General features: G+C 36.7%; 1 protein-coding gene across 3 annotated transcripts; it reads left to right on the top strand.

Annotated features, from left to right (window-relative positions):
• The first annotated feature begins 11659 nt into the window (after positions 1 to 11659).
• On the top strand, positions 11660 to 131381 carry TAF4B (TATA-box binding protein associated factor 4b). 3 transcript variants are annotated; one of them, XM_029922603.1, is made up of 16 exons: positions 11660 to 11714; positions 12043 to 12495; positions 26205 to 26350; positions 28839 to 28946; positions 32200 to 32346; positions 32450 to 32572; positions 35909 to 35998; positions 39163 to 39777; positions 54269 to 54404; positions 55089 to 55194; positions 70275 to 70444; positions 75517 to 75647; positions 80693 to 80818; positions 87378 to 87434; positions 100875 to 100985; positions 131065 to 131381. In XM_029922603.1, the coding sequence occupies exons 2-16, from the start codon at positions 12153 to 12155 to the stop codon at positions 131230 to 131232; spliced, it is 2577 nt and encodes an 858-aa protein (XP_029778463.1). In that variant the 5' UTR covers positions 11660 to 11714; positions 12043 to 12152; the 3' UTR covers positions 131233 to 131381. The 3 variants fall into 3 exon arrangements, with proteins under 3 accessions (XP_029778463.1, XP_029778462.1, XP_029778464.1); XM_029922602.1 differs by having other exon boundaries at positions 11674 to 11744; XM_029922604.1 differs by lacking the exon at positions 80693 to 80818 and having other exon boundaries at positions 11674 to 11744.
• Positions 131382 to 133139: the final 1758 nt, after the last annotated feature.

Genomic DNA, 133139 nt, shown 5'->3' with positions numbered 1-133139 from the left:
CAAAGAACTCACATCTTTTCAAGCTTCAATAGTAAATATTCTGCTACTATATATTAAATACTGCATGGTTTGCCCAAGCTAAGATGAAACCACATCATGAATCAATTAGCATTTTGCATTTTCTTTCATTATCTACTCATGGAAAGTTTTTAAGTATCGAAGTGCCTCAAATTTTTGCTTTAGAGAGGCAAACATTAAGACAACTAAACCACCTGAAGAAATATTATACCAAGAAGACTAGGAAGCATATCATTTTAATTATTCAGTGTTTTTCTGGAGATTATATCTAATCAATGCAATAGTACCACAAAAATATATGATCTACAAATTCATTCAGTCAGGCAATATTTATGAAATACTTACTTTGGGTCAGCCACTGTTCTAGGCTATAGGGATATAGCAGTCAACAACAATAAAAGATCCCTCTTTTCCTAAAGCATTGTTCCAAAAGAGACAGACTGAAGTCTTACAGACTTCCCAGGATTTCATCTAGTGAAAACTTTTATGTTGGCTTCATGACTGAACCATTTTGGGTTGTTTTCCCTACCTCTCTGGTCCTTCCTCTTCTCCCCTTCCCTTTATTGGCTCCTTTTTCTAGGCTCCCACTAAATGCTGAGGTTTGAAGTGGATTCTTCTCTCCCTTCTGTACCTTCTCTCCCTCAGTGATAACACCCAATCCCATTACTTCAAGTATAATCTATACTGTGTCAGGAAGTGCAGGCAGAAAGGTAATATAACACCTAGCCTGTTTTCCCTTTCAAGTTCCATTTGATCCTTTTTGAACTTGAACTCTCAATTTTTTCCATCAGAGCTGCTCCATCTCCAATCTTCCCCATCACTGTGAATGAAATCACCATCAACCCAGTTTCTCAAGGTAGAAATGTAAAAGTCTTTAACAGTTCTCAGTCCATTGGATACTTTATTCAATTTACCACAAAAATCCATAGATTTTTACCTTCACTGCTAACACCCTACTTCTATATCTACTACCATCACCCCATTTCAACCCACCCTCGTCTCTCATGTGGCCTGCTACAAGAGTCATCTAACTAGTTTGTTCTTGTGCCCTTCCCATTCTCCATATAATAACTAGAATGATCTTTGAAGAATGTAAGTTACTCAGAAATTGATGAGGGGGGCACCTGGGTGGCTCAGTCGGTTGACCGTCCAACTTCGGCTCAGGTCATGGTCTCATGGCTCATGGGTTCAAGCTCCACATTGGGCTCTGTGCTGACAGCTCAGAGCCTGGAGCCTACTTCAGGTTCTGTGTCTCCCTCTCTCTCTCTGTCCGTCCCCCGCTGGTCCTCTGTTGGTCTCTCTCTCTCTCAAAAATAAACATTTTAAAAAATTAAAAAAAAATTGATGGGGATCCATCAGAAGGATATAGGAGATAACATAAAAAAGATCCTACTGTCCAAATCTCAGATAATTTGAGAATCAAGATAATCATGATAGTAACTGGCCATAGCCCACTGACTAAAAAAAATTGCATAAATCCACAATGATATATATATGTATATATCATATATATATATGAGAAATGGGAAAACTACTTCTGCCAGTAGAATGTCAAATGATAATGTAGAAGAAATGAGTTTTAAAACATCACTATTTTGCAGCCATCAGAGTAAGAATTGATTTAGTCAAGAGCCAATAAATGATGCTAAAATTAACAGGTCAAAGTTTGATGAGTAACTTATTAATTATGAAGAGGAAAAATAGTAACTTTATAGTGGAAAACCTTAAAAATACCAACATAAACAAGTGACCAAATTTAAGGTGAATAATAATAAGACCAACTTATATTATCACATGTCTCTTAATGTGATATAGAGAATACAGATACTCATGCACTATTTCTGTCAAAATGTTAACCTGAATACAATCACGAGAAAACAATAGACAAGTCCAAGTTGAGGACACTCTACAAAATGAATGGCCTGTTCTCTTCAAAAATGGCAATATTGTGAAAAACAAAGAAAGGCAGAGGGACTGCTCTAGATTAAAGGAGACTAAAGAGATACAAACTATGTGCAGTGAATGATTCTGGATTGGACCCTGAACTAGCAAAAAAAATGTGATCACGGACATTATTGAGACACTTGGCAAAACTGAAAAAGATCTGTTGATTTAAGATCTGTTGACTAAATGATTGTATCAATGTTAAATTTCCTAATGTTGTTCATTGTGTTTTGGTAACACAAGTGCATGTCCTTGCTTTAAAGAAGTAGACAATGAAGTATTCAGAAGAAGGGGGCAAGTCTGCAACCTACTTTTAGGTAGTTCAGGGAAAAAAGTCTGTATCGAGTGGATTCTCATGATCTATAGTAGTTATGTTCTACTAAGTTACAGAACCCTAAATTAGCTCATACTCAACGATCACTCCAAGGGGAAGCACAGAGTTGGGTTCCTCTAAACCTTTATTTGTAATATTTTCTTCTACCCATCAGAACATAACCTTGTTTGATGCATGTTTCCTTTTTCAACATTTTTTTTTTTAATTTTAGAGAGAAGGAGAGAAAGAGCACTCACAAGCATGGGAGGGGGGAGAGGGAGAAGCAGGCTTCACACTCAGCATGGAGCCCAACATGGGGCTCAATTCCACAATCCACGGATCATGACCTGAGCCAAAATAGAATCAGACAGTCAACCAAATGAGCCACCCAAGTGCCCCTTTGTGTGTTTCTGTTAAAGACACCTTATTTGGGGCACCTGAGTGGCTCACTCAGTTAGGTGTCTGACTTCAGTTCCGGACCAGAACAAACTAGAGATCAGGTCATGATCTCACGGTTTGTGAGTTTGAGCCCTGCATCAGGCTCTGTGCTGACAGCTCGGAGCCTGGAGCCTGCTTCAGATTCTGTATCTCCCTCTCCGCCCCTCCCTGAATTGTGCTCTATCTCTTTCTGTCTCTCAAAAATAAACAAATGTAAAAAAAAATTTTTTTGGAAAAAAAATAAAGACACCTATTTAATAAATGATGTTGATTCAGTAACACTGAACTCACAATCAATAGCACTGTAACTCATGCCTGAATGACATTTAACTAATGTATATATTTTCTCTGTAAAGCACATCACAGCCTTCCTGCACTTAGAAACACAAGGCAACACTCCAGCACTATGCCTGGGGGCTATTTTAAGGCAGCGAAAAGGACAACTGGTTACAGTGTGAGAACTGAAACAAGAAGGTAGAGCTTCATCTTGTTTGACCTCACCTGGGAACATGTGCATTTGGCAACTCAAATTTTTGGATGCTCTACACAGGCCTGCAAAAGACCTTGAGAGTACCATAAGTATTGATTTGGAGAGCACCATTTATTTAAGTTTTAGGAAGTAGATGAATTTGCAAATGAGGAATCTGTGAGTAATGAGGATTGAGTATACGTGTGTATATATGTATACATATATGCACATCTTTGCGTCACACACAAACACACACACAGAAAGAGAGAGTGAATGCTTTCATTTGCACATCACATGACCCCTCTCTGCCTCTTCCATCTCATTTAGGTAACTCTTCCTCTAGTTTGTTTTATACCAGTCTCTACGGCATTCTTTTAATTCCTGGAACACTTCCCTAACTCCCTAGCTAAATTAGATCCTGTCCGTTATCCTCTTTCAAAGTACCTTTTTCTTTTCCTTTGTAGCATTTATCATAATTTGTAATTATATATGCAAACAGTTATGTGTTCTTGTTTAATAAATATTATACATAAATGATAATTATAAAGATATACTGCAAGTATGAAATTATGCACATGACCTGATTTAAATGTTTAGTTTAGGCATGGAAAATTACTTAGGTACAGTTGATTCTGAATGATATAGAAAACCACATGTATACTTCACATAGTAGTAAGCATATAATGGACAAGGATTAGAAAGTAATATGCAAAAATAAGAATTCATGCAGAATGTTGGGATTATAAATAGTTAAAAATAGCAATTGTTTTCTTTTTAGGTTCCTTTCAGTAATAAAGAACAATAATCCTAAATTGAAGAATAATGAAAATGATTGCAATGTTAATGCTTAAAGGAACATAATAAAAATCTGCTTGCAGACTAGAGAATAGAACAAAGGAGGAGCAATTAGCATAATTTAAGTGAGTGTACTTGGGCTTGAACTAACAGTAACAGTGGGAATGAGACAAGTTGATGGATTCCAGAGATATTACAGATAGGATGCCAGGATTGACAGGATTTAATGACTCATTGAAATGAGTGAAAAAGAGGGAAGAGTCAAGGTCAATTCCTAATTTTACATTCTAGACAACTGGAAAGACACTGATCATTTCCCTGAGATAGGGATCACAGGAGAAGAAACAGGTTAAAAGGTGGGATAATAAGTTTAGTCTGAACCTGTGAAACATCCAGGCAGAAGTAGGCAGCTATGTAAGACTGGAGACCAGCAGAGAAATCTGTCCCAAAGATAGATGATAGGTCTGAAAGTCATAAACAGATAGATAGATGGAAATTAAGTCATCAAATTAAATGTTTTCACCCAAGAAAAGCACAGACTCACAACAGAAAGCTGAAATATGGACTTCCTATTCCTGTATGAATTGTATTAACATACAAGAAAATGTGTGCCAGAGATACACACACAAGACAAAACTTCTGTCCCTGTGTGCCAGTGTAGAGGTTGGGAGTGGGATAAGAATCAGGGAAGTAATGTATTTGTCAGGTATCTACATATGTATTAGGTTCTCTCTTCTCATTCTGAGGTGAACATGACCTCAACAACAAGGAAAATTCACAATTTAGTGTCAGAGGATAGGCAAGAGAAACAACTGAAATACCATAATACAATTAGTATCACGAAAGAAGAAGGAGAGGCACTGAATTCATCCGGAGTAGGTTATTGCCTTTTGAAAGCCAAATAGGACTTTGCAAGGTAGAACATGAGTTTCAAACAGGGAAAGTGTTTCAAATAAGAAAGATGAAGCAATGTATGAAGAGGCATGAAGCTGACAGAGAGTTTGGACATTTGGGGAATTTCTGTAGTTATCTATGGTGCCAGTGGTAGATGGCCATGGGAATATGACAAAATTAGATTGCTTGGGCAGTTTAGCAGGTGTCAGGTCCTAAGGAACTTTGTATGCTATGTTAGCTATTTGAGATTTTATCCTGTGAGCAATGGCAAGATGAGAAAAAGTTATAAGTGGGAGTTACATAAGTATATTGGCATTTTAGGAAGACTGTTCTAGAAGTGATAAGAGACATGGATTGGGTTGGAGGAAGAGAGAAAGATTAGAAAAGAATTTCTACAAGTTCCCACCATCACATGTATCTACCTACCAGCATTTGTGGCCAAGAACTCCACCTTAGCTTCTGTGGCCATAGATGAATGGTCTATTGCTCTTATAAAAGCTAAACCTCTCTAACTTGTACACTAGATTCTATCCCTTTTTGCCTTCAAGGACATGGCTCCATCGAGGCTCCCCTCTTTACTCGTCTGTTAACAATTTCCCTCCCTACTGGATCACTGCTATCAGCATACAGTATAATGTAATCTGAAGAAAACCTCTTCCTCGACTTCCTTCCCCTCCAACTACTGCCCCATTTTTATTCTCCTCATTGCATCAGAACTTTACATAGTTTTCAAAACCTGTCTTTCCATTCTTTCTCTCTCTTTTTTAGCGTTTATTCATTTTTGAGAGAGGAAAGGAGGAGCAAAGAGAGTGGGATCTGAAGCAGGCTCTACACTGACAACAGAGAGCCTGACATATAAGGTTCAAACTCACAAACTGTGAGCTTTGACCTGAGCCAAAGTTAGATGCTTAACCAACTGAGCCACCCAGGCACCCCTCCATTCTTCCTTGAATATTGTCCAAACAAGCTTTTACTTCCACATGCCACAGCTTGTCTCTTAGCGAGGCTACCAGTGACCTCATGTTGTGTTGCTGTATCTACTGGCCAATCACCAGTCTTCATTTTATATGACCTATCAGCTGTGTTTGACACAGTTGATCCTTCTCTTCATTTGAAACTTGGCCAGTTCTTGGCTTTCAGGACTCCATACTCTCCTGATTTTCCTGTTATCAATGGAGAGTCATTCTCCATCTCTTAATTCTGAGTCCTCTTCATCAACCTGACCCTTAATATTAGAGAACCCAGAACTCTGGCTTCTATTCTTCTCTTTTATACTCTCTTCCACCTTGGTCATACTGAGTCCAATGATGTTAAAAATACCATCTACATGCTGGTGAATATATTTTTATCCAGCTTGGACCTCTTCTTTGAATTCTGGGTTTATGTTTCCACCTGCGTACTCCAACTCTATCTGAATAGATAATGAGCATTTCAAATTAAAATATCCCAGATTGGGCACCTGATTTCCCAACTACCACTGCAATCACCCCTATTCCAATTAATAGCAACTCATACTTCCAGTTTGCCTTGGCCAGACCATCAGGAAAACCTATTGGATCTATCATCAAAATATTCCCAGAATTTGACCACTATTTACCACTTACACCAATATCACCCATCATCACTCACCTGGATTTTCTAGTAGCTTCCTTAAGTAGTCTCTCTATAATTATTTTTGTATTATTATCCTGGTATATTATCCTATAATTATACTATCCAGTTATCCCTCTTGGACAATTCATAGAGCAGCCAGAGTAAGGTTTTTAAAAATATAAGTTAGATAATGTTACTTTACTACTCAAAATCTCCCCATCCTTTACCTCTCTCAGGTAAAAGGCAAAATCCTTCTTAGGTTTACACAGTCCAATATGAATTTTCTCCCTTCCTTTTCTTTCTTCTTCCATGCACCAGCAGTGCTTCCTATGCTCTTGTTTGATTTCCTTTTGCAGGACATGCATCACTATCTAATATACTATGTAATTTACCTCCTTGTTTTTTATTTACATTTTTATAGTTTACTTTTTTCATATAGTCTCTTTCCACAGAAATGTATGCTTCATGGGGACTGAGATTCCTGTCTTCTCTCTTTTTCATTGATATACTCTTTACTGCCAAGCACAGGGTAAACATACAGTGAACACTGGTTATGTGAATGAATGACTGAAGGGAATGGGGAGGAGGATCTTTTAAGAAGGTACAGTTCAAGAAAATGAGTACTAAAATAGACAATACAAGTAAAAAGGTCTGTGATTGCAGAATCTTCTAGAAAATAAAAGATCATTTATGAGATTATGGCTTCTTAGACAGTCATTACGTTTTTTATACTTAATATGAAATGAAAGGAAGGGAGTACTCACACTTTTGAAAATGCCCATCTTCCCAGGTTAAGGCAGTGTTTGTAATAAGCTTCTGCCTGCAGAGCTTTAGCAGGCTAATATAGTTGCCCAGTTTCAAGACATTCAGTGGTTTCCTGAGTGCTATGATGGCGGGGAGACCAGGGAAGACTTAGCTGTACTTTGAAGATTTCAGTTGTCACTAAGAATACATATTTTAAGAAAAAGCTTGTCTTAATTTTTGATTATGCAAATAAATTAGAGAATATACAAATATAAAGAGAAAATGATCACTTAGAATGTCTCTAAACAGATGTCCTCTGTTAACAATTTGGTGTATAATCTAGATTTTCCTGTGAGCATATATCTACCCATTTATTGGTTTAAATTTTTTTAAGTTTATGTATTTATTTAGAGAGAGTCAGAAACAGAGAGAGAGAGAGAGAGAGAGAGAGAGAATGAGTGGAAGAAGGGCAGAGAGAGAGAATGACTGGAAGAAGGGCAGAGAGAGAGAATGACTGGAAGAAGGGCAGAGAGAGAGAGAGAGGGAGAGCCTCCTGTGGGGCTCCATTCCACAAACCATGAGATCATGACCTGAGCCGAAATCAAGAGTTGTATGTTTAACCAACTGGGCCATCTAGGTGCCTACTCCCCCAATTTTTTTTTAACTTACAAAGGATAGAATCATACTTCGTATACTATTGTATAACCTCCTTTTTTCATTTAACAATATACCATGATCATTTTTCCATAAATATACCTCTACAAGTATAAACTGAATGGCTGATTAGTATTCCATTGTGTGATGCATCTCTTATCATTGAATCTTTCAGTCACATCCACCTTTTGTGGGAACACTAAAAGTATCTGAAACTTCATTAAATCTTTAGTGAAGTATAAAAAGTGGAAGTCATTAGTGAAGTCAAACTTAGGACCTTAAGGTGCATTCCTTTAGGGGGAAAGAAATGACAGAATGCTGTTATAGGAATGTGTACTACTGCAGAAAAGTATTTAAATGTTTTTGATGTAAAAGCACAGTCACTGGACCTGGTTCAAGGTACAGAACTTGAGGCCATTTGTTTCAGACTCAATTTGAAGTTGAGGCCATCACCATCTTAGCCAAATAGTTAGGTTTTCTCAGGCAGATTTTTCAGTTGATTTCATTTTACACATAAAGGCTTCCTGTTTAAAATCTAGAGTAGTACACATTTTTTAAAAGATTTTATTTTTAAGTAATCTCTACATCCAACATGGGGCTCAAACTCACAACCCTAAGATCAAAAATTGCATTTTCTTTGTTTTTTAATTTTTTTATAAGTCTATTTATGTTTTGAGAGAGAGAGCAGGAAACAAGTAGAAAAAGAGGGAGAGAGAATGGATCCCAAGCAGGCTCCACAAGGCCAGCAAAGAGCGAATGTGGGGCTTGAACTCACAAACCATAAGATCATGACCTGAGCCAAAATCAGGAGTCTGGCGCCTAACCAACTGAGCCACCCAAGTGCTTTTCCATTTCTGGAAGAGACAGTAGGCATATGGAAAATCAGAAGGATAATAAGAGTAATTTTTATTGTCTAGCCAATAATCGTAGCCTTAGCCTTTGGTTTTGCCCAAATTTAAGTGCATGTGTGTTTGTGAGTATGTAAAATAGTGAAATAGTGGAAATATAAGTTCTGTATTTGTTCACAGTTTTGTTTCATTACCTGAATTGACGAGCAGAGTATCTGGACAATTGGCTTAGTCTCTCATTTACAAGGTGGTCTGAGTGTTTGTGTCTCCCCCAAATTCATATGTTGAAAGCCTAACTCCCAAATGTGATGCTATTAGTAGGTGGGGTCCTTGGGAGGTGCTTAAATCATGAGTGTGGGACCCTCATGAATGGGATTTGTACCTTATGAAAAAGGCTCCAGAGAGATTCCTTTTTGCTTCCATGATGTGAGGATGAAGGGAGAAGTCTGTGATCTGTAAGAGAGCCCTCACCCGAGTATTCTGGCATCATGATCTGAGATTTCCAGCTTCCAAAACTATGAACAATAAGTTTCTGTTGTCTGTAAGCCACCCATCATCTAATCCCCGTATGTGAAAGGGATTAAGATGTACAAACATCCAGGGTGCGGGTTAATTGCAGGACTCTCAGCTCAGGTCGTGATCTCATAGTTTGTGAGTTTGAGCCTCTTGTCCAGCTCTGTACTGACAGCATGGAGCCTGCTTGGGGCTCGCTCTCTCTCTCTCTCTCTCTCAAAATAAATAAATAAAAAGATATAACATCCAGTTATAAAATAAATCATAAATCATGGGGATGTAATATACAGCATAGGGAATAATCAATACTATTACAATAACCTTGTATAGTGACAGTAACTAGACCTATATAGGTGATAATTTCATAATGTATAAAAAGACTGAATTGCTATGTCATTTACCCAAAACTAATATAATATTGTGTATCACCTATAATTCAATTTTTTAAAAAAAGCCACCCAGTCTGTGGTATTATGTTACAGCAGCCCGAATGCACTGACAGAAGGTAAATAAGTATTTTCAATATCCTTAATTTTACAAATATTTTAACAGATAAACATAGTAAAATCGAGGTATAATCCTGCCCTGCATTTTTTTTCTTTTCTCACATAGAGAGATAAAATGCATTTTGCTTCCCTATGTATACTGTGTGAATAGAAGTTTCTATAGAAAGGAAATGTAGTAAACATAATTCTTACTAAACTCCAGATTCAGGACAGTAGTTACCTGTGATGGGTAATAAGCATATTCTTTGCAACTAGAATATTAAAGTTCCCATCAATGAGATAAATAATAAAACAAATATAAACAAGTGTAACAAAATGTTCAAGGTCATTTAAAGAGAAAGTATGCTTCCTCAGCCAAGCCTCTTTGTAACTTGATTGAAGTTATTTACATATCTAAACAAAGTAAGTGAGTTGGTGGTGGGGTCTCAGGGAAGTTTGGAAAGGAAGAGACCTTAGAGCAAACTTTGAGCCTTCTATAAGTATTTGCTGACTATAGGGAGAAAAACCAAGGCTAAACAATTTGCCCAGCTAGTAAAAAAAACAGATCTAAGATTCAAATGCACTAGACCATTTTGCTTCACTGGAAATGTTACATGGATCTATTTGATATTTATCAAACACCTTTTATGTGCAAGGCATTTTGCAAGGTCGGAGTGCAATATATGATGAATCAAATATTTGTGGAGATATAGAAAGAGATGTACTTTGGTTTCATACAGACTGTTTTGAATCCCAGGTTCTTGGAAAATTAGTCTTTTAACTGCAGTTTTTAAGTCGGTACAATAAAGTGGTTGTGAAAAAAAAAAAAGGAACAAGAAACAAAATGTATCTCTTGGTGACCAGCACACAAGAGGCCCTCGAAAAATTGTTTTCCTCTTCCCAACTCCACTATGAATTTTCTGGAAGCTATATTATCAGGCAAGTCTTCATGGAGTGGGGAAGGTTGTAATGATTTGAATCATAAGATGGGTTCTTGATTTGGACTGGTTGAGATGGGAGAAACAGCAAATGTAGCCAAGTGTGAGGGCTGTGAGTAAATCCCGTCCATTGGAGTTTACAGGGGAAGAGAAAGCTAGAAGCTGTAAAGGTCAGGCTGCCTGCCTTCTTGCAAAATCTCCTTCAGTATAGTGTTGGGTCCTACAAACACAGTATTACGACAAAAGCCTGAAATCAAGGGATCTTCTCTGATTAGATCTCTAAAAAGAAAGTTTTTCTCTATATCGGGCTTATTGATTCATTTCACAAACTTCACTTTTTCAAATAATATCTAAGATTGCAGTTAAGATCTAATTACTCGAATCTGAGAATGTGGTAATCAAAAGGCATTGTCCCTGTTTTCAAGGAGATACACATGTAAACAATTAAATGTTTAGAGGTGACATATCCATAGCTGCACAAAGGAAGAGAAAGATTTTCCCTTGGGAAATTCAGCTCTAAAGTCATATGACAATAGGCATATGTTACAGACTATAAAATTAGACGCCATTCTTCAACATTTAAAAGAAAGAAATGGACAATTTTTTCATCATGTCAACTGTAACTCTCATTTTGCGACGCTGTAGGGCAAAGCTCACAAAAAAATAGAAGCAGCGTGATTAAGTCTTATTGAGTTACGTTCTCCGAAACCAGTCCGCCACATTTTTCCTTAAAAAAGTAGAAGCCTCCTGGTTTTTAAACGAACATACACCTGGGAACACCAAGAAGAGGAACGCGAATGTCGCAGTTCTCCAAGTGCGGCCCGCCCCTCCTACATGATAGATTTTTGCCTACTTGACCCCTCCTTCCTCCTGATTCTGAAGGAAGATTCTAACGCCCTCTGGAGGCGTCCCTAGTGACGTCACAAGCGCGATTCCAGTCCGTGGCCAATCACAGGGTCGGATTCCGGGGGAAGCCCGGGGCGGTGGCGGCGGCCCGTGCGCGTGCGCGAGGTTTCCGCGTGGCTATATAAACATGGCTGGCGTGGCCGCGCGGCGGGGCCATGCCGAGTGTGTGTAGAGGGTTTGGGGGCGCTTCGGGTTTGTAGTTTTGAAATTTCTGGCGGGGGAACTGGGGCGCAGAGTTTTGCTGGGTGGTGGGAGCCAGTGACGCCTTTTCGGGGACCGCGCAGCCGGACTCCCCAGTAGCGGGATCCGAGCCTGAGGCGCCGGGCTGAGCCGGCGCACGTGTGAGCGCCCCGGAGGAAGAGGCGAGCGGCCGGGCAGGTGTCGCTGCAGCCCGGGCCGCACTAACGGGAGGGAGGTCTGGGACGCGTGGGTTGGCGTCCCGCCGGCGCCCGTCACTGACTTGTGTCGCGGCCCCTGCGCTTCTCCCTAGCGATGCTGTGGAGCCGGAACTGGTCTGGAGTCGGCTGCCGCTTGTCAAGCCTCCCTTCGCCTCTGCTCCCTGAACGGCAGCGTCGCAGCTGCCGCTGATCCACCTGGGGGATGCCCGCGGGCCTCACGGAACCGGCCGGCGCCGCTCCGCCAGCCGGTGTGAGCGCCTCCGGGTCCGTGACCATGGCCCCCGCTGGGACTCGCCCTGTCCGGGTGGAGAGCGCTCCGATGGCCTTGGGCGCCGTGACTAAGGCTCCTGTCAGTGTCTGCGTGGAGTCCACGGTGTCCCAGCCCGGGCGGCCCCCCGTGGGGACCCTGGTGACCAAAGTGGCTCCTGTCAGTGCTCTTCCTAAACTCAGCAGCGGCCCTCCGCTGCCTGCTCCTCAGATAGTCGCTGTGAAAGCCCCCACCACCACAACAATCCAGTTGCCTGCTAATTTGCAGCTTCCTCCAGGTAGGTCGATCACCTTTTCCAGCTTTTCCATCGGCCCAGCCAGCGGTGACCCGGGAAACGTCGCAGCTCCGGATTGTGCCTTCCTGCTGTTAGCTCTAAAAAAAAAAAAAAAAAAAAAAAAAAGCTAAGAAAACCGTTCATAATCGACTTTGCAGGGCAGTGATTTGGCTTTATAGTTAATATACCCTCTTTGAGTCGTTCCTGCACAGTTTTTCTTTCCATATTTAAGGAAAGAATCTTTTCACTTAAGTGACACAGTGGAAGCTGGAACAGTATATTCAGGAGGGGCTTTGGGGCACTAGCTCCTAGGTGGGGGAAGATAGAATATATCTAAAGTTTATTTTCGTGTGCAGAAGAGACCAACGTATATATCTACACGGTTAGATAACCACATATTTTTTTGAAGTTTATTTAAGTTCTTGTGTGTTAAGACTAAAAGAGGATTTTAAATTTAAGCAAGCTAAAATAAGTTCACTGCTTTTCTGATACCAGAAATGAATAATGCTGCTTCCTGCACGATCTTTAGATAGATATGTGATGATTGTAACTTTTCGGTTTGAAGATTACCATTCATTCCCAGCAAGTGCCAGAATTGAGGGATCGGAAGCAGTGTGGGAATGCTACAGTTAATAAGTCTGTGACCACTTTTATCGGAGCATCTACATGTTCGGGCTGGTTTTCATGATTTATACAAAGATTTTGCTTTGTGGTCATTCAGCATATTGTAAATTTGAGTGTTCTACTTTCTTTCCTCAACTGAAGGTGTCTTGGAGTTTCATTGGGGAAAAAAAGGCACACCTCACATTCTTTGGCGTGAACTCTACTCCTAATTATATTACTGTCCACTATTTATTTTGTTAGTAGTAATTGGAACTCTGACTTGTAAAGATGGTAAAGGAGTGAAGCATTTGATTCAAGATCAGTAGCCCCTAAGAAAATGATAGGGGCTCTTTTGTAGCTGATGTTCTGTTTGATCAAGAACATTGTGGAAAGATCATGTTCTTTTGATGAAGGTCTCTTTCAGTTTTGTATTCTACAGGAAATGTATGTATCTATACATATGTAAGGCTATGCTGTGTATGCCGCTGGATACATTTTCTGCCAGTTCCAAATTGTCATCCTGCATATACTTATAAAGTAGTTATGAGTGTGTTTGAATGAAATCACCTCCTAAGTTGTTAAAAACTAAATTTGTCAGTGAGGATTGTTTAGAAACAATAAAAAAAGTATTAAAATAGAGGAACTGTCAAGAGTGAAAACTTGTGGGGCGCCTGGGTGGCTCAGTCGGTTAAGCCTCCGACTTCGGCTCAGGTCAGATCTCACGTTTGTGGGTTCGAGCCCCGTGTCAGGCTCTGGGCTGACAGCCAGCTCAGAGCCTGGAGCCTGCTTCCGGTTCTGTGTCTCCTTCTCTCTCTGCCCCTCCCCCTCTCATGCTCTGTCTCTCTCTGCATCAAAAATAAATAAAACATTAAAAAAAATTTTTAAAAAAGAGTGAAAACTTGCTGGTAAGTGGGAACTAATCACTAATCAAAGACATATGTGCTATACACTTTTCATATGTTATTTATATTCTTTTGTTGGTCATAGGTAGCAAATAAGAGGTCTCTAAGGGTAAATAATTTGTCCAATGCCAGACACCTCATCGGTGTCAGAGGAAATTTGAATCCGGGTGTGTTTATTCTTTACACACTATGCTTACCCCTTTGTGTGTGTATAGACTATGCCTAATTGAGTATCAGAGCTAAGAGTGACTTACAACTTTAGAGCCTAATCTTTTGTACATAAAGAAACCAAAACTGAAACTTACCAGGAGCCATAAACCAAGACCACAACCTAGGTGTGCGCTACAGTACAACAGTTTAGGCTATTGACCGTGGAGAAACTTCCACTAAATAGGACATAAATCGCCGTTAGGAGTTATTTACAGAGGAGGTAGGAAGACGCTTTGAAGAGCAGCTTTTGCGGGTTTCAGCTGGTAGTTGGCAGAAGAGCGCACTAACATTTGTGCTCTCGCTAGTGCACAGTAAGATAGCCAGTAGTTGAGGAATGAAATGAAGACACTGAGTAAAAGTTGTAAGTCTTGTACCATTTCGTTTACATCCTGAGGATTAGTAATTGATGATTCAGGGGTGCTTAAAACATACGAAGTCCACTCTTCTTTTTCCAAGATAAGGAATACTTTTGAGTATCTGATTTCTGTTTTATTTCAAAATTTTCTCAGTGAACAGAACTGGTTTTTAGAAATATGCACCACAAGTGTTTCTAGGGAGCAGGGGCTGGAAATAAAAAAGGGAGGCATTGTGAGGAAATGAAAGAAGCTGTAGCAAAGGCTTGAGAGTTATTCTGTTGAATGTTTTTGGTAATTTCTTTGGTCTTCTCTGTCTTCTCTTTTATGAACTTGTGGGATTTTAGGCCAGACTGTGGCTCTTTCTGTTTTTGGTATTCTGTGTCTCTTCTGTCACTTGTTTGAGAATGATGATCAAGGATTTGGTTGCTTCTGTTCGGTCATAAACGGTGGTAGATTTCTGTTTGACGGTCATACTGTACAGAAGTTAGTGAAAGTAACTTGTAAAATGCTTCAGGTCTTTTTTCGTCAACTCCTTCATGCTGAGACAAGGCATAGGATTTAAATCTTAGATTCTTGAACCAGGTACTGGATAAGCGAGTGCTTCTTGTTTCTACGCTGGCTTTTTCGAAAGGGTATTGTTTGAGGGCAGGGACTCCTGACTTTATTTACCAGGGTCTTGCATTACGGTAGGGATGCCTTCTTTATAACCCAGCACTAAGTTCCTTGCTCAGAGAAGGCACTGGAGAATTTGAAGGCACATATTAGTATATGTGGAGAGAGGAGAGGGCAATAGGGCTACAACCCCTAAGGGATTCCAAGGGCCCTTACACGTATCAGTGCATTTTATTCTTAATTTCTTTGGTTATTCTGCTTATAAAAGTAGCATATGTTCTTGTAAAAAAAAAAAATAAAGGGGGGGGACAATACTGAAATATAATACACTCTTCACCAGAGTATTACTATTAACAATTTGTTTTTATCCTTTTTATGTTCGTACCTATAAATCTTCCTCCTTTTTTAAATTGCTTAGTAGTTCATTGTATCAACGTACCATCAGTTTTTGACCACTCTCCTAATCACAGACGTTGATATTGTTTGCACTACTTTGTTATTATAAATGATGCTATAATAAACATCTTGGTGTATCTTTGTGCAGTTTTATAAATGTGTTTTTTAAAGGATAAATCACTATAAGTGGAATTGTTGATTCAAAAGGTAATCTTTTAATAGGATTACGAAATTTTATCCCAAGATTATTCAAATGTGTAATCAACAATGTTAATACTTAATTTTAAAAATGTACCTATGGAAACTAATAGTAATTTTCCAGACTTAACTTTAATTAACATTAATAGTAGATGAGCCCTATAATTGAGTGGAGAGAGATAGACTTTAAAAATGTGGCTGGATAATAATATAGATTTGTTACCTACTGAATAACTGCCTAAGAGGGCTCTTGTTTTTGTGAAGTAAAGTAAGTGTATAGTATACAATAGCTGGGAAGGTTTAGTTCAGGGCCACAGAGGAAGGAGTAAGTGTGCTAATCAAATTTGTAGATAACAAAGGGGTTGGAGAGATAGCCTTTGTGGAAAGTAGTGAAGTGTAGCAATGAAGGGCAGAATATTGGCCTTGGAATCAGATGTGGATTTGAATCCCAGCTCTACCTTAATAGCTTTGTGATCTTGGGCAAGTTATTAACCTTATTCTGTGTCATTTTCTTACGTCTAAAATTGGATCATACCTTCATAGATATATAATATGGATTAACTAATAGAAGCATATAGGTCTATATGTAATAGAACTCTAGGGAACACCATTTGTGTGGAATACAGAGTTGCATTGCAGGCATGTCTGGAGTATTTAAGGTACCTGTATAGCAATTGTCTATAGGTGCTCTGGGTGCTATTTATCTAATATGTATGACATCCACCGAATTCACTCTAATTTAAAAGGATGGATTTTGAGGGGCACCTGGGTGGCTCAGTTGGTTAAGCATCCAACTCTTGGTCTCAACTCAGATCTTGATCTCAGAGTCATGAGTTTAAGCCCTGCATTTGGTTCCACACAAAAAGATGGATTTTGAATTAACTTCAAGGTCTTTGTGTCCCCATTTTATTGTTTGTTATAGAAAATTTGTAAAATATTGAAAAATTACCCTCATATATTTTAAGTGTGTCTCTTAGTCTCTTTTTTATGTAAACTTTATGGAGCTACATTTTTTATATGTACATTTATTTTAAAAAGGAAACCATTTACAGTACGTTTTGAAAAATTTGACATAGGTATAGCCACCACTCCAAGATATAGAACATTTCATTCCCCTAAAACTTGTAGTTTCTTTGAGAAAAAAATGTATGTGTGCTTCCTTTATTTTTACATAATTGGGATTCTATTATATAATTTTTATATCCTGCTTTTCACTTACCATTATAAAGTGATGATTTTATTTTATAACCTCAAAAGTTTAATTTTAATGGGTGTATAATCCATTCTTTAACCTTTATTCATTTAGGTTGCTTATGCTTTTTTGTTTAAAACATTACTTATAGGGATGCCTGAGTGGCTCAGCTGGTTAAGCATCCAACTTCAGCTCAGGTCATGATCTCATGGTTCATGGGTTTGAGCCCTGCATCAGACTTTATGCTGACAGCTCAGAGCCTGGAGCCTGCTTCAGATTCTGTGTCTTCCTTTCTCTCTGCCCCTCCCCAACTTGTGCTCTGTCTCTCTCTTTCTCTGAAAAATAAACAAACATTAAAAAAGAAAAAAATTACTTAAAAGTAAACCAGATGTTTTGTATTTAGATTGTGGTTTATGTGTTGATTATTTTCTTGGGACAGATAATAAGAATTTTGGAATTTCTGGATGAAAGAAATAGGAGTGATTTAAAATTATTCATATATTTTTTGGGGTGCCTGGGTGGCTCAGTCGGTTAAGCCTCTGGCTTCAGCTAAGGTCAGATCTCACTTTCGTGGGTTCGAGCCCTGCATCAGGCTCTGTGCTGACAGCTAGCTCAGAGCCTGGAGCCTGCTTCCGGTTCTGTGTCTCCCTCTCTCTCTGCCCCTCCCCCTCTCATGCTCTGTCTCTCTCTCTGTATCAAAAATAAATAAAACATTTAAAAAAAATAAAATTATTCATATATTTTTTTTAACTTACTCATATATTTCAATGTTAACTGTATGCTAGGTTCTATGCTCATTACCATGGATGCAGTAGTAAATAAGGTAGACACAGATCCTCTCCTGGAAATTAAATAGATTCTGAGAATTTCCTTAAATTATTCTGGGCTTAATGTTTCTCCAGCAATATCATTTTTGTAAACTAATACATGCATATATAAAAACAAATATGACAAGTTCAAAAGAAAGTAAAATGACCTGAAAACATATCTTACTTTTAAAAGGTGATATTTGATAAAGGTAAATAGAAGTTCTGTTTTCACAAATCAACTGTATAAATGGAGGATAGAGGAGATGTGCCATAACTGGTAGTAGAATCTGGGATAAAAACTTATTGATTGATTTTAAGTTTTTCTTTTATTCACTCCAAGAATAAGTGTTCAAAGTACTGTCCTGTGGTAATGGAAGTCAGCTTATTTTGTGATTGCACAAGAGACCATCCTCTCTCTGAATATGGAGACTATTTTGATTCCATATTAAGGAATAACTGTGTTTCTAGTCTACTTGTGAAGCAGTGACATTTATACATCTCTACCCTCCTAATCCTGGACTTATTTCAGTAGAGACTATAATGTCACCAGTCAGGCAATTATGAATAGATATTAAGTTATAATAGATGAATTCTAAAGTTTTAGAAGGGATGGGTCTGCTATGTCAGTATTTACCATTCCTGTGAATATGGACACATTAGAGCTGCCATCCAGATCAACTTTCAACCAAGACAAAATAGGAAAGTCATCTTGGCATATAATAGTTCACTGGGCAGACAGGTAGAGTATGTTAAATTATGTACCAGATAGAGGACGAACACCAGACCACTTTACACTTTAGCAACTTAATATTTTTAGAGGAAAGGTGCTTCGTAACCTAGTGTATAATTACTTTCTTTTTACATTTCTGTAGGATAAGTAGGCAAAACTGTCTATCATTTTATGATTGGAAAATGAATCATATTTATCAGGATTTGATTCAAAGAGACTTGGTAGGTGGTTTTCAGAAAAGAGACTACTGTTTAGTTTCTTTTATTTATTTATAAGTGCTTTTCACTAGGTTGTTGCTCATTGGAATTGGTCTTTTGGGATAAACACTTCATTCAGAAGACCATTGAGTTTAGATGAACTCTTGTTTTCTCAGTATTGTCTGTTTGCAGCTGTTTAAATATTACCTCCTACTGCTGTTTTGAGTACTTAGTAGTAGAAAAGTTTGGATTGTAGACCTTTTGACATTAATAACAACTACTACAATTGATAACTTTAAAATTCAAGTCTGCTCAAAAGTATTGTCTTATTTAAATCCCCTTTAATGATCCTGCAAGGTAAGTATTAAGTCTCTCAATACACAAATATGGGGTGTGTGTCTATTTATTTAGGTCTTTTTTTTTTTTTAATGTTTATTAGAGAGTGAGAGTGAGAGAGAGAGAGAGAGAGAGAGAGAGAGAGAGAGAGAGAGAGAGAGAGAGAGAGAGAGAGAAATGAGTGAGAGAGGGGCAGAGAGAGAGGGAGACAGAATCTGAAGGAGGCTCCAGGCTCTGAGCTGTTAGCACAGAGACCAATGCAGGGCTCAGACTCACAAATCGTGAGATCATGACCTGAGTGAGCCAAAGTCGGGCACTTAACTGACTGAGACACCTGATTTATTTAGGTCTTTAATTTCTTTCAACAGCATTTTGTAGTTTCCAGAGGCACCTGGGTGGCTTAGTTGGTTAAGTGTCCCACTCTTGATTTCATCTTAGGGTCATGAGATCCAATTCCCCCACCCCTGCCCTCCGGGCTCCACTGCTAAGAGTAGAGACTGCTTAAGATTCTCTCTCCCTCTCTCTCCACCCATTCCCTGCTCACTTGACAACATTATCTTTCTCAAAAAAATTTTAAACAGCATTTTGTAGTTTCCAGAGTATTGGTATTATACTTATTTTGTTAAATTTGTCAGTATATTTTTTCCGGTGCTATTGTAAATGTAATTGTTTTCTTTGTTCCATTTAGTCATTCTTTGCAAATGTATATAAAAACACAGCTGATTTTTATATATTGATTCTGTATCCTGCCTAGCTGAACTTGTTTATTGGTTTTAATAGTTTTTCATGGAGTTGTAGGATATCTATATATAAGATTATATTATCTGTAAATGGATAATTTTACTTCTTTCTTTGGATGCCTTTTATTTCATTTTCTTGCTTAATTGCCCTTAACCAGTTAGAACTCTTAGTACAATGTTGAATAGAAGTAGTGATTGCAGGTTATCCTCATCTCATTCCTCATCACAGATATCTTTGTCTTGTTCCTGAAATCATTTAAGCCTTCACCGTTACATATGATGTTAGGTATGAGTCTTTTATAGATCTCTTATCAAGTTGAGGAAGTTTGCTTTTATTCCTGTTTTGTTGAGTGTTTTCATCATGATAAAAGGGGTGTTAGAGTTTGTCAAATGCTTTTTCTGCATCTGTTGAGATGATCATGTGGTTTTCTCCTATATTGATAGGTTGTTTTGCAGTAATGCTTTTATGTTAGATTTTTTGTGCTACTGGATTCACTTTGATAGTACTTTGTTGGAAATTTTTGTTTCTATATTCATAAGGCATATTGGTCTTTGTTTTCTTGTGATGTCTTTGTCTAGTTTTGAGATCATGGCAATACTGACTGTACAGATTTAGTTGAGACGTGTTTTGTTCTTGTCTACATTTTGTAAGAGTTTGTGAGTGATTTGTATTAAGTTTTGGATGTTTGGTAGACTTCACCAGTGAAGCCATCTGGACCTGGGCTTATCTTGTGGGCACTTTTTGATTAATATTTCAATTCATTTGTCAGAGGCCTATTCAGGTTGCCTATTTCTTGAGTCAGTTATAGTAGTTTTGTCTTTAGGAATTTGTCTATTTCATGTAAGCCATCTAATTTATTGGCTTACAATTGCTTATAGTATTCCTTTATCCATCTTTCTATAAAGTTAGTAGTAATGTCCTCTTTTTTTTTCTCCCCCCATTCTTAGTTTTAGTAGTTTGAGCAGTCTGGTAAAGGTTTCTCAGTTTGGTTGGTCTTTTCCCAGAACCAACTTTTGTTTTTCTTTTTCTCAATTGTTTTTATCCTGTATTTACTTCTGCTCTAATCTTCATTGATTTCTTTTCATCTGCTTGCTTTAGTTTTTATTTTGCTTTTCCCCCCCAGTATCTTTTTTTTTTAATTTTTTTAAATGTTTTATTTATTTTTGATACAGAGAGAGACAGAGCATGAGAGGGGGAGGGGCAGAGAGAGAAGGAGACACAGAACCGGAAGCAGGCTCCAGGCTCTGAGCTAGCTGTCAGCACAGAGCCTGATGTGGGGCTCGAACCCACGAATGTGAGATCTGACCTGAGCCGAAGTCGGAGGCTTAACCGACTGAGCCACCCAGGCGCGCCCCCCCCACCAGTATCTTAAAATGGAAGTTTAAGTTACTGATTTGAATGTTTTTTCTTTTTAAATACCATCAAAAATAACTATCGATGTCCTATTAAGCCTTGCTTTAGCTGCATTCCATAAATTTTGGCATATTATGTTTTCATTTTTACTCCTTTCAAAGTATTTTCCAATTTCCCTCGTGATTTCTTCATTGACCAACTGACTACTTAGAAGTAATTAATCTCTAAATATTTGCGAATTCCCCCAATTTCCTTTTTGTTACTGATTTCAAATTTTATTCCATTGTAATTGGAGACTATACATTGTAATATTTTAGTCTTTTTAAATTTAATTAGAGCTTATTTTATTTCCTAAACTGTGGAGCATGTACGATGTGTACTTATGGAGAATGCTGTTGTTTGGATGGAGTAGTCTACAGATTGTTTGGTTTATAGTATTGCTCAAGTATTTGATTTCCTTGTTGGTCTCTATATAGTTGTCTAATCCATTATTGAAAGTGGGGTATTGAAGTCTCTCAATTATTATCATTGAATTTCTATTTTTTCCTTCACTTATGTCAGCTTTTGCATTGTATATTTTGGGATTTATTTTAGGGGCACATATTAATATTCCTAATCCATTGGGTGTGATATCAGTTATAAAATGCCCCTTTTTCTCTCTAGTAACATATTTAGTCTATTTTGTCTACTATTGGTATGACCACTCTAGCTTTCTTATGGTTGCTGTTGTATATCTTTTTTTTTAAGTTTATTTATTTATTTATTTATTTATTCATTTATTTAGAGAGAGAACATGAACAGAGGAGGAGCAGAGAGGGAGAGAGAGAAAATTCCAAGCAGGCTCTGCACTGTCAGTGCAGAGCCCAATGTGGGACTCAAACTCATGAACTGTGAGATCACAACCTGAGCCAAAATCAAGAGTCTGGGCGCCTAACTGGCTGAGCCACCCAGGCGCTCAGACACTTTTGCTTTTGATTGGATTACTTAACCCATTCACATTACATGATATGTAGTTGGCTTTAGGTGTGCCATTATTTTTGTTTCTGTGTATTTCCTCTCCTTTTTGTTTCTCTAGTTTTTTTCCTGATTTCATTTGCATTAAGTGAATATTTTCTAGTGTAACACTTCAATTTCTTTATAATTTTTCAGTATGTATATTTAGTGGTTCTATAGGTTACAATATAGTTTGTAGTGCATATCATATTAGAATTTATTTCATGTTTATATTAACTTAATTGGGTGAGATCTTGAAACATTTCTCCTATTTAGCTCATTTTTCTCTCTTTTATTTTTGTGCTATTATTGCTCTATATATTATACCTTGATATGTTAGAAACCCAACAATACTTTGTTATTATTACATAATGTATCTTTATGGTATTTAAGGAAACTGATGGAGGAAAGGAGCACAAGATGTATTTGTAGCATTTGTTTCATTACTTTTATTTGCCATTTCTGGTTTTCTTCATTTGTTCCTGTGGATTTGAGATTTTATCTAAAGTAGTTTCCTTAGCTTTACTCCTACCCACTTTTTTTCTGCTGTTATTCACAAATATATTATTTTTATGGTATAGAGCCAACAATATAATTATATATATACTGTTTTATACAATTGTTTTTATAAACAATTTTTTAATAAAATTAAGAGAAAAAAGCAGAATTAATATGCATTTATATTGTCAAACTACATAATTACCCTAACCAGTGCCTTTTCTTATTTGAATTTGATTTATTGCCTGGGGTCACTAGTTTTGACCCTGGAGAATTTTATTTAGTATTTTTTGTATGGTGTGTCAATTAGCCCACCAATCCTTTCAGTTTTTATTTGGGAATGCCTTTATTTTTCCTTTAACTTTGATTGATATTTTTAATATCTAATTGTTCATTGATTTTTTTTCTTTGCCTCTCAGCAAGTGGAATATGTCAATATACTACCTTCTCATCTCTATTGTTTTTGATGAGAAATAAGCTGTTACTTCTATTGAGGTTCTCTTATAGTCAGTTTTCTCTTACTGTTCTAAGGATTTTCCTTTAAGAGGTGAATCTTTTTATTATGATGTGACTTGATGTGTATCTCTTTGAATTTATTAGAGTTTGTTGAGCTATTTAGACATCCAGAGTATTGTTCATCGAATTTGGGGAGTTGTCGGCCACTATTTCTTTGAATGCTTTTCTGTTTCTCTCTCTCTCTCCCTGTCTCTCTCTCTCTCTTGTCCTCCCTCTCTGGTACTCACATTATGCCCATGTTGTGATGCCTATCAGCCACATTTCTCTGAGGTTCTATTCACTTTTCTTTATTCTTTTTTCCTCTCCTTTCTTTGGATTTAATAATCTGTTGATCTATCTTCAAGTTCACTGATCTTTCTTCTACTTCCTCAGTTTTACTGTCAAACCCTTCTAGTGAATTTTTTGTTATTGTCCTTTCTAACTACAGAAGTTATTTTTTTATGATACCTATCCCTCTAAGAATAGTCTCTGTTTGGTGATATCATCATACTTTCCTTTGCTTTTTAAGACTGTTTCCTTTTGTCTTTTGAACAACTGTTGAACAATGTTGCATAATGTTTACTTTGAAGGTTTTGTTGTTAGATCTAACATCTAGATGGTCACATAGGTGGTTTCTCTTGCCTGCCTTTTTTCCCCTATGTGTCACAGTTTTTCTTTCTTTTTTTTTTTTTTTAATGCTTTTTAAATTTATTTTTGAGAGACAGAGAGAGACAGGGCTAGCAAGGGAGGGCAGAGAGAGAGGGACACAGAATCTGAAGCAGGCTCCAGGCTCTGAGCTAGTAGTCAGCACAGAGCCTGACACGGGGCTCGAACCCACGAACTGTGAGATCATGACCTAGGCTGAAACCAGACGCTTAACTGACTGAGCCACCCAGGCGCCCCATCTTTTTCTTTGCATGTACTGTAATTTGCTATTCAAGAGTAATATATTGTAGCAACTCTGGATGCCATCCCCTGTTCCCTTGAGGGTATTATTGTTGTTTGGCCAGATTATTTTAGTGAAGTCTATTTTCCCTACAATGGGAAGCCTCTGATGTTACACCGCAGAGTGCACAGCCTTGGTTTTAGCAGGACTCTCTTTGACTTTCTCTGATTCCTGTTAAGCCGTGTGTCTCTGCTGATACCACCCCTAGCTATTAAGCTCTATTGGTTGCCATAGTCTGATCCAATTAAATTTAGACTCCTTTACAGGGTAATTTTTTAGGTTATTGTTTGAGGTTTGTTCTGACATCAGGAGGACCCTTTTTAGTGATCTCTTTATCTGGTTCTCTCTGGTAAACTAGAGCTAGGATTATTGCCTATCTTGTATCTGTCATGAAGCTATCATCTTTCGTTTGTTGTATTTGAGAGTGCTCTTACCTTTGAGTTACCCCATGTTGTGTTGAAATAAAGTCAGCCTCTCTAGGCTAGGGAGATATTTGGAGTGGGGACCAGAATTGTGGCATGTTTCTCTCTGAGCAACATCCCTGCTTTAGGAGTGGGGTACTGGGCATGGGTGGTAGTAGCTTTTGGTCTTATCTGCTTACCCTTCCAGCATGGGATAACTCCTACAAAATAACTGGGGTGAAGGAGTTTGGGGTCCAGATATTTTTAGTGTGCCATCCCTGAGGTAGAGCCTTCCTTTAATGAGTGGAGCTGAGTAAAAGAAGCCTAGAAACTTTTGGATGCACTTATCTCAGATTTGCCCTCTGCTGTATGCACCTTTTGTGGGGGAGATCAAAAATGCTGGTGGCCTGCTCTTCCCAGGAAGATACCAGAGTCCTCAACTGGAGCTTGGGAGAGGAGGAAGCCCTCTGTTGACCACATTGCCTGATCTGAGAAGGAAAAGGGAGCAGGTCATGGTTCAGATGCCACAGATTTTTGCTGTTTTTACTGAGTTTTAATAAATCCTCTATAATAATAGTGTATTCATTTTATGTATGCCTTCAGGCAATTTCCAAAGATTTTAAATAGTGTTTTTAAAAATCATTTTCACCAGTTATGGTTGCTTTGCTAGGGAGCAGGTTTGTTAGCTCTTTATGCTCCCATTCCAGAAATGGGACTTCAGCTATGAATATTCCTGTTTATGCCTCCTACTTATGTGGACAGGAATTTCTTTAGATTAGAAATACTGCCAGGTTAGAGAGTGCAAATGGGAATCAATTTGGCACAATCATGTAAAGTTGAACAAAGCAGTTCCACCATATTACATTACCATCGTTAAGATTTTTAGAGTTCCTGTTGCTATACATTTTTCTAACATTTAATGTAGTCTTTGGACTTCTTAATTTTTGCCTGTCTAGGTAGATATAAATTGGTATCTCGCTGTGGTCTTAATTTACCTTTTCTTGTCATTGGCATGTATGTTTCTTTGTGCATTTTTGATATTCATTCTTCGAACATAAGTAAACTAAATTTTTTTCCATTTAATTGTTTTTTTACTTGATTGTGTCTTTTGCTAAACAAAAGTGGTTTTTTGGTATATAGAATGTATCAGATTTATTAAGGAAATTCTCCCTGTCCCAAATTCAGAAAGATAATTTTGTATATTATCTAAGAGCTTAAAAGCTTTTACTTTTTACCTTTGTATTCTTAATGCTTTTAGGGGTTTTGTATGTGGTACGATACTTTTAATCTTTTCCATATAAATAACTAATTGATCCAGCCTTGCTTATTGAATAGTCTGCTGTTTTCCTCACTAATCTTCAGTGCCTCTTAGGAAAATTTGATATGACATATCTGCCTTAGTCTATTCTGGAATTCTCTAATTTATTCCATCGGCCACTTTGTGTAGTCCAGTGCCATTACCATATCATCTTACGCACTGTAGTTTTACAGTTTGATGTCATGGAGAAAAAGTGTTTTGGCTTCAAGAGTACGGGCCATAGGCTTGGACTTTTAATATTTTAAGTAGCTTTGAATGAAAACATTTTTTCATATTATATATGGTAATTAGTATAGATGAAATTTAGTGTGTATCAGTCACTTGTTGAGAACTTTTTACATCATTGAAAGAAATGGTCAGAACACAAAATATATGGTGATTATGTTTATTAGCTTAGAGGTCATATTTTTTTTCTTTTAATTCTAGGAACAGTTTTAATCAAAAGTAACAGTGGCCAGTTGATGTTGGTATCTCCTCAGCAAGCTGTGACAAGAGCAGAGACCACTACTAACATCACTTCAAGGCCAGCTGTCCCAACAAATACTCCTACTGTTAAAATTTGTACAGTGCCGGTAACATACTTCAGTTATTATTATTATTGTTGTTGTTGTTGTTGTTTTTCTAGCTATTATCTTCATATAAATATATGTGTAATTGTGAATAAAAATAATAGATGATTCTGCTCAACTTTTGAAATTGAGCCATTCTTGTTTGAGTGTGTTAATCAAGATGTTTGGTTTTGTCATTTGGTAATTGCAAAATAATATTGTCTTCATACTCGAAGATTTTGTGTTTCTCAAGGGAATGTTACAAGGGCTATTTGCATGTCTAAATGGAAAAAATAATTAATATGCTTTAATTCTAATTTGTGGTAAAACATTAACACTACAGTTTTATACTATTCATTTGTATCCATATCTTACAGGAATGACTTAAGAAGTCTGTAATATTTCATTAATTTACTTATTAGAAAATGGTTTATTTTATAACAATAGTAATCTTTCTAGGTAACTGAAGCTTATCTTGTGTGGCAGAGGTTAATATGTATGTGTGTGTGTGTGTGTGTGTGTGTGTGTGTATATATATATATGTATATTTTAATAGCATCTTTCTCTGGTAAAGTAAAAAATGCTGAATGTAGTATAGCATTTTCTCGATGAGTCAGGTTCATCCTAATGAAAGATTGCATCGTGTTCTGTGGTAATATTTTCTGCCAGTTTTGTCTACCACCCCTAACCCCCATTTTGTGCTCCTCTAATATTTGATTCTAGGTTCTCATTTTCTCTGTTACTGTATCTTTCAATGATAGCTGCTCCTTTCCTTTTTTTCTTAATGTTTATTATTTTTGAGAGAGAGAGAGAGATCGAGCACAAGTGGGGGAGGGGCAGAGAGAGAGGCAGAAAACAGAATCTGAAGCAGGCTCCATGCTCTGAGTTGTCAGCACAGAGCCCAGTGCGGGGATCAAATTCACAAATTGTGAGATCATAACCTGAATGGAAGTTATGCTTAACTGACTGAGTCACCCAGGTGCCCCTGCCCCTTTCTTTTCTAGTTTGCTTTACCTAACTGCTGTGAGTTGAGAAGATAGGTTAGCAGACTTTTTTTTATAATAAGATGTTAAATAAGAATCCAAATGTTTTTTGGGGTGCCTGAGTTGCTTTGTTGGTTAAGCATCCAACTCTCAATTTCGGCTCAGGTCAGGATCTCAGGGTCATGAAATTGAGCCCAGAGCCCAGCATTAGACTCCCATCTGGGTGTGGAGGCACCTTAAGATTCTCTCTTTCTTTTTGCCCCTCCCTAACTTGTGTTCTCTCTTAAAAAAAAAAAAATTAGAAAAAAATCTGTATGTTTTCTGTATGAGCCAAAGAGTAAAGTTTAAGGTTTTAATGTTAAAAATACTGTGATATTTATTTGTTAAGTTGCCTCCTTAAGGAATATGAAATAGTGTCAATTGGCCAAATGACCAGTTAGGTTCACAGTGGAGAATGGGCTAAAAACTATTAAGGTTATATAAAGCCAGTTATAACAAAGGAGTTTGCTGTGGCAAAGTGTTTTACAATTTTTTTAAATGTTTATTTATTTGAGAGAGAGAGGGGCGCCTGGCTGGCTCAGTTGGTTAAGCCTCCGACTTCGGCTCAGGTCAGATCTCACATTTGTGGGTTCGAGCCCCACGTCAGGCTCTGTGCTGACAGCTGGCTCAGAGCCTGGAGCCTGCTTCCATTTCTGTGTCTCCTCTCTCTGCCCCTCCCCCTCTCATGCTCTGTCTCTTTCTGTATCAAAAATAAATAAAAACATTAAAAAAAAAACGAGAGAGAGAGAGAGAGAGAGATAGCGAGATTGAGAGCTAGAGCGAGCACGCACAAGTGGGGAAGAGTCAAAGAAAGGGGGCAGAGGATCCAAAGCAGTCTCTACTGTCAGCGTAGAGCCTGATACGGGGCTCAAGCACATGAACCCTGTGAGATCATGACCTGAGCCAAAGTTGGACACTTCACTGACTGAGCCATCCAGGTGCTTTGAAGTGTTTTAATGTTTAATGTTTACCATAGTACTGATTGATTTAAAATTACTAATGCTAGGGGCGCCTGGGTGGCACAGTCGGTTAAGTGTCTGACTTCAGCTCAGGTCATGATCTCATGGTTTGTGGGTTTGAGCCCTGCATAGGGCTCTGTGCTGATAGCTCAGAGCCTGGAGTCTCCTTCAGATTCTATGTTTCCCTCTCTCTCTGTGCCTTCCCCATTCATGCTCTGTTTCTGTCTCAGTAATAAATAAACATCAAAAATAAATAAATAATGGGGCACCTGGGTGGCTCATTTGGTTAAGAGTCTGACTACAGCTCAGGTCATGATCTCACAGCTCATGGGTTCGAGCCCTGCATCAGGGTCTGTGCTGACAGCTAGCCTAGAGCCTGGAGGCTGTCTTCAGATTCTGTGTCTCTCTCTCACTCTGTCTCTCAAAAATAAATTAGAAAACATAAAAGTTTTTTTTAAATAAATAAATAAATAAAATTACTAATGTTAATGACTCTATTATCTCTCTCTCCTCCCCCACTTCCCCACCCAGAATTCTGGTTCACAGTTAGTTAAGAAAGTGGCAGTGGCACCTGTTAAAAAATTGGCACAAATCGGAACTACTGTGGTAACCACTGTTCCAAAGCCTTCCTCAGTACAGGTAAGTTGTGACTGACTTGTGTCCATGTGTGTGCTGTTTATTCTCTCGTCTTTCTTTAGCTGTTTCCTGCCTGATGTATAGGTTTGTCACAACAACCATGTGACCTTGAAGAGCAATTCAGTGATATTTGGTGACACTTAACAAAGTGGGAACAGTTGGAGGTGTGGAAAACACAAGATAAACATGGCATCTGTTCTTGGAATGTCAATTTTACTTGAATGTGTTAAATTAATACAAATGTACCCAATAGCCACGTGTGATAGTGTCTAGAAGCAGGTGCTAGGACAGAATTTTGATGTAGGGGATAGTTATTAGTTATTGATACCTGGGGAAGGGAAGGAGAATAAGACTCTGAACTAGGTGGAGGCCCAGTAAAGCCTCCACCAATCAGGTGGGAAACATTGGAGCAAATATGGCTTGTCAGAGTTGTCCTACTATTTGTCAGCTTTGGTCAGCTGGGCCTTAATTCCTTCTCTGTGATGAGTCATTGGATGTCAGTTCTATAGGGAGAGTTGTGCTGTTGGGCAAGGAATTCTCTATAGTTGAGGCAAACCCTGAAAGAACTGACAACTGTAGGCAATATAATAACATTGCCAACAGCTGGGACAACACAGATTTCCTTGTGATGGTATATCAAGTTCATTCCTTGTATCACTGGAAGCTACTTCCTTAAATATTGTTGAAGACCAGATATTTTGGGATTCCAGTGGGTTTCTTTCTTGGGGAAATAGAGAAGAGGAGGTTAGTAGGATGAACTACAGTCCTCCCTGCTGTGGCTGATACTCATCATCTCCCTCCTTTACTATCCTATCCATTCTAGATTCCCTTCATTCTCAACTAATAACTCTGCTGGTCTTGGTAGCTTAACTGGTAGTGGGCCCAGACCTTCATCCCTGAGGGATCTGAGGTCCTAATCACCAAGCTCTTTTGAGGCAAGAGTTGCTGTACTTGGCTATATATCATTTCAGTTGGGCAAGAAAATACCAACAGTCACTTAAGTAGATCGCTTGTATTCACCACACATACTCCTCTCAGTCTGCACTGTAAGATAGCAACCCTACCTATCCCAGATGTCAGGTCACATACCCCGGTCGTGATAAGCTCTTTACTGCTGTTCCCTGGACACAAGAAACCTGTGGTGCCCAGGAGGCAATCGTGTGTCTAGTTTATGAGAACTCTTGCTGTGTCCTCTGGTGAAAGTGTGCCCCCTGTGGGCAGAAATGGGAAGCCCAAGGACCCCCCAGCATGTCTTTAGGAGTGATAAGTGGCTTCATTCATTTCTTTACTCCTTGATTCCTTGATTTTCTTGTATTTGGACTATTGGAGACATAGTACCATAAAGGATTTCTTGTTACAGTGAGTACACTCAGTCTTGGAGGATGGAATTCCATCTTCATTGAGTATTGCCTCTGAGTTTGCACTTCACCTGTGCCTTCTGGAGACTGTTCTAATACTTTACTAGGATGTCAGCTTTTGGGTCATGGCCCCTGGACATTCATAATCAGTGCCAGTGTGGTCTTGCAAAGCATGGAACTACCATGGGCCAGTCTAAAATATCAGGAGTTATGATTGAGTTTGAGATGGTCCATCCATTACTGCAGTGGCATTATGTAGCTAGAGGAAGACTGGGATTGTGTACCTCTCTGTGCCTTTTAAGAGGCAGAATTGGCATGGGAGGTAGCTAGTAGCTATATTAGAAAGAGTTATAAAGGACAGATTGTGTACTAGAGACAATTAAACATTGGCAAAGTAGAAATGCCATAAATGCTTCATCTGTTCACAAAAAATAAGATGTTTTTTCTAAGCTCACATTTCATTGAGCCCTATTTTGCTTCATAAGGGAGAAGAACCCTGAGGTTCCCAAGGAACACTTCCCTTTGGTTCTGGAAGGTAATCATAATCACCAGATAAAGTTTTAGATTATACGTTCTTAAATAAGGTAGTAGAAGGAATTAAGGGCAGAGTATAAATCTAGACTTGAATGAATATAGACTTAACTGAAGAAAGAATATTTCATTATTGTACATTACCCTGAAAAAGTTTATTAGACAGTCTTCAAAAAGATTCAGAGAAACTGCACAGGAGTTGTCTTTGAAGAGCAAGACTAAGGCTGGGAACAGGAAGGGGACTCATTTTCATTATTCCCTTTGAGATCTGCTTATATTTAATAAAATCTTACCAACTTAGGTGCAATTTTTAATTTTTTGCCTAACATTTCATCATTCATTCTACTCTTCTTCATTAATCATGGTTTTTAATTTCTTTCCCATTTTTTTACCCTTAAAACACGCTTATCTAATATATGCTCCAGTCTTTCTAAAGTGGGAAATTTTGACGTACATTTGAATTCACTTTTTGTGATTGCTACCAAAGGAAATTTTCTTGAAGGTGATTGCAAGCTGATCTTTTTGTGTTGTATGCCTTAGAATACTAGTATTTCAATTAAAGCGATAGTGCATTGTTTAGTTTTCTGCATGAATTATAAATACTCTTGTTTCCCTGTCCCCTGCTAAACTTGATTCCAGTTCTGTAACTTTCATTGTTTGTTTTAAAATAAGATTTTTGCTTTCCCTCGGTATAGATGTCTACATTTTTAACTGACTTGTGATTTCTTGTATTAAATTTTTTATCCTGCAGGTGGTGCTAGAATCACACTTCATTTCAGTAGAGGGTAGAAGAACCAAACTTCTTTTCACTGTGAAAATAAGCTATCACAGTTTGTAAAATTATGTTTACTCTAATAATAGTCTAATAAAAGTAGCATCTGAATATAAAAGGATCAATATATCTCTCTCGTTTATACTTAAGAAAAAGCAGAAAATTATAGAATAGGAAATTCTGTATTTTCATATAAAGACTATTTCAAATTCTTTTTAGAGAAGTATTAATGTTTTTTGAGGACCATATGCTTGGTACTGTTTTTCACAAATGACCTTAGGAGAGTAGGTAGGTACCATTTCTGTCCTTATTTTTTTACAGACAGGAGTCAAAGGATTAGAAAGATTAAGTAAGTTGCTTGAGGCCAACACTCAGTAGGTGTCAATAAAAAGTAGGTAGGTGGATGAGAATGAAACCCAGATCCATTAAAGTCCAGAGCCTTACAGCCATGTGCCATTGCCTTACGCTAGTAGAGCATAACATGAAAACAAAGATGTCAAGATCCATTTGTAGTCTGGTAAGTGTGAAATGAGGCACCAACCTGTGATATAGATTATAGTAAATGTATCTAAATATACACTACTTTTAATTTCAGTCTGTGGCTATGCCAACCAATGTTGTCACAGTTACTCCTGGAAAGCCCTTGAATTCTGTAACTACCCCGAAGCCTTCACCTGCCCTCTCAGCCGAGCCCAGTCTCAGAGCAGAGAACTCAGCAGCTGCACAGGCGAATCTTTCTCCGGTAAGCTCTCACTTCCACCATGCATGAATGTAGCACTTTACACATTTTCTTGAATTCTGTTTTCTAGCTAACAATTTGTGTTTATATACATTTGTTTACTTAGGCAATGCTAGAAAATGTGAAGAAATGTAAGAACTTCCTTGCCATGTTAATAAAACTAGCGTGTAGTGGATCACAGTCCCCAGAAATGGGGCAGAATGTTAAGAAACTGGTGGAACAACTTTTGGTAAGTGACTATTCTGAAAACATGAAAATTCTTGTCAGAATTCTTAGAACATGTTTTAAATGGGATGTATTTTTAAGTGAGGTTTATGTTAGATGGATTTTTTTGATAAACTGTGCTTTAACCTTTTTTTTTTTTTAAGTTTCTTTTGAGAGAGAGAAAGCACGCCAGGTGTTAGGGACAGAGAGAGGAGGAGAAAGAGAATCTTAAGCAGACCACAGAGCCCAAGGTGGGGCTCTAACCCATGAACCCTGAGATCATGACCTGAGCCAAAATCAAAAGCTTAACCAACTGAGCCCCCCAGGTGCCCCTGCTTTTGCTTTTTAAAAGCTTCGTATTAATAAAATCTGAGACAAGTAAATCTATTGTATTTTCTACATGCCTTAGCCTAAAAGGTCTTGGAGAGAAGGTTGACTATTTGGTTAAATAAAAAATTGGTATTAGAATTGCAAATGCCAGAAAGCCAGCCTGTAAGTTCAAACAACAAACTTTGTAACCTGTGGAAGTAAGTTAATTTTCTTAAATCTGCCTTTCCTTCTCTTAAAATGAGAAGAGTAATAAATGTGATGATCTTTGGGGTGCCTGGGTGTCTTGGTCGGTTGGGTGTGCAATGATCTTATGTTTTGTGAGATTGAGCCTTGCATTGGGCTCTGTGCTGACAGTGGGGAGCCTGCTTGGGATTCTTTCCCCTCCCCCACTTGTGTGCACTTTCTGTCTCTCTCAAAATAAATAAACATTAAAAAAAAATGTGATAGTCTTTGAGTTACAAGTTCCAAGATGCTAAATTTTTCAGCTGTCAGATTATACATCATTGGGGTGCCTGGGTGGCTCAGTTGGTTAAACAACCGACTTCAGCTCAGGTCATGATCTCACAGTTCGTGGGTTCAAGCCCCATGTCAGGCTCTGCGCTGACAGCTCAGAGCTTGGAGCCTGCTTCTGATTCTGTGTGTGTCTTTCTCTCTGACCCTCCCCCACTCACACTCTGTGTGTCTCTCTCTCTCTCAAAAATAAACAAACGTTAAAAAAAATTTTTTTAAATTATATATCATTCATTTTTTAATATCTTTCAGATAAAATGCTTATATACATTAAAACAGATGAAAATGGAAATTAGCAAATATTACATAGTATATACTTAAGAAATATCCTGAGAATGTAACAAATATAGTTTTGAATTTTTTGAACTACTAAAATCTACAGGTTTCTCTGACCATATAATGAGAATTTTGTGTATTTTTTTTGTATAAAAATGGTCACTTTTTCCTAGCAGAAGATGTGTATATTTCAAATATTGTACAGGAAAACAAGCATACTTTATAAATGTTAAAATACCTTCTTTACTACTGTAAAAGATGCTACCCGTAATTTGTTAGAAACAGAGCTAATTTGAAACAGTTTTCCACTTGGGAAAACTATTTTAGATGTTTAAAATTATAAGTCCTATAAACACATTAACCTAACTTTCAAGCATTTTTAAAAATTCAAATTAACCTAAATTTTAAATTTTTGATTAAAGTATAGTTGACATACAATGTTATATCTTCAGGTGTACAGCATAGTGATTTGACAATTATATACATAACACAATGCTTACCACAGAAAGTGTACTTACCATCTGTCACCATAAAAGTTATTGCAATATTATTTGCTATATTTCCTGTGCTGTCCTTTCCATCCCTCTGACTGATTTATTTTATAACTGGAAGTTTGCCCTTCCTAAGCCCCTTCACTTAATTTGCTTGTTTTCTCCTCCTCAGTTTCTTCTCTGTATTTGAGAGTTCTCTTTATTGGTATTATTTTTTAGATTTCATATATAAGTGAAATCTTACAGTATTTGTCTTTTCTCCTGTCTGACTTACTTCAGTTAGCATAATACCCTTTAGGTCCATCCATGTTGTGAATGGCAAGATCTTATTTTGTTTTATGGCTGAGCGATACTCCATTGTATTTGCCGCATCTTTTTTATCAAGTCATCTAATGATGGGCATTTAGGTTGCTTTTATATCTTAGACATTGTAAACAATGCTGCAGTAAACACAGGGGTGCATATATCTTTTCCAATTTTTTGGGGGGGGTAAATACCCAGAAGCGAATCATGTGTTACTTTAATTTTTAAATTTTTGAGAAGTCTTCATACTGTTTTCCATAACAACTGCACTAATTTACATTCCTTCCAATAGTGCATAAGGGTTTCCTTTTCTCTACATCCTTGCCAACATTTATAATTTCTTGTGTTTTTGATAGCCATTTTGACTGGTGTGAGGTAATATCTCATTGTGGTTTTGATTTGGATTTTCCTGATGATCAGTGATATTGAGACACTCGTGTCTGCTTGCCATGCTAAGTCTTCTTTGGAAGAATGTCTATTCAGGTCCTCTGTCTTTTTAATCAGATGATTTTTTTTTGGTATTGAGTTGTATGAATTCTTTATATATTTTGGATATTAACCCCTTATCAAGTATGTAATTTGCACATTATCTTCTCCCTATTCAATAAGCTGCCTTTTCGTTTTGTTGATGGTTTCCTTTGTTCTGCAAAAGCTTTTTAGTTTGTTATAGATTCAGTAGTTTATTTTTGCTTTTCTTTCCTTTGCCTGAGAAGACATACCCTGAAAAATATTGCTATGGTTGATGTCTAAGAATTTACTGCCTATGTTTTTTCTGGCGTTGTATGGTTCCAGGTCTCACATTTAGGTCTTTAATGCATTGTGGATTTATTTTTGCATATGGTTTAAGAAAGTGCTTCAGTTTTATTGTTTTGTATGTAGCTGTCCAGTTTTCTCAACACTTTTTATTGGAGAGACTATGTTTTCCCCATTGTATATTCTCACATTGTTTGTTGTAGATTAATTGACCATATACACATAGGTTTATTTCTTGGATCTTTATTCTGTTCCATTGATCCGTGTCTTTTTTTTGTGTCAATACTATACTATTTGGATTACTATAGCTTGGTAGTATAGTTTGAAATCTGGGATTGTGATATCTCCAGCTTTCTTCTTACTCAAGATTGGCTGTTCAGGGTCTTTTGTGGTTCCACACAGATTTTAGGACTATTTGTTCTAGTTATGTGAAAAATGCTGTTGGTATTTTGATAGGACTTGCATTTAATCTGTAGATTGCTTTGGGTAGTACGAACATGTTAACAGTATTCTTCTAATCCCATGAGCTTGCTGTATGTTTCCATTTACCTGTGTCCTCTTCAATTTCATTCATTAACATCTTACAGTTTTCAGAATACAGGTAGGTCTTTTACCTCCTTATATCAATGAATTACATACCTTTTCTCTTTTAAAATGTTTGTAAACCTAAAAGTATTGTTCTTTCTCCTGTACCTCAGGATGCAAAAATTGAAGCAGAAGAATTTACTAGACAACTGTATGTTGAACTCAAGTCTTCACCTCAGCCTCACCTCGTTCCTTTTCTTAAGGTAAAGTTGTGTGTTACTTTGAAGAAATTATTTGCTTTGATTACTTTAAAGTAATTTAGAAAAATAATAGAAAACCTGAATATTTCAAAATGGCAGCAGTTTAATGAGAAGATAGTAACAGTGTAGGAGAGAGCTCTCCACTGTTGTTATCTGTTAAGAACATTTATAGTCCATATTCTTTGGATTGGAATACTTTGAGGAAACAAGTAATATTTCATTCACGAACAGAACTTAATGATTACTTTGTTAAAGCTTACATCCTCAAATGCCTTGGCTTTTCCTTTAAAATAGGGCCTTCTGCTTTGTCCTAATGCCTCATATTGTCCTAGAAATAACAAATCACATAGTACCAAATTTAGTGGGAGAGCTGTTCTTTTTATTTATTTATTTTTATTTTTTATTAAAAAAATTTTTTTTAACTTTTTTTTTTTTTTTTTTTGAGAAAGAACGAGAGTAGTGAGCAGGGGATGGTCAGAGACAGAGGGAGACACAGAATCAAAGGAGGCTCCAGGCTCTGAGCTGTCAGCACAGATCCTGATGCAGGGCTTGAACCTACAAACTCTGAGATCATGACCTGAGCTGAAATCGGCCACTTAACTGACTGAGCCACACAGGTGCCCCAGAGAGCTGTTATTTTTAAAAACTCATAGGAGGCATACTCTTTTTGAAGAGTTGTTGAATTAAATAGAATTTTGATGTAGAACAGTAACTTTGATAACAAGAGACTATAAAAATCTTTTTTTTTGGATATTCAGAAGCTGAAAAGGAATCAAATTGAAATTTATACAGTCATTAAAGACCTGGGATTCCAGTGAACCACAGAGGCATCTCATAAATTTTGAAATAATGGAATGAGGAGTTAGGCTTAGAAAGATTTGGCTTAACTATCTAGGGGAGATGAAAGAGTTGCCACAGTGGAAGACTCCTTTTGGTTGCCTCCTGAGAGAAGAGTTGGAAGGGAAATGGGGTACCTCTTCAGACAGATACTAAAACAGTAGAAACTGTCACTAGAAGGGTGAGCACCTTGCTTAGGAGGGTGCCAGTCATATGATATGAAATGTGGCTATAGAAACTGAGAATGTTTTTAACTAGAGGGGACTTGGTCTGGGAAAAGGCAGATTGCAGGTGCAGAATAATACCTAATATCAAATGACTGCTACCCTGCTTTTGGATGACCCTCTTGATTAAGAAGTTAGAGGCAGTTCTTCCTTGGGTCCCTTTCAATGCTTAAGTTCTGTGAGCTATAGGTTGTCTGTATGACACTGAAAACTCTTGAATTTATCTATATTTCATACTCTCTGGAAACACCATGGGGAGAAGGGAGATAATCAGTAGGCTTCTATTACATATTCTGTGCTTTGCTAGATACTTTTTAAATTTGTGTCGTTTACACTTAATTTTCATGATCAGTCTTTTGAGAATACTAGGTGCTAGATTTCGTAGTATTTTCTATTTTGGAGATGAAAAAACCTGTTTAGATTGACTAATTTATTTTGAGAGAGAGAGAGAGCAAGCATGTGCACATGTGTGCATGAGCGAGGGGGAGGGGCAAAGAGAATCCTGAGCAGGCTCCTTGCTGTCAGCACAGAGCCCAGTGTGGGGCTCAGTCTCACAAATAGTGAGATCAGGACCTGAGCTGAAATCAAGGACCAGAAGCTTAACTGACTGAACCACCCAGGTGTCCCTGTATGTATTTTTTTAAGGATCTATTAAGCTTTGTCCTTTTTTTTTTCTTGAGAATTTTCCCCCCTCATCTTTGAAAGCTTTTGGATGTTGACCATGGCATAAAGATGAGGGACTCAACATTTAAACTTAACGCTGGCCAGCTGATCTAGAGATAATGTAGACATACATTTTTAATTATCGTTTTGAGTCTCATTATTTTAACATTTTTTAAATTGTGTTTTTCTCAGGACTCCCTCATACTAGAATTCCAGCTTAAACTTAATCAGGTCACACTGCATCTGTTCATGTGGTTCCAAAGCAGCTTGTTTTTAAAGTTTGGAAAAAGATTATAGAGACTCTTTGTTTCTTTCCTTTGTTACCATTTTTCCCCCTATTTGAAAACCTTTAGAGAGCTTTTCAATCCTTTTTAATAAAAAAAAGTAAGGGAAGTAACTAAAAGGAAAGAGAAGAAGGAACAATGGTTCTTACTTGCTTCTTAAACAAAGGCAGCCTGACTGAATTTAAGTGTCAAAACAAGGAAAGCTTCCAAACAGCCCTTGACTTCACTAAAAGATACCCTCCTGTCTGCCTCCTTTTCCATTTTTTTTCTTACTTGAAAACAAAATCCCCAGGGACAGAAAGAATGTTCTACTTTTTAGTTCAAACTGCTTCTACTCTTTTAAAAAGATATAAGAGAGACACCAATGTAAAATCCAAAATCCAGTCAAGATATTCTAGCCTGGGGTGCCTGAGGGGCTCAGTCAGTTAAGTGTCCAGCTTTTATTTTGGCTCAAATCATGAGGTTGAGCCCCGAGCTGGTCTCCATGCTGAGCGTGGAGCCTGCTTAAGATTCTCTCTTTCCAAAAAAAAAAAGATTATCTCCCTTCCTCTCCCTCTGCTTTTCTCTTGCATGCATGCACTTGCATTCTGTCTCCCTCAGATAAATAGATAAATAAAACAAATAAATGAAAATATTCTAGCTCAATTAAGGAAATGGACCTTGTTTGTATTAGTTTTATTTTTGTTTTTGGTTTTTTTTGGGTATTTTATTTTGATTTAAAGACTGTCTATCCAACGCTTGCAAGTTGTTTACCAAAACCTTTTTTTGGTACATTCTATTGTTATAAACAAACCTATAGATACTAAAGTTATTAATGATTTATTATGGGGTATAGGTAATATAAACAAGTATGACAGTGTTTTTATTTTACTAAGTTGATATTGAGGTCTATAAAATAAGTTTAATACTGGGAGATAATTTCCTATCGAAAAAATAATGTACTTTGGGGCTTTAAATGGATTTTATCCTGGATTTTGACAGGATCTGAATATGAAGTGATGCCCAGATTTCTCAACTGAAACACCTGATACATTTTTGATTTATTTTATGTTGTATGAAAAAAGCTATGAAAAATCCAAAACTATGAAATACTAAATCCTTTGGTTTTACTAGCAGTTGATTTACTTAATTAAGTTCTTTTTTCTTCTCCTGTTTCTAGAAAAGTGTGACTGCCTTACGAAAACTCATGCCCAATGCTCAGAGCTTTATTCAGCAGTGTGTTCAGCAGACCTGTAGCGAGGGAGTCACTGCTGCCAGTACCACTGCAGCGGCAACTTCTCCCGTGGTGACAACAACCGTTTGCTCAATCCAGCCTGAAAAGCCTGTCATCATCTCTGGAGGAACAACTCCCAGTACTGTGTCAGTGCCAGCTCGGAATCCACTTGCTGGCCCAGGGGGAGCAAAAACAGGAGTTGTGACACTTCATTCTGTGGGCCCACCTGCTGCACCAGGAGGAACAGCAGCTGGAACTGTTCTGCTTCAGACCCCAAAGCCACTTGTGACATCTATACAGAACACAGTCACAGCAGTCTCCCTTCCACCTGAGAAGCCAGGTGTCTCTGGGGCAGCAGTCACGCTGGCCCTCCCCGCCGTGACTTTCGGAGAACCCTCCGCAGCAGCTATCTGTCTTCCGTCTGTGAAACCTGTCGTGACCTCTGCTGTGACCACATCTGACAAGCCTGTCATTGCTCCAGTCCAGATCAAACTTGCACCACCGAGCCCTGTCCTTTCTCAGCCAGCTGGTATTCCACAGGCAGTTAAAGTCAAACAGCTAGTGAGTAAATTTCATTTCTTCCTCAGTGTCTTCTTTTGAAAATTTCAAACATTAAGAAACCTGGCAAGACTAGTAAAACAAGCCCCTGAGTGTCCTTGACTGAGTTTGAATAGTTAAGATTTTGCCATATTTGTTTAGTTTCTTCCTCTCTGTACACACACACAAGCACATGTAGGGAACTTTTTCTTGAACCATTTCAGAGTTTATTGCAGAAGTAGTGATATCACACCTCTAAACTAAGTACGTGTATCTCCTAAGGAAAAGGATTTTCTCTCTAACATATGGGCCCTGTACCTATTACCACATGTGGAAAGTTAGTATTGCTACAGTTATTTGCCCAGTTGACCCAACAGTGTCCTTTGCAGCTACTTTTTTCTGATAAAGAACTGCATATTACATTTACCTGTCTTTCCTTTTTAGGCTCCTTTAATCCAGAACAGCTCCCCAGCCTTTCATGGTTGCTCATTATGTTGTAATAGCTTAAGTGCCCAGGGTAGGTGTTTTGCCAAATGTCCTTTGTCTAATTGTTTCCTTAAGGTAAGGTTCAGACTAAATTTTTTTGGCAGAGTTATTACAGAGGTAATGTTATGATAACATTTCTCTAGGAGAATATGCCAAGAGGGGAGGGAATGGTGAGGGGAATAGATGAGTATGAAGTTGTGTTTTTTCTTAAACTTGGTAGATTGGGAGGTTCTTGGATGAAAGAAACCTTAGCTATTTATTAGTTGGTGGTGTTAACCTTGGAAAGAAAATTGTCAGTTATTTTACCAGCACAGTGCGTTTATTTGGGAATAACAGAGCATTAGATTCAGGACAGGCAAGCTATGGCAAAATCAGAGGCAGATCTGGAGGATAAAGGAGAATGGCTTCGTATAGAGGAAAGGAGGAGATTGGGAAAGGCTGTTCTAAACAAAAGTCCATTGGAGTAAATGGAGTTCAAAGTGTAGTAGCTTCTTGGTGGAGTTGTGATAGTCTCTCATGGGCTGAGCTGTTGCTGGGCAAGGTGAAGATCTTTCTTCCTCCTGCAGTGGTAGTAAAGGATAGGCTTCTTCCTGTTTAGAATGCAAGGTACCTCTCTGTGTTGGGGTCTGCAGTTGATGACTAGTTGTCGGGTGTGAGGGTTTCCCCTTCTGGTCTCCTGACGCATTTTCATGAGATTTCCCCTTATTTTCACAGTGTTTAGGACATTTTAGTTGATTCAAGACAGACTGAACGTATTGTTAATAATCTGTGGGAGAGAGTACATGGTGGGTTAAAAATCATGTCTCTTGGGCACCTGGGTGGCTCAGTTGATCAAGCGTCCGACTTCAGCTCAGGTCATGAACTCATGGCATGTGAGCTCGAGCCCCACGTTGGGCTCTGTGCTGACAGATCAGAGCCTGGATCCTGCTTCAAATTCTGTGTGTGTGTGTTTTTCTCTGCCCCTTCCCCGCTCGCACTCTATGTGTGTCTCTCTCAAAAATAAACATTAAAAGAAAATAAATTTTAAAAAATTATGTTTCTTAATTTCTTGCTTACCTTATACTATAACACCTGTTATACTAGCTGTTCTTTTAATTTTTGGTAATTGCCCTTGTTTTCTTTTATAAATCTTTGTGTTAAAGGCTGTGTGTTGAATCTCTTTGTTTTAGTTTTTATTTTGCTTCTGGGAATAATCAAATCCAAGAAACTTACTAGCCTTATTTGTGTGATCAGGAGCAGAGGTTAGTATCTGTGGATGATTGTCTTTCAGACAGAAGGTAGTTATGGGCATAGGATGAAAGAAGGACGATCAGTATGGACAGTAGTCAAACTCTTGGGTAGGTAGGAAGTAATAGTCATTTCTTGGGTGCTAATCTTTTTTCATCCCCCTTCCTACCTACTCAGGGTATGATTTTCAAATAAAGAAATGTGCCTGGCTTGCGGATTTTTCTTGGGTTGTCTGAATTTAATCTTTGAGATGAAACCCTTTTAGAACCAGTGATTCTTCAGTCTAACGCTCTCCCAACTGAGCTATCTCGGCAAACCCTGGCGAGAACCAGTGATTCTTAAACATCAGTCTGAACAGCCAGCTTTGGGAACCACAGAAACCGAGTAATTGCCTCAAGGAAAGGCCATTTTTTGGTAGCACTTAACAGAATTGAAATCTTCTTTATGCGTCATAAGTGATTCTTGAATCAGTGCTAATCTTTATTGAACATTTATACTATTACTAGTTCCTGAAGTGAAATAACACTTTAGAGCTATGTAGAATTTTTAAAGCATGTCATGTATTAACTATGGGTTTTAAAATAATTTTATGATAAAGGCAGGGAGAAAACTAAGAATCATAAACTTTAAGTGACCCATCCACTGACATTCAACAAGTATTGGATCTCAGACTAGAACCTAGTGTCTTTCCAATTAGAGTATAGTACTCATGGAAAGAACTTACAGGTTTCTGTAGTGTCCTGAAACAGAAAAACTGTGTGGTAATATATCTTGATAGCATTGATATTTTGTAGGTTTGACTTGTTACACATTAGGAACAATTTCAATCAAGAAAAAAAATGTAACATGGGGCGCCTGGGTGGCTCAGTCGGTTATGACTAGGCGGCTTCAGCTCAGGTCATGATCTTATGGTTCATGGGTTCGAGCCCTGTGTTGGGCTCTGTGCTGACAGTTCAGAGCCTGGAACCTGCTTCAGATTCTGTGTCTCCCTCTCTCTCTGACCCTTCCCTACTCGAGCTGCCTCTCTCTGTCTCTCAAAAATAAATAAAAAACATTAAAAAAATATTAAAAAAGAAAAAAGAAAAAAAATGTAACAGAAAATCCAATGGGAGGGTGCCTGGCTAGCTCAGTCCATGAAGTATGCAACTCTTGATCGCAGGGTTGTAAGTTTGAGCCCCACGTTGGGCACAGAGATTACTTAAGAACAAAATCTAAGAAAGAAAGAGAATGAATGAATCCAATGGTCTATCTTAGGGATTTTTTTGACTTACTATTTTTATTCATATAAGAATGTGGAGAGGCTCCTGGGTGGCTCAGTTGGTTAAGCGTCTGACTTCAGCTCAGGTCATGATCTCACAGTTCATGGGTTTAAGCCCCGTGTCAGGTTCTGTGCTGACAGCTAGCTCAGAGCCAGGAGGCTGCTTTAGATTCTGTGTCTCCCTCTCTCTCTGACCTGTCCCTGCTCGCGCTGTCTCTCTGTCTCTCAAAAAAATAAATAAAAAACATTAAAAATTTAAAAAAGAATGTGGAATACTTTAATTTTCCTTGTGAATTTGCTTTCTTATTTGGCCTTTGTTTGTTTACATTTTTTTAAAGTAGGCTCCATGCCCAGTGGTCGGGCTTAAACTCAGGACCCTAACATCAAGAATCATATGCTCTACCTACCCAGCCAGCAAGATACCCCATTTGGCCTTTAAAAAATTTTACTTAATACATTTGATGTCAGTATTCATACCTTCATATTTAAAAATGACAAACACTAGAGCAAGTAGGCACTGAAGATGCATTGTAATCTGTTTTGTAACACATTTTTACCTGGCACAAAACAATATAAGCCATTCGGTGTGGTAATGCCACAGAGAGGACTGAACTGGGATATTTTGTCAAATTAACTAATGTAGAAAATTAGTATTTACTAAAGTGTAAATTAGTATTAGTCAGGTGAGCCCATTTTAAACCATTGTCCAATTTAATCCCGGATAGGTGAGACAGAAAATATTCAGGATGCTAGAAACATGAAAAAGTATTCAATGCAGCTTATAAGGGAGATGGCAAATAATAATCTAAGATATGAGAATTACCATACTGGATCAAATCTGTGGTCTGTGCAACTCAGGAGATAGTCTCTAAAATGAACTGAGGAATGGGGCACCTGGGTGGTGTAGTTGGTTAGGTGTTGGACTTTAGCTCTGGTCATGATCTCACAGTTTGTGAGTTCGAGCCCTGCATGGGGCTCTGTGCTGACAATGCAGAGTCTGGAGTCTGCTTCAGATTCTGTCTTTCTCTCTCTCTGCCCCTCCCCCACTCATGCTCTGTCTCTGTCGCTGTCTCTCTCTCAAAAATAATACACATTAAAAAAATATTTAAAAATGAGCTGAATACAAGTAGGACTGTTCGGTGTTTTAAATTTATTTCCTTTAATAATCATGAATTTTAAAATTCATTCTTTATCTGTTTGTAGCATATACTAATTTTTCTGGAAAATTATATAGGATTTCTGCTTTCTAGATGTTTTCTATATCATGCTTTTTAGCTATGAGAAAAATCCTCTTAAACTCCCATTGCAGGGTTTAGATTTTATAGAATTATTGCTTTATGAAATTATACATTTTTATTCCAGATTAAAGAGGCCCTTCCCCATTTTTTCACTAAAATTTAGATTTATTGCTACATGTTATCTTTACTATCTCATTGATTATTGTATGTAAACTTTTGGGGATCTGCTGAAGTTCTCATCAAAAGAATTAACTAGAATTGTTCACATAGATAAAAGTTTTTCATTTTGTGCCAGTAGTTCATTGCTTTGTATATTTTAGTCCTCAGATGCTTGAATTATTGAAATATGGACCTAATCAGTACTTCTTTTGGTTTCATCTGAGAATCTAGTTCTTATAAATGATTAATGTTACTATCTGTCAATTCTAGCAAAGCAGGTGTTATATGATATTAAACACTCTGACTAAATAGTAAGCTTATCATTTTTACCTTCAAAAGTTAGTGAAAGAGAGTGGATGATTTGTATTATAGTCTACTGATGATGGATAGGTAGTATGTAGAAGCTTTCAGGAGTTTCGATGCTTTAATGGTTTTCTTAGGATATTTGTGAAACACTGTATTATTTATAATTGAGCAAAAGCTAAATTTAATTTAAGCTAAAATATAACTTAAATTAAGTTTAAACGTAATTAACAAGAGCTAATTTAATAGAGAACTAAATTTTAATTTCAGTCTGATCATTTTAAAAATTAAATTTGATTTATTTTAATAATGAATTTTACCATATAAAAATTAAACAGTAAGCCTCTCAGATCCACAACATGCGTGAATAAAATTCATGAATGAGAAAGTTAATTCAAAATTCCTGATCTGTATTTTTAGGAAAAAAATGCTGATAATTTTAGAGAGCAAACTGAATGTTGTTATTCTCAGTTGTAATAGTGTGTTATATGTTAACTTGAATGTGTTTAAAGATGGTTTCGGGGTGCCTGGGTGGCTCAGTCAATTGAGCCTCCGACTCCGGCTCAGGTCAGATCTCACGTTCGTGGGTTCGAGCCCCGCGTCGGGCTCTGTGCTGGCAGCTAGCTCAGAGCCTGGAGCCTGCTTCCAGTTCTGTGTCTCCTTCTCTCTCTGCCCCTCCCCCTCTCATGCTCTCTCTCTGTATTAAAAATAAATAAAACATTAAAAAAAAAAAAGATAGTTTCTACTTGGAAATAGGGCAGGAAGCTTTAATATTATCATGGATATTTTTCTTATTTCAAATATATATTTCTCCAAGCGCCTGGGGTGGCTCAGTCAGTTGAGCGTCTGACCCTTGATTTCAGCCCAGGTCATGATCCTCGGTTATGGAATTGAGACCCATGTCATGAAGCCTGCCTAAGATCCTCCCTCTCTGTCTGCCTCTCTCTCTCCCTCTCTCTCTCCCTCTCTCTCTCCCTCTCTCTCTCTGCCCCCTCTTCCTTGCTTGCACATGTGTACACGCTCTCTTTTGGTCTCTTAAAATAAACAAAAAAATATATATATGACATACTTATATTTGACTCTTTTACCAGCATTTCTTCCTTAACAGAATTGTAGACATTTGATAAATAAGTGGCCAAGTGTGTCCAACACTCATTCTCCAGATATTACTGTTTTGTGGATATCAGATGAAAACAAGTATTAGCACATTATTAAATGAGGTGAATTTCCATTTCATTCCACTGAAGTACAGCTGATTTCTTAAATTGATCTAGAGTAGTAGGAAAGAGGTGTTGTTGTGTCATATTTTCTTTCCTCTGGTACCTAATTATTTTGAAGTCAGGGAACCATTAAATACATTTTTTTTGTTTATTTGGGATAGTTCTTTTTTTTTTTTTTTTGAGACAGAGAGTGAGCACAAGTGGGAGGGCCAGAGAGAGGGAGACACAGAATCTGAAGCAGACTCCAGACTCTGAGCTGTCAGCACAGAGCCCAACGTGGGGCACAAACCCACGAACTGTGAGATCATGACCTGAGCTGAAGTCGGACGCTCAGCTGACTGAGCCACCCTTGTGCCCCACCAAATACATTTTTATATGAAATACTCTATAAGATGTAACTCTCCTGACCCACTCTGACTTCAGTTTTCACTGGATATGGGGAAGTATTTTCAGGGTATAAATTTTAGTTTCTGAGTATGCTGGTGGCCAGTATTTTTATTAGAGAAGATAAGGTAAAATTTCAGCAGAAAGAAACAGAACAAGGATCATTACTTGTTTTATTGGCTCAAGTAGTTCACTCTCAGTTTTGTATTGGACTGACCTAAGGATCCAGATTAAGCAGTTTGTTTTTCTTTTTTTTTCATTCTGATAAGAGTAAGAAGAGAGGTAAAACACCAGTTGGTTGTTGTAATCCCACTTAAACAGGACTGAGAAAAGGTTTGGTGAAGAAAGAGATTGAATTCAAGTAAGGTACCTTTATTTACCCCTGTGTAATTAGGGTTGCATAGAAGATTCTCCACACACCATATTTAATCAGAGTTTATATAATAGTATATTGATGATTAATGCTAGTTTATTTATATTTACTTGAGGATGTTTTTCTTTTAATTGGCAAGGATACATTAGAATGGATGGAAGAGAAACTGTTTAGAAACAGTATTTATAGTATTCGGTTATCTTATTTTTGCTTCATCCAAGAAAATGTTTTATTGAAAATTTGAAATATAGCAGTGTTGAAGTTCATAGTGAACATCTGTACACCAACCATCTAGATTCTGTTTACAATTACTATACTTTACTATACTTCATTTGATCACTCTTAAAAATTTTTTTTTCATATTTTAGAGAGAGAGAGTGCATGAGCAGGGGAGGGGCAGAGAAAGAGGGAGACAGAGGATCCAAAGCAGGCCCCATGCTATCAACACAGAGCCTGATGTAGGGCTCGAACTCAAACCATGAGATCGTGATGGGAGCTGAAGTTTGACGCTTAACCAACTGAACCACCCATGCACCTCTGAGCACATTTTTAAAAGTGTTTAGAAGGCCTGTTAAAGAAACAGCATGTTCTGAGGTTTACCAAGATTGAGTGTTCATTTAGATTGGGCATGGCAAATAAGTTTCAACTTTCACTGTAGGATTTGACTGGAGCTCTGTTAAGATTCTGAGGCTGAATGTGGACATATAGAAGTGATGGCATTTAGTGGTGTATGCGATTGTCCGAGAAGATAAGGAATAATAGCGGTACATGAACCACGTATTAGCTATTCCTGAGAAATGCTTGGCAACTCACATGTATTTCCTGACATTTGTGCTGCCGCTTTTGTTTAGTTAGGGTCCTCTGTTTTCTGGAACTCAACCTTACTGAGTTCATTCCAGTAATCACATTGAATATTGTATAGAAATTAGAGGAGATATTAAGTGGTTGATTCTGGTAACTGTATGCCTTTACTACTTGAGTTATTTAGAGGTAAACATTTGATTGCTGTGCATTTATGAATAGGGGAGTAGGTGAGGGTTGAAACACAGAGAAAGCAATAGTTCCTTGTCTCATATCCCAGAGTGTAATGTAAAAATCATTAGTGTAAAAAAAACCTAAGATTGTGTAGCCCTAGATACATATTTCTATAAACTACTAAAACATTAATTTATGTTAACATCCAAATAAAACATCAGAATTTGACATGTCAGGTGAAAAGTCTAAGGTATGTACTACTTAGTGATTTTCCTTTCTAGTGGCTTTTTGGAGGGAAATTAAGTAAAGGACTTAAGTTTTTAAAAATATAATGCTTTGTTCTTTTGCTTGCCAAGTAGGAGTAAATATCTCTTCAGGTGACTTTCCATCTCTCTACAATAATTTCTCAGTCTCCATAAGATGCCTAATACAGTGGTTTTAAGTGGTACTTTGAAAGAACGCTATGAATGCTCTTCTACTTTCTCGCTCATTGTATTTTATTTTGTTCAGCAAGGGTGCAGCAGTGTGCTGTACGTGCTGCCCCAAGTGTTAAGTCATTAAGATGAGGAATAAGGGGGACCAGGGTTATTAACCCCAGCTCAGAACTTCGTGATGTGTAGAGATATCATGTATAATATATATTTATATATCTAAAATATTTAGAGATTCATAATAGTTATAATTATGATGTATAAAGATATGTTTATATATTTTTAACTGGCATATTTGTCTCCCTCCACATGCATGATCTTGACCTCATGTGGGCTGTAGGCAGGGCCAGGCACACCTGGGATTTATGGGCGAGCACTGAGGCTTGCTTTCCCCACGTTGTTCTTGTCAGGGCCGCATACTTGTGCCTCAGTCCCATGGGCACTATCCCCCCCCATCTGTCCCACCCCCACTCCTTATGCCCAGAGTGCATATAGCAAGGCTGTGTGGTGCCCACATCCACCTCAGGGACAGAGCTTCAGGCTATTTCATGAGTACCTGTCAGAATGGTATGAAGACTAACTCAAACACATTTATAATTTTATATATATGTTAGGGTTTTTTTAAGAAAGAGAAGTGTGCAAATGAGCAAGTGGGGAAGTGGTGGGGGAGGGGGGAGACAATCCCACGAGGGACAAAGAAGCAGAGCTCACCCGAAGTGGGGCTTGCGGGTTTTTTTGTTGTTACTGTTTTTACGTTGGAAGCAGGGCTCATGCTTGTCTCATGTGGGACTTGAACTCTGGAAAGGTGAGATCATGACCTGAGCTGAAGTCAGATGCTTAACCACTGAATCACCCAGGCAACTTCCAATTAATATTCTTTTACTGTTTTTCACAATAAAAATACTGAAAAAGAATACTTAGTAAAGGGTATTAAGGAAGAAAATGTGAGTGGACAGGGAGAGAGGCCAGAATTGTTAGGATTGTTTCTGTTAAGTTTCAGTCTGAAAGCATAAATGTAACTCTGAGTGCATATTTCATTGTAGAATTTATTATTTTTCTAGTAATAGTCTCATAGTTGCTTGAATATTTAACTTCATTATTTTTCTAATTGTAGTTTATGCTTATCATAAAAAAGCAAATAATGCAGAGACTTACAAAGTATATATAAAATATGTAATAAAGAGATACACAGCAACCAGGTGACACAGTTAGTTAAGCGTCCAGCTCTTGGTTTTGGCTCAGGTCCTGATCTCATGCACACTGACTGTGCAGACCCTGCCTCGGATTCCCTCCTTCTCTCTCTGCTCTTTCCCAGCTCATATGCATACACTCAAAATAAATAAAATTGACAATTAAAAAAAAAAAAAGAAGGTCCTTGGGTGGCCCACGAGGCTTGTAACTCTTGGTTTCAACTCAGGTCATGACCTCACCGTTCATGAGCTCAAGCCCCATATTGGGCTCTGCACGATAGCGTGGAACCTGCTTGTGATTCTCTCTCTCCTTCTCTTCTTGCTCATTCTTTCTTCTTTCTGTCAAAATATATAAATAAACAATTTAAAAAATATACAAAGTAGAAAGCAGAGTTACCATGGTAGGAAATAATCAGTTTACTTACTAATTGTTTCATAACTCATAGACCTTTCTCTATGCATACACATCTAAAAAAATTTTTTTGAAGTATAGTTGACATATAAGATTTTATTAGTTTCAGGCGTACAACATAGTAATTCAACATTTATATGCATTAGAAAGTGATTACCACACTAAACCTAGCTATTTTGTGTCATGCAAAGTTATTAAAACATTAACTCTATTCCCTCTGTATGCTGTACATTGTATTCACATGTCTTATTTTATAACTGGAAGTTTGTGACTTTATTTCACTTAGCACAATACTTTCTAGGTCCATCCATGTTGTTGCAAATGGCAAGATTTCATTCTTTTTGTAGCTGAGTAATATTCCGTTGCATGTGTATACCACATCTTTATCTGTTCATTTATCAAAATCTCATTTGGTAAAATATAAATCTAATCCCTAGGACTTTACAACTCAGTGTATAATCTCAATTTACTGAAATCATCATTGTTTTCAAGAGTTCTTTTTAAGAGTTTATTTTCATGGAATGATTGTAGTTGAGTTATTCCAATTTGTATTTTTCTCTATAGGCATTAGTTCTTATGGGATTTTTATTTTCATTTCCTTATGTTTTATTTTTTTAATGTTATTTTTATTTCTTTTTTCTTTTTTTTCCCTTGCTAAAAAATTTAAATCCAAGTTAGGTAACATATAGTATAATAATGATATCATGATAGAATTTAGTGATTCAGCACTTACATATAACACCCAATGCTCATCCCAACAGATGTCCTCCTTAATTAATGCTCATCACCCATTTATAAACCCCATCCCCTCACCCAGCACCCCCCCAGCAACCCTCTGTTTCTTCTCTGTACTTAAAAGTGTTTTGTGGTTTTTCTCTCTCTCTCCCTATTTTTATCTTATTTTTGCTTCCCTTCCCCAATGTTCATCTGTTTCTTAAACTCTACATATGAGTGAAATCCTATATTTGTCTTTCTCTGACTGACTTATTTCACTTAGTATAATATACTCTAGTTCCATCCACGTTTTTGCAATGGTAAGATTTCATTCTTTTTAATCACTGAGTAATATTCCGTTTTGTGTGCATGCACACACGTGTGTATATATATATATATATATATATATAATATATAATACCATATGTATACATATAAGTACCACATCCTCTTTATTTGTTCATTAGTTGATGGAAATCGGGGCTCTTTCCATACTTTGGCTATTGTCATTAGTGCTGCTATCAACATTGGGGAACATGTGCCTCTTTGAATCAGCACTCCTTTATCCATCCTTTGGATAAATACCTTCTAGTGCAGTTGCTGAGTTGTAGGGTAGTTCTATTTTTAACTTTTTGAGGAACCTCCATACTGTTTCACAGAGGGGTGCACCTGTTTGCATTCCCACCAGCAACATAAGAGATTCCCCTTTCTCTGCATACTCACCAACATCTGTTGTTGCCTGAGTTGTTAATTTTCGCTATTCTGAGAGGTGTGAGATGGTATCTCATTGTGGTTTTGATTTTATTTCCCTGATGATGAGTGATATTGAGCATTTTTCATGTGTCTGTTAGCCATCTGGATGTCGTCTCTGAAGAAGTATCTATTCATGTCTTTTGCCCATTTCTTTACTGGGTTATTTGTTTTTTGGGTGTTGAGTTTGATTTCTTTATAGATTTTGGATACTAACCCTTTAACTGATAATGTCATTTGCAAATTTCTTCCTCCCATTCTGTCATTGCCTTTCAGTTTTGTTGATTGTTTCCTTCCCTGTGCAGAACCTTTTTATCCTGATGAGGTCCCAATAGTTGATTTTTGCTTTTATTTCTCTTGCCTCTGGAGACATGTCAAGTAAGAAGTTGCTGCAGCTGAGGTCAAGGAGGTTGTTGGCCTGTTTTCTCCTCTGGGATTTTGTTGGCTTCCTGTCTTATGTTTAGGTCTATCATCCATTTTGAGGTTATTTTTGGTATGGTGTAATAAAGTGATCCAGGTTCATTCTTCTGCATGTTGTCATCCAGTTTTTCCAACACCATTTGCTGAAGAGACTGTCTCTTTTACATTGGATTTTCTCTCTGTCTTTGTCAAAGATCAGGGGGTTATGTGTTTATGGGTCTATTTCTGGGTTCTCTATTCTGTTCCATTTATCTGTGTGTCTGTTTTTCTGCCAGGACTATACTGTCTTGATGATGATCTGTGGGATTTTTTACTGAGATATTTTGAGTTTCTTGTGAGTTGCTTTTGTTTAGTAATACATACTAAATTTTATATTTTATTTATAAAAAATAGAGAATAGAATAAATTTTTATCTCTCAAATTCTGTTCACAAGTCAATCTGCTGGCTTGTTTATATTATCCATATATAAGTTTAAGGACTTTTTAGTAGTTCACTATGAACAGCTGACTGAAATATATATGGTGATGTTTTCTTTTTTGGAAGGCAGCTATGCTCACCACTCTGCCACCAATGCTGTTTTTCTTTTTTGAAGTGAAAAAATGAAGCTCTGCTATTGTTTTTTCTTATTCCTTGTAGCTAAAGGAAAAAAAGCCCCTACTATTAGTGTAGTTTCTCTTCATTTATGCCTAACCCTTGCCCTCTAGATTTCTTGAACTGTTTGTTCTCTTGGAAAATAACATAACACTGTTATTTTCCAGATGCTTTCAACAAACAGCCCATTCAAAGTCTTTATCTTTTATTTATTAATTTTCTAAAAAAATTTATTTTGAGAGGGTGAGAGAGAGAGCAAGCATAGCAGGGAAAGGGCAGAGAGAAAGGGAGAGAAGCAGGCTCCACGCTGTCAGCCCAGAGCCTAGTGGAGGGCTCGATCTCTTACCAATTGTGAGATCATGACCTGAGTCGAAATCGTCAGATGCTCAACCGACTGAGCCACCCAGGCACCCCAGAAGTGTTTATCTTTAACATTTTTAAAAATGTTTTTATTTATTTTTAACAGGCAGAGGCAGCATGAGCATGGAAAAGGCAGAGAGAAGAGAGGGAGACACAAAATCCAAAACAGACTTCAGGCTCTGAGCTGTCAGCACAGAGCCAGACACAGGGCTCAAACTCACAAGCCATGAGATCATGACCTGAGTCGAAGTCAGAGACTTAACCTACTGAGTCACCCAGGTGCCCCAAAAGTCTTCATCTTTTAGAGAGATATTTTGAAATATTTAGGGATAAAAAATATACCTGGGATTTTTTTTTCAAGTAGCCTTCATGGTTAGCGTGGGGCCTAACATGAGACTTGACCTCATGACCCTGGGATCAAGACCTGAGCTGAGATCAAGAGTTGGATGCTTAACAGACTGAGCCACTGAGGTGCCCCCTATACCTGAGATTTTTAAAAAAATAATTGAAAGTGGTGAGGAAATGAGTGGGTAGGGATATGGATAAAACAGAATTGTAAAGAATCATTTTTGAAGCTGGGTAATGATGGAATGAGTGATTTCATTTTATTCTTCCCTCTACTTTTGTATATGTTTGAAATTTTCCATAAGTTAAGAAAATGAAAATAGGGGCACCTGGGTGGCTCAGTTGGTTGAGTGTCTGACTCAGTTTTGGCTCACGTCATGATCTCACAGTTTTGTGGAGTTGGATTCTTTCTCCCTCTATCTCTGCCCCTCCCCCACTTGTGCTGTCTCTCTCAAAATAAATAAATAAACTAAAAAAAAATGACAGTATGATCCAAATGGAGATTTAAATTGGGCGGTTGATAACACAAATTTGAATTACACTCTAAAAATAAAATACAGTAAAACCTTGGATTGCATGTAACTTGTTCTGTGAGTGTTTCACAAGATGAGCAAACATTTCTAATAAATTATAACTTGATAAATGAGTGATGCCTTGCGATATGAGTAGTATGTGACCTCAAACATCACATGATCACAGCTGAGCCAGTGGTTCTTCTCTGTCTCTCTCACTGCAGGATGGTGGGTGATTGTCTCCCATGCTCAGGTGTTTGGCAGAAATCAGTGATTTTTCAGAATGTTGGAAGGTGCCCACAATTGGCATCCTACCGTTGCATCCAACATTGCATTGGGAGCAACAACAAGAGGTTATGGAGGAAGTCTCCTTTGCAGAGGAGAAAAAAAGGCGAAGGAATCCCCCACTGCAAATGAGATTAGGGAGATGTGTAAAATGTGGGAAACTGCAAAATTTTGTAGAAAAGCACCACCCAAATAAGGCTATAGCAGTTCGAGCAATGAACCTGTTTAATGACAATGCAACATAACAGTTCCATGAAATCCTCAAAAGGAGGCAAAAGCAGATGTCATTCGATAGGTTCCTTGTTAAAGCTGCACAAAAAGAAAAAGATTCCATTGAGTCGATAGATAGCAGTGATTCTCTTAAGTGATCGTGAAAGTCCTCCTACACAGTAACCCTCCTCTCTTCTGTCTCCCTCACACCAGCCACACAGGTTTTCACAGGTAAGCGCAGGTTAATTTTTTAAAAAATTTTTTAATATGCTGTATTTTTTAAATTTTGTAATTTAATGATTATAATCATTTTTATGTGAATATTTTTGGGTTGTGGAACAAATCGTCTCAGTTTCCATTATTTCTTATGAGGAAATTCACTTGGATATACAGGCACTTTGGATTACAAGTGAAACTGTTTCCAGAATAAATTATGCTCGCAAACTGAGGTTTTCCTGTACATTTCATGAGATAGTCATATTTTTCACCTTTGAACAAGATAATTTTGCTACATACAAATATAAATTTTAGGTTGATGTTCTTGTGCTCACATAGAGGTATATTTACAGTTAAGTGAGCACAATCATTTGTTCTACTCTTAAAGCTGAAAACTTGTTCTTTCCAGAGCAGGTTTAGTTGAATGAATGTATTAATGGTTCTCATTGTTTCAGGTAGTCCAGCAGCCTTCAGGAGGTGTCACAAAACAAGTGACCACACTTCCCCATTGCTCAGCATTGACCATTCAGAAATCTGGACAGAAGACGATGCCAGTGAGCCCTGCAGTACCTACCAGTCAGTTTCCTCCAGGTAGACCCGGCCCCATCCCCGGCCCCATCACGCTGGGTTTGGAACATGAGGGGGTTTTGTGTCCTCTTTTTCATTTGTTATATTAAGAAAAAGTAATCTTTTAAAAGTAGGACCTAGGAGAGAGGACTGAAAAATCACTAGTACATTCTTTGTATATACATGGCTACATTTTGGTGATATGTGTTTTAGAATAAAAGAAGCCACTACTTGCTGTATTTTGTAATTAGATAAAACAATCTATTAGTGAATAAAGCACTTTTTTTAACTTATAAAAAAATTGCTACAGCTTTATTTCTTTTTCAAACATACTTTTTCTGCATTTGGAAATCATTCTTACACATAAAAGTTAGATGTTTCATGTATTTTTAAAGTTTGCAAATGTAAATGATATATTAATAACATTTATCACTTGTCACGTTTCTGCATATTTTCATAATGCTAGTAATTCTATAGACTGCTTGAAGACTATATAAAAATAAATGGAGAAGTCTTGATTTTATAAGATGATTTCATATAGGGAATAAAATTCATTGTTATTTTTGAATTTAAACATAGTTCTGGGACAGGTTGAAATTTTGTTTGGCTTTTCTTCGTATGGTAAAAGCTGCTGTCTTGCATTTTTCCTAATATGGAATGATTGCTTTTTTTTTTTTTTAGTTCTTTTTTCTTCTTTTGTTTTTATAGCTTCTATTCTAAAGCAAATTACCTTGCCAGGAAATAAAATTCTGTCACTCCAAGCATCTCCTATTCAGAAGAATAAAGTAAAAGAGAATGGAACAACATCTTTCAGGTAAAGAAAATATATAGTTAAAATTTGGTCTGGTTTAAGAAGTAGTATTAACAAAAAAGATGACAGAATAATACTTATAAAATATATTGATGCCTTCTTAAAAAGCTCACAGTACTTTATTGAGTATAGTTTATAAACAAGTGTACAAATCTTAAGTGTATAGTTCAATGAATTTTGATAAATATACATCCCTGTATAATCATGATGCTGAATGTATCCTTTACCTTCATGCTACTTTCAAATCAGTTACCTCCCAACTCTTACCTCCAGCAGCCTCTGTTCTTTAAAAATTTATTTATTTATTTTGAGAGAGAGAGATAGTGCATGTGCACACATGAGCAGGGGAGGGGCAGAGAGAGAGGGAAAGAGAGAGAATCCCAAGCAGGCTCTGCACTGCCAATTCAGAGCCCAACAAAGGGCTTGAATTCACAAACTGCAAGATCATGGCCTGAGCCAAAATCAAGAGTCAGGCACTTAATTGACTGAGCCACCCAGGCGTCCCCAGCAGCTGCCATTCTTATATCCATCCATATAGATCATTTTTGTCTATTCTTGAACTTTACATAAACGACAGATTACACTAACCTTTTTGCATCTTTTTCCACTTGGCATGTTTTTGAGATTCATCCATACCATTTTGATTTTTTTTAACGTTTTTTTTTTATTTATTTTTGATACAGAGAGAGACAGAGCATGAGGGGGGAGGTGCAGAGAGAGAAGGAGACACAGAACCAGAAACAGGCTCCAGGTTCTGAGCTAGCTGTCAGCACAGAGCCTGACGCGGGGCTCGAACCCACGAACGTGAAATCTGACCTGAGCTGAAGTCGGAGGCTTAACCAACTGAGCCACCCAGGCGCCCCTCATTTTGAATATTAGAAGATTGTTCTTTTCTGTTGGTGTGATGTAATCTTTGTATAAATGTAAATTTCTTTATCCTTTTCTCTGTTGATGAACATTGGGTTGTTTCCAGTTTTTTACATTAATATGTAAGCTGCTATAAACATTTATATATAGGGGCACCTACATATGAAAAAATATACATTTATATGCAGATTTTTATGTGAACATAGGTTTTCATTTCTCTGTAGTGAGTATCTAAGAGTTTGATTGCTAGATCAGTAGGTAAGTGTGTGTTTATTTAAGAAACTACCAAACTTAGGGCGCCTGGATGGCTCAGTTGGTTAAGCGTCTGAATTTGGCTGAGGTCATGATCTCCTGGTTCATGAGTTCAAGCCCCATGTCGGGTACTGTGCTGACAGCTCGGAGCCTGGAGCCTGCTTCAGATTCTGTGTGTGTCTCTCTCTCTCTCTCTCTCTCTCTCTCTCTCTCTCTCTCTCTCTCATTGTCACTCTCACTCTCTTTCTCTCTCTCTCTCTCTCAAAAATAAATAAACATAAAAAAAAAAGAAGAAACTACCAAACTTTACCAAGTGAATTGTACCATTTTGCATTTCCACCAGCATTGATAAGAGTTCATTTGCTCAACTTTGTTACCTCTTGGTATTATCAGTTCTTTTGATTTTTACTATTCTAATAAGTGTATTATTGTTATTATCGTGTGGTTCTAATTTGCATTTCCCTAATGAGTAAAGATATTGAGCATCTGCTCTTATATTTATTTGCTATCCACGTACTTTCTTTGATGAAGTGTGTGTTCAAATCCTTTGCCTGTTTTCTTCTTATTAAAGTTGTTTTCTTATGGTTGATTTTTAATTTGTTTTTTTATGGTTCATTTATTTTGAGAGAGAGGAGAGTGTGAGTGAGGGAGAGGCAGAGAAAATCAGGCTCTGCCCTGTCAGTGTGGAGGCCAACATGGAGCTCAAACCCATGAACCGTGAGTGAGATCATGACCTGAGCTGAAACCAAGAGTCAGACACTTAACTGAGCCACCCAAGTGCCCCTCTTATGGTTGAGTTTTTAGAGTTCTCTGTGTATTCAAAATCCAAGCCTCTTGTCACATAAGTGATTTGGAAATACTCTCCTTATGGTGTGTTCCATCACTCACCAGTGTTTCTCACAGAGCAAACATTTACTTTTGCTGAAGTTCAGTTCATTACATTTTTCCTTGTAAATTATATTTTTCGTTTTATCTAAGGAATGTTTGTGTAATCTAGCTTACAAAGATGATCTCCTATGCTTGTTCTAAAAGTATTATAGTTTGTCCTTCTTGTATTGATATTCTTAAATTCCTGTCTATTTTCTATATAAAAATCAGTGTGTGGATATTTTACTTTCTTCTTCCTGAACCTTCGTCCATTTTTAGTTGCATTATTTCTTTGTCATAATTCAGCATTTTTCTGCAGTTTTCCTTCCTCATCTCCACCTGCATTTTAGTTGTAGGTCAACTTTTATATTAAAATGATCATCACTAGTCCTTTTTCTGAAGTTTTCTTAGTTATCTCTTGGTTGGAATGAAGTTCGTCTACTCAAGAAAGGCCAATTGGTGTAGACTAAGTTCTTGTCTGTTAAAAAAAAAAAACTGTTGCAATGTCCTTGATATTTGAAGGGCAGCTGGCTGGATATAAAATTAACATTTTTGTAACATTTTCGTATTGCATTTAAAAAAAGTGCTTCTCCACTATTACCTTGATATTTATGGTTTTTTTATTTGATAGTCTCATCTGAAGGCCTTGAATTTATTTCTTTGTCTTTGAAATCTAATATTTTTGTATCAGGATATGATGTGAAACATTGACCATTCTGACCTAACTTTCATAGGTTTCCAATTGGCCTTTCTAATATGCAGATTCTACTCTCTTGAGATGCCTATAAAGTTTTCTTGGATTATAATTTGAAATCTTTTTTTTAAAAATACTTTTTTATGCCAACTGACTTGTTAAGTTCTTATTTCTAATAATTTTTAGATTATTTAACATTATTTATGTAGATAATGGTATCACAAGTGATATTAAAATTATGGGGTGACTTTTTTGCTTTCAACACTTTATAAATGTTCCACGGTTTTCTGGTATCCATGTATGTGTTCACTTTCAAAGGTAAAACATTCAAGGAAAAGTCATCCTGAGTTAAACTACAGTGAAACAGTAGCACATTTGAAACCCTAGTTACATCAAACATTGGATGATCAAATATTCATTGTTAATAAATATTATAAAATGGTTAAAAGTAAAATGTGGAATCATAAAAATGAGCAAGTAGTAATTTTCTTTTAAAAAATGAATAAAGGGGCACCTGGGTGGCTCAGTCATTTGAGCATCTGACTTCAGTTCAGGTCATGATCTCACGGTTCAGGAGTTTGAGCCGCATATCTGGCTCGCTGCTGTCATGCAGAGCCTGCTTTGGATCTTCTGTCCTACTCTTTGCCCCTCCCCCACTTGCATTCTCTCAAAAATAAAGAAGTATAAAAAAATACAGTGATGAAAAAGGTTATTTAGAAGGGAGAAATATAATTGCTGAATTAAAAACCTCCATGGATGGGTAAACCAGATTAAACCTGAGAACCTAGAATGAATTTGCTTCACTCCAGAGAGGATCTGTGACTTTCTTGTAGGAACCAGGGCGACTGTTGACTTGGGACCACTTTTGCACCTGCCCTAGGGAATCCGACTGAACCAGCAGTCTCAGATATAATTTCTCTACTTTATCAGGGTCTGAGAACTAGTTCCAGCCACAGGCATTTGCCTCTGAGGCAGTTCTACCTGCAGAGTGTGGTTATTGCTTATTTTTGCTGACAACTTTTTTGACTCCTGTGCACCCAACATTAGAATGAAGATATCTTATGCTGGTCTAGTTAGAATGCAGTGTAATTTCTCCTCAGTAAATCTGGTCCACTTACTGCCTGAAGCAAAAATGTCACCATTAGTATTTTCTCTGGGAAATTTTTAGCTTATTACTTTTGCTCATTTATCTGTTGAGTGCTTATTGCTTTCTAGACTTTTATATACATAGGAGAGTAATTCTTTGTTGTATATGTTGTAAATATTTCTCTCCCGGTCTATTGTTTAACTGGTAGCTTTGTTTTTAGTGTCTTTTGTTATAGAAAATTTTAAATCACAATATTAATTTATCACTCATGCTTTATGGCTTTTGAATGTCACCATATTTTAAGAAATCCTTCTTCATCCCAAGCTCATAATGATGTGCTTCCTTGTTTTCTTCCAAGATTAAGTATACACATCTCGCATATGTACATATACTTTTACCTTTTCAATAATTCTTGATTTTATCTTTATAAATGTCTGCAGCAGAAATTAGCTTTTTCCGAATTGGAATGTCTGTCTCAACAGTAGTTACTGAAGAATTCATTGTCTTTACCTTTCTGATTTGAGATGTCACTTTTACCTGATAGTAAATTATTGTTTATATAAGGGAGCATTTCTAGAATTTCATTTTAGTGTGGTGCTTTTATTTTATTTCTATGTTAATATTTTGCATTTTCAATTATGATTCTTTCATTATTTGTTTTTATATATGATCTGACAAGATAAATCCTGTTTATTCCCTTTTTTTATCAGAGGTGTCTTCACTTTATTTTTCTGTTGCACATGAATTTTAGAAATTTAGAACCTATGAAGCTTTTTTATATTCATAGGTTAGTTTGGGGGAGAAGTGACTTTTTTCTTATTGTTTTTTATTCATTTTTGAGAGAATGCAAGCACTAGCAGATGAGGGGCAGAGAGGGAGACCGAAGTTCTGAAGCAAGTCCATGCTGACAGCAGAGATCCCAATGCCAGGCTCAGACTCACAAACTGTGAGATCGTGACCTGAGCCGACTTGGACACTTAACCAACCAAGTCACACAGATGCCCCAAGAATTGATATTTTTAATTATGTCAACCATCGTGAACTCTAGTTCTGTTTGTTAGAATTCAGTAAGGCTGTAGATAATAGAAATACTAAAAATCAGTGGCATGAGCCCGACGGAAGATCATCTTACCTCCAGGAAAACTGGGAGTAAGCAGATCATTGCAAGTATAATGTTTCATGGTGTAAGGGACCCGGGTTTCTTTTTCACGATTTTTTTTTTTGTTGTTGTTGTTCTTCAGACATACTGCTCATGTTCCCACTGTACACGGGCAGTTTTTAGGTGTCATATTCCCTGCACTCTCTTTCCTCCAGTCTTCATTTGACTTGGTCCTTATTTTAGTTTAAAAGTTATCTCCTTAGAGTCTGCTTAGCCTGCCAACGTAAAGGAGCTTTCTTCATTCATACCTGCTATCTTCCGAGAGACTCATCAGAAAATATCCTGTTTATCATTCCTTGTGTTTCCCACTTCTTTTAAAATCTCTATGAGAGTTTACAAAAACTTTTGTTTACTATTGCATATCTAATATTTAGAACAAGGTGTGGTCCATAATAAGCACTCAAATATTTGCTGAAGTAATGAATTCTGAAAAGGAATAGAAGTATCTATAATCATAGCTGTTTTTAAAGATATCCTTTATTTTTCCATCAACATGCATTTTTTGTTTTGTGTAATGCTTTATAGTATTTGGGTCATTTGTGGTTTATGCATATATTTTTAAAGTGACTTTTTTAAACTTAAGTTTGGTTTATTTTGGATACTTAATATCAATGTCATTTTGGTTGTTAAAATGAAGCTTAAAAAAGACCTGGATGTTGATTTTTATGTCAAATAAGAGGAGATAATAGTATATGCCGTTAGATCTTGTCTTGACTTAACTGGATGAGGTTTAATAACTTAGGATGATTATCTGCCTATTTTTTCAAAACTACTTGAATAACTGAAAAAAAATTTTTTTGTTCATGACTTTTTCCACTAAGAGAATTATATTTTTCTGTTTGGCTTGTCAATACACCTGGGATAATTAAGGGAAGTTATATAGTACTTAAACACCAGAGGGAGCCAGAGATTCATGTTTTATTCTTCATATTTCAGAATCAGAAGTGACAAATACAGTACCTTTGCATATTTATATAGTTAACCCTACTTAAACTGAGTGGCTGTTTAATGATAATAAGGAATTATTTTTTTATTTTTTGAAGGTATGGTAATACTTTAAGGTTAAGATTTTAAGAGTTCTTAAATTTTAGAAAGAAATAATAAAATATTTATAGGTGGATAATGTATGTACATATTACCTCTGTTAGTGACAGTATATTAACAGCTAGGGGTTTAATGTGATATTTTTAAACTTTTGCTTTAAAAGACACTTTTAGGAAAATAACAAGGTTATTTGTATAGATTGTATTACTCCATTAAATTGGATATCTTTTTTTTCTTGTATTGCAAGAATCAGATTCTCTAGTGTAAATTATTAGTCTTGTTGAAGAGTCTGCTTTTCCTTACAGGTACAAGTGTGCCAATAATATATATTGTTATATAATCTATGAAATAATACATATACAGTTAATCTTTCCAAAGCAGAGCCTTGGAAAGAAAACAGCCTCTAGTGACAAAAGAAACCTTTCATCTTGGAAAGCATCAATGTGAGCTATGCCCAGATTAGCTCTAAATCTATGGTTAAAATTCAACACAACAGTCTTCTTGGAGGAGTTGCCTCATACTAGATTTTGTTAGAAATTAAGCACAGGAAAATTATATGAATAAAGACTTGGGAGAAGAGATTGTGAAGACTTGTACAGTTTTTGGCCAGATTTTGTCATAGTAAAAATGCTGTTTTGGAAAAATGTTTGTACTTAGATGCAGAATGAACTGGAAGAAGAAAAGGTATTAAGGTAGATACACCATGAAGCAAAGGTTGAAGTTACATTGGCAGGAAATAGGGCATATCACATTTATATGTTATGGGCATCTTCAAGAGGGATCAAAGCTAAGAGTTAGGGATGCTTATATAGTATTATTTATAATAGAAATTTTTTAACAGTATTAGTGTTTGAATTGAAAATATATTAAGTATAGGGAGGGGGGTTTCAAAACAATTTAGAAGTAAACAATTGCTAGTATAGTGTAGATCAACAATTTCAAAACTACCCATTGATTTGCGGGATCATCCAAAATGAAATCTCTGGAGACCAAACCTTGGCAAGAATCTGTGCTTTTAAAATCCTCATAGTATTTCTGCTGCTCATTACAGGTTTGAGACTGTAATTAGACCACCAGGTCTCCAAATGTGACCTATAGAAAATAGTCTTGAAACTGAGACTTTTTTCAGGGAATTTGTGAAGTGAAAACAATTTTAATAATAATAAAATAATAATGTTATTTCCCCTTTTCAGTATATTATTTGATTGGTGATTCAACAGCTACAGTGGCAAAACCTCTGGCACCTTAGTATTATTCAAGCCAGGGACACAAAACTGTGCTGGTAACCATTCAATTCTTTACCATCACATACTCCCAGTAAATGGAAAGAACCTAGGTGTGTGTTTGTTTTTAATACTTTAATGAGATGGCAATCATTATTATCTTTTTTAGGTCTCAACCCTTGAGTATACACTGTTTTAATGTTCTGTGTGACAAAATGAGAGGTTTGCATAAAGTTTTTTAAAGAGATTGGAAAAATGGAACACAATGCCATTTGAGGGATTGTTCTTTAATTTTGGCATTGTTTCCATTAGAATAGTATTTATTTTAATATGTAACGGTTTTATTACTTTTCAATAAGTAAACTCATTTTTTAAAAACATTTATTTTGAAAGAGAGAGAGAGCATGCAAACGGGTGGGGAAGACAGAGAGGGAGAAAGAGAATCCCATGTAGGTCCCACACTATCAGTACAGATCCTGATGTGGGGCTTGAACCCATGAATTGTGAGATCATGACCTGAGCCAAAATCAAGTGTTGGACACTTAACCAATGGATACACCCAGGTGCCCCCCAAAATATTTTATTTTTAAGTAATATCTATACCTAACATGAGGCTTAAACTGGCAAGCCTGAGATCATGGGTCATATGTTCCACCAGCTGAGCCAGCCAGGTGCTTCTACATACTCAGTTTTCATTTATGATACAGTTCTAGTTTCTAATATGGTTTTCATTCATATTCTTATAAGAGCTACAATTTTCACCAACCTAGGAAAGGGAATTGGTGAACAGAGATGTGAACAAACTTGTGCAAGGTTATCCTTTAATAACTGTCAGAACAGGGACTGAAACCTTGGTCTCTTAACTCTAGAATTGGTACTCTTCATTCATTCATTCATTCATTCATTCATTCATTATTTTGAGAGAGAGCACAAGAGCTAGCACAAACAGGGAAGGGGCAAAGGTAGGGGGGAGGAGGGAATCTCAAAGCCACCTCCATGCCCAGCATGGACACCAACACAGGGCTCGATCTCTGAACCTGACTGAGAGCATGACCTGAGCCAAAATCAAGAGTTGGACGCTTAACCAACTAAGCCACCCGGGCGCCCCAGTGCTCTTAATTTTTGTAACTCTGTATTCTTCCAAGTGTGGTCCATAGAGTGTGTGCCTCACAGACACCTAATTATATTTGTTTAAAAAAAAAAAAAAGCCTTCCATCATAGACCCACTAAAGGTGAATTGTGGGTGCTAAATTGGTGTGTATTTGATTGTGAGACCTGCATTTTGAATATACTTCTGGGTGGTTCTTAAAAATCATCACTAAGGTTTAGGGAATCCTGCAGTATGTTATGCTGCACATGAGTCAAAAGAGTAAAGACAAAGGGACTTTCCCATAAAAAAAATAACTTCACAAAGGCATGAGGAATAAATAGGCTGTTGTGTGAGTGTATGTGCTGGCTATGGTACAGAGGTTATGCCTGAGGGTGGTGAAACAAGAAGATTGAAGGCAAAATTATTTTACCAGGGATTAGTAATCTAAGGGAAGAATTTGATCCTAAAATAAATTTGTTGTTTATACTTTCTAAACAAATTATTCAACTAGGTAATATATACATTTTGTGCAATATTCAAGAGGAAGAAAGGATATACAATGGAAAAATATGGCTCTCCCTTGCTTCTTTTTCACTATGCTACCCAGGTTCCCATTCTAGAGCCAACCACTGTTGGCAGTTTCTTATGTATCTTTCTAGATGTAATTTTCTCAGCACAGATGGTAGTGTACAATACATCATGTTTTACATTTTGTGTTTTTACAACCTAGTAGTACTAAATCTTGGAGATTATTCTATACTAATGTGTATTCACTGTGATTTCAGATTTTTAACAGTTACGTAATGATGGATAGTCATTTCCAGTGTTTTTTACTAGGAAAACAAAGTGGCTATCATTGCACATAATTTCTAGAAAGAAGAGCTTATTCACTTTAAGTTGTCAGATAATATTAAGTAAATCTCCACAGAGGTTAGATTTACAAATTACATGGAGCAGCAAAGCTTACGATAGCATATTTTCACATAATATAATGAACTTTATTAACAAGTTTTTGCCAATCTAACAGATGAAAGGTTAGACCTTATATTTCTCTTATGAGTAGAATATCTTATGTTTAAGTCATTTTAAACTTTCTGCTAACTGAAAATTCTTGTGCTTTGTCCGTTTTTCCATTGGATCATAGGTTCTTTCCTTAATTATTTATAGGAGCTCTTTGTATATTAAACGAATTCCTTTTTCCATAATATTAATTACTTCAGTCTTCAGTCTAATAGGGACTGTTATTGTCTCCATTTTACTGACAGTACAAGTCTACAAAGATTGATTTGCTTTATTTGACACAGATAATAACAGGAAGTCAGGATTACACTGTGGGCAGTTTGACTCCTCATTTTTACCCACTATTCTTCTTCTCAGTACATTATAATAAATAGCACACTGTGCTGAACACATGAAAGTTTCCTCAACTAGTTACCATTTACATACTACTCTGCTAAGAATGATAGGTGATAAAAATAATTATTATACTTAACATATTTAATGAATATAATCAATAATTAGTCTAGTTGGAGTTTAAGAGAAATAGGCTGGATTTTTTTTTGTATTTACAAAATACCATATGTATTTACCATTTATTGAATATTTACTATATGAAGCATTATCCTGGAAATGAAAGATACTTTCTGCCCTCAATCATAGTTTAGTATGGAAGACAAGCAAGTAATCCAGCGCTTAAAATATGGTAGAGAAAGCGCTGTGGTGGAGTATGTAAAGACTACCTTGGAATATCCAGGTCCTCCTCCCAGACAAGTAGGGACCAGCTATATTGCATTTTAGTAAAGTTGTTAGTGTGGGAGTTGGGGGAGGGGGGACTTAATACAGGTTATCTCTTGAAATATACTGATTTTTAGAATAGAAGGCAGAGTTACACCTACCATAACAGAGACAAAACATGCTCTCAGAATTTGAAAAGTTGTAGGAGTTGGATAAATGCTATTTTAAAGTATCAGTATGAGTATTTTATTAAGTTAAAAGCATAGAAACAAAAATTTAAAACAAATTAAAGCAGCATTTTTAAACTAGATGTTTGAAAAAGACTTGTATATAGATAAGACTTTGACCACTAAAAGAGAATAAAAGAGGACTTTGAAGACTAGAACTAGAAGTAGGGAATGTTCTGAGCAAGGCCAGAATCAGTATGAGCTGTGTGATAATAAAAGGAGGGAAGAGTGCTAAGTTAAGGTCATCACCTGGAAAACCTTGAATATCAAGTTAAGTTCTTGGCAGCATGAGAGATTTTTGAACAGGAAAGTAATATGATCCCCTCTACTTTAGAAGAATCAATCTAGTGCTGGTATAGATTTTAAGAGGGTAGAAGAGATTTAAGAAGTCAGGCATGAGCAGTGGAGAACTTTATCAAAAGCTAAAGAATTAGATCAGTTTTAGAATCCAGAATGCAAGACACTAATGATAATTGGGTAATGCTTCTTTAATTTTTACACAGTAACTCATTATAACCCACATAATCTTGAATTGGAAAGCTTTTTCTATTAAGGTATTATTAAATTTCCTTTTTGCATATCTTAAAAAGAAAACAGATTATTGTTCATAGTACCTTCATCACAAGTAACTGTATTAGATCAGAAGACTTGAAGATATAGTTCGGAGAGTCTCATTTTCGTCTTCTTCAGAATTAAAACCAAACCAGAATCACAACTGTGCTTCAACATCAAAGTCTTTAATACTGTTCTGGCTTATCTTAGCCTTATTGATAATGCTGTTACAGCATTGTGTTGTCTTTTCTTTCCATCAGTCTGCCTCCTTTCTTAGAATAAGTGTTAAATGGCTTGGGTGCTATTTACTGTGGCACCTTTTCCTCTTCCCTCAGTAGGGGTCTTCCGCTATTCCTGATGCCCTCTGTAACCATAGCAACTGACAGCTGTACTAGAGGGAGCTGTGTTCAGCTTGGGGCCAAATAGGAGGAGGGAAGGCAGGCAAGAACAAATCTTATTGGGCAGTTAGTTCCTTGCATATTTCAGAGGAGGGCGGCAAGAAGATTCTTAAAAACATGGGACTGTCTCCTCATTCTGTTCATTTCTAGTACTCTGGTAGTAAGTACCAGTCAGTACTGGTAGTAAGTATGCCTGGTACTGTTCTCTGCAGCCTGTGTGTGAGATTTCAACAGGGCGTATGCAGGAACTGTCCTGTGGAAGCAGGTTGCAGTTTGCCTGTGTACCTGGCAAACATCTGAGATTGTAAGCATTTGGTGTTGTGTGCATGTGTGTAAAGGCCTTGTTTTATATACCTTAAATCTTTTTTTTTTTTATGTTATTTTAGAGAGAGAGACAGACAGACAGTGGGAGCAGGGGAGGGGCAGAGAGGGAGGAAGACACAGAATCTGAAGCAGGCTCCGGGCTCCAAGCTGTCAACACAGAGCCTGACACAGGGCTTGAACTCAGGAACTGTGAGAGCATGACCTGAGCTGAAGTTGGACACTTAACCAACTGAGCCACCCATGTGCCCCTATCTTAAACAATTCTGATTTTCTTTTTAAAGGAAGATTGAGGTTATATGTCTAAACTTCATATTTTCTATTTCCAAGTTTTCTTTTCCTAAATGATTATTTACTATTTTTTAAATAGCATTAATAATTTTTATTGGGTAATCCATGTACATTCAAAAGGTAGAAAAGAGTATACTGTGGTATAAAATAAGTCTTTCCTATCCCTACTTCCCCTAGTTGCCTGTCCAGAGAATTTCTCATGTATCTTTCCAGCGATATGTGATATGTTACGCCTGCGTGCGTGTGTGCATGTGTGTGTGTGTGTGTGTGTGTGTGTGTGTGTGTGTGTGTGTGTTTCCCAAGGGACAGTCTCTTCTCTACCTCTTTTTTTTCCCTACTTCATAGTACTCCTTGGCAATTGTTCTGTATCAAGTCAAAGAGAACTGCCTCATTCTTTTAAGTGGCTGAGAGGGACCTTCGAAAACACGTAATCTAAGTTACTCATTTTTAAAGGAAAAATTTGAGTCCTAGAGATGGAAAGTCACTGATTGAGTTTCAGTTCTAGAGTGAACTAGCTCTTCATTAATATGTAGTTGGCCTTTTTAAAAAACAGATTTTGTTTATTAAAGCAGTTTTAGGTTTACAACAAAATTGATCGGAAGATACAGAGAATTCCCCCCTAAGCCCACACATGCATAGCCTCTCTCATCAACATCTCCCACCAGAGTGATCCATTTGTTATAGCTGTCAAGGTCCAGAATTTACATTACAGTCTGCTCTTCATGTAGTACATCCTATGGGTTTTAACAAATGTATAATAATGTGTATCCAACATTATAGTATCATACAGAGTAGTTCCACTGCCCTAAAACTTTTCTGTGTTCTGACTATTCATCTTTCTCTCCCTGCTGAATCTCTGGCAACTGCTTTTGTTTTTATTGTCTCCATAGTTTGCCTTTTCCAGAATGTCATATAGTTGATATCATACAGTGTATAGCCTTTTCAGGTTGGTTTTTTTCACTTAATAATATGCATCTAAGTTTCCTTGCGTGTCTTCATGGTGTGACATCTCTTTTTTTTTTTTTTTTTTTTTTAGCACTTAATAAAACTCCATTGTCTGGATATACCAGTTTATTTATGAACTTAGCTACTGAAGGACATCTTGATTATTTCCAAGTTTTGTTTGTTATCTCTGAAGCTGTTCTAAACATCAGTGTATAGATTTTGTGTGGACATAGGTTTTTAACTCCTTTGGGTAAATGGAAGTGTGGTTGTTGGATTGTTTAGGATCAGTAAACTATGTTTAGTTCTGTAATAAATGACCAAATTGTCTTCTGAGGTGACTGTACCATTTGGCATTCTTACCAGCAGTGAACAAGAGTTCCTGTTGCTCCACACCCTCATCAGCATTTGATGTCAGTGTTTAGGATTTTGCCTTTTCAAACAGATGTATAGTGGTATCTCATTTTAATTCACATTTCTCTGATGACAAGGATGTAGAGCATCTTTCCATATGCTTCTTTGCCATCTATCTGTACATCTTTGGTGAGGCATCTGTTAGGTCTTTGGCCCATTTTTTAAATTGGTTGGTTTTCTTATTGTTGGGTTTTAAGAGTTCTCTTTGTATTTTGGGTAACAGTCCTTTATCTGATGCCTTTTGCAAATATTTTCTCCCAGTTTGTAGCTTGTCTTTTCATCCTTGATATATGGGGTTTTCTGTTTGTTTGTTTTTTACACTTTAAAGTAATCTTTACCCTCAGTGTGAGGCTCAAACTCACAATCCCAAGGTCAAGAGTCTTTGCATCTACCTCTGAACCAGCCAGGTGCCCTTTGATACATGGGGTTTTTAAAAATATATTTTACTAAAACAATTTTTTTTAATATGGATCTTGGTCCATCTTTGGGTTTATGGTGTCTGTAATTCTTACACTTAAGATGTTTACATGTGTAGATGTTTCTGGAAACACTTATGTAGGTGGCAGAATAATTCTTGAACAATTGTAGGCATTCATACTTCTGACAGTACCTCTGTGACATTTGAAAAGGTGGAATCTAAGCATTTTTGTATAGTTTACTTGTATTGCATTTTATTTTTCCCTTTGTTAGATTATAAGACTTTTGTTCATCTCTTGACTTTTAACTGCTGTGTCTAGCTTTCTTTTATGTAGCTGGGTTTTTTTTCTTTAATCTCTCATATATGTTTGAGCATGGTCTCTTTCCCCCTCACCCCTAATATTCAGCCTTTTAAAGTGGAACACCAGAGGCCTTCATTTCTTGAGTGCTTGACAATTATAATTTATTTCCTTTTCCTGTGCACAAATGCATTACCACAGGGAGTTTCATAATTTAAATCTATTGACGTGAGACCACATGATATACCATTTGGCCCTTGCAATAAAAAGAAGCAACATCTTTTTTATATAATCATGTTTGTGTAAATTATGTTATGCATTGATAGGTGAGTTATGATCGGTAACCTGCTTGTTATTACATATGGTGATAAGGATGCTGTGAGGGAAATTTCATATTTCTTTTCTCTCTTCTCTACCCTTAAACAGATACACTCAAACTGTAGCCATGTAGCAGTCCTGTTAGATAAGAACAACTAATTTTGCTGGTGTAATGCAAGGAGCTCAAACATTTTGTGTTTTATATATATGTCATGTTAGCATGCGTGTGTGTGTATGATTTTCTATCTTACATGTAGACCTTTGCAGCCATTTGCTCAAGGATGTGGTTTAATGAATTCAGTTGGTACAGATGGAGCACACCAAAAGTCTGAGGCAGAAAATCAAAACTAGTTTTAACCATTTGGTTTCAGAATAGTTAGTCAAGAAAGCTTCTTCTCAAGATTATGTGGGTATAGATAGACCCTTCAGGACCAGGGGATTTCTTCTGCTCCTCAATGGAACAATAGAGTGCACTGGGGAAATCTGAAGAACTTTTAATCATCTTGGATAAAAACAAGAAGTCTGTTTTCATTTCTTTGTCTCTTCATTTTAGGGCATTTGTGGATAACTTAGTTTAACTCCCAAGTCCCTTTTGGTATATTTCATTGACTAAATTGAAAGACAGAGAGATGGACGCTAGGAGACAGAGTTGCTTCTGATTCATCTTTTTGATTAAATGTACACTAATGGTTAGACACACCAATTAATTTTAAAAACTTCCAGGGAAAGATAGTTATTCTCCACTTCTCTTGCTTAGATGAATTGAGAAAATAATGTCTTTAGTTAGAAGGAAAGATCTGTAATTCTTTGCTCTCTTAAATCATTCATATACATATCACCCACCACCACCATCACCACCAAAAAACTATCTTTTTTTCCCCTCTTAGAGATGAAGATGACATCAATGATGTGGCTTCCATGGCAGGGGTCAACCTCAGTGAAGAAAATGCCTGCATCTTAGCAACAAACTCTGAATTGGTTGGCACTCTCATTCAGTCATGTAAAGATGAGCCTTTTCTTTACATCGGCGCTCTACAGAAGAGGATTTTAGACATCGGTAAGTGCAGACTTAGGATTGTTCACCTGAGAGGACTGTCAGAGAAAGTGTTCTCGAAGGGGGAAGCCTAGGTGGGTATTCCTGGAACTCTGCAGCTCAAATAAGGCTGTGGAAATAACCAGGATTTCATGGTGTTCTAGAAAGAAGCATTTCATTTTAAAAACTAACGTAACTTAAATCATAACCTGTGGTTTCTGGTTTAGATCATAGAAGTTATTTTATTTATATTTCTTAGAAGGAGAAAGATATATGTATTTTTATGTGAATTTGTATATATGATTTACAATTTTTTTCTGTCCTGTTCCTTTCTTGAACCTTAGCACATAGTAGATGGCTGTAGTGTGTAGAAGGAGATGGAAAAGAATGTACCAGTTTTGTTCTGGAGCCACACAGGTTTTTTTCTTGTTCTTTAATACCAAACTTGTAGTAATGTGAGAGATTACACTCTCTACATATTGACTGAGAAATGAGAGATTATTGCATGTGAGTTATTTCATTTCTGTGTCGTAACCCTGAGACTTCCTAGAGTCTCTTCTCCCATATCAAATTTGGGAGGTCAGTACTAGTGACCTTTGAGTATACTTTAGTAAGAATCTGTATTATTATCATCATTATCATTATTAAGTATTCTTGAGAGAGAGAGAGAGAGGGAGGGAGACAGAGGGTCCAAAGCAGGCCTTGTGCTGTCAGCAGACAGCCTGATGTGGGACTTAATCCCGTGACCCGCAGGACCATGACCCGAGCTGAAGTTGAATGCTTCACCAACTGAGCCACTCAGGCATTCAAGAATCTTTATATTTTATATTGAGACCCTGACACAAAAATCTGAAGGTTTCTGATTTCTTATTATACCCATGGTACTTTTTTTTTTAATTGAGGGAGAGAGAATGAGTGAGGGACAGAGGGAGAGAATCTTAAGCAGGCTCCATGCTGAGCATGGAGCCCATTGTGGGTTCCAGCCCATGACCCTGGGATCATGACCTGAGCTGAAATCAGAAGTCAGATGCTCAACCAGTTGAGCCACCATGGTTTTTTAAGGACTACAAAGTATAGTACTATTATATATTTTAAATTTGTTTTGCAAAATAATAAAGAAATGAGCTCCTGCCCCCCCCTTTTAAATCTCTAATGTTACTTGGGTATCTGTTATCTTTCTTTTATTATGAAAAACTAGAATTTATAAGCAGTCCAAAAGTTTAGGAATTCAGAAGAGCTGATGTTAAAATGTTTGCTGCTTGCTTGCATTCTGTTTGACTTTTCTCCCTGCCCCGCCTATTTCTCCATTTCCTTCTTTCTTCCCTCTCCTTTATTTTTATTTTTATTTATTTTTTAATTTTAGAGACAGAGCATAAGACAGGGGGAAGGGGGAAGACTGAGAAGAAGAAAGAGAGAGAGAGAAAATCTTAAGTGGACTCCAAACTCAGTGCTCACTGTGTAGCTGAGACCCATGTAGGACTTTGACCTTGGGATCATGACCTGAACTGAAATCAAGAGTCAGACACCCAACCGACTGAGCCCTGTTTCCCTCTTTTTCTTACTTTTTCAATTTCTTCTTTGCCTAAATGTTGTGTACTGTATAGGAGCCAGTTCCTTAATTTTGGAAGAGGCATTATACCCTCCTGTGATGGCTTAGGAAACTTCACTGTTATTGACTCCATGTAACTAACTGTAAAATTAGTTTTACAGTTTGGTAGAGTAGAAGTAGATACTTAGTTTTATTCATTCCCACTCCATCCCCTAACAAAATTTATTTCTAATTTGACTTAAACTTTGAATATATGATAGGAAAGTTTTTGGCATTGAAAGAACAATTTGATCATTTAGGAGAGGGATGGGCAATTATTTTCTGCAAAGAGCCAGATAGTAAATATTTGCCGTTTTGTGGGCCATGTGGTTTGCCTCACAGCTGGTCAGCTCTGCTATTATGGTGCAAGAGCAGCCTTAGAGAATATGTAAATGACTAGGCAGACTGTATCCCAGTCAAACTTTACATACAAAAAGAGAGCAAATTTAGTTTGTCAGCCTCTGTTTTCAAGAGTTGGCGGGGAGGGGGGGGGCTCAGTCCGTTAAGCATTCTGCTTCGGCTCAGGTCATGATCTCACGGTTCATGGGTTCGAGCCCCGCATCGGGCTCTGTGCTGACAGCTAGCTTAGAGCCTGGAGCCTGCTTCAGATTCTGTGTCTCCCTCTCTCTCTGACCCTCCCCTGCTCGTGCTGTCTCTCTCTGTCTTTCAAAAATAAATTAAAAAATGGGAAAAAAAATTTAAAAAGTTCTGGGGACAACTGTTTGTATTTTCAGCTCTTAATAATTACAAATTTGTCACTTAATAGGATAAAAAATTGCAAAACTTGTATTACCTAAGCTTGAATTACCTAAGCCTTTTTAAAAAACAGTAAGACTATAGAGTGAGTAGAATTATGTATTTCTAGGAATGTTTTACATTTATAGTAAAATTCCATCTTTACAGAACAGATCTGAACCAGGACTATTCCTTAATAGTCCATGATTCCAGAGAATTCTTTTGGAAGGCTTTTCTACTTAAATGTTAGGATAGTAAACATGCCAATGTTTTTTCTTTTTTTGCTAATTATCTAAATTAAATTATAGACATTCTATAAAATCACATAACAGTCTTACAAGCACCAGCTAGATTTTTTAAATCAATTACATTGAATTAAAGAGAGTGTTATATTTAGAAGTGGGAATTATTTATTTATTTATTTATTTATTTATTTATTTGGATACAGAGAGAGACAGAGCATGAGAGGAGGAGGTGCAGAGAGAGATTAATTTTTTTAATGTTTTTTTTTAAATTTTTTAAAAATTTTTGATACAGAGAGAGACAGAGCAGGGAATTATTTTTTTTTTAATTTTAGAGAGTACAAGTGGGGGAGAGGGGCGGTAGAGAGAGGGAGAGAATCTTTTTTTTTTTTTTAATGTTTATTTATTATTGAGACAGAGAGCATGATTTGGGGAGGGGCAGAGAGAGAGGGAGACACAGAATCTGAAGCAGGCTCCAAGGCTCTGAGCTGTCAGCACAGAGCCTGATGCAGGGATTAAACCCACAAACTGTGAGATCATGACCTGGGCTGAAGTCAGACACCTAACCAACTAAGCCACCCAGGCACTCCAAGAAAGAGAATCTTAAGCAGGCTCCACACACTCAGTATAGAGCCTGACACAGGGCTCAACCCCAGAACTCTGGGATCGTGATCTGAGCTGAAATCAAGAGTGGGACACTCAACCAACTGAGCTAGCCAGGCACCCCTAAATGTGGGATTTTTTTTGCAATATTGTAACTAAGTAACTTTGTTATGTTTTGTTATCAGTGTAGTGAAGATAGAACATTTGATTGTTAAACCCTGAGCTTGCCTGCAAATCTCACTTGTTTATTTCTAATACTTTTAAAACATGGATTTTTCTTTTATATAGGATAAACTATTTTATAAATACATATAAAATGATTTTTGAAGTTCCCCTCCAAAACAGTACATATTTTTAAATGTTCATTTTCTTTCCTTTAATCATGAACTAACATGTCATCCCCTATCTACCCTATATTTGATTTGTAACTTTAATCATTGGATGATTTTGAAATTGTGTCCTTTATGTAGAAGACCTATTTATGTATGCTGACAGTTTTAGTAGAGTAACTTTGACTTTGTAGTGTTTTTTGCCTGCTTGAATCTAAAATTAGTGATGAATTCAGTTTTGCTAGATAGCAATGAACTACACTCTGAAGGTTTGACTTAGGAGAAGCCACATAATTTTATATCTTCCTCCTGTCTGCTTTACGATAGCCTGTATTTCGGACCTGGAAAGCCTCTTTGCAGGTTCTAGTGGGGGAACGCAGCTACTTGGCATACCCCTGACCAAAGAATGGCCCTCGTCTTTCCAGGATGGTCAGTTAAGGGAACACGTGGCTTAGGGAGAGATGCACAAGGAACAGGGAGAGAGGAAAGGGACTGCACCTTGGCAGCCAGATCAGCCAACACTCACTATCAATGGGGTGACAGATGTCACAGCCAGGTAGCCCTCACACCTAGAGCCTATACTTAGAAGTTTAACATTTATTTTGAAATAGTGTTAAAGAGTGAATGTAAGATTTGTTGGCTTTTAATTAAAGCTTATTTTTGCTATTTTACTATACTCATTCACACTTGGAGTAAGAGTATGTTTCAGATAAGAATACTAAAGCAAACTTATGTTTGTTAAAAATAAACACAATACTCCTATTAAAAGCTCATTTAAATTAGACTACCTAATTGGCTGTATCTTTAGATTTAGGTTTCTGTTGATACAGTGGTTTCACTGAGCTGAGGAATTATTAAATACTGATAAGATTGATTTCTATATGAGCTTCTGCCTTTGGGTATTATGTGGTCCAAGTTGTTTTCCTGAATCTTCCTTCCTAGTTAGCAGAAAGGAGAATACAAGTTTGGTTTATTTATGGAATGAGATATGGTGAGAGAGAAATTACTCAAATGGAGGAGTGAAATGATGAGGCTTTGAATCTATTTCAACATTAAATTAATTACCAGGTCAGTTCATCAGAACATGAGTTAGTGCAAAATAAGCATGTTCAGTAATGGACAAAAGGAGTGTAGGTATGTCTTGTAGACAAGGAAGTACCGGAGACCCACAATCTGAATTCATTGAAATAAATGTCATAAATTGTTAACAGTGTCAAACAGGGCAAAATGTAATTTTCTATTTTTTTAATTACTGAAATTAACAGAATACGGCACTAATTTCTGCAGTTACCATTTTCCTCCCTGAACACTAGACTTGATTTGTGTTCTTATTAACTTTGTCCTATAAATGACCTTGCAAGGAGAATGATTCTAGAGGCTAAGTGAAACAATGTCTATATTTTCTGAGGCTTCAGGCTAGGTTTTATTAATGTAATGTCTAAGATCTTTGAAGTTGTGACTTTACCAGGAAAATCATAATCTCCAAACCTTTATTCATAATGGGTATGACTTCCAGGGGGAACAAAATACCTGCTGTGCTAATTATTTCAATTATCAGCCACTACTAAAACACGTAATGGATTTTCTCTGCTTCCACAGGTAAAAAGCATGACATTACAGAACTTAACTCTGATGCTGTAAACTTGATCTCCCATGCAACACAGGAGCGATTACGAGGCCTTCTAGAAAAACTGACTACAATTGCTCAGCATCGAATGACAACATACAAGGTAAAGGAAATTGGTAAAGAAATAGAGACTCTTCTCTTTCCTCTTTGTTGTGTTAAAGATAGTTTTTTTGGTGTGGATTCATATTATAAGTATATTTTTGTAAAGGAAATGGTCAAGACATAGTTCATATTGGTAGACAGGGTTTCATTCCTAATTTGCCTGATTTAGATACGCTTACATGACAAATAGAGTTTAAAATTGTATCCAAAGCTTCTGTCAGTGTAGATTGAGATATGCATCTATTCTGCCTGAGACTTCTACAGCTTTTGATTAGGAAGAACAGGTTAGAATGGAATCTTGGATAGCTGTATTCTCTTCAGTGATCTGTACTCTGCTAGCACTGTTGTTCCTTTTTAATAAGTTAAATGATTGCATTGAGTGCTAACACTGGTGCCGTTCATTATCATTATTGGCTGCTTTTTAAACAAATTAAATACAAGGATAGCCTATCTTGTCCCCTGTGGTATGAACCAAATCACTTGCCATCATGAAGATGAAAGCACTTGATTTATTTGCATTATGGTTTTGGTGGAGAGCGAATTTATTGGGTGGTGACAGATGAAAAAGAAAAAGATAACCTTTTCCTCCTATATCAAGAAATGTTAATAGCTAGATTTTGTGCAGAATGGTATGGGGGTAACCTTATGAGGTCTTGAGTTTGTGAGAATGGTCATTGTCACAGTGTCCTAGCCATTGGTTAAAAGGAACACAGGGAAATATTAGTTACCACATTACTGGTAAGTTCCCTGGAGGAATCATTCTATTTTCTCTCCTTTCTGCTTTATTTAGAACTTTGGAAGAACTATTTTTAGTTGTATAAATCTTTGTGAGAATTTGCTGGAGTGACTTAAAAATATGTGATCGTGTGGAGAAGAAGTTGTGGAGGAAAAAACACTATCGGTATTTCTTTTTGTGGATTTTTAGAATTTGTCCATTTCTTCTTGGTCCTAATTTGTTAGCATACAGTTGTTTATAGTATTCTCTTACAGTCCTCTTTATTTCCGTAAGGTCAGCAGTAATGATCCCACTTTCATTTTTTATTTTAGTTCCTTGAAATATAAAGTAGGTTACTGGTTTGAGATCTTCCTTTTTTAATGTGGGCATTTATTGCTATAAATTTCCCTCTGAGCACTGCTTTCGCTGCATTCTGTAAGTGTTGAAACATTATGCTTTTGTTTTCATTTATCTCTAAGTATTTTCTAATTTCCTTTGAGATATCTTTGATCAGATGGTTGTTTGAGAATATGTTGTTTAGTTTCCACATATTTGTGAAACTTCCAGTTTCTCTTTTATTGTTGATTTCTATCTTCATTCCATATGGGCAGATTGTGTGATTCAATCTTTTAAAATTTATTTAGGCTTGCTTTGTGGCCTAACATAAGATCTATCTTAGAGAATATTTGATGCGCACTTGAGCAGAGTGTGTATTCTGTTGTTGTTGGGGGGACTATTCATAAATCTGGTAGATCTAGTTGGTTTATAATGTTAAGTCCTTTATTTCTTTTCTGATCTTTGTCTAGGTATTCTACCCATTATTGAAAGGGAGGTTTTGAAGACTTACATTGTTATTGTAGACCTGTATTTCTCTTTCTAGTTCTGTCAACATTTGCTTCATATAATCGGGGCTCTGTTGTCTAGTATATATATCTTCTTGATAATTGAATCTTTTGTCAACAAAGCATGTCATGTCCTTGTTTATGTCTTTTAACAATTGTTGACTTAAAGTTCATCTTACCTGATATAGCCACCCCTGCTTTCTTTGGTTATTATCTGCATGAAGTATTTTTTTCCATCTTTTTGCTTTCGGTTTGTTCATGTGCTTTCACCTAAAGTGAATCTCTTTTGTAAGGCAACTTGTTACTTGGATCATGTTGGTTTGATTGGGGAGTTTAATCCATTTACATTTAAAGTGATTACTGATAAGGAGGACCTTGTGATAGTTCACTATTTTTCGGTATGCATTGTATTTTTTTTAATCCCTCATCTGTTGTTACTGCCTCTTTGGTTTGATTTTTGTTGTGTACTATTTTGATGCCCTTCTCATTTCCTGTTCATATATTTTTTAGATATTTTATTGGTGGTTACCTTGGGGATTACAATTAACATCCTAAATTTGTAATAATCTAGTTTGACCTGATATCAGTTTACCTTCAATATTGGGATATAGAGAAAATAGCCTTCCTTTTTTGGCTTTTTACTGTAACTTTTAAAAGTCTTCCAAATTTGTCAAACTTGGATTATCCCCTATTCTCATGTCAGTCACCAAACTGTTTCAGAGATGTATGAGTGCACTTTTATTTACAGTGGGCAGTTTCTAGATAAAACATAACTGTATAATTGAGTATGAAATAGAATATTTCCAAGTAATGTTTATTACTTTGTCATCTAAGTCACTGTCCTGTGTTCCAGTCTTTAGATGGAATTCTTCTGTTGTATATTAATAGCATATGTTCTAAGGATTTTGTTGCCTGAGGCAAAATGGATATCTACCCCACCTGCAACCTCAGTAACTTAGCTTAAAGTTAACACTTTCTTAACCTTAACCTAACTGATTTCCTCTGCCTGCCTTTCCCCACACTCATTACTTAATGCAACTAATGCCACTGTCTGAATTTGTAGCTACATTATTATCCTTCTTTAAACAGAAGCAATAAACATTTAGTTATATTTGGATCTGGTTCAAAATTATATTTGTTTTGTAGACTTTGATCTTACAATAATCATTGTGTCATAGATTTAGCTCTGTCCTTATATTTTAGTTCATCCCTGATAGGATTTATTTTTATCTGTATAGTGTGGGAAATTTTACCTTATGAATTTCACAAAAACGAGCTTTTATTAAAAGCAAAATCCTACCATCTCTTTTCATTTAACATCCATCTACTTTTGGTAATCTTTCACATGTTTAGTTATAATTATCTAATTAATCATAGCCCATAAACTGAGATTTAAGTAAAGAAGTAGAAAGTGACACATGTGATGCAAAGCTTTTGATCTTGCTGCCAGGTGTTTTCCCACCAAAGGTATATTAGTCTGCACACCAGTGGTCGTGGAGAAGCGTCAGCATTTTCTAGTTGAAAGGGGCTGTAGTGCTTCCTTTGAAGGGATTTGCTTGATGGTGTTATCATTTGGTCTGAGTTCTTATATTTTCATTGTTAAACCACCCTATTCAGCAAACATAAAGACATAAAGACTTCCCTTAGGTGAGTGTGGTAGACAGGAAGCAATCTGGTAAGATGGGGTTACTGTTGTTTAAGTAAGTTTGAGGAATCAATAGGAATAGGGACACATTCATTTGCTTATTAGCATCTATAAGAATAAAGGAAGGATGCATTAAGCCAGAGACAGTTGTATCTAAGTTGAGAGGAGAAGAAGGGGTCTTAGCATGGGGATGAGATTGGGTTAAATTTTAGAACGTCTGTGTTCCTTTTTAATTTAGTGTTTGTTGTCCTTTTAAAATTAAATTCTGTCAGTAAACTGTCTCCAGAGTATCTGAGCACAAAAATGGTAAAGATGAAGTATTTAAGGAACCACTGGTTATTATGTTTATGCCTCATGGTTGGCCTATAATGTATTCCATATTCTATCCTATATATTTAACTTTAAAAGCATTTGAGAATTTGTTTTGTATTAAACATGAACTAAAATAAGTAGCACTAATACATCCTTGTTCGTTATATTACGTAATACTCTTTTGATCTAGTTAAATACCAACAATAAAAATTTAATTTAGAAAGAATCTTGGGCATATGAAATCTCTTGGTCCCGGTTAGTTGAATCAGCCATAAGCATAGGATAAAACAGAGATGGGATTGGTGCTATACCTATGATTTCCAAGCCAGGCACTGACTCTTGGACTGAATGTTTAACAACTTTCAGTTTTCCTGTTACCCAGTCTCCCCCAGACTCCATCCCATATTTTGGGTGTCTGATTTACTGAGATGACTAGATGGCAGAATATCTTAAATGCTGATTGGGTAGATCGTCCATCCCCTACCCCCCAACCACCAATCCCCATCTTATGTGTATTAGAAAGATAGGAGGGAGGTGCCTTGGTGGCTCGGTTTGTTAAGCGTCCAACTTTGGCTCAGGTCATGATCTCAGTTTGTGAGTTCAAGCCCCATGTCAGGCCTGGAAGCTGCTTCAGATTCTGTGTCTCATTCTCTCTCTGCCCCTTTCCCCACATGTGCTCTGTCTCTGTCTCTCAAAAATAAATAAATGTAAAAAAAAAAAAAAGAAAGATAGGTCATATCAGATGAAGAAAATTTTTTAAATGTTTAGATAAGAAAGCACTGTCTTATACCGTATAAAATCAGAATAAATAAAGCAGTGTAAATTTTATCATTTTATGGAGCAAATGAAGACAAATAATTATACTTCTCTGTTACTGCTCTCATTTATAAATTGTCTACTTAATTTCTTTGACTTTAGTTTCTGCCCAAGTTCATAGCTTAAAGGAATCCTTAAAACAAGGTTTAGGATATTAAATGTTTGCCATTTCATCTTATGTTCTATTTTGATTGAAATTGTACTCACTTGTCAAGGTTAGACCAATCCAGCAATGGAAATGGGGGTGGTAACTTTCATCTTTGATGTATTTTTTTAGTGAAGTGATTTTTTTGTTTGTTTGTTTGTTTGGTTGGTTGGTTGGTTTGTTTTTGTCTTTCACAGGCCTGAGATTTAATTAATCATATTAAGGTCTGCAGAGATGGACAACAATTTAACTAAAAAGATTTTAGATTGAACATACATACATAGTATGTTGCTTTCTACTTCCTATTGTTAGGATTTGCTTGGCTTAATCCTTTTTTTTTCCCCTTTGAAGTTTACTAGGAATGCTCTGAAATTTGAATGCTTAATTGCCTCTCAACTTTTAAAGATGACTAAGGTCTTTTTTGTTGTTTGTATTATCAGAATTACAAATATTACATCTTGAAATTTTAGCTCCATATATATGTTGGTATTATTGTCTTTAGCTGATTTATGATACCTCATGTAGAATGTTTAGCCTAGGATCATCATGAACCTATTTTTCTTTTTTCTAGGCAAGTGAAAATTACATCCTGTCTAGTGATACCAGATCACAGCTCAAATTTCTTGAAAAGCTAGATCAATTGGAGAAGCAGAGAAAGGATTTAGAAGAAAGAGAAATGCTACTTAGGGTAGCCAAGGTAGGAGCCTGCATGATTTATGATTGAACGTGGCCTGGCAAGGAGGCCAGAATGGGTTTTATTGTTGGTTGACTGTCTTATTTTTATTAGGCTTTTAGATTTCTCTGAAGGATTTCTTGAAATGAAATTACTAATAAAATCTCTCACAGCCAGGATAGTGTGATACAGTGACTTTCAGCTAATTTAATGAGAGATAATCTTTTATCTCCTCATTCTCAATTCCTGTGTGCCTAGGATTATACCTACTACCATTAAGTAAAAATGTTTTTAAGAAATGTTCAAGGTCTTTTTAGGGATATAATTTGATATGTGCCAAGTTGAATTTGAGAGAGGAAGATTTGGAAATTTATGGGTAAAATTAGGATTAATTAACATGATATAGAACAAAAATATAGGATGGGCAGAAATGGGTTAGAGAGTAAAGAAGAGACAAGAAGAAAAATATTAATCTTATAAATATATAACTATATTTATTTCCTGTCTTTATTGAAACATTTTCCTGGACTGTTAGTGTCAGATGGAAGTGAAAGCTGGTTCTCCTGTGGTTTGCATTTTGTTGCTTCACATTTCTTCATAGGCCTAGGGCCTTTGCAAGTAGTCACTAGCCTTATTTTTTGTTTTATACACCTTAGTTTTAATATGTAATGTTATTGGCAGTCTCCCCTATCAGAGTGTTTTTTCCTAATCACATATGAATCACTTTTTTAAAAATTAATTTATTTTGAAGTATTTCATATTTAATAGGAAAGTTGTTGAACTGTACAAAGAATCCTCCTCTCCTTTTCTCAGATGTCCCCATTTTTAACATTTTGCTGCATTTTCTTCATATCCATCCTTTCTACACACACACACACACACACACACACAATATCATTATTCTCTTTCATCCCTTTGTTCTTCTTTCTTTGAAATCAGAGGTGGTTTTTTTTTTATATTTACAAGTAGTGCCATTATCATCTCTAATTAGACTTTCTCTGAAAATTTTGAAAAGCAGGCTTGGGCCTTGATGTCCCCTCACTCCTAAACATTGTGGCATGTATTTGTGAAAACAGGACGTTCTGCTATATAATCCACCAAGTCAGAGTGTGAACAATAAAACACTGCCATGTAATCCACAGACCCCATTCAGATTTTACCAGCTGCTCAGCTCATTCTCCTTTTCCTCCATGGTTTATTTTTCCATTCAGCAATATGTGTTTCATTCGGTTCTCCTCTCTTTTTCAGACTCCTTCAGTTAGATTTCTGACTTTTTCAAACCTCATGTCTTTGACAAGTTGCAAGAGTACAGGCCTTACCATCTATAGGGTGACTAATGATTCCTGGGTTCATCTGATATTTCCTCATGTCTTAGGTCATGAATTCTTGGCAGGAATACATATGTTCTTCCCAGCTGATTATATCAAAAGGCAGCCTTGATCACCTAGTTGTGTGGGTGCCTACCAATTCTCTCCATTTTAAATTTGCGACTTTCCCCTTTGTAATCAGTTTTTCATGGGAAGATATTCCAGGATTATATCAACATCCTCTTCCTCATCAAACCTCCGTGTATCCAGGAGCAACCATAGATGGTGTCCACCTGAATCAGTCACTTCTATGATGGGCACAACTTGTAAATGCTCAAATGGTGATTTTAAAATTCTCATTCTCTTCTACATTTATTAGCACTCTATTATGTGGAAGAGCTTTCCTTTCTCTTTTATTCATTCATCCAGGCATGCATTCATTGATATCAATACGGGCTCTTGGATTTCTGTGTGATTCAACTTGTTGTAATTCATTACTATTCTTATTTATTTTGATGCTCAAATTCCTTTTGAGTGGGAGACCCTCCAGGTGGTGCTTCTGTTTGTTATTCATATTTCCCATCATTCACTGAGCTTGTCTTTACTTTCTGGCACAATATGTTCCAGGCCCAGCTTTTGCTTGATCTTCCTCAGCTCTGGAATCAGCCATTTCCCCCAAAGAACCCTTCATATTTTTAGTTGAGGATGTTATCCAGAAACCAAGAGTAGAGCTTACAGTGTGATAACGGGGTGTCATTACATGTAGGCTTTGTTAAATGGACAGATCTAGGAACTATATGTATGGTGTATATGTATATACACATGTATTTATATATACACAAACGTACATTTGTAACTATTTCTCTGTGTGTGTGTATTCTAAAACCCAAAGTTTATATCCAACTCCAATATCTTAGGACTTTTTCTAGTCTAGACCTTTCCATGTCTATAAATACTTTCCCCATAGTTAGGTACTAGACTCTTGTTATCCTTAATATATTTACATATGTCCTCAGTTTATTATTTACTCAGTGTAACTAATCTCCAAAACAGCCATACTGGCTACTTCCTCTATCTGCTACCACTATTTCCCCTGCCTTGTAATTAGTAGCCATGCCCGCTGGCCCATGCCTTGGTCATTCTTCCCAGCCCTTCATCATCCCACATTCTTAGCCACTGGTCTGTAACTTCATGTGCCTCATCCCCCACGAGGAAGTGGTGCTTCTTACTGCCGCACAGTCTCAGCCCCCATGCTGACCCCTCTTGAACTGGGAAGGACAGCTGGGACAGGGAGATGCTCTTCCTTGAGCTGTCAGTATTATAAGCAAGCACACAATCAATGTGATGAGGTGGCTTATTCGTATTTTATTTCCAATTACTGTGTTGTAAACAGAGTCATAAGCTGTTAAATACTTATTTAGGTATTATTGGTTATATGTTACAGACTCTCATGTGGTTTTCCTTCCTTTCCCAGACTTCTGAATATTGGAGTATTCCAGGTTTTCTGATTTTCCTCCCCACTCAATAGCTTTTACTCTTAATAGGTTTTCCTAAACTTAGTAAATGACACAATTGTTTGTTCCAGTGTGCAAGCGAGAAAACTTAGGAGTTATCTTAAACTCCTTTTCCTCTCCCTACATCCAGTTCACTTCCTGTTCTGTTTCCCAAGTGTATTCTTCATCTTCTCTTCATCACCAGTGTCACCACTCTGGTCTAAGTCATCTTTCACTTGGACTTTTGTAATGTCTCCTAACTTATCTTATTTTACTTCTACAATCCATTTTTCATACTCTTGTCAGAATAGTGTTTTCATAACAAATCATGTGTGTTTTTGTTACTTAAAAGCTTCAGTGACTTCCTCTTGCATTTAAAATAAAATCCAAACTTCTTACCAGATTTTAAAAAGTACCCACCTAACCTCTCTGAGCTCATCTCCTATCCCTCCCGTCTTCACTTGTTTTGCTCCAGTCATGCTGACCTTCTTTGAGGGTGCCGAGTGTACATCTTAGCTAATTAGGCATTTAAACCTGAAAGTTGAGTTCCTATGTCCTACATATGCTTTGGTCTTTATCATCTCAGAAAGTTGGAATTCTTATCCTTCCAATTGCTTCGACTAGAATCTTAAGAAATCATCCTTAATTCTGTCTCTTTACTTCATACTCTATATCCAGTCCATCAATAAATCTGCCTCAAATATATTTCAGTCTGATCATTTATCATCATCTTCTCTATTATGACACTAGTCCAAGCTGCCCTTATCTTTTCTAAAATAATGGTTGTTTAAGGGGCACCTAGGTGGCTCAGTTGGTTGAAAGTCCAACTCTTGGTTTCGGCTCAGGTCATGATCTCACAGTTTTGTGGGTTCAAGCCCCATATCAGGCTCTGCTCTGGCAGCACAGAGCCTGCTTAGGATTCTCCCCCCCCCCCCCGATCTCTGTCTGTCTCTCTCTCTCTCAATCAATCAATCAATCAATCAATTAATTAAAAAAATAAAATAAAACAGTGGTTGTTTTAGAACAGTCTCCTACATTGTTCTGTGTGCCTGTGCCTTTGATCTTGGGTCCCTACAGTTCTGTGTCCACTGGAAGCAGCCGGAGCGATCTTTCTAAGGTGTTGTGTCAGTGGCATCTCGTTCCTGTGCTCCAAGCCCTTTAGTGGTTTTTTCTTATAACTAGAATTAAACCTCAACTCCTTATCATGGCCTGCGTGCTCTTCAACCTTATCTCTTTCAATATTTCTCTATGTTCCAGCTACCTGGGCTTCTTTCTTCACTTAACTTTTTTTTAAATTTATTTATTTATTTGGAGAGAGCACACATGTATGAGCATTTGAGTAGGGGAGGGGCAGAGAGAGGGAGAGAAGGAATCTCAAGTAGGCTCTATACTGTCAGTCCCAAGGCTGACATGGAGCTCATGACTGTGAGATCATGACCTGAGCCAAAATCAAGAGTTGGATGAGTCAACTGACTCAGCCATCCAGGCACCCCTTTTCCCCCATTTTCACCAAGCTTGTTCCCATTTTAAGGGTTTTTCAATGACTCTGCCTTTGCCTGGCATATTCTTCCCCTGATCTTTGCATGGCCACCTCCTTCTTGTCATTCAGATCTCTACTCAAATGTCATTTTTTTCAGATGTCTTTTCTTTTTTCCCTTCCTAGATAAAGAAGTACCACCATCACCCCCCCTCCCCCCACACACACTCCTTTCTCTCTTTCTATTACATGTTTTATTTTTTTATTTACTTTTATTTTTATTTGAGAGAGAGAGAACCTCAAGCAGGCTCCATGCTCAGTGCAGAGCCCGTTGCAGGGCTTGACCCCATGACTCTGGGATCATGACGCAAGCCAAGATCAAGAGTTGGATACCCACCTGACTGAGCTGTGCAGGTGCCCCAAATTTTATTTTCTTTACTATATCTTACCACTCTCAGAAATTGTTTTTTAATTTTCCCCATCATAAGTGCTTTATATATCACAACTGTGTTTAATTTCTATAAAATTTATTGTTTTATTATTTTTCTCTTCTTAAAATATAAGTCTTTCAAAAGCAGGGATTTCATCTTTTTTTATATCATTTCTATATCTCCAGGCTCAGAATAGGCACATAGAGTAGAATTTATACTATGAATAATCAATAAATACTGGGTGACTGATAAATATTTGATACTCAAATGTGCCTGTTTCATACTGGAGCAAAACTTATATACTTACGAATATATATACACATATATATGTACATACACATTTTTTATGTAAGTGCATATGTATACATACTGCTTGTCTCCTAATTAATAAAGATGGAATAATAAAGGGCTTTATCTTAGTTTGGGCTGAAGTGAAGTTGTTTTAATAGATAGGGGACAGGGTACCTGGGTGGCCAAGTCGGTTGGGCATCTGACTTCAGCTCAGGTCATGATCTCATAGTGCATGGGTTCAGGCCCCTTAGTGGGTTCTGTGCTGACAGCTCGGAGCCTGGAGCCTGCTTCAGATTCTTTTGTTCCTCCCGTCTCTCTCTGCCCCACTCCTGCTCATGCTCTGTCTCGTCTCTCAAAAACTACAGAATCACTAAAAAAAAAAAAAAAAGTTTGATAGGGGACAAAATGAAGAAAAAAATTACTAGCTTTTGGTGGAGTCTTATATAGGTATTTAACTAAGATGTTTAAGATCACAAGGCACTTTTAAAAATAAATGGTTTCTTTCTTTCCTTAACAAACATACTGATAAATCAGTAAAATGTATCAAGTAAGTTTAGTAAGTAAGAAAATACCATTAGATTCTATTTTGTTAGCTTCCTTTAGGTAGCTGATGTTACATTTTATAGAATACTGATTTATAAGGAGTTAGATAACTTTGTTAGAAAGAGAAAAGAGAATACTCCTCTGCATATTTTTCAGTGGACAAATGTTCATAGTTTCAGAAATGAAGTTCCTTACTCTTTGTTTCATCATTGTATTGCATATAGAATGTAGTGTTCTCCTTACAGCGATCCTGTAAGATTGTTCTTTTTTGGGATGTTGAACTGAATCAGTATGGAAAGCAATATTTAATGAACATTTATTAAATATTTTATAAATATTTAATTGTGCACAACATTCAAGTAAGTGCTGTGGAGGACCCAGAGATGACAAGATGCCCTGATGAAAACATTGGGGTATGTTTCCTACTTAATTTTTTAAAATTCTGCTTTTAAAGAGAGTGATTTGGTTCAAGATCCGTCAGGTTCCTGATTTCATTTTATTTATTTTTAAGTTTCTATTTTAATTCTAGTTAATTAGCATGCAGTGTTATATTAGTTTCAGGCATACAGAATAGCGATTCAACAATTTCATACATTACCCAGTGAGATTCTTGATTTTAATAGTCCTTGAAATACCATATATTTTTCCAAAATGGCTTCACCTGAAGATTAGCCAGTGTTGATTGCTTTCCTTCATTCGAGCCAACAATTATCCTTCTTTTCTTTTCCTTCATCTGTACCATCCGTTTTTTAGGTTTTAGTGTTCTAACAAGAACAGCGTCATGCCTCAACTGGACCTGACTGACCTCGTTAGCATCATTTTCAGTATGAGCTTCCTCGGGGCTAGAGCTGCAGCAGCCGGCCCAGATGATGGGAGGGAGGGGGCGGAACGGAGGGAGTACACCAGACTGGATTGAGGCATTTTCCCCTGGAGCTAAGGTTTTCAATCACAAGAGAAAATTGTCATTTATTAAATATTTAACGGCAACTGTGGTGTTTAGATGCTAGTAATTTCTATTAAAATTTTCTTTTCCTTTGATAGAGTCGTTCCAATAAAGAAGATCCAGAACAGCTGAGATTAAAGCAGAAAGCCAAAGAGGTAGGACTTTCAAGTTACCATGCTTGTCTTTGTGTTGGAGGGAAGGTTGGCAGCTCTCTCCTGGCAATTAGGTCAGGGTTTATTTTGCTGTTGCATACCATTTGCAGAAGCCTTGGGGAAGGACAGGAACTGCTCAAGGCAAGGGCAGTACTTCAAATGAGGTCAATGAGTTATGTGCTCTCTTTTTAAAATTTATTTTCAAGGCTTAGGCCTGTCTAGAAATGGCTCTTTGTAAACTACAGCGGTGTACTTGGAGGAATATAATGTGGGATTAAAAAAAAAAAGAAAGAAAGAAAGAAACTTCTGAGATTTAGCATCTGGGACTGTACAATAGGCTACATTTTTCCAGGGTAATTGTTCGTTTTGTAAATCTGATACTGCTTATAATTCTTTGGCTGGGAGGTGGTACTGGGATTTAGTTTTAAATGGAAAACGCCTCTGGCTTTTAATTTTCTGGGCCCAGCAGTTTTCTGTTCTGGAATGGAGCCCTTGTTTCACACAGTTCATGTTTAGCTGCAGGGGTTTTAGTTTATAGCTTAGACTGGTTAAGCTTTTACTCCCAGAGGCCTCTGCATAGCAACTGTAGAAATCAACAAATAAGTTCATTTATGTCTGCAGCCTCCTCTCAGTAGCTGACTTTTTACATTTCCCAATATCCATTTCCTGACTTTTCTAGCCCCAGAGAAAAAAGCTCCACTAATTGGAGCTTATTTTAATTGAGCCTTAATATTGGATCTCACTGGAGTTGCCCCCAGAGCTGCTGAGAACAGAAGGAAATGAAAGTACCTAAGGTTGAAGATGTGATGTGTGTTTGGGTGTGTGTGTGAAATTTTTCACTTGACCTACAGATTCTTTTCCCTGCTGAATAAATCATCAAGCCTGTTCATATTTCTGATTAAGGATCTGACAGCAGATGATAATAAAGACAATTGAGGTGTGAGACGTGTGATATGGAGCTGAAGAAATTGGTTTCTATAGTTACTTGACTGATTTCATGCAATTTTTAAGGATCTTTGTGCTAAATAAGAGTGATTTCCTGAGCAACCTTTTTCCTTAACTGTGCCTCTTGAACTATGAAATTTGTTGTTGCTTAACATTGCAGCACTAGGCTCCTAGGTGCCAGCAGCAGTGGGTTATTTATGAAGGTTTTCAAGGCCCTTATTGTTTGGATTAATGTAGGAGCTGAGGCAAAACAAATGGAAATCTAGTAAGATTCTTACAATCAATGTGGTATGTTTTCACTAAAATAGAGAAGGAAAATGCATGAACTCTGGATGGAGAGGTTTCTGGATTGAGATGAGGAGAACTGGAAAGGGAGAACATTAGAAAGGATTGAAGCCAGAAACATTTCATTTCAACAATAGAACACTTCTCATACTCATTTCTGTTCAGTAGAAAATTTATCTAAAGATGTTATCCAAAAAAATAAGTATGAGAACTATACCCATTACCCTCTTTAAACAAGCCTGGCTTCATAGGTTATTTGGGGGTGGACAACCTTTTGTTCTGAAACAGACATTCCTCTTTGTTTTAATTAAGGACCGATTAGATGCTTATCTTACTTCTAATTCCACCCACTTTGGGGAAAATACATATCAGTAAGCTTGCTCTTTTATCTTTAAAAATCTTATCTTTTCCTTTTTCATAAACCTTCATTAACATCATCTGGGTCGATTGATTTTTTCCTTCAGGTTTGTATGGGATGGTTTTGTTTGGTTGGTTTTTCTTTTAATATTGTGTTTAATTGTTCCCTGAGGGATGAATAGGTGGACAGTATTTTTCAAAGAAAATTGTAAAAGTAAATGTGCAAAAAAAAGTTCCTCTCTTACTGAGAGCAGGTGGTAACAAACCTGTTTTTTCCCTCTTTGCACCTCCATTTATTTTTTTCCTAGCAAGATTTAAAGGACTGTATAATTTCTTTCCAAAATAATTTGAAAATTTTCTAGTTGCTTGTTATCCTAAATCTTTCAATTAAAAAAAAAAAAAAAAGACCAAATACACTGGCTTCATTCCAAACACAGAGTCACTTTGTAGTAGTTGCAAATGTTTGATGAAACTACAATATTGTCATTTTTTGCCATTTCCTCTGCCCCCTAGAGCTTTTAATAAATTTAATATTCTAAGGGGCTCTAGTTTAGAATCAAACTCACAGGGATACCATATTGTGTTTGGTTGCAAAAGTCATTGAGTCTGTCTTAATGTAGTTGACCTGTTGTCTTGTATGGTAATTTGTAAGGTTATCACTTGAGATATGCTAATTATTATCACACTGTTATAAACTATAAGCTTTCATTTGTGATTATTTAGTATTTGGGCTGTCTGGGACATTTTCTTTGTTCGGCTTTGAAAACTAGCATGGATTCCTTTCAGTTGCTCAATTTAAGATTTGTTTGTTTTCTTTTTCCAGGTTAACTAGCTACCTTCCAAACTAGTCATAGGAAGTAGATTAAGGAGAATACCTTATGCATGCAGAAGTCCAAAGAACTATTTAGAGAAGTTGTAGGCTTTATTGATCCTGAGAAATGTTTCAGCAATGATATTTGTCATATAAATATTAGATAACTCGAATCCCCTTCATACATAATTTTATAATCTATGGTGGTTTCAACCGTTAAGGACTAGAGTTTTGATCTTGATCATTTCTCCTGGGTGTTTTCTTCTCTTTTAATACCATTTATTAAGGGCTAGAGTTTTGATCTTGATCATTTCTCCTGGGTGTTTTCTTCTCTTTTAATACCATTTTAGAGCCTTTTCATTTATTCTTTGCATTTGGGGTATAAGGACAAACTGTGTTAAATCAAGCAGGTTTTTATAAAAGTTTCTAAAAAATTTTTTTCATCCTTCCTGTCGACTTCCAATTTAGTCATTCTCAGTTGGAACTTAAAAAAAAAAATGGGCTGCCCTTGGCATTTGCCTCCAATCTAGTCTCAGTCCACTGAAGTGGCTCCTGCTGCATACTGTTCTTATTGACCTGACAGGTTATCTGTCTGTTTGAAAACCTTACTGTTGTCTGGCTAAAATGTCTACGGATATCCCCGTAATTCAGACATTTTAGTTTCAACTTTGGGGCTGTGCCCCCCACCCCTTTTCTATTTTCGCCTTAAAACAACAATATTATAAGTAACTTTATATTTTTAACATCAAATGCTGATTTTAAAATTGTGATTTAAAAAATTTTTCCTACATATGTTTCCTAAAATCTAAGTTCTGACATTCTTCCATTTCACCATCTATTTGTGAAAAGTTTTAGATAGGTTACTAATTGCCAAATTCTGACTTCAAACAAGTAGGCACATCTTTGTTTAATGCAGCTGTAGGCTTGTTGAAATATGTACTGTGTGTCCTAGATTATCATCTAGCCTTCGATGTTTTCCTTTCTTACTACATCATCTAGAATTCTTAAGAGTAAGCCACCTGACCTTGGAATTCATACATCCTGATTCCTTCAACATTTGTAATATATACTGTAACCCTTATTTCCTTTTGAATAGATCCTCTTTCTCCTTTGGGAAATGTGAATTCAGTACGTCAGTGCAGAATGAGACAAAGAATTCATTTACTATCTTTTAACAACTCCTAGCATTCTCACTTTCATTTGTTACCAGACAAAGAGGAAAGAAAAAGTAATGCAAAACCTGTACGTGCTGGCACTTAGCTTCACAATGCAACCAGTAGAAACTATTATTTTGGTATGAGAAAGACAAAAGATTTTTAAAAATTTTTTCTATGTTTATTAATTTTGAGAGAGAAAGTGCACACACGCAAAGAGGGAAGGGACAGAGAGAATCCCAAGCAGGCTTCGTGCTGTCAGCACAGAGCCTGATTATGAGGCTCCTACCCAAAAACTGACATCCTAACCTGAGTCAAAACCAAGAGTCAGACACTTAACTGATTAAGCCACCCACGCAGCCCCTTAGATGAAAAATTTAAAGATATGGAGTCAGTGAAATGTGATAGTTAAGGCTGTTAAATTATAGCAATTTGTATTTAAACTTTATGCTAGTTCTGCATGAGCCAAAACTCATGGAACACTGAACAGGACAAAATGAAACTTGTCATTTTAAATATATATATGTATGTGTGTGTGTATATATATATATTATTTTAGTCATTAAAAATCTATTTAAGCAATCCAATTAATTTAATATGGAGAAGACATTTGTGAAATGACAAGTTGTAAAGAGCTATGTACATATACAAACAGATGCAAATATTTCAAAGCATTGATAGTCTAGGATAGACGTTCTCAGACTTTGGTGGACATGAGAATTAACTGCAGGGTTTGTTAAAATACAGATTGCTGCCCACCCCCTCCCCCCAAACAAGCTTATGATGCAGTAGGTCTGGGTGAGGCCTGAGAGTTTACATTTCTAACAGATTTCCAGGTGATTTGCTGTTGCTGTTGCTCCTCTGGAAATCACACTTAGAACCATTGGTCTAGGAAGAGAAGGAAGAGGAATTTTAAAATCCATCACTTTGATTTTCCTGCTGACTAAATGGTCATAGAAGGTCAAACAAAATACTGTGGTTTGGGAATCTGAGAGTTGGCATCTTGAACTGGCACTGTTCAGTTACCATTCAGAAGTTCTCTCTTGGAGCAGGGAAAGCTACACTCACTTTATTAGTGGATATTTTCTCAAGATATGCTTATTGGTTGTATCTCTTGATTGGTGTACCGTACGTAGGAAAGATGATACTTTATTTAGAGCTTCATCAGAAGGTTACATACATTAATTTTGAAGTATAGAATCTTTGTGACCTGAGAGACATTCTACCCTTTTGGTAGAAGAGGTATGTATCGTAAGAGAAATAGCATTGAACTGGATAGAAGTCAAGAGTCTTTAATTCTAGATTAAGCCTGCCATTGTCTGCACCTCACTTTGGGGAAGTTACTTTATTTCTTGAACTTACCCCAATTTCCTTTTATAGTTGATTCTTGAACAACACAGGGGTTAGGGTCACTATCCCCCTGTGCAGTCAAAAATCCATGTATAATTTTTGACTCTCCCCAAATATACCTACTAATAACCTTCTGTTGATAGAAAATCTTACTGGTAAAATAAACAGTTGATTAAAGCATTTTTGTTTGTGTTATATATCATGTACTGTATTCTTATTCTAAGCTAAGCTAGAGAAAAGAACATGTCATTAAGAAAATCGGAAAGAAGAGGAAATACACTTCTAGTACTGCACTGGATCCTAAAAGAATTATGTATAAGTAGACCCATGTTGTTCAAATCCTATTTAAAATGAATAGAGGGGTGCCTGGATGGCTGAGTCAGTTAAATGTCTGACTCTTGATTTTTGCTCTGGTCACGATCTCATGGATTGTGGGTTTGAGTCCCGCATTGGGCTCTGCACTGACAGTGTGGAGCCTGCTTGGGTTTCTCTGTCTCTCTGCCCCTCCCCAGCTTGCATGCTGTGCTCACTTCCTCTCTCTCTCTCAAAATAGATGTTAAAAAATAATAATAAAATAAAGTAAATATAACAGCACACGTTCTACTTATGTTATAAAGCTGTCATAATTTAGAGGAAGGTGATGTGTAAAAGGAAAGATAGTTACTTAAAAATGTTAGTTATAGAAACATTTAAGATAGATGCCATCAAGCTCTTAAATAAGCTCCATACTGACCCATAGATATGTTTTGGGTTTTTTTTTTTTTTTCTTTCAAGAAGACTAGAAAGAAGGTTGACAAGAAAAAGAATGTAAGGAAAAGACATGGAGGGGGAGGGTTCTGTAATCTAATACAAATTATATTTTATTTATTTAATTAATGTTTTTTTTTTAATTTATTTTTTTGAGAGACAGAGACAGTGAGAGCAGGGGAGAGTCAGAAGGAGAGGGAGACACAGAATCCGAAGCAGGCTCCAGGCTCTGAGCCATCAGCACAGAGTCCAATGGGGGACTCGAACCCATGAACCGTAAGATCATGACCTGAGCCAAAGCCAGACGCTTAACCGACTGAGCCACCCAGGCGCCCCAGATTATATTTGTTTTAAACAATATGGATATCAAGTATTATGCTTAAGTCTAAGGAAGAAAGTGTCTAATTGAGACTAGAGAATGCTATTTTCCTGAAATGTAAGGATGGATTAGAAGGGCATTGGATTCTACATTCCAGATTTCAAGTGTCTCAGGTGTTCTGGACAGTGTCTTGACATCATAAGAACAGCAGTAGTGGCTGGAAGAAAAAAAAATACTTAGACCGTGTATTGTTAGATTTGGTGTAATGCCTGCCGAATAATTGTCTTTGAGAGGTTGAAAGCGATCCTGTGTTTCTGTTGTAGTATCCCTGAATTTTAGGTGAGATTGGGGGTGAGGGGATAGAGATTGTTTTATAACTTGCTTTGTTGGTTCCATTGGTTTAGAATTCATTTGTTAACAGTGTTTAGTGTGGTATTGTTTGCTTCTTTTTAGTGTAATTTTTTAGGATTTAACCTTTTCCCCCCAGTAAGTTATAGTAATTTAGAAGTGATTATTAGCATTATTGAGAGTTTTAGAGTTTGGTTAATTTTTACAAAGCCTATCTAAAATTCTATCAAAATGTTTACTATTTAGAAAACATCTATTGTTTGATGGTAGGGTTCTACTGTTTCTATGTACACATTAACTGTGAAATCTAAGCAAGACATTGTTCTTAATTCTTTGCAGAATTCAAAAGTAGGTAGCATACTTTATCTCTCTTATTTTTTCAGATCTTTCAAATATTCCTATTTAGTGGCAATAGCTATTTTCAGTGCTACTAATGTATGTATTTTGGACAGGATACATAAACTTTGGAGGAGACATTAACTTACCTTTCAACTCCGTCCTTTCCTTTATACCTTATTATATCACTCTCTAAGAGTTCATAGCAAAATCAGACTGAAGATGATAGCACTTCATATTTCTGGATCATTTGTTATGAAGGACAGCTCTGCTGTTGTCTCTTGTACTTTCAGCACCTGCCTTTTTTTTTTTTTTTAAATATCTTGCCTGCCTTAAGCACAAAAAAGAAACACATTTTCTAATTTCCCATAGTGTCAGTGTCACAATTATCTAAATAATACAGTCCTTCCTGTTAATACGTCCCTGTATCTGTGAAGGGACTTGGCTATATAACATTTGACTTATTCATTCTTCATTTAGCTCCTCTGCTTCAGTTTTGTTTACCTTTTTCATTAATTTTTTAAAAAATCTTTTGTCATTCAAAATTATGCACTTAGCATCTAGAAGTACCTCTACTGAACTTTACCTCTGAGATTATCTCTAAGGTAATCTATTAATGTGTTTTGGACTTGATGAAAGGGATTGTTACTTAAAAATGAACAGAAACAGGTAGTAGACATCAAGAATAAAATAATCTTCAACAACCAGCCATTGCTCTGTTGCTTCTAGGGCACTAACTTGAATTTTAGGGAACCTCTGCTTGATATCAAGAAGACTATGATAAGGGAAATGAAGGCTTTTGCCTTTTTCATTAGCCATAAGGAAGGAGTAAGGGTATTCTTAAAAGAAAACTTGCCAAGCCTCTTTTTGTACTGAAGTGTGTGTTGCTGGTAAGTGAGCAAGCAGGCTTTAAGTTTTATGAAGCAAAGCTTAGTAGGAGTATAATTTAACAGAAACCTATTGTCAGAATTCTGGTTTAATGCGCTTTTAAAGGTTTCAGTTGATGGAGTAAAAAGCACTTCTGACTGTCTCTCCCACTGAATACAGCTCTAAAACCTGAAAAGAATGCGTGGAAGAGCTTTTTGAATGTTTTGAAGAGTAAATAGTAGGCAAATTGGGGAAGAAAATGAGAATTCAAAATACCACTAATCCAGCAGTGAGGTTGCCTTCCTTCTTTTCACCTTCCCACCCCCATTCTTCTTCTTGCTGCTTAAACTCCTAGGCCCACTCTTGAGCTACACATTTGTCACATGTGAATCTGATTTTCATCGGCATACATAAAGACTTTAAGAATGGAACTAACAGAGGGGAGCCTGGGTGGCTCAGTCAGCAGGTCATGATTTCACAGTTCATGAGTTTGAGCCCCACGTCGGGTTCTGTGCTGATGGCTCAGAGCCTGGATCTTGCTATGGATTCTGTGTCTTCCTCTCTCTTTGCCTCTCCCCTGCTCATGCTCTGTCTCTCTCAAAAATAAATAAACATTTTAAAAAATAAAAAAGCAAACAAGAAATGGAACAGCAATGCTAGGTCCCAGGCTGACCACTGAGTGATACACATTTGGGACATATCCAGTGAGCACTGCAAAGCTTTGAAAACTGAACTGATATTGAAGCTTGAGCTAACAAAAAATACATTGGAACTTGTGGCCTAAATCTCATTGACCTGTTTTGCATACTAAAACAAAAATGTCATACTCCAAAGGATTTAAGGAAGACCCAGAGTCTTTTAATATTTCAAATATTCAGGATACTATTCAAAATTACTTGACTTGAAGAACCAGGAGTAAATTTCTAAAATGGAAATTTTATTTTTAAAAGGGAAATTTTAGAACCGAAGGTAACAGTAATCAAAATAAAACACTCGCTGGATGGGCTGGATAGTAGAAAAGAGATGAGAGGAAAGAGTCAGTGAACTTGAAGATGGACAAATCCAAACAACTAAGGAGAAAATGGACCAAAAACAAAAACTAGAAAAACAGAGCCTCAGAGACCTGTGGGACAATGACCAAAGGTCTGGCATTAATGTTATTGAAGTCCCAGAAGAGAAAGAGTAAAATACTAAAGAAATGTTTAAAAAATAATTGCCAATAACCTCCCAAATTTAGAAAGACATAAACCTAAAGATTGCAGAAGCTCCATGAACCCCACAAACAGGTTAACCACAGAGAAACTCAGATTCAATTATATCTAAGAAAACTAAAGACAGAAGAAATTCTTGAAACCAGCTAGAGAGGTATACCTTGTACAATAAGGAATAGCAATTCACGTGATTGTAGATTTCGAATCAGAAACCATGGAGACCAAAAGAAAGTAGCAAAATATTTTTAAACTGCTGTAAAAAAGAGCTGTCAACCAACCCAGAATGCTATATCCTGTGAAAATGCCCTACAGTAATGAAGGTGATACAAAGACAGTATCAGACGAAGGAACAAGAATAGAATCCTTTGCCTACAGACCTACTCTAAAAAAATTGCTTAAGGAAATTGAAGTTCTTCAGAATAAAGTGAAAATGATACCAAAGGGAAAATGATACCAAACTTTAAACATTAGGAATGAAGAAAGAGCAACAGAAATAGTATATAGTCTGCTTTTAAGACTTAAAATATTGAAAATGGGACACCTGGGTGGCTCAGTTGGTTAAGCAGCCGACTTCAGCTCAGGTCATGATCTCTTGGTTCGTGAGTTCGAGCCCCACATCAGGCTCTGTGCTGACAGCTCAGAGCCTGGAGCCTGCTTCAGATTCTGTGTCTCCCTCTCTCTCTGCCCTTCCCTTGCTCTTTTTCTGTCTCTCTGTCTTAGAAAAATAAATAAATGTTAAAAAAAAATAAAATATTGAAAATAAAAATTTTAACATTGTCAGGGATTTTCAGTATATACATAAGTAATATATAAAACAGTTATAACAATGTATGGAGAGTAAAAGGACATAAAGTATCTATATTCCACTTGATGTGGTAAAATATTGATTCTAAGTAAACTGAAATTTTAAGTAAGTATACTGTAATTTCTAAAGCCACCACTAAAAAATCCTATAAAAACAATAGGTAAATTAAAGTGAAATATTTAAAGTTCAAATAACCCAAAACAAATAGGAAAAGGGAAACAAATGAAAAACAGAAGGAACAAACAGAAAAGATATAATAAAATGGTAGACCTAAATCCAAAAATGTCTAAGTTATTCTATTAAGTGTAAATGGTCTAAATTACCAGTTCAAAGATAGAGATTGTCAGAATGGATTTCAAAACCATGACTAAATTTTATCTGTTTACAAAGAAACTCATTTCAAATGTAATAATGTAGGTAAAAGTAAAAGGATAGGAAGAATGCTTATGTTAGAGAAGAAGAAAAGTCTCAAATCCATCTAAGCTCTTAACCTAAGAAACTAGTAAAAGAAGAGCAAAACACACCCAAAGCATGCAGAAGGTAAATAATAAAGATAAAAGCAGAAATCCATGACTTTGAAAACAGAAGGAAAAATTGAGAAAATAAAATAAAAAACTAGTCCTTTGATCACAAAATTGATAAATCTCTAGCTAGACTGGAAAGAAAAAGGATGTAAACCACCAGTATCAAGAAAAAAGAGATGGAAAATCACTACAGACCCTGTAGATGTCAAAAGGATAAAGCAATACAAAATACTCTATGCAAGTAGTTTGACAACTCAGATGAAGCAACCAGTTTTTTTAAAAGCATCAGCTTATCAAAACTTAGCCAAGTGAGGTAGCTAACCTCAGTAGTTTTGTAATTATTAAAGTCAATTTATAGTTAAAACCTTTCAATGAAAAAACCTCCAGCCGTAGATCATTTTACTTATTAGTAAATTCTTCCAAAGATTTGTAAAAGAATTAATAACATGTCTCCACAATTTCTTTCAGAAAACAGAAGAGTTAGGAACTCTTCCAGTTCATTTTATGAGACCAGCATCATCCTACTAACTATCCAGAAAAACATTATAAAATAGGAAAACATTTCAGTATCCTTTGTGAACATAGATGTTTGCAAACATCTTCAACAAAATATTAGCAAATCAAATCTAGCAATGTATAAAAATAACATGCTCAAGTGGAGTTTACCTCAAGAAAGCAAATCTGTATTACTATTTAAAAAATCAGTGAATATAATCTACCATATTAACAGTCTAAGAAAGATCATAACAATTAATGCAAAAATACGTTAGGTAGATTTCAACATGTATTAATAATTCTCAAGAATCTAGGAATGAAGGGACTTCCTCAGTCTGATAAAGTGCAGCTATTAAAATCCTACTAACATTATTCTTAATGATGAAATGACTGAATGCTTTCTTCCAGAGATGAGGAAGAAGGCCAAGGATGTCTGTTTTCATCACTATTAATGTTATATTGCCCATACAGTAAGGCAACAAAAAGAAAATTAGAGAAATTAAATAGTATGGGTTGTTTTGTTCTCTAAACTGTGTATTTTGTAGTGCAAATGTTTGTAATTTGTATGAAGTCTAATTTGTCAGTTTCTTTTTTTTTTTTTTTTAATGGACCTGCTTTGGGTGTCATGTTTTAAGAAATCTCACATGTGAGATTTCAGAAAACCAAAGTATACTTTGCAGAGTGAGAGAAAATGTTTTACTACATAGATAGGGAAATTGACAGAGGTCAATTTAGAAACTTTTTATTTGTTGTGACTGTCTTGTAGATGCTAATTTTCTCCAGGGGAAGATTTAAAAATTGTAGCTTGTTGTTTGATTTGTGCTTCAGGGTAGATTAACTAAAATTGCATTTTGTCATCTAGAAGTTCCAGATTATGACAGCATCAGACTCTGAAACTGTATATTTTATTTTAAAGGCCAGCATCAGGGAACCTGGGTGGCTCAGTCGGATAAGCGTTTAGCTTTGGCTCATTCATGATCTTGCGGTTCATGGGTTCGAGCCTTGCATCGAGTTCTGTGTGGACAGCTCAGAGCCTGGAGCCTGTTTCAGATTCTGTGTCTCCCTCTCTCTCTCTGCCCCTCCCTTGTTCGCACTCTGTCTTTCTCTGTCTCAAAAATAAATAAACGTTAAAAAAATTTTAAAAAGTCAGCATCAACAAAAGATAGTTTACAACTCCTGAAATACTTTTCTGGCAATTTATATCTGTGTAAACCTGCAGTTTAAAAGAGGGATTTTTTTTCCCCCTGTGATTTGTGAAAGGCAAATGGAGAATGGTTCTTAATTTTTTTTTTTTTAGTTGTGTTTTCTGCTTTACTAAAGACTCAGTTACCTATGGATTATCTTTGGTCTTTAATATTATAAAATAATCTGAAGTGATCTTTACTTTGTATCTCCTTGAGACTGCCTACTTCACCACAAACTTTACTATTTTCATGCTCCTCTTTTCTTAATATGTTCAAAATTTGGTCAGTTGTCTTTTAACAAAACTTATTTTTGATGTTTATTTTTGAGAGAGACAGAGCACAAGAGGGGGAGGGACAGAGAGGAAGAGAGACACAGAATCTGAAGCAGGCTCCAGGCTCCAAGCTGTCAGCACAGAGCTCGATGCTGAGCGCGAACTCACAAATCATAAGATCATGACCTGAGCTAAAGTCTAAAACTTAACCGACTGAGGCACCCAGGCACCTTGGTCAGTGTTCTTTTTGAAGAATATTCAATGTGTGTATATTGGGCTCCTCAACAGGTTACTTTCAGTAGACTATCTTGGAGCCTGGTATTGTTTGAATATTTATCAAGCAACCAGTGACAGGTTCTTTCTTCCTTTCTCTCCATAGTAATAAGATTTTGATGGTAACTGAACATTTTTCCTCTTCTGGAGAATCTTAAGGACATATGTAGTGATGTTGTATTTTGACTTGGTTATCTTCCCCCCCGCCTTTTAAAAATTTTTTTTATTTTTAAAGAACTACCATTTGACAATCACCTGCCTCTGTGAAATGATACTATGGTTTCATGCCTTTATTTATAGTTCTAATGTCTTATTTATCTGTCTTTTAATGGGGCATCATTACGAATACCTCTGCATAGTTTACTACCCACATACTAAGTAATTATATCTTGTAGATTTGGATTTTCTGGGTTAATTATGATAAAAACTTGACAGCAAAAACAGTGTTTGACATGAAGATAAATATAGAGTAAGTCCATGTGAAAGTGTGAAAGGGATCGTAATAAGAACACGTGGCTCTGAGTTCTGTTTCTACCACTTATTATTTTGTGTGACCTTTATGAAGTTTTGTCTAAGCTCTTACAACATGTCTTTTTTAGGGGGAAAAATGAGTATATATATATGTATAACTTTAATATCCTATTATAATTAATACATACTTTTTAATGAGGTGTGAGAGTTAAATGAGTAAATTTTTAAGGAAGTATTTTGTAAATCATCCAGCATAGAACTGTTTCCTATAATTTACAAAAGCTGTCTTTATTTTCAAGTAACTTTCTTTTATTTTGAAAAAAGTTGACTATTGTAGCCAGTTTCTCTCCTAAATTTACTGTTCAATTTATTCTTCAGGCATTTCTTATCTGTGATTAAACTAAGGAGAGATTAAGCACCAGATGCTTTTTTTTTCCTTGCTTTTCTTCTATTATATACTACCTCACCTAAATTCTTCCTCTTATGTTTAGAGATTTAGGATTAAAGAGTTTGTTGGAGTAAGGATCTCAAGAAATGATATACTCTTGGCTCTTAAGGGAATTTATTATTCATTTTATACTGTAACTTATTTGGTAAAGAACACAGAAATAGGCTTAAAGATAAGTTTCTCTCCCCCTCTGAACATGAGTGTGAAAATACTGACTTTTTTTTTTTATTTCACCTTCTAGTTACAACAGTTGGAGCTTGCTCAGATACAGCATAGAGATGCTAACCTCACAGCTCTTGCGGCTATTGGACCAAGAAAGAAGAGACCACTCGAATCTGGGTCTGGATGTGAGGTATTAAAGTAGTGTTTGTTGTTTTATTTTTCATGTCAAGAAAGCAAGCCAAAAGAAAGCAAAGACACGCAGATAAGTTTACCCTACCTTACATGCTGGTGCTTGTGAAAACTCTTCCTTTGCCTATTTTATAAAATCTTAATTTTGCTGTTTTTTAAAGGAATATATCACCTTGAACTTCACTCATCTTGATTACTTATTTTATACTTTGTCCTGTTCCCCATTCACCCCCATTTCTGTGCATTCTTTCCAGTAGTCTTAGACAATCCTCTTTCTATTGTATATCTATCTTTTTTAAGTTTTTAAAAACATTTATTTACTTTTGAGAGAGAGAAAGAGACTGCATGAGCAGGGAAGGAGCAGAGAGAGAGGGAGACAGATCTTCTGAAGCAGGCTATGCAATGACAGCAGAGAGCCAGATGTGAGGCTCGAACTCATGAACTATGAGATTATGACCTGAGCTGAAGTCAGATGTTCAACCAGTTGAGCCACCCAGGCGCCTCCAGCTCATATCTTAAGATCAAATCTGCCCTCATTATTTCTTCCATGAACCCCAACTACTCATTCCTTCATTGACTTCTCCTTGTCTCAGTACATAATGTGTTTGCATGGCAAATTCTTCTCTGTTCCTTATATGATGCATATTTTTTCTTTGCAAGGTTTTAAACTTTTTGAGTAGGACTATAATCCTGTTCATTTGTATGCTTCCACAGAACCAGGCACTTAAATACTCAATAAAAATTGTTAATCATTTGATTAACACCAAGAAAAGATCCGACTTCCATCTCTAGAACAATTATTGGACATAACGTTAGATTTGTGGGTTGATCATCAGGGTGAGATAGAGGTACCGTAGGAACACTGAGGTAGGGTCAGCAGGAGGAGAGCCACGGCTCGTCTGCTCTGTGAAATTCAGTGTGCTTTGAGGCCAGCTCCTTCCTAGCACACACTCTGAACATTGACAGTTCCTAAATAAATGACAGCCATCTCAGTAAAGGAAGGATTTAAAATATCTAGTTGTTTTTCATTATAAATGTAATGAATGGAAATGTTCACAGGTCTCCCCAAAAAATCGCAGTATTAAAAATGTTTGAAAAATAAGTGATCCTCCTCAAAGATTTATAGTTCCCCATCTCCTGCCCAACCAGGTGAAACCATTATTAAGATTTTGTCATAGCCTTCTAGAAATTTGTCATGAATGTGGACATGTATCTTATGGGTGTTCACGAATCACATGCTTGATTTTGTTTTTATGTAATTGTGATCAAACTATTCTTGTTGTTCTGCCCTTGATGTTTTTTCCTTTTTCTATAATCTCCCTCACATAACTGACCTCCATACTTTTTAAAGGTATAGGACATTACTATGTTTAGAAAAACATAATTTACTCAACCCAATTCTATAATGGAAATTTAGGTTTCTTCCAGAACATTGTTGTACTTACATTGTATAATGTAACTGTAGGCTAAATTCCTAAAAATGGAATTCCTGGTTTAAAAGGTTGTGCATAACATGAAAACCTTTTTGGAAAAATTCAATCACACAAAGAATAGTATAATAAATCCCCATATACCCACCACTCTGGTACACCTACTTATCAGTTTATGCCTAGTCTTATTTATATCTGTGCCAATTTTCTCTGTTTTTTTTATACCTCAGGTTATTTTTTCTTAAGTTTCTTATTTATTTTGAGAGAGGGGATATGCATGGGAGTTGGGAGGGAGGGACAGAGAGAGAGGGGGGGAGAGAGAGAATCCCAAGCAGGCCCCACAGTGTCAGCATAGAGCCTGGCATCAGCTTCAAACTCATGAACCATGAGATCATGACCTGAGCTGAAATCAAGAGTCAGATACTTAACTGAGCTACCCAGGTGTCCCTTCCTCAGGTTATTTTAAAGTCCGTTCTAGACTCCATATCATTTTGTCCATACATATTATTTGTTGCTTTTGATTTTTATTAAATATTTTTAAATTACCCTCTGAATAAGTTGTATCAGTTTTTAAATCCATTAGTGCCTCTTTTCCCACACTGTCATTAACACTGCAGATTATCTTTGCCCTCATTAACATTGCAGATTATCTTTGCCCTTAGATGGTTGAAAATGTGATTTTTAATAGAGTATTTAAATTACAAGTAAAATTTAGCAATTTTTTCCTATGTATATTGGCACTCTCAGTTTACTTTTTCAACTGAGTTATGTTTTTCAATTGATTAAGAAAATGGAACACACCACACCCCTCCACCCACACCCCTTTCTAGTTTGTCTAGGCTTTCTTCTTGTCAAGGTTTTTATTTTCCTTAAAAAAAAAATCTTTGAGTTGTTGTGTTCTGGCTTTCCATTCTATTTGGCAAGGCCATTCTTAATTAGAATTATGTGGTAATACATTTATCATTTTACCTTATAAGTACGAGTCTTTGATTCATCCAGAATTTCTTTAGATTTGGAATTAAGATATGGCTTTAGCTTTATTCCCTTCTTCCTTTATTCTTCCCCAGGCCCACAGATTGTCCCAGCACTATTTACTCAGTAGGTCTTTCCCCCACTGATTTGAACTGCTACTTTTGTCAAATAAATTTAATATTTTTTTTTTATAAATTTAATATTGAATACAAATTCCCGTATGTATTTGGGTCTGTTTCTATATACTGTGATCCAGTGCTATCTGATTAAAATGTTCTATCCTTGAATGGCTACATACAGCTGTTGAGCAATTGAACTGTGGCTACTAATTGAGGAATAAAATTTTAATTTTTAATTCTATTGATATATATCTATTTATTTATGTATTACTACAAAATACTTTTTCCCATCCTAACCATTTTAAAGCTGTACAGTTCTATAGTGCTAAGCATATTCAATTTGTTGTGCAGCATATCTACAGAACTCGTTTGCTTTGTGAAACTGAAACTCTACACCCATTAACAACTCCCCATTTTCCCCACAGCCCCTAATAACTACCGTTCCACTTTGATTCTGTGAAATTGACTACTTAGATACCTCATGTAAGTGAGATCATATAGTATTTGTATTTTTGTTACTGGTTTATTTCATTTAGCATAATGTCCTCAAGGTTGCACATCTTTTTTTTTTTTTTTCCAAACTTTTTTTTAAATTTTTTAAATGTTTTTATTTATTTTTGAGAGAGAGAGAGACAGCATGAGTAGGGGAGGGTCAGAGAGAGAAGAAGTCACAGGATCTGAAGACAGGCTCCAGGCTCTGAGCTAGCGGTCAGCACAGAGCCTGATGCGGGGCTCGAACCCATGAACCACGAGATCATGACCTGAGCCGAAGTCGGACGCTTAACTGACTGAGCCACCCAGGTGCCCCAAGGTTGCACATCTTAATATACTTAAAAATATGGTAGGGATGCCTGGCTGGCTCAGTCAGTTAAGCGTTAGACAACTCAGGTTGTGATCTCATGGTTTGTGTGTTCAAGACCCACATTGTGCTCTGTGCTGACAGCTCAGAGCCTGGAGCCTGCTTCAGGCTCTGTGTTTCCCTCTCTCCCGGCGCCCCCCCTCGCTTCCTTCTCTCTCTGTCTTTCTGTCTCTGTCTGTCTGTTTCTCTCTCTCTCTCTCTCAAAATTAAACATTTAAAAAATTAAACAATAAAAGTCTGGTGAAACTAGTTCAGTGAAGAGTTTTTATGTTTTTATTTCTCTACCACAGGATGACCCACTGCCCTTTATTTTTGGTCTCTTTGTATATGAATGTGTATAAATACTTTATTAAAACTGGGGCATGCTATTTCATCATGAAGCCTATTGCTATAAATATGACTTCGCGTACTTGTTTCCTTGTTGCAAGAATTGTTATTTATAATTTTTTTCCCATCCATGGAGTTATTTATACCTCTTTTGAGAAAGAGCTATAGATATCTAAGTTCCTAGCCTTCCTTTCTGTTAGTATTATGCAGTAAATACTACTGTACTCGCGGATGGGGCGAGTACACGTGCTTTGAACTCAGATCTGGGTTTGGTTTTTTTACTCTGTTAAGTTTTATAGTTTTTGACAACTTCTTTAAACCCAGCACCTCAATTTTCCCCACTTGCAAAATGGGTATAATACCTGCCTGTAATGTTTTAAGGATTGGATTCTGCAAAGTGTTTAGCTGGTTTCTGTCCTCAAGAATGGGCTTAATAAATTATCATTGTTGTCATCGTAGTAATAGTACCATTATTTTAGCTTTAATCATATTTTATAAGTAGTCTTAATGATCCATAGTGAATTTAAAATGTTAACCACTAATCTCTTCAGAGCTTTGCTGCTGAGTTTGTCACAAATTATAAAGCAAAACATTCTCTGGTGTACAATAATCAGATATTTAAGTGTTTTTTTCTTTTACTGTATGTTCAAATCTGAGAAAGGTGATAGGTTAGGGGGCAGGGAGAAATGTATTTTTCGTGTTCAGAGATAAAAACTAGTTTATACGATTTATCTATTGGCATTAAAATGGAAAATTATTAACTTAAATTTCAAAACAGATGTGTCATCACTTGGATATAAATATATTGAATGTGTTTGCTTGGTGCTCTTTAGTTTTGAGAATTTAGGCGAGTACATTTTCCTCTGTGTATCTTGGGATTTAAGCTTAGGTAGTTGTCAAATTTTACTATATTATGTAACAGTACTTTAAGTAATGCTAACCTAAATTAAAAATATCCATTTCTTTAACGAGCTGGTGACATTTTAGTATAATCCTTATTTTGAAATTAGCTTGAAGACTATTTTCTTTTTTGTTGATTTTTATTTATGTTTTAACTTTATAAACTATTTTCTTTTAAAACTAAGAAACTGGGGAAATGATGTTTAAGTTTATTGCTGATTTATTTGCCCTTCCAGTAACTTCAATTGCATTAATTGGAATTATTTATAATTTTTTTTATGTTTGTTTATTTTTGAGAGAGACAGAGACAAAGCATGAGCGGGGTAGAGGCAGAGAGAGAGGGAGACACAGAATGTGAAGCAAGCTCCAGGCTCTGAGCACGCAGCACAGAGCCCAGAATGGGGCTCAAACTCATGAACTGGGCTCGAGCCAAGGTTGGACACTTAACTAAGTGGGCCACCCAAGGTATCCTAATTGGAATTATTTAAAACTCTTTATTCATTTGCCTTCTTCCTTGAGAAATCCTGTAAAAATTATGTATAAAACCATTTATATTTTTAATATTCTGTACCTTGGAAACTGAGACTTTACTTTTTGTCTTCTTTATAGATGGGAACCTGAAATCTTACCTGTTTGATTTAAATTGATGGGAATATATATATAATCCCAGAGGGGAGTCAGATAGAGTCTGGTTCTTTGAAGAATAACTCCTTAGTTTAAATGTGGGGTTTTTTTTTGTCTACTACAGAAAATTAAGCTTACTAATAACTTTCACATTCATAGATTATCATTTTTGTTGATAATAAGTCAACAATAATACATTTGGAGAAATTAGTTTTGGACTTTTGTCCTTTAGTATTTTTTTCTGTATGTAACAAATTATTCTGTATTTCTGTATGTAACAAAATTATCTCTTATCCTTAAAAAGATTTATACATCTTATATATTACAAGATTTATAGATTTACATTTGATATTCTCTTCTAGTAGTCTTTTTTCTTTTATTCCGCGCCCCCCCCCCCTGTTCTAGGAGTCTTAAAGTTGAATAGCATCAGCTACTGTCTTCTTGTGTGACCCTAGCAAAAAGGAACAAGTACCAATTATCATTTTGAATCAAATATTTATACCATAAACCTGTCAGCTTTAAAAAGGGAGGGAAATAGGGGCACCTGGGTGACTCAGTCAGTTAAGTGTCCAACTTCAGCTCTGGTCATGATCTCATGGCTAAGGAATTCGTGTCCCCCGTCTGGCCCTGTGCTGACAGCTCAGAGCCTGAAACCTGTTTCAGAATCTCTCTCTGCTTTTCCACTGCTTGTGTTCTCTCTCTCTCTAAGAATAAATAAACATTAAAAAAAGTTTTCAAGGGAGTGAAATAGTTAAAATTTACTGCTTGGGAATACTTGAATTTGTCCTTAATTTACTGATATGGTTTGAAGTTTTGTATGTGTGTGTGTGTGTGTGTGTGTGTGTGTATATGCATGTATGTATTTAAATATATACATATATATGAAACTAGTTTCTAAATTAATATAGACTGTACAGATGCTTATACAGTAAATTATAACCTACTTTACGGTTTAGAGTGTTTGCATGTTTGTATTGCTTATGTATATTGCTTAGATCATGTGTTCAGGGTCCTTGGAATGTTAAGACATTAACAACTGTACATCCTGTGTTAATTTTAGATCCTTGGATTAGAAAGGATCTTTATTAACAATACTTTCAAATAGTTCACATAGCTTATTAATGACAATATTCATAACAATATTTCTTGATTTTTGTTGAATATAAAGATAGGTTTTATTTTGACTTTGTAACATCTTAAAAATCACATCATTACACATAAAAGCAGTTTTACCTTCAGTGCTTTTTTTTTTTTTTGCAAACATAACTAAATGAGTCCTCCTAAGAGCATTTAATTATTCAATTGCCTTGAAATTGCTGATATTTCTTTTAAAATTAAGTGGTTTCAGTACCAAATCAGCTACATGATGCTTATAGTATTGATGTGTCTAGTATATGTTGCTTAAAATAGTGCTCCTTTGTTAACCAGAATAAAGAAATTATCAAGTGGATAGTATATGTTTGCTCTGTGTTGAAGCAGGCTAGAATGCTACCCTGTAAGATTTTAACTCTTGTGGGGGCCTGGATAGGCCAGTCAGTTAAGCCTCTGACTCTTGGTTTCAACTCAGGTCATGATCCCAAGGTTCCTGGGATCAAGCCCCATGCTGACAGTGCAGAGCCTACAGGGTCTCTCTGTCTGTCTGTCTGTCTGTCTCTCTCTCCCTCACCCTCCCCCCCACACCCCCCCCCTCAAACCTCCATGCATTCTCTCTCTCTCAAAATGAATAAATAAACTTAAAAAAATATTTTGATTCCTGGGGATAAGAGAAGAAAGGTCTTTTACAAAACTTTGCTTAGCAATAAATTAGAAAGTTTGAAATCAGAAATAAGTTTTTTGACATGAAAGAGCACGCTTTAATCTCTATGTTCTTGAGGGGCACAGGTAGTGCCATTCTTTACCACAGTTCTTTTTTGCCAGGCTACAGGGGAACCATAACTTTCTGGAGTGTGCATTGTTATCTATTGTCACCTAACATTTGCTATAAATATCACATAGATTCACTGGAATTTAAAGCATATTATTACTTTAAATAAAGAAGTAGCTCCTTATATTTTGAGGTCTATTTTTTAAATGTTATTTAATTCACACTTCCATAAACAAATCTGCCTCTTTTTCTTAAATAACTTAAACATAAATCTAAATTGTAGTTGAATCTTTAAATTTTCCATAGATATAAAGGTTGACTCTGTCAGCTATTTTCAGGGACATCATGCAAAATATGTTGAACTGCACATTATGGGTTTATCTTTCCTTCTTCCCAAATTTCCCTTAAATATTAGTAAAGGAATGAAAACATAAATACACAAGAATAAGGAAGAGAGGAAAAACAGCAGTAAGAGTATTTAGTAATATTTGAATTGGAATTGACTAGAGACTAGAGGCATTCTTTCTAAAAATAAATAATAACTAAGAGAAGAGGGCTTAAACTTAAATATTAATATGAACATATTGGCAAGGATAAGCAGATATGTAAAGGAAACCTCTTACAAAAAAGATTAAAAGAATGTGGAAGAAAAGGCATGAAGCAGTAGGAAACTAGGAAAAAATATAAAAAGAAGCAGAATGTTTTGCAAACATGAAACAAGAATAGAAAGCTGTTTTTAACAACGACCAAAGAAAATGGAAGAACCTTGGAAATTGAAAGTATGAGAGCAGAAATAAGCAATGACAGAAAGGGTTAGAAGTTAAAATTTAGGTCAGATCCAAACAAGTATTTTTTTAAAAAAAGAAAAAGATGGTATGGTGGATTTGTATTATGTCAAATTTGGTAATCTGGAGCTGCATTTCCCAGAATTCCTTTTCTTGCATAGCTCCTGGTTACTGTGGGCAATGAGGCGTTTTGGTTTTGCAAGGTGGAAGTGAGTGTGCAGCCACATTCTTAATTCTCAGAAGGTGAGTGTGGGCACCCTGGGTGCTACTGCAGCTCACAAAGGTTCTTGGCATGGGAGAGTCATAGGGGTCCTCAGCTTCCCCCATTTCGTCTTTATCAGCTTCCCCAAACCCTGGGCCAGGCCCAGCCCCAGACAGAATCAGCAGCTGACCATAAACTGACCAGGTTCACCATTACTTAAGGCCAAATCTCTGTTATAAATGACATATTCTCCATCATTCCTAGTGTTCTCTGTTCAAATGCTAACTGATAAAGACACCTGCATCATAATTAGTTGTAGAGGAACAGTAATGTAATGATGAGTCCCTAATTTAGTTCTAGGTTTTCCAGAATTGGCTCTTAGGTCTAATTAGATTTAAAAGCATTAATGGGCCTGTTTCAACTGGCAGAGGGGACCCTGGTGATCCATGGCATGCTGTAGCAAAGCAGTTACTTTATCAGCTGTAGACACTAGTAATCAAGTGCCCATAGAAGGTGAAGCTGTGGGAGACCAAGTGTTTACTGCCACAGAACATTTTAACACAAAAATAAGAATAATGGGATAGGTTGGTCCCTTCAAACTGTAGTGGGGAACTTAGGAAACGAAAAGGCTTTAGATTCTGAGCTCAGAATCCACATAAGGGAGTGCAGTCCTCTATGATTGCTGTAGAAGAAACCCCTATCTCTTGTAGCCAGAGGCAGAAATTTCTGAAAACCAAACCCAAAGTCTAGTGTTCAAGTGACTGAGTTACAATACAAATTGAACTTCTAGTTTTGTAGTCTCTTGTGTTAAGGCTACATAGGGGAAAGAATAGAAAACTGGAAGTTGGGGTGGGGAATATGGGCAGATTCCAGTGAAGCTGGGTACCTTGGATTCTTTAATTCTGCCTAGCCACCTTTACCATTCCTACCTCTGTCTGAGGGAGGTTAGTCTCCTGAGGAATCTGTTGTGGCTTGCCTAAGGTAGTTGCCTTTCAAGAGACTGCTGATCTTCTTTAGGACTTACTCTCACCGCCTTTCATTGCTTTTATACCTCTGTAACAACTCGTAACTTCCTCAGGGCATGAGGTAGGTACTTACTAAGCCGCTACCCATGAGGCGGTATAATACACACTAAAAGAAATGAATAATTTTGTCTGCAATTACTTGGGGAATGGTGTGGGAATGGAATAGAGCAGAAGGAATATAAAATTGAATCAGGCTAAATTTATTGATAAGGGCTCACTAAGCAGAGATTCCAGATTGAAGGTATTAGGTCAGAGGGCTATGAGTGGTTCGTTTTTTTTTTTTTTTCATAATATTTTATTGTCAAATTGTTTTCCATACAACACCCAGTGCTCTTCCCCATAAGTGCCCTCCACCATCACCACCACCTCTTTTCCCCCCTCCCCCTTCCCCTTCAACTCTCAGTTCATTTTCAGCATTCAATAGTCTCTATGAGTGGTTCTAACCAAGTGCTTGGTTAGTTGACTGAAAACTACACTAAAAGGTAGCCTAAACTAAGTAAAGTTGAGATAGATCCTAGAACTTTATATACTATAGAGGAAGTTATCCAAATGTGTAAGGAGACTAGAATGTTAGAGTGGGTTTTGCATTCATGAAAAACAAAACCAAAAAAACGAACAAAAAACAAAAACTTGAGGACACATGTTCCCTAGGTGAGTCTAGAGAACACTCCTTTTCTCAGCGCTCTAAGAAATCCATTCATGAGGAGAATCACAACATCCTTGAAGAGCTCTATTGGCCTTTTTTTTTTAAGCTATTAATGACAGCATAACTATTGCCATCAAATTAGAATCCTTGAATTATTCAGGAGTAATGGAATCCCAGGTGACAGCAACAAGTACTGGCACTTAATTGCAAAAGACAAAGGGTGAGAATGTGGTTACTGTAATGTAATGGCTTCAGGAAAGCCAAAGTAGTAATCAGAGAATTCTGAGTTGCAGAGATCTTTGGCATGGCCAAAGTGATTTATAGTATCTGTACAAATGAGACAGATGGGAAACCTTTTGAATTATACATTAATTTCTATATCAGAAGAGCTGTAGACCTGGGGAACAGAAGTGTGACTTGAATGACCTCAACAGAGTTTTATAACCCCTCAACCCATCCCCAGACTAAGCCAGATCCAAGGACCTTTTTAAAGCCAAAGCCTGCCATACAGTAAAAAATCTATGCTGTTGATCTCCTTCTAGGCTTTCCCCAAAGACCTGCAGCCATTTACTAGAATAACTGGACATTGGGGAATGAGAAATAGACTCTTCAGGGATTGATGAATATTGACTCTGAGTGGTATAATGAATTCTAGAACATCCCAAACACCACTGTTTTCCATCAGTTCATAGTGTTTGGCTCGGGTCCATCTAACAGTGGTCCCAATGTGGTTGGTTATTTCCATATTCCTGGAATGCATAATTGTAGTAGACATATTCAACAGCTAACAGAGATCCTGCATTGGTTCACTGACCTGTGGAAGTGAGGGAAAGTCAAGTGGAAGCCACTAGAATGTTGTCTACTTACCAAGATAAACTATTATCTGGAGGAACTGCAGAGCTACCATTATGAATTTGAAAAATGCAGAAGTGGGGATTCCTATCACATCCCTATTCAACATTTCTGTTTGGCATTAGAGAAGACAGATGGATCTTGGAGAACAATAGTGGGTTATCCTAAGTTTAATCAGGTGGTGCCTTTAACGGCAATTGTTCCAGGTGAGGTTTTGTTGCTGGAACAAATCATTGCAATCCCTGGCATTTGGTATGGAGATATTGATCTGGTATATGCTTTTTTTTCTATGAACTTGTTAGTCCAAACCATCAAAATTAGTTTACTGTCAACTGGTGGGGTTAGCAGTATACCTCCCCTAACTTACCTCAGGGCTACATCAACCTTTATGTCATAAGCCAGACTGCAAGGACTTGGATAGCTTCTCCCTTTCATAGGACATTATGCTGATCCATTATATTGATACCATGATGATTTGATCTGCTGAGTAATAGCTCCTATAGACATTTGGGTCAGGTGTATGCGTGTCAGAGAGAGGATAATTCTCACAAAAAAAATCAGGTGCCTGTTTCCTTGGTGAACTTTCTAGGAGTCCAGTGGTTTAGATTATGTTGAGATACCTTTTGCAAGATAGAAAATAATATGAATAAGAATAATAACAACAACAACCTGCTATATCTAGCTGATTTCTCCCATCACAAAGGAAGAGGGCACATTTGGATTTTAGAGGCAGCGTGTACCTTATTTGACCTGAAATGGGGACAGTCCCCTTTTCCACAAATCTTGCTCTGCTCTGTTGACCTGACCAAGAGCTCCAAAGCCTATCTCTTTCATTTACTATCTGGAAATCTATTCTGTTTACTTCCTCAATTTTATTTCCAGTGAGTCCCTCTCTGTCAACTCTTTCTGGGTCCCTTTCTTATCCCTGTCACTTACACCTTTGGATTCCTCAAAGTTGTGATTTCTTTAAGTTTTCTTTAATCTTTATTTTTGAGAGACAGAGCACAAGCAGGAGAGGGGCAGAAGGAGGGAGACACAGAATCTGAAGCAGGCTCCAGGCTCTGAGCTGACATGACTGCAGGGAGCCCGACGCGGGCCTTGACCCCACTAACCCTGCGGTCATGACCTAAGCCATAATCAAGAGTCAGACACTTAACCAACTGAGCCACCCAGCTGCCCCCAGTGATTTCTTTAAAAAGTATTCTTTCCCAGCCTCTTTAAAGTGAAATTTTATATTTAAAATTTTTATTTTCATCAAGACATATGTTTATTGTAGAAAATACAGAGAAGGAAACTAAGTCATCACATCCTTTCACATTTTTACAAAATTTACAGTATGGGAATATTTGGTAACCTACTTTTTTTTTTACTTAGTGATATCCTGTGTTCCTCTTATTCATATCATTAAATGTTCTTCTACACATTCTATTTGTCCTACTATACCACCCGTTTCTTATTGGACATGTTTTAATTTATAATGTTGTATGAGCCTATTTATAATTAAATCTTTGACCATGTTTCTTCTCTTTTTTAATTTCAGAAGTAGAGTTGCAAGGTTAAATGAGATTTATTATTAAAGTTCTTTTTAAATTTTTACTGCCAGTTACTGTCCACCAAATGAAAACTCGTTTATATTTCTACCAGTAGCATATGGAAGTGTGTGTTTATTAGTATCTCAGTACTGGATATTGTTATTTTAAAACCTTGATGTCATTTATTACCTCAGTTTATGGTTAATCTCCTTTCTGTTCTCTATTCAGGAGAGATGGCACTTGTATTCACTTATTCATTCAGTCACCCTACTGTGCTAGGTACAGTGGTGAGAAAAATAGAAGTAGGCCTCAGCTTGCTTGGCATTTATAGTCTAAGAAGTTAGAGTGGTCTTTATGGCAGCTGGTCTGGCCTGTGCTACCTTATATCGGAGCACGATTAGGGAACCACTTGGAGCTTGTGATACAGGACACCGTTAATGAACCTTGTTAGCCTGGTGGTCCTTTTAGTAGTTGGCCATGGATACCTGCGGTTAAACATTAGTATAATGTATACAAAATACAAGTTATCTGTGAAGAGCTGTCTGTGAACCTTTAAGATTCCCATGTCTTTTCAAGTATTTTTATTATTACATTCCTCTGCTCCATTAAGTAAATTTGGTCACCATTCCTCCGAGGGCGATTAGTGTTTTTTAATGGTGTTTTATGTGTAATAGTTGAGGCTTTATAAAAAAATCTTTTTCTTCAAAGTACTTTAATTATAGTTAGCATAATAATGGGCTTATACTAAGAGAGATTATTTTTTTAACTTGTCAGGCTTTAAGATGATTCCTATAAGTTGTCAGTCTCCCAAGAAGCAGTTTTTGAAAGTGTTTCTGTAAGCATACTGCTTCTGGATTTTAGACGGGTATGACTCTTCTTAGATTTCTTAAATTGTAGCATTCTCACGTGACCAGTTATACTGTTATGCTTATTCCCTAATGTACTAGTAGGTTTTGGTTTCAGCCTTGATGCAGCCATTTGCTGCCAACTTTAGTGACTCTGAAGAGCAAGAATTGCCTGTGTTATGCCGGACTGCCTCTAATAATCAGGCCTTAGAGGGTTTTCCAATGTGATAGATGAGTGCAAATTAGCAACGAGCTAATGTTTATGGGGAAAGTGATTGGTAATTCCTTTGCTAAGCATGTCTTTCCATAGTTTAAATGACACTTAATTTCTCTGTAAGATTTTTTCAAATTAGATGTTCAGATTAATTAATGTTATCAGTGAAAACCCAAGTTTACTTGGAAAGCAATATATCTGCCTTAGATATTACAATAGAACTTCCTAATAACAGAGTATATTATTGAATTCCTGTTTATGCATTTTCCCCAGGAATTCCATAGAGTATTGAAAACAGTAAGTACAGTTGCTTTTGAAATGTTTATTTGAATTTGTTTTTGACACGCCCAATTGTGCCAATCTTTTGTGGGGTTTTTTGTTCAGATAAAATTCATATACCATAAAATTAACCATTTTAGAGTGTCCACTTGAGTAGTTTTAAGTATATTCACATGGCGTGCAACTATCACCATTATTTAATCACAGAACATTTTCATCACTCCAAAGAAGAAATTCTATAGACGTTAATCATTCCCTCTGAGCACCTTGCAACCAGTAATCTGCTTTCTGTCTTTATGGATTTGCTTATGTTTGGCATTCATATACATGGAATTACATAATATGTGATCTTTTGTATCTAACTTCTTTGACTTCACATAATGTTTTCAAGGGCCATCCATGTTGTAGCATTTATTAGTACTCCATTCCTATTTATGGCTGAATACTCTGTTTCTTTTGGGTGTAATCCTAGGAATGGAATTGCTGGGTCATATAATAACTCAGTGATTGACTTTTTGAGGAACTGCCAAACTCCTTTCCATAGCAGCTTCACCATTTTACATTCCTACCTAAAATGCATGAGAGTTCCAATTTCTCCACGTAATGGTCATTGGTTGTTACTGTCTGTTTTTGTTTTTGTTTTTGTTTTAATAGCCATTCCAGTGTGTGTAAAGCGGTATCTCATTGTGGGTTTTGTTTTGCATTTCTCTAGTGACTAATAACGTTGGACAACTTTTCATGTCCCTATTGGTCATTTGTATATTTACTTTGTAGAAATGAAGTCCAAGTAGTCTTTTTCTTTGCTTGCTTATAACCCACTGTCACTAGATTTATATCTAAGAGTATTAATTACAGCTTTAGCTCTTACATTTACATCTTTGATCCTTTTTGAGTTCATTTTTGTATCTAGTATAAGATGGGTCCAAATTCATTCTTTTATGTGTAAATATCCAGTTGTCCTGGCACAATTTTTTGAAAAGACCTTCTTTCCCATTGAATAGTCTTAACACCCCTTGTTGAAAATAAATTAATCATAGATGTATGGGTCTATTTCTGGGCTCATAATTCTATTCTGTCAATCTATGTGTCTGTCTGCAAGTACTACAGTGTCTTGATTAGTGTTGCTTTCCAATAAGTTTTGCAATCAGAAAGTGATTTTTCAAAGCTTGATTCTTTGCTTTCAAGATATTTTGGCTATTCTGTGTCCCTTACATTTACATATGTATTTTAGAATCATTTTGTCAATGTCTGCAAAAAAAAAAAAATAGTTTGGATTTTGATACAGATTACTTTGAATATATAGATCAGTGTGAATAGTACTTCCATCCCAACAATATTAAGTATTCCAGTCCATGAACATATGATGTCTTTCTATCAGTCTTAAAATTTCAACAATGTTTTTTGGTTTTCAGTGTACAAATTTTGCACTTCCTTTTGCTAAGCTTATTCCTAAGTATTTTTATTCTCTTTGATGCTGTCATAAATGGCATTGCTTTCTTAATTTCATTTTTGGATTGCTTATTGCTCGTATATAGAAATAAAACTGATTTTTGTATATTGATCTTATATCCAACAACGTTGCTGAGCTTGTTTATTAGCTTTCATATATCTTGTGAATTCTTTAGGATTTTCTGTATATACAAGATGATGTTGTAGGCAAATAGTGGTAGTTTTACTTTTTCCTTTCATTTCTGGATTCCTTATTATTTTATGTTCTTGCCTAATTGCCCTGGCTAGAACCTAAAGTAAAAGAAGAATAGAAGCAGTAAAAGGAGACACCTTTTTTTGTTCCTAATTTTAGGCGAAAAGATTTCTTTTTTTTTCTTTTGCCATTAAGTATGATGTTAGCCATGGATTTTTCATTGATGCTCTTAAAGTTGAAGAAATTCTGTTGTTTCTAGCTTGTTTTGTGTTTGCCTTTTTTTTTTTTTAAGCCATGAAAAAGTCTTTGATTTTGTCGGAAATCTTTAATGCCTCTGTTGGGATTATCACTTTTTTCCCTTTATTAATAATATGTACTATATTGATTTTCATATGTTGAACCAACTGTGCATTCCTAGATTATATCCCACTTGGTCATTGGTGTATAAATTCTTTTTAAATGCTGCTAGGTTTTCTTTACTAGTATTTTGTTGAGGATTTCTGCATCTGTATTCAGAAATTGTTCTGTTTTCTTGTGATGTCTTTGTCTGGTTTTGGTAGCAGAATAATACTGATCTTATAAACTGGATTAGGAAGTGTTCCCTCCTTTTTTTGTGTTTTAGAAGAGTTTACAAAGTATTCATATTAATTCTTCTTTAAATGTTTGGTGGACTTTACTACTGAAGCCATCTAGTTCTGGGCTTTTCTGTAGAAGAAGTTTTAAATTACTAATTCAGTCTCTTATTATAGGACCATGTGCCAATTAATTCATCTCTCTCTTCTTAGTAACAGGCATGTAAGTGGCCTTATGTCCTTTTCCATTCTTTAGTCTTGATCTCAGTGTCCATTCTTAAATTTGCATATATCAATAAAATGCTAGTAGCCTAACAAGCCTTTCTTGCCATTAAATGATTATGTTGTGTTTTGATTGATAATGAAAGGCATGTTTGAATATTGAAACCATAAAGGAAATTAGTTCATGTCTGCCTGACTTACTTTAGAATGTTTGCTAATTTTCTGCCACAAAGAAGACCTTGGAAGTATCCTGATTTTTTTTTTTCCCCCTAAGCCCACTGTTACACATATATGGACTTACAGGGTTCTGACCATGATCAGTCATCTTCTGGATTCATCATTACAATTAGTAGTTTGGTTTCTTTTTTTTTTTTTTTTAATTTTTTTAATGTTTTATTTATTTTTGATACAGAGAGAGACAGAGCATGAGAAGGGGAGGGGCAGAGAGAGAAGGAGACATAGAACCAGAAACAGGCTCCAGGCTCTGAGCTGGCTGTCAGCCCAGAGCCTGATGCAGGGCTCGAACCCACGAATGTGAGATCTGACCTGAGCCGAAGTCGGAGGCTTAACCGACTGAACCACCCAGGCGCCCCAGTAGTTTGGTTTCTAATGTTATTTCTTGTCTGGTAGTTTGGTGCTATTGATATTGTTGTCAGTGGTTGTGTTTGGTTTCCCTAATAAGAGTTTTTAGCAAAATCAGTTGTTCTTTATCCTCCCAAGTCAGTCTTAAATATAAGCACATAAAAGTATGCACTTTTGTTTTCTTTTGAAGATTAAGTAAATAAAGGTAGTCATTAGTGAAATTATCAGCTTTGGAATTAAAATGGTATGGTAGATTAAGTCTATTGGTGGGATGATTTTTCATTCTGCTTACGTATGCTTCTGGTCATTAGCTTGTAGACAAGCAGTTCTGAACTGGGGGCTGCTGTACCTACACTTGTGGATTATTTGGAAATGTGTGGAGTATTGTTCTGACACAGTGATTCAAAGTTGGGACTGTGCTACTAGCGTTTTGTGGCAGGGAGCCAGTGTTACTAAATATTATGCAATATGAGAGACAGATCCATCCAATCAGGCTTACTCAGCATTGTAATAATTCCCTCATAGAGAAATGCTAACACTTAAATTTTTTAAGTGCTTTAATAATACTTATAATCTCTTGAGTTGAATGTATCCTGGGGTCTTAGAATATTTTTTAGGTAACTTTTTTATTTACAGATAACTTTCCACATAATTTTGGAATAAACATTTCTTTGTCTGCATTCTCTTTACCTGTCTCAATATTTGTGAGCATTGAATTCTGACATCACAGTGCCTGTCAAACTTTTATACTAAAGCACACCAGACATTAGAGCAGAGTAACCATGTTCCTTTGAGGGACGTCTTGAGAGCATGACTTCTGAAACTTCAGATGAACTTTGCACTTGGCTCTAAGATCTAGGTATAATTTATTTACAATGAAACATGCTGGTTTTAATTATAACCATCATTCCAGATCAAGATAAAAACACTTCTGTGACCACAGAAAGTTCTGTCATGCCTCTTCAATCATAACCACTTCCAACCTTTTTACTTTAAAGTTACTGATCTAATTTCTGTTACTGTAACATAGTCTTGCCTGTTTAGAACCGTGTGTACTTGGAAATCATGCATTAATGTACTTTTTTGTTTTTAAATTTTCATTCCACATTTATGTTTTTGAGATTTATTCACATTGCACATATCAGTAGTTGCATTCCTTTTAAATGCTGAGCAGTATTCCATTGTATAATTGTTTCATAATTTGTTTACTCATTGAACACTTGGATTCTTTCTAATTTTTGGCGGATACAAATAAAGCTGCCATGAACATCTTTGTAAAAGTCTTTTGTGGACATAACATTTTCATTTCTCATATTTAATAGGAATGCAACTATTGAATCATAAGATAGATGTATGTTTAACTTTATAAGGCACTCTAAACAGTTTTTCAAAATGGTTGTGCCATTTCACATTCCCTTTGGCAGTGTACTTTTATTTTCATGATGGTGTCTTTTGGAAGAACAGAAGGTCTTAATTTTGACAAAGTGTAATTTATCATTTTTTTCCCCTTTAGACTTTCTATAGCCAAAAAAATTTTGTGTATCAATAACTTTCCAGATTTTTCCCTAGAAGCTTTACATTTTACATTTTTTAAGTGTTTGATCTTCTTAGATTTTTTTAAGTGTTTGATCTTTGTAATTTAATTTTTATGTCTGATCTAAAGTTAGGGATTGAGGCTGATGTTTTTTAGATATAGGTATCTTGTTACTGCATCCCATTTATTGAAAAGACTTTCCCCATTTATCTTGACTTATATTTAAAACCAATTAAATGTATATGTAGAAATGCATAGTCATACTTTATCCTGTTGATCTGTTTTGCTATACTTATGCACATACCACAGTCTCTTGCTTACTGTAATAATTTTGAAATCAGATAATCAAAATCCTCCAACTTTGTCCCTTTTCCAGATAGGTTTTGGCTGTTCTGTATGGGTCCTTGGCATTTTCATATGAATTTCAGATTCATCCTATCATTCTTACAGAATTGTATAACTATTTATTAAGATGGCATTGACTCTATAGATCAGTTTGCAGAACTGACATCCTATTTATATTGAGGCAATGTGAACATCATATGACCTTGAATTTATTCCTATCATCTTTAACTTCTCTCTGCAGTGCTTTAGCTTTCTGTTTAGAAGTCTTTCATTATATTTATACATAAATATCTTCTTGATGCTATTGAAATGGTATTTTTTTAAATATTTAAGTAATCTCTGCACCCAGCCTGGGATTCGAACTCACAACCCCAAGATCAACAGTTGCACACTCCTCCCACTGTGTCAGCCGGACACCCCAAAATATTTGTTTTTTTTTTAAAGTTTATTTTGAGAGAGAGAGTCCCAAGCAGGCTCTGTGCTGTCAGTGCAGATCCTGACACTAAGCGTGATCTTACAAATCATGAGATCATGACCTGAGCTGAAATTAAAAATTGGACCTTATCTGACTGAACTACCCAGTCCCCCCCAAAATGGTAATTTTTATTTTTTTTAATATTTATTTATTTACCTGAGGGGAGGGACAGCAAGAGGGGAGGAAGAGAATCCTAGGCAGGCCCCCAGCCACTGGCATAGAGCCCGGCACAGGGCTTGAACTCACAAACCATGTTTCTTTATTTTTGAGAGGAGAGACAGCATGCGAGAGGGGAAGGGGCAGAGAGAGAGGGAGACACAGAATCTGAATCAGTCTCCAGGCTCGGAGTTGTCAGCACTGGAGTCTGATGCGGAGCTTGAACTCACGAACCACAGGATCATGACATAAGCTGAAGTCAATGCGCAACAGACTGAGCCACCCAGGCGCCCCTAGAGTACTTCTTTCTTTTCAGTCTTTATGCTTCTTAATTTTTCTTGTCTTAGAACACTAGCTAACATCTCCAGTACTGTGTTGAATAGAAGTGGTGAGAGTGGACATCCTTTTCTTGTTTCTGATCTTGAACGAAAAGCATTCAGTATTTAACCTTTAAGTATGAAATTGGCTGTAGGTTTTTCATAGAGGAAACTCTTCTCTTAGTTGACTAAAGAGCTTTTATGATGATGGGTATTGAATTTTGCCAAGGCATGTCTGAATTTATCTGATTATCATATGAGTTTTCTCCTTTATTCTTTTAATTAGATAATTTATGTTTGTCTTTAAATCCTGGGATAAATCTGAGTTGGTCATAATATAAAATCGATTATACATGTTACTAGATTCTGTTTGCCATTCGTTCATTTTGTTTACTTAGGGTTTTTTTTTTTGCATCTATGTTCATAAATCACATTGTTCTATAATTTCATTTTGCTGTCATTTCCTTATTAGTTTTGGTTTGAGCTACACTAATGTTTTCTTTTTTCTTTTTTTCCTTTTTTTTTTTTTTTTTAGGTGTTGGCCTAAGATAGGTCTTATTTCCTTCTTAAATGTTTGATAGCTTTTACCAATGAAACCAACTGGGTCTGAAGTTCTCTATGTGAGGACATCTTAATACTAGATTTTTTCTTTTTGTGTGTGTTAATATTTTAAAGTTGTGTTTCTCAAAGAATTTTTGTACTCGTTTAGGTTGTTTAAGTCATTCACATAAAATTATCACACCTTGTCATTACCTTTTAATGCCTGTGGTAATATTTTTTCTTTAATTCCTGATATTGATAATTTATGTATTCTCTCTCTTCCTGGTAACCCTAGATAAGGATCCATACCTTTTATTCATCTTTTCTAAAAATTAACTTATGGCTTCCCCCCCCCAAATATTTGTCCATTTCCTAGTTCATTCCACTCCTATTATTCCCTTTCTTCTACTTCTGTGGGTTTTAATAGTTTTTTTCCAGCTTCTTGGGATCAAGGTTGGGTATAACTTTTTACTCTAATAAAAACACTAAATGTTATAAACTTCTGTTATTTTGTGGGAGTAAAGCTAAAGCAGAAAAGCTCTTATATGTTGAATATGTTGTGTTTTTATTATTGTTAAGTTCAAAAATATTTCCTAATTTCCCTTTTGTCACCTTCTTTGAAATACAGACTGTTTAGAACTGTGTTGTTTAATTCCAAATATTTGGTGTTTTCATTATTGTTAGAGAACATATTCTGTGATTTCAATCCTTTTAGATTTACCAAGACCTGTCCTAGCCTATGGTTTATCTTAAGGGATATTCTCTGTGCGATTGAGAAGGATGTGTTCTTTAGTGCTGAGTAAAGTATCTATTAAATCTTCTATGTCCTTACCAAAATATTTTTGGCTGCTTGTTCCATTGATTGCTGAGAGAAGTTTGTAAGTTGTTTTCATTTTTTTTAACCTATGGTGTGCATTTGTCTATTTCTACTTGTCAATTTTTGCTTCTTTTGTTTAAGGGTCTATTATTAGGTATAACACAGTATGTCTTTCTGATGGATTTCCTGCTTTTGTCATTGTGAAATTATTTTAATTTCTGTTGATATTCATTGTCTTAAAGTCTTTCTTTGTTTATATAATTACAACCACATCAAAATACCATTATGCTTAATATTTGCATGGTTTATCTTTTTCTATCCTTCTGTTTCCAGCCTATCTGTGTCTTGATTTATAGCTGGTCTTTTATGAATAGCATATAATTGAGTTTGGAATTTGTGTCCAGTCAGAAAATCTATTTGGAGGGGCGCCTGGGTAACTCAGTTGGTTGAACATCTGACTTTGGCTCATGTCATGATCTCGCGGTTCATGAGTTCAAGCCCCACATTGGGCTCTGTGCAGACAAGCTCAGAGCCTGGAGCTTACTTCAGATTCTTGTCTCCCTCTCTCCCTGCTCTCCCGTGCTTGTTCTCTGTCTTGCTCTTGAAAATAAAATTTAAATTTAAAAAATTTTTTGTTCTTAAGAAAATATATTTGGAGTGTTAAGTCCATTTACATTTCATATAGTTTCACTTTGATTGGATCTGGGTCTACCGTCTTGTCATTTATTTATTTTCTATTTGTCCCTTCTGTTGTTTTGTTTCTCCTTTCCAGTCATCTTTTGAGTTAATTATGTAGTGTTTAGTGTCATGTTCCGTATCCTCTTTTCACTTTTTAACTGTACTACTCTTATTTTTTTTAATAGTATAGTGTGTATCCTTAATTGACTGTACTCAACCTTGGATTAATACCGTTTCACATAAGATGTAAAAATCTTGGGACTCCTTAACCCAGCTCAGTTGGTTAAATGTTCATTCAGCTCTTGATCTCAGCTCAGGTCTTGATCTCAGGGTCATGAGTTCAAGCCGCATGTTGGGCTCCATGCTGGACATGAAGCCTACTTTAAAAAAAGAGGGGAGGGTGCGCCTGGGTGGCTCAGTGGGTTGAGCAGTTGACTTTGGCTCAGGTCATAGTCTCTCAGTTCATTGGTTCAGGCCTGAGTCGGGCTTGCTGCTGTCAGTGCAGAGCCCACTTCAGATCCTCTGTCCACCCCCCCCATCCCTCTCCCACTTGTGCGCTCTCTCGCTCTCTCTCAAATAAACATTTTTTAAATAATTTAAAAATTTATAAAAAGGATGTGAAAACATCTTAACTATATGATTCCATTATACAAATTTTTCCATCCTTTGTGCTGTTGTTAATCACCTTTTATTCTTCCACATACTTTAAACTGTTGTACAGGGGGCACCTGGGCGGCTCAGTCGGTTAAGCATCTGACTTCAGCTCAGGTCATGATTTTGTGGTTCCTGAGTTCAAGCCCCGCGTCAGGCTCTGTGCTGACAGCTCAGAGCCTGGAACCTGTTTCAGATTCTGTGTCTCCCTCTCTCTGCCCCTCCTCAACTTGCACTCTTTCTCTCTCTCTCTCTCTCTCAAAAATAAATAAAAAATTTTAAAAATTAAAAAAAAACCTCTAGTACCTTGTCATTACTTGGTCATAGTCTTAAAGAGTTGATGAAAATAAAAATAGTTCTTTTATGTTTACCAGCTGTAGTGCTCTTTTATTTTTCCTGTAAATTTATATTTCTTTGTAATATCGTTTTCCATCAGGCCTCTGCAACTCCCCAACTCTAGAATTACTAGAGTTTTAAGTAGAGTTACTGTTAAAACTTAAATATATTGGTAAATTTACCTTTAGTTGTGAGGCAAACAATCTTTACTGATATTGCAGCTTTTTTTTTTTTTTTAATTTTTTTTTAATGCTTTTTATTTATTTTTGAGAGACAGAGAGAGACAGTGCGAGCAGGGGAGGGTCAGAGAGAGAGGGAGACACAGAATCCGAAACAGGCTCCAGGCTCTGAGCTAGCTGACAGCACAGAGCCCGATGCGGGGCTTGAACCCACGAACCGTGAGATCTGACCTGAGCCGAAGCCGGACGCTTAACCGACTGAGCCACCCAGGCGCCCCTGCAGCTTTTTTTTAAATGCTTGTTTATTTTTAAGAGAGAGAGAGAGTGCAAGCCAGGGATGGGCAGAGAGACAGAGAGACAGAGAGAGAGACACAGAATCTATCTGAAGCAGCCTCCAGGCTCTGAGCTGTCAGCACAGAGCCGGCCGGATATGGGGCTTGAACTCACAAACTGTGGGATCACAACCTGAGCCAAAGTTGGACATTTGAGGGACCAAGTCACTCAGGCACCCCATTAGCTTTTCTTTAACACTTAAATTCTCTAAGGATAAAATCAAAGCTGGTTCTGAAAGGAAGAAAAAAGTTAACTCACAGTCCTTTGAAGTTTTCATCATAAAATAATAGGTAAAACTTATCCTTGGACATAGTTTTTGAGAGGACTTTGTGTCTTAACTAAAAGTTAAGGGGCGCTGGGGTGACTCAGTTAAGTGACCAACTTTGGCTCAGGTCATGATCTCACAGTTTGTAGGTTCGAGCCCTATGTCCAGCTCTGTGCTGCCAGCTCAGAGCCTAGAGCCTGCTTCGGATTCTGTGTCTCCCTCTCTCTTTGCCCCTCCCCAACTTGTGTTCTGTCTCTCTCTCTTTCAAAAATAAAATAAACATTTTTTGAAAAGGTTAAAGAAAATAACCTGTATTCAGAGGAAAGTTACTGCTTTTCAGAGTTGACTATTTGTTTGTCTATACTGTTCTCATGTGTTGTGTTACTCGGTGGGCTGGAGCACTTTTTTGCTGTTTGGAAAGAGTGACCAAAAGTAGCCTTTGGAGAAAATTCATCCAGCGGCAGCTTAGTGGGGATGAGTGGGTGAGATAAATTGTTAGAAAGCTGGGTAATGCTTGGGAACAAGCCACCAAAGGACTTTACATTTGTCTCCCAGATTATTTGGCTTATTTAAAGCTAAGAATGATAGCAGCATCTTGATTTTAAAGCCATTGTTAATTCACATAAGCAGTGTTATTGTACTACCGATGCTGAGTGGGTTTCAGCTTAGTGCCAAACACTGTATAAAATATTCTCAGCCACAAAATCCTTCCCTTCTAGCTAGTGAGAAAGAGGTAATTTCATTGCGCTGAATGCATGTGATGGTAGAATGAAATTCAGAGTACTTCCGAAGTAGGACTTGCAACAAGGTCCAGATCGGGGATAGATTGGGTTTGAGGCACTAGAGAAACATGTACCTGAACTGAGTTTTAAAGAATTCAGGGAGGTGATGTGATACAGGACAGGACAGAGAAATTGCAGATGAGTTAAGGAGGAGAGAATGAACTGTCTGGAGCAAAGAAGGAAACAATATTGTGGCATGCATAGTCGTTTGGGACAGGAGGAAAGGAATGAGAGATGAGACTGGGAGAGGCTTTGGTATGCTCCCGATGACTGTATAGGTCCTGGTTGGATATTAGGACTGGGTCCTATAGATTTTTAGCCATTGGAGCATTTTGAGCAGGAAAACCGCATTATCCAGTTATTATTTTAAAAAGATCATTCCCACTCCAATATGAGCAATATTAATCCTGGACCTAGGAAAGTTAAGAAGGTTGTTGGAAGTAACCTAGGCAAAAGATAATGGGAGTGTAAATGTAGGAGGCAGATGGTTTGGAAACTGTTAAGAGGTAGAACTGATGACACATGGAGTATAGAGGAAGAAAGAGTTGAGGATGACACCCAGTTTTCTGGGTTGGGCATTGGAGGTGAATGGTATTGCCATTCCTTTAAACAAGAAAGGAGGAGAAATAAGAGGAACACTGATTTGAAACATGTTAAATATAGGATACATTCAGTTGGAGACTTCATTAAGAAATTAAACAGTGAAGTCTAAAATTTAAGAAAGCATTCTTTTGGAACTAAAAAAGGGAGATTGTCACTAGCACAGAAAGACCAGAATTATCTTTGTAACTCTCATAATTACACAACTAGAAATAGAACTCAAAAGCACATAATTACATGTCACAGGAGTCTGTTTAAACATATATTGTTTCTATAAAAAACTGTTGAAACACAGATACTTAGAAGTAACAATTCTATGGCAGAAGATAACATGTATGTATAGTTGTCAATGTTCTGAAATAACTTGAGTAAAATGGAGGTGATAAAAGCTCCATGTCTGTTGCTTCAAAAGTTCTTCTTATTGACCAGCAGAGGGAGCTCAGTCTCGAGGTTCAGGTTTTTTGGTTTTTTGGTTTTTTGGTTTTGTTTTGTTTTGTTTTGTTGTTTTTGCTCTATGCTGCCCTTAAGACCTAGAAGCTCAGGTCTTTTGAATATGGATTTTTTATGTTCTTGTTACACAAGGCCAGGAATCCAGGATGCTTTTATTTATTCTCGTTTCTAAGACTTAGAAGATGTTCTATTTCTTTTTCTGGAGCCAGATCTTCATTGTATCTCCTGTGCCCATGTGTATTCCTTATTTCCTCCCTGAAGTTTAAGACCTGAATCATCACCTTAAGAGCTGCCATGGTACTTGGGATTAATATAAAATAGGGTACAGAGCCAGAGAAATGTAATGAATCTTTGCCTGTATTAAAGATTTCCAATTTTTGTTCCTAGTTAATTATTAAGATTCAGAGATACTTTGTGTTTCGTCAGACTTCTGATCCAGGGACTAGAATGGAAGAAGTTGACATTAGCTCCTAGAAACAATATTGATAAGCTTGGTTGGGCCTGTAGAGCATTAAGCTCCTCCCTCCTCCTTGGTTGGAGGAACCTATGACAAACTTCATGTCCTGGGATATATCCTTTGTCCACCCACCACATTTCCAAAATGCCCATTGGTCTACTTCTTAGACGTAGGCATTGACGATTCCACTAAAACCCAAAGATTTCACTGGGAGGAATAAAGTAAAATTGGCAGGAGAAATTATTTCCATAAGTTAGCAAGGACTTTGCGGGATGCTTAGTATAATTATGTTTAACTATGGGATGTCAGGAAAGATCTGGAACTAGAATTATACTGTTTCCTGTTTATAAACCTTCAAACCTCCCAACTGACTCATGAATTAATTTATCACAAGAGGGACCAGCATTTACAACATGTATACTGCATGCCAGGCACTGTTCTTGTTTAATCCCCAAGACAACCCTATGAGCTAATTACTGTGACTGTTCCTACTTTGCAGATTAGGAAACTGAGGCACAGAGAGTTTAAGTAATTGGTCTGAGGTTGCTAATGGAGGAGACCAACCCGGGCTCACCACTGTTCAGTCCTTCTGTATATCTTATGCTGCCTAACGTAGTAAGGGTCCAGTAACCCAGGGAACTTTTTAGCTGCATCTGCGTGTGAGCCGGCCGGGAGCTAAGTTGCCTGGGACAGCTTTGGAAACAGAGGCCCGTACGAAGGCACTGAGAGCTTCAGCAGGATTCAAGAAGCAGCCCCTGCGCTCAGAAAGATAACGTCCCTGCTGTTCAGTTAGTGTCGGCAGAAATATAACTTAAGAAAATGTGGAAAAAGAAGTAAGACAAACTTTTAAACGTTTTACTTTACAACACCCGCTCCAGTAAGTTGAGGGAATAAAAATTTGGGTAACTGGTTATTTTAAGTACATAGTGTCATTCTCTCTGTGTGTGTTTGTTTTTTAATGTTTATTTTCAAGAGGGAAAGACAGAGCACAAGTGGAGGTGGGGCAGAGAGAGAGGGAGACACAGAATCTGAAGCAGGCTCCAGACTTCGAGCTGTCAGCACAGAGCCTGACGTGGGGCTCGAACTCACAAATCGTGGTCTGAGCCGAAGTCAGATGCTTAACTGACTGAGCCACCCAGGCGCCCTAATACTTAGTGTCATTCCTAAAACAGTGTTATTTCTCTGAAATTGGTAACTTACGGTGTTTGGTTTTTTCATATTAGACTATTTATTAGAATAATACTAGAATATTTAGAAATAATTAGAAAATGATTAGAATAATATTTCATATTAGAGGAGAAGAGTTCCTCAAAATAAAAATAAGAAACTTTGTTTAGTGATATAATTAAAAAAGTAGTGAAGGCTAATAACTTCATTGACCCAGCAGTGGTAGAGTGTGTGAACATTTAGGTTTGATTATGATTTTAAGAACATCTATTGTGCACTTGGTAAGTGCTTTTTTATTTCATTTTCTTTGACCTTTCTCTTTACTTTCACCTGATTTTCATCCAGGTGAAGAATCCAAATTAAGGGATTTCCTCAAGTAGAAAGTTGATTGGGAAAACACCGTGTATCAGAAATAAATAGTACATTGTCACAAGGGTCTTCTGTTCCCTTCATACAAATTCTGATCTCTTAACCACCTGAGTGTTCTTTGGCGTTGATAGTACAGTGTGACCAGAAATCAGTCCCAGACAACATTGGAGAAGGAATTCCATGAGGTGGGAGAAAATTAAAGATGATGGTGAAAAGGCAAGTTTGAGTTTTTATGGCTTTAAGTTAGCTGTGCACAATCCACTCTCTTGACCATGGATAACTGAGGTAGCTGATTATACTGCACAGGTCATTGTGAAAGTGACAAGGCAGAGACTGTAGGCACCCCAAAGCATAGGCATAGGAATAAAAATGCTATATATTTGTATTCGTGTTCAAGAAAGATTGACTTTCTAAGTGTGTTAGTATTAGGGGGAAAAGGATGCTATCACCTTTGTAAAGTTGTGAATTATGAAAGACATTTCTGTTGGGTTACTGAATGTCCCTTGGGGTTTGTTTCATTTATAACACTGCCTCAGGCCTTCTGCTGCGTCCTGTTGGAATGACCTTCTTTTCAACCCTGTGCTGGCAGCTGTAATACGGCTCTTTCTCCTGAATCCTTTAGGCTTAATCACATGACAGACATGAACTGTGACCCCTTTGTTCTTTACCCACATGATTCAGTGTTTAAAATTTTTTTCTGTGTAACATCTTTGCTTTATTTTCTTTCCTCTTATTCCCTCTTTATTCCCTTTTGTATTTCCTACCTAGATAAGGGTTTGTGGGTGGGGTTTTTTGAGCATTTTAATTTTTTGAAGTATGCATTGATGCAAAAAAGCACACAAAGCTCACTGAATTTTCACAGCACAAACACACCATGTAGACAATACTCTGGTCAAGACAAAGTCACCAGAACCCCCAGTTAACCCTGTCCTCTCTCTTTCTGGCTACTACTCCTCTCCCCTAAGGGGAATCATTGTACTGACTTCTGTAGCTTTGAACTTTATAGAAATAGAATCGGATTGTATTTCTTTGCATCTGGATCCTTTCATTTAACATTTTTGTAATATTCATCCATGTTACTCAGTTTGTTATTGCTGTGTAGTATTCCATTTGTATAAATATTCCAGTTTATTCTTAATGGGCATTTGGATGGTTTCTTGTTTGGGTCATTACAATAATAGTACTCAACATTCTCATACATGCCTTTTGGTGGACATGTGACATATTTCTGGGTATTTACATAGAAGAGGAATTGCCAAGATATCTTGTATCCATCTAGCCATTTACATCTCAAAATCCATATAAAACACTAGATGACTGATTTTAGGCAAACTCTTAGTAGGAAACGTTTATAAACAACTGTCAGTTCAGCTTTAGCATATTATATCTAATTTTTGGCTAAGAAAAGCGTCTCTATTTAAATGTACTATAGTTTAAACAGATAACTCCTGTAATCCACAAAATGGCCACTCACTGCCCATGACACATTTTATTCACTCTCTTCCTAATGTGTCCTAATTTTTGTCTAGTTTTCCAAAGCTCAGTTGGCAGGTCCATTCTGCAAAACTCTTAGGAAAATATTGTGATGGTGATAATTTATAGTCGTTAAGATTACATCTATATTCTACCACCTCTAGTGGTAACGGGAAGAAAAATGTGCTAGTGCTTGACTGCCATGCGTTAGCGGGAGCTACAGAGGCGGACGCTCGTGCACACATCCATTACTGAGAACCTCGCAGAAGTGCTGGGAGACTGGCTGTGTCCCACAGATGGGCTCCAGGAGAAGTAGCCAGGCAGTGGCGCAGCCGAGAGTAATGTTTTTGTCCCTTTTAAACATGTGGACTTTCCAAAATTTGTTTCGTGGACCCTTTTGAACAAGTTTAATCTAATGAATATAGTAATATGATTGTGCAGTCATCTTAATCATCTCTTAAGGAAATTTTGACCATCAGATGAAGTGCCCCTCAGTCATTCTGTGAACATGCATGGAATTAAGTTAATTTGTTTTGACCATAGTGTATTCCTTAGAAAGGGTTTCTTTCTCCTCCATCAAGACAAAAATGTAGAGGGAAAAATCAAAATTTGATGTTTATAAAAGGATAGTTATGAAACCAGAAGATTTGCCTCCTATGTTAGGTAAATATCTTATGTAAGTCTTCTGGAGGGCAAAAGGAGGGTCACCAACTCTATCAAGATGTTTTTGGAAACAAACTATGGTTAAAAAAAAAGAATGAGAGAATAAAGGATTCCACATTTACAAAATTATCCTTGGAGAATTCTGTTAAATTTCATTTTTCCTTCCAGCCTTTGTTTTAGAACAGGAGCAGTGGAAAGTGAGCCTGTAGGGAAGTCAGGTGATGAGTTTGTACCTGATGTGGTAGATAATATAACACAGTAACTAAGAGCACTCACTCTAGATCAAATTAGAAATTGAGTCCCAGTTCAGTTTTGCTGTGTGACTCTGAACAGGTCACTTAACCTATCTAAGCTCTGTCTAAATGGGGGCAGCGCCTGTGTAACTTGCTGCAGTGTTGCATGAAAGAAGAGAGATCATGTGCGGGAAGGATTAACACAGCTATCATAACAAGTGCTCAGGTAGCTAGTCTGGACTCGGGAGGGGGAGCCATTGAAGACCTTTAAACACAGAATGCTGGGATCTGAAGCATGTAAGGCTTTTTCTTTTATTTTTATAATCGGCATCACAAGAGACGGCACACATTTCATGTATTCAGTCTGACAGATTTGTATGTGTACGTATACCTATGAAATCATCACTGCAATGGAAATAATGACCACATCCATCATTCCCAAAACTTTGGTCTAAGACCTTTAAAGAAGAAAGTCTAGCCTTTAATACAGAGCAAAGAATGGACTGAAGTAGAGCCTGGAGGTGGAGAAATCAGTTAAGAGGCTGTAGCCATAGTCCAGGTGAGAGACCAAGAATGAGTGAGGTGTGGGGGCAGTCCTCCTCCCCCAAGAGATGGGGCCGCTGGGGACAGGGTTGATTCTGCGTTACTGGCTTCTCTCCAGCACCTGACTCGGTGGCCAGGGGCCAGTAGTTCTTCCATGCCCAAGGCGGTTTTTCCCTTTATGCGAGATCGGTTACTTTAAACTTTTTTCTCCGTTTATTGTTCAGGGCTTAAAAGACAACCCTCTTGCTTCTGGGACGTCCGGCCTGACAGCCGCCAAACAGTTGCTTCGTCCGAGAATCACAAGAATCTGTCTCAGGGACTTGATATTCTGTATGGAACAGGAAAGAGAGACGAAGTATTCTCGAGCGCTGTACCTTGCCCTTCTGAAGTGACCACTCCAGTCTCCGTCCAGACCAGTGCTGCTTACTGCCAAAGAAGACATAAAGAGCATAGCTGCACTCTCCTGAAATTTCAGTTTCTGGAAAATAATCACCAGTAGGGAAGATCATTGTTTACAGTTATAAACTTTTATTGAATCTTACTTACACATCCTATGGGGTTCTTAATGACTAGAATTCAACTTTGTCTTCTGGAAATTGGTTACGAAATGCAGTTTACACAGACGTAGGCTTCTGGCTATCTGTGTATTTAATAACAGCAAGTTAAGGCCCTGTGTGTTCCCACCTGCTTCATTTGCCAGACTGTTAACAGGTGAGGGGTCTTGCCCTGATACAGCCCGCACCACGATGCAAGGGTCAGTGCCTACCAAGGAGACTATTCCATCCTCTGCCGAACTTGCCTCAGAGTGTTAGGTTTTCTAGGCTGGGACCAGAAGTTGCTTAGCTAATTGTGACAGTCACCTTATGTAGTTGCAGGTGACAGGCCACGGTGTCTGCGGTGACTTCGGTCAGCTGAGTTGTCAAACGGAGACAGATGCGGATAGTTTGTGCCTGAGGTGGCCTCTTCTCTGGTTTGTCACCATATGCTGCTTGTGATACCAAGTGAGGGGACATCCTCATCAGGGAAACTTCAAAATGGGAGCTGCTGATATACCGCACTGAAAAATGGGAAAGGTGGGAAGTATTGGAAGGAGTGATGGGGCCCTGCGTTCAGACTGAGGAGGGGCACGTGAAAATGGAACCACAGAACAGGAGGTGCGCTGCACGTGCGTCCCGCACTCCAGGGGTGGAGTGGGAGCTCCAAACGACGGGTACACGTTTTGTTGACATGACAAAATCACAGCCCAACCAAAAACGGAAAATGTATCCAACATTTTCAAATTTACCGTATTTCAAAAGGAAGAAGTTATTTTTTGTTTTGTGTATCGTTTTAAATCTCAAGAAGGATACTTTTGTAAAATCCTTTTCATTACCACAGTTTTAAGCATCTTGTTGCATTTAAAAAATCCTAATCGATGATTAGAAATTTTTAACAATAGGACTCCATTTTGGATTCTATACTCAAAAGGTAATGTCGGCATTTCATTGTGTTATGAGGAGCATGATATATATATATATCGTGTTTTTTATATATATGTATGTGTATATATATATATATATATATATATCATCTGAGGAGGAAGCTGTTTTGTAAAGCAAACCCTCTTTTTTCTTTCAATTCCACCTTTGTGGCACGGAGCTGGTGGAAAATAATAGCTGTATTTAGAATCCCATACAGAAAGAACAAGTAAATGCTCCAAGATTTTTTAAAAATGGGCAAGCTGTGCTTCTTAGAAAAAGTATTCAAGGGGAAAAGAATACATCTTTGGTATGTTACTCCTCATTTTGTTCTTCCCGTTGGGAGTGTTACAGCCATGTTCTGTACTGTAGTAAATGTTAAATTAGCCATTTTTGTTTCAGCAAGTTATGTAAAATGCTATAAATTATGTATATGTTAAAAGAGATCTATACCTAAAGTGGTTTTTGTATATTTAAATGCTTAGCTTTATTTTTTTGTAAAGTGCAGCATATTCCCATATTTGTGTATAATCTTATCAGATGTTTAAAATTATTTCAAATACTTCATTAAAATAATTATTTTATTATAAGAATAACTTTGCTCAGTCACTGACTTTGAAAAACCACTATCTTTAGTAGTGAACCTTCGCACGTGGGGGCTGGGCAGTGGGTCTTTCTTGGCTCAGATTGTGACTTTGGAGAATCCGCATTTGGGTTCCAGAACCTCCCTTCAAATCCAGGTTACTATTATCACTTTCTTTGGAACAGTTATAAATTTGCATGCTATTTGACTCACAAAGAAAGCTAAACATACTCATTACAAAAGCTTTTCTTGGCCCATC

This window comes from Suricata suricatta, chromosome 14, assembly GCF_006229205.1.
Source record: "Suricata suricatta isolate VVHF042 chromosome 14, meerkat_22Aug2017_6uvM2_HiC, whole genome shotgun sequence".
Lineage (NCBI taxonomy): Eukaryota > Metazoa > Chordata > Mammalia > Carnivora > Herpestidae > Suricata > Suricata suricatta.
Note: the sequence above shows the minus strand (reverse complement) of the source record. Positions and strands in the feature narration are given on the sequence as shown.

Bases quoted from the DNA above. Each gene is read 5' to 3' on its own strand.
- TAF4B (XM_029922603.1), top strand. From the start codon at position 12,153: ATGCCCGCGGGCCTCACGGAACCGGCCGGCGCCGCTCCGCCAGCCGGT. The intron at 55,195-70,274 runs GTAAAGAAAATA...TTCCCCTCTTAG, and splicing joins AATGGAACAACATCTTTCAG to AGATGAAGATGACATCAATG. The intron at 70,445-75,516 runs GTAAGTGCAGAC...CTGCTTCCACAG, and splicing joins GAAGAGGATTTTAGACATCG to GTAAAAAGCATGACATTACA.